This window comes from Lycium barbarum, chromosome 11 (genome assembly GCF_019175385.1).
Source record: "Lycium barbarum isolate Lr01 chromosome 11, ASM1917538v2, whole genome shotgun sequence".
NCBI classification, from domain to species: domain Eukaryota; kingdom Viridiplantae; phylum Streptophyta; class Magnoliopsida; order Solanales; family Solanaceae; genus Lycium; species Lycium barbarum.
In genome coordinates this window covers 68,125,096-68,269,274 of record NC_083347.1, presented here as the reverse complement: position 1 = coordinate 68,269,274, position 144,179 = coordinate 68,125,096, and the positions used below count along the sequence as shown (strand labels likewise).

Here is a 144,179-nt window from a genome sequence, read left to right as displayed (position 1 = left end):
AATATATATCCAAGAAGGATTTGTACCAAATTCTGGACTCCGGAACAATAGAGTTCTCCAAATAGCAGAGGGAAATCTTAAGCTGTCGGATCACCAAACCGAGTATCTGCCCCTGCGGGCATGAAACGCAGCCCCTCGAAGAAAGGGGGTCAGTACGGAATATGTACCGAGCATGTAAAGCATGAAACACAGTAAACGGGATCATAATTGAAATAAGAAGTACAGAAAATGAGTACAATAACCAGAATACCAAGTACTTGCTTTCGAAACATAAATCATGTATGTCAATATCATATATCATATCCGGCCCCATTATGGGACTCGGTGAACATGGTCGCCACCCCGTCTCTGGCGCCATAACACAGCATACTCCAGAATATAATATAACTCCGTAACACAGCATAACTCCGTAACACAGCATAACTCCATAACACAGCATAACTCCGTAACACAACATAACTTCATAACACAGCATAACACCATAACACAGCATAACTCCAGAATATATATATATATATATATATATATATATATATTGTACCCTGCCCTTTAATGAGGGACTCGGCGAACAATACAGTGGAAGTGTGCACGATAACATACCTGGGCCGGGACTCGGTGAAAGATATATTGAGATATGCACGAGCAGAGTAGTGAGAAACTATATGCAATTCAAAACATTTTTAAGGACTCAATAGAATAGTCAACACGAACCATCGTTCGCAATTTCAAATAATAGTCATATCATATACCTTTCGGATGTCCCTGTGGATTATATCAAAATGGAACTAGAATCATATGTACATATCAATATATATATATCAAAACATAAGTTATGGGAATCAAGATCAATAGCCATCCTAGTGGCTCTAGGAGTAGGAATTCCTTTGGAATCGTATATATATATATATATCGTATATTCATTTCACAACGATCATGCCAAAAAGAAAGAAGGGTTAGCTTCACATACCTTTAGCGTTTATTCGTCACACAATATGTATACGCTGCCCAATAGTACTTCAACCTATATTAAGATGCCAACAACTACGTTTAAGTTACGGGGAGATTCAATAACGATTCACATACGGCTACTACATTCTCAAGTTACTTCTAACAGTTCGTAGCCTTAACGTTTGCATGTAACAACTTATAACAGCCCATCCAACATACAATACAAAACATAATCTTAATTATCATTACTATTCCAAGTTCAATAACAACAATGTGTCAAAACAGTCCGCACCTTACAACGCTAGATAATAGTGTACATGCGATTATGACACATCCAATTTATTCTTGTTAATCTATAGTCATATTATTTCGTCGAAACGATTCTATAACAGCCCAACCACTATGACAACATGATGTATACTCTTAACTATAATTATGTTTTCCAACTTGATGAAAACAACAAGTCCAAAACAGTCCATTACCACAACATATCCAAAACAGTCCAACAACATGTCCAAAACAGTCCCTAAACAATGTTCGGAATTCTTGCAAACGTTTACGAACATACTAAGCAAACCACATATGATTATTACACATTATTTCATGTCTTCTTTTCATATAATTTCAGTAGGTTATGACCAGCTATCCACACGACAAGTACAACATCAATTCATACGCAACTAAGCTACATCGTCATTTCTACAATTCTTACAACAACTCACAAACGACTTTAGTTTCAACTCCAGCCATTAAACACCTTCATTCCATCATAAAATTCATGATAATAACAATCAAAATATCATGTAAAAACATTTCACTAACTTCCTCACAAAACAGTCCACAAACGGTTTCAACATGCTTCAACATCACTTCACATAAAATCATAGATTCAATCATTTTCATACTAACATAACTTCACCTTTAACCTTCCAATTCTTTTCATTTTTTTTTACCATGAGATATATGATAGTAACAACCATATTTATTAAATAAAATCGGCCAACTAACATTCCAACACCAACTTTCATGATTTTATGCATGCGATTCATGTTCATCAAGTTACAACCATACTTCAACTTCAACACATATAGCCCCATAACTACTATCATGTTACAACATCAACACATATCATTTCATGTATACAACTTATATTTACTCATCTACATCACCCTTAATACAAGCAAAAGAAAGTTAGATCTTACCTTGACAACTTGACTTCTCTACTTGGCTAAAGTTTGTGACTTGAGATGAAAATGGTTCTTGTTGCTCCAAAAACTATATTCACGTTCTAGGGACCTTATAAAGGGTTGAAACACCTTGGAAAATAATTTTTGGATCAAGACTCAAAGCGCTCAAAAATCATCCAAGGTGGCCGAATGCTTCTCTCTCTAGATTTAGGTTTTTCTTCCTTTGTGTTGTGTAGTTGAAATGAATGTATTTTCTGATTTCCTTAGTTATTATTTGGTTCACTATAATGCCTACAAGGTGGACAAAACACATGCTCCATCATGACCATGATTCACTCCATTAACTTTACACCAAAACTCAATATTTTTCTCAAAACTTTCGGCCATAGGCCTCTTGGCCGAACTCCTTTGTCTCTCCCTTCTTCTTTCTTTTCAATTTTTTACAAGACAATCTCATGTGTGTTGAATGATTCATACACCACCCTTTGTCTATTGTAATCATGCCAAGATGGATGAGCAATATTTAATGTGAAGTGATCCCTCCACCATGTTATGTCCTCCTAAAATAATGTATACTTTCATAAAGTAGTGGATGCCCAAATATTCAATTGTTGGCTTCAACTTTTTCCTCCTCAAATTTTTCAGCCCTTGGACGAATTTCACACTTGATTATAAGTGTATTTTGTTGTCCACAATATATTGAAAATGTAGTTGATGAATGAACATTTAATTGCACATTTGTATGTCTTCCATTTGCCTTATTTTAGATGACTTTGAGTCATCCTTTTTACCTTGGACGTTGTTGCTCTTGTTGGCTCCTTATTGTCACAAATTTGTAGTTAACACCACAATTAAGTAATTCCTAATCTCCAATAACATTTTTTATACTAAGTGAAATTTATAACCGATTAGTTCTAGTTTAGAAATTAAAAATCCGAGGTTTCTATCTCACATCGATTCCTTCGCGAATAACTCGACGTATAAAATACGGGGTCTAACATTCTCCCCCCCCCCCCCCTTTAGAACATTCGTCCTCGAATGTTGAATAGGTCCAGTAAGGTCCTATAGGAATTTTGGGGAAGTCTACCTTATCATCATAACATATAGTCTTATCGGACAATCAATATAATCAAGTGAGGAGTTTAAGTTACCTATAGGCGTAGAGAACAAGTAAGGATACTTTTCTTTCATCTCCTCTTCGGCTTCCCAAGTCATCTCTTCCTTGTTGTTGTTTCGCCATAATATTTTGACGGAAGCCACGTCCTTAGTCCGTAACCTCCTAACCTGCCGATCAAGTATGGCTATAGGCTGCTCCTCATAGGATAGTTCCTCTGTCACTTGGACATCATCTACAGAGAATACTCTGGAAGGATCGCCTATACATTTGCGAAGCATTGACACATGAAAGACTAGATGCACTGCTTCCAAATCAGCCGGTAGGTCTAACTCGTAGGCAACCTGGCCTACTCTACGGACAATCTGATAAGGTCCAATATATCTCGGGCTTAGCTTCCCTTTCCTGCCAAATCTCATAACACCTTTCATGGGTGACACTTTCAGGAATACCCAGTCACCAACCTGAAATTCTAAGTGTCGACGCCGATTATCTGCATATGATTTATGCCAACTCTAGGCTGCCAGTAATCTCTCCTGAATGAGCTTCACCTTATCAACAGCCTGCTGAATCATATCTGGGCCTATCAACTTGGTCTCACCAACATCAAACCAGCCAATAGGTGATCTACACTTCCTCCCATACAAGGCCTCATACGGTGCCATCTGGATACTCTAATGGTAGCTGTTATTATAGGCGAACTCAATAAGTGGCAAATGATCATCCCAACTACCCCGGAAATCCATAACACAGGCCCGTAACATGTCTTGTAGTGTCTGAATGGTACGCTCGGCCTGTCCGTCAGTCTGAGGGTGAAACGCCATGCTGAGACTCACTTGTGTCCCCAATCCCTCCTGGAAGGATCTCTAGAAGTTAGCTGTGAACTGGGCTCCTCTATCAGAAATAATAGCTGTGGGAACCCCGTGAAGTCTCACTATCTCCTTAAGGTACAACCTGGCATAATCCTCAGCTAAATATGTAGTCCTGACTGGAAGGAAATGGGCTGACATTGTCAACCTATCAACGATGACCCAAACAGAGTCATATTTTCACAGAGTGCGAGGTAAACCTGTGACGAAGTCCATATTAATCACCTCCCACTTCCAGGTCGGAATCTCCATCTCATGTAATAGTCCTCTAGGCTTCTGGTGTTCGACCTTAACCTACTGACAATTCGGACACTGAGCAACAAATTCTGCTATATCCCTCTTCATGCCATCCCACCAATACAAGCATCTGAGGTCATGATACATCTTCGTTGACCCTGGATGAATAGAATAACGGGCACAGTGTGCCTCTCCCATCACCTGTTGTCGTAACCCTGCAACCTCAGGTACACATAATCTATCTTTGTATCGTAGTACCCCGTCAGGTGCAACCTTAAATGGGGTCTCTTCCTTTTGAAGAGCTGCATCCCTATGATGTAAAAGGATAGGGTCCTCGTACTGGTGTCTCTTTATCTCTTCTATGATAGAAGACTCAGCAACTCCCCGAACAGAAATCCTGCCATTTTCAGAATGAGCCAAACGGACTCCCAAATTAGCTAACTGGTGAATTTCACGGACTATCTCCTTCCGCTCTAGTTGTACGTCTGCCAAACTGCCCATAGATCGACGGCTGAGTGTATCTGTGTCACGACCCGACTCGGGGCCGCGACGAGCACTCGGTGCTAACCCACCCGAGCACCCTCTTAGCTTACTCTTATGCTTACATCTAGGTGATCCACATAATTATACATGCATTTCCATTCATTCGTCAACTAGTCCCATATGGACAACCGCACATTTATATCATCATAGGAATTTATGCCACATCAATATACATGGGCCAACGTGGCCGACAAAATGATATACAAAACATAGGCCGACAAGGCCAAACACATCTACCCACACACACACATGTCTACGAGCCTCTAAGAGTATAACATATCTCATTAGCGGGACAGGACCCCGCTATACCCATAATTATATACACAAAAGAATGAGTACCCAAAAGATATGGCTCCGAAGGAAAAAAAGCTCTCTATGTAATCTCCGAATAGGCAGCTAAGGATCAAATCTGTCTCCCTGTGCACCTGCGGGCATGACGCAGCGCCCACAAACAAAAGGACGTCAGTACGAAGAATGTACTAAGTATGTAAGGCATGATCAACATCAATATAGAAGCATAATAGATATCATATGAAGACAGCATAGGAGGGGAGACAGTAATATCATCATCATCATGTCGCTTCCTTACATACATCGTCGTTCGTATCCCATAATAATACTCGTACCATACTTGTGCTCATATTCGTATACATGTCCTTATTCGTATTCTTATACATAGTCTTATCACATTCATATTCATATTATATACACAGCCATACACTTATATACATACATAGCGTACCCGACCATAAGGCTCGGTGTTTCGTACGTACCTGGCCAACCAAGGCTCAATGTTATTTCGACCTGGCCCTACCAAGGCTTCAGGGTTATCCGTACCATCTGCAGACGTGTGCGCGCGTTATGTAATCATATACTTACATACATACATATATACATCCATATACATATACTCTACCCGGCATTATAAGCTCGGGGTGACATTATAGCCCTTCATAGGCACATGTGAATATAATAGCCCGTAGGCACCTTTAGCATCATTATTATTATCATCGTCATCACTATCATCATCGTTTTCGCTACATCTCTATCTTATGCTTACTCGTCAATGGGGTGCGTAGTACATTCGTAGCACGTATCAAGGGTCGTGAGCTTATGAGCTCGGAATATCAATCATTTGGAGACAACATACTCATTTAGAGGAATTAGGAATATGGCCAAAGAATCATGCCTTATGAAAGAAGGGTTAGCCTCACATACCTTTCCGTCGAACTATTCTACACTTGCACGTTTCCTTCCAATGCTAGCGTTTATACCTTCATTAATATCATAACAATGGCCATTAGTCATTCACATTATCCACATTATCTAGAATTCCTCAACTTGCCTCTAATTCACCCACATTCATGATTATAACACCCATCTTCGTCCATTCGTCTAAAGTGTTTAGTTCATGATCTTAATACCATTTATAACACATTCATATCACAGCACAACAACATTCATAACTCAATTCAAACTATTTCTCAAAATGTCACTATTCATCATTCATGACCTAGTTGACCACATTTTCTACAATCCATGTATTTTAGTTCTCCAATACCTCAAACATCTTGTAAAAATCATGAATCTTACCTTAGAAGTTGTAGGAACAAGCTTTGGTTGATAATACTCTTCTTTGAGCAAAACCCTAGTTTTTCTCTATTTGGATTTCTTGACTTGGATGATTCTTGATGATTTCCTTATCCTTGATTTACTTGTCTTAATGTTATGGATGACTTATAATCCTTGAAAACTCATAAAATAAATGTAGAGAGAAGTTCTAGAGAGAAGTGGTGTAATGTTGTAATGAAATAAAATAAGTCTTGATCCTCATATTTAATGAATTGGAAAATTTGTGCTGGGTGAACAGTGGTCGTCCATGGAGGTTTACGGTCCGTATTCCACTTTACGGACCATCCCTCGTGGTCATCTTTAAGCTTAAGCAGGACCAGAGACTTTGGCCTGCATGCATGGTGATTTACGACCATGGTTTACGGGCCGTAAATCATTTTACGGTCCGTCCATCAGGTCGTATTATACCTTTTCCTTAGCTGGCAGAAAGTTGAAGTTTGGCATGCCAGTTTACGACCTGGCAGTTTACGGACCGTATACCAGTTTACGGTCCGTATTTGCACTTTACAACCACTGGCAGAAAGCTGAAGCTTTTGCATGGCAGTTTACGACTGCCAGTTTACGGACCGTATTGCACTTTACGGTCCGTATTTTGCAATACACGACCACTGGGCAGTTTTGCCAACTTTCAATTTTTCTCATTTCTCGACTTTTCATTCTAAACATCCACATCCCTTTTCATACATTTCCCATGAAACATTATACACTCGCACTCCTCGCACACATCATTAGTTCATTTACTTGCATACCAACGGAAAATTTTCCGAGGTGTAACATTCTACCCCCCTTAGGAACATTCGTCCTCGAATGTTAAAGGCTTGGGGAATTCTATAAAAATTTCGCCAGAGTTTCCTCTGTAATGTGGCACTACCACCCTGTCACAACAACCCACAATAACAATGCCTCACAGGGCAATAATACAACAACACTAGAAATTTGGCCACACACGACCTGAATGTATAAAAGGAAAACATGCATACCTTATGATTTTGACGTCTCATCTTGGACTTCTTCCAAGGGATGAAACAAATGTGGGTATTTGGATCGCATGTTCTCTTCTGCTTCCCATGTCATTTCCTCTCGATTGTTATTTCTCCACAGAACTTTAATTGAGGCCACTTCTTTATTTCTAAGCCTCCGTACTTGCCTATCTAATATGGCCATGGGTATTTCATCATAGGTTAACTTTTCTGTCACTTGAATATCATTCACTGGGACGATCCTCGTAGGATCTCCAACACACTTCCGAAGCATCGAGACATGAAATACTGGATGGACTGACTCCAAATCTGGAGGTAGATCTAGCTCATAGGCCACTTTGCCTATTTTGCGCACAATTTCGTATGGCCCAATATACCGGGGACTGAGCTTCCCCTTTGTGCCAAATCTCATCACGCCCTTCATCGGCGACACTTTCAAGAATACCCAATCTTTCACTTTGAACTCTAAGTCTCGTCGACGATTATCCGCATAGGACTTCTGACGACTTTGAGCCGCTAGCAACCGATCTTGTATGAGCTTAACTTTCTCTATTGCTTGCTGGACCAAGTCTGGCCCTATCAACTTAGCTTCTCCGGTTTCAAACCACCCAACTGGGGATCTACACTTTCGCCCATATAGAGCCTCATACGGTGACATTTGAATGCTAGAATGATAACTATTATTGTAAGAAAACTCAATGAGTGGCAAATGGTCATCCCAATTTCCTCCAAAATCTATCATACATTCCCGTAACATATCTTCAAGAGTCTGAATAGTACGTTCAGCTTGCCCATCGGTGTGTGGGTGAAACGTCGTGCTTAGGCACACTTGGGTCCCTAAACCTTCTTGGAAAGACCCCTAAAACTTGGCTGTAAACTGAGTTCCTCTATCGGAGATAATAGATACCGGAACGCCATGGAGTTTCACTATCTCTTTAAGATAAAGCTTGGCATAATCTTCTGCCATATAGGTCGTTCTGACCGGTAAGAAATGCGCTGACTTTGTGAGTCTATCCACGATCACCCATATAGAATCATATTTACGTCGAGAACGGGGTAACCCTGTAATGAAATCCATATTAATCACTTCCCACTTCCAAGTCGGGATTTCTATAGCTTGCAATAAGCCACCCGGCTTTTGGTGTTCTATCTTCACTTGTTGGCAATTAGGACACTGAACTACGAATTCCGCTACGTCTTTCTTCATCCCATTCCACCAATATATAGTCTTAAGATCATGATACATTTTCGTCGCTCCGGGGTGAACGGAGTAACGGGAACAATGAGCTTCTCTCAAAATCTGATGGCGTAGACCTGCCACATCGGGAACACATAACCTGCCTTGACATCGGAGGACTCCATCTTCCGAAATGTCAAATGATGACTCCTCCTTCTGAGGGAGTGTATCTCTGTACTGCATTAGGATGGGATCCTCATATTGTCGCTCTTTTACTTCCACTACTAACGATGAAACTGCTGAATTCTGAATAGTAGCTCCGCTGCTACCTGAGTCCACCACTCAGACTCCTAGGCTAGCTAGCTGCTGAAGATCACGGGCCATCTCTTTCTTTCCTGGTCGTACATCACTTAGACTTCCTATCGACCTACGGCTAAGAGCATCAGCCACAACATTTGCCTTTCCGGGGTGGTACAGGATTTCAACGTCATAGTGTTTTAGCAACTCTAGCCATCGTCGTTGCCGCAAATTCAACTCTTTCTGCTTGAAGATATAATGAAGTCTCTTATGATCTGTATAAACATCCACATGGACACCATATAAGTAATGTCTCCATATCTTTAAAGCATGGACCACCGTGGCCAATTCTAAGTCATGGGTAGGATAATTCTGCTCATGTTTCCGTAATTGTCTAGAAGCATACGCAATCACCTTACTGTTTTGCATCAATACACAGCCTAGCCCGACGCCTGATGCATCAAAATAAATAACATATCCCTCCAATCCCTCTGGAAGTGTCAAGACTGGGCTGAAGTCAGTCGGTCTTTCAGCTCTTGGAAACTACGCTCGCAAGCATCTGTCCATTGAAACTTATTTGACTTCTGAGTCAACTTGGTGAGCGGTGCAGAAATAGAAGAGAAACCCTCAACAAATCTTCTGTAATAACCGGCTAAGCCCAAAAAGCTACGAACCTCCGTAGGGGTCGTGGGCCTTGGCCAAATCTTCACTGCCTCAATCTTTTGGCTATCCACTCGAATACCGTCAGCTGCAACAATGTGGCCCAGAAATGCCACTGAGTTCAACCAAAACTCGCATTTGGAAAACTTCGCGAATAACTCTCGAGCTCGAAGAACTCCAAGGACAATTCGCAAATGATCCACATGCTCTGCCTTGGATCTAGAATACACCAGGATGTCATCGATGAATACAATCACGAATCGATCCAGAAAAGGCCTGAATACATTGTTCATTAAGTCCATAAACATTGCCGGTGCATTAGTTAGCCCAAACGACATTACTCGGAACTCGAAATGGCCATATCTTGTTCTGAAAGCTGTCTTAGGGATATCTTTCTCCCTAACTCTTACTTGGTGATACCCGGACCTCAAATCAATCTTTGAAAACCATTTGGCACCTTGCAATTGATCAAATAAATCATCAATCCTCGGGAGGGGATACTTGTTCTTAATTGTCACTTTATTCAATTGCCGATAATCAATGCACATTCTCAAGGAGCCATCCTTCTTTCGGACGAACAATACGGGTGCTCCCCACGGGGATGAACTAGGCCTAATGAAGCCTTTTTCAAGCAAGTCTTTTAATTGATCCTTCAACTCTTTCAACTCTGCGGGTGCCATCTTATAGGGAGGAATAGATATGGGATTAGTGTCTGGCAGCACATCAATTGCAAAATTGATCTCTCGCTCGGGAGGAAGGCCTGGAAGCTCTTCCGGGAACACATCCGGAAATTCGTTCACTACCGGAACTGACGGAAGAGTCGGCGACTCAGCTTCTACATCTTGAACTCGTACTAGGTGATAAATGCACCCTTTCGTGATCATTTTCCTTGCCTTTAGATAGGAAATAAACCTACTTTTTGGTGATGCCGCATTCCCTTTCCATTCTAAGACTTGTTCTCCCGGAAACTGGAAACGAACCATCTTCATTCGGCAATCAACATTGGCATAACAAGAAGCCAACCAATCCATGCCCATAATAACGTCAAAATCTACCATTTCTAGCTCATGCAAATCATCATGGTACGACGATCACAAATCACAATCACACAATTCCTATATACTCGGCTAGCTATTACCGAGTCACCCACGGGTGTAGACACATCAAAAGGTTTGATAGACTCTGGCTCAATTATAAATCGACCCGCAATATATGGAGTAACATATGATAATGTGGATCCCGGATCAATCAAAGCATATACATCATGAGAGAATACTGATAGTATACCTGTGACCACATCAGGAGAAGACTCAAGATCTTGGCGTCCAGCCAAAGCATAAATACGGTGCTGAGGACCGCTAGTACTGGGAGCTCTGCCTCTACCTCTACCATGGCCGACTGGCGCATGTGAACCTGGCCCCGTAGGGCGTACAGATACTGAAGATCCGGCTACCGACCCTGATGGATGGGTCCTACCTCTACCATGTACTGAGGGGCAATCATGCATAATATGGCCTGGCCGACCACATGAATAGCAAGCGTCTGAACCTGATCGGCACTGGCCCCAATGCAACTTTCCACACTGAGAACATCGTGGTACAGGTGGTCTTGACTGACCTAAATCACCTCTAAACTGAGACCCTGAATAACCCTGACTCGGCTCGGAATGAGTAGATCTGTCAAATCTCTGCCCCGTGAACTGTGGAGGTGTACTGGTCATAGAATAGCCTGAATGGCTGGGAAACTGCTGTCTGTGTCCGCCCCTGGACTCGCTCCACGAACCCGAAGGTCTGGCCCTCTTGTTATGACCCCTATCCTGCTCTCGTTCATTTCTCCGCTGCTGTAGGTGTTCCTCTAATTCCTAAGCATGTGCCTAAATGCGTACAATATCCATGCCATCCTGAAGGGACGCAGTCAAGCATTTATCCATCAAGTGGGGCCCTAGGCCTTTCACAAACCGGTGCACCCGATCGCCCATATCCGCTACCATGGCCGAAGCATACCTAGCCAAGAAATTGAAGCGGAGACTATACTCTGTAGCACTCATGCTACCTTGCCTCAAATTCAAGAATTTATCGGCCCTAGCTCGCCAAACTTCCGGAGGCATATAATGACGGAGAAAAGCATCAACAAACTCTTGCCATACCGGTGGAGGTGCATTGGCTCCCCGCGAAGCCATCCAAACCGTATACCATTGGATCAAGATATCTCTCAATCTATAGGACGCTAGCTCTACCGACTCAGTGTCTGAAGCATGTATCAATCGGAGCGTCCTTAGCGTACCATCAATAAAGTCCTGGGGATCCTCCTCTAGTTTCGACCCAAAGAATTCTGGGGGTTTCAAAGCAATGAAGTCACGGGCCCTTGCACTAACAGTCCTGTCACCTTGCCCTGTGCTTGGCCTCTGAGTCTGGGCCGCAACCAACTGAGTCAACAAATTAATGGCCTCTCTTACGTCTTGGCCCGAAGCGTTAGGTGGATGAGCTGGAGCTGGGGCTGAGGCTGCCACGTGCTCCTCGGTAATAGGCACTGTCTGAGAGGACTGAGATTGAGCCGCACTCTGGGACTCATCTTCCTCTACTACCGGTGGCGGTGCTCTTTCAGCCCGCTTTTCTGCCACCGTCTTGCCCTTTTGGGCTGCTGTAGCCTTTTTCTTTTTAGGCATCTCTGAAATACACAACACACAATTTAGGAACAAGAATTTCTTACATCATAGCTCTATCGCACGATTCTTATGAAGAAAGAAGGTCATATATTCCTAAAATGTCTGCAGCTTCTCATTTATAAGTGTGGCACGCAACACACCCATAACCAAGACTCTACTAGACACGGCTCGTAGACACATCCTAGGACTGAACTGCTCTGATACCACTTTTGTCACGACCCGACTCGGGGCTGCGACGAGCACCCAGTGCTAACCCACCCGAGCACCCTCTTAGCTTACTCTTATACTTACATCTAGGTGATCCACATAATTATACATGCATTTCCATTCATTTGTCAACTAGTCCCATATGGACAACCGCACATTTATATCATCATAGGCATTTATGCCACATCAATATACATGGGCCAACGTGGCCGACAAAATGATATACAAAACATAGGCCGACAAGGCCAAACACATCTACCCACACAGACACATGTCTACGAGCCTCTAAGAGTAAAACATATCACATTAGCGGGACAGGACCCCGCTATACCTATAATTATATACACAAAAGAATTGTACCCAAAAGATATGGCTCCGAAGGAAAAGGAGCTCTCTATGTAATCTCCGAATAGGCAGCTAAGGATCAAATCTATCTCCCTGTGCACCTGCGGGCATGACGCAGCGTCCACAAATAAAAGGACGTCAGTACGAAGAATGTACTGAGTATGTAAGGCATGATCAACATCAATATAGAAGCATAATAGATATCATATGAAGACAGCATAGGAGGGGAGACAGTAATATCATCATCATCATGTCGCTTCCTTGCATACATCGTCGTTCGTATCCCATAATAATACTTGTACCATACTTGTGCTCATATTCGTATACATGTCCTTATTCGTATTCTTATACATAGTCTTATCACATTCATATTCATATTATATATATATCCATACACTTATATACATACATAGCGTACCCGACCATAAGGCTCGGTGTTTCGTACGTACTTGGCCAACCAAGGCTCAATGTTATTTCTACCTGGCCCTACGAAGGCTTCAGGGTTATCTGTACCATCTGCAGACATGTGCGCGCGTTACGTAATCATATACTTACATACATACATATATACATCCATATACATATATTCTACCCGGCATTATAAGCTCGGGGTGACATTATAGCCCTTCATAGGCACATGTGAATATAATAGCCCGTAGGCACCTTTAGCATCATTATTATTATCATCGTCATCACTATCATCATCGTTTTCGCTACATCTCTATCTTATGCTTACTCGTCAATGGGGTGCGTAGTACATTCATAGCACGTATCAAGGGTCGTGAGCTTATGATCTCGGAATATCAATCATTTGGAGACAACATACTCATTTAGAGGAATTAGGAATATGGCCAAAGAATCATGCCTTATGAAAGAAGGGTTAGCCTCACATACCTTTCTGTCGAACTATTCTACACTTGCACGTTTCCTTCCAATGCTAGCGTTTATACCTTCATTAATATCATAACAATGGCCATTAGTCATTCACATTATCCACATTATCTAGAATTCCTCAATTTGCCTCTAATTCACCAACATTCATGATTATAACACCCATCTTCGTCCATTCATCTAAAGTGTTTAGTTCATTATCTTAATACCATTTATAACACATTCATATCACAGCACAACAACATTCATAACTCAATTCAAACTATTTCTCAAAATGTCACTATTTATCATTCATGACCTAGTTGACCACATTTTCTACAATCCATGTATTTTAGTTCTCCAATACCTCAAACATCTTGTAAAAATCATGAATCTTACCTTAGAAGTTGTAGGAACAAGCTTTGGTTGATAATACTCTTCTTTGAGCAAAACCCTAGTTTTTCTCCATTTGGATTTCTTGACTTGGATGATTCTTGATGATTTCCTTATCCTTGATTTACTTATCTTAATGTTATGGATGACTTATAATCCTTGAAAACTCATAAAATAAATGTAGAGAGAAGTTCTAGAGAGAAGTGGTGTAATGTTGTAATGAAATAAAATAAGTCTTGATCCTCATATTTAATGAATTGGAAAATCTGTGCTGGGTGAACAGTGGTCGTCCATGGAGGTTTACGGTCCGTATTCCACTTTACGGACCGTCCCTCGTGGTCGTCTTTAAGCTTAAGCAGGACTAGAGACTTTGGCCTGCATGCATGGTGATTTAAGACCATGGTTTACGGGCCGTAAATCACTTTACGGTCCGTCCACCAGGTCATATTATACCTTTTCCTTAGCTGGCAGAAAGTTGAAGTTTGGCATGCCAGTTTACGACCTGGCAGTTTACGGACCGTATAACAGTTTACGGTCCGTATTTGCACTTTACGACCACTGGCAGAATGTTGAAGCTTTTGTATGGCAGTTTACGACTTCCAGTTTACGGACCGTATTGCACTTTACGGTCCGTATTTTGCAATACACGACCACTGGGCAGTTTTGCCAACTTTCAATTTTTCTCATTTCTCGACTTTTCATTCTAATCATCCACATCCATTTTCATACATTTCCCATGAAACATTATACACTCGCACTCCTCGCACACATCATTAGTTCATTTACTTGCGTACCAACGGGAAATTTTCCGAGGTGTAACAATCTGCTACCACATTTGCTTTCCCTGGGTGCTATAAAATGTCAACATCATTGTCCTTCAGTAACTCTAGCCACCACCTCTGCCGCAGATTTATCTCCTTCTGCTTAAAGATGTACTGGAGACTCTTATGATCTGTATAAAGGTCAACATGCACACCATATAAATAATGTCTCCATATTTTTAGAGCATGAATCACCGCTGCTAACTCCAGATCATGGGTGGGATAATTTCTTTCGTGCTTTCTGAGCTGTCGGGAGGTATAGGCTATAACTTTGCCATGCTACATCAGCACACAACTTATTCCAACATCGGAAGCATCACAATAAATGACATAGCCATCCGGTCCCTCAGGAAGAGTTAGAACTGGGGCCGTAGTCAACTTATCTTTCAGCAACTGGAAACTCCGCTCACAAGCGTCGGTCAACTGGAACTTAGCTGCCTTCTGGGTTAGCCTCGTTAAAGGCATTGATATTGAGGCAAACTTCTCTATGAACCTTCTGTAATACCCTGCTAGCCCCAGAAAGCTGCGTACTTCAGTAGGTGTCGTAGGTATAGGCCAAGTCTTCACCGTCTCAATCTTCTGCGTATCTACCCGAACGCCGTCAGCTCCAATAATATGCCCCAAGAATGCTACTGAAGTCAACCAGAATTCACATTTAGAGAACTTAGCATACAATTTCTGGTGCTGAAGCACCCCAAGTACCGTTCTCAAATGATCTGCATGCTTCTCTTCTGATCGTGAATAGACCAGAATGTCATCAGTGAATACAATTACGAACAGGTCAAGAAATGGCTTGAACACTCTGTTCATCTGGTCCATAGATACCGCTGGAGCATTGGTCAATCCAAAGGACATCACTCTAAATTCGTAATGCCCGTATCGAGTCCTGAATGCAGTCTTTGGAATGTCTGCCTCCTTTACCCGCACCTGGTGATAACCTGACCGCAAGTCAATCTTTGAGAAACACTTAGCACCCTGCAACTGGTCGAATAAACCATCGATCCTGGGGAGGGGATACCTGTTCTTTATTGTTACTTTATTCAGCTGCCTATAATCAATACACATCCGCAGTGACCCATCCTTCTTCCTCACAAATAATACCGGTGCTCCCCAAGGTGATGTATTGGGCCTTATGAAGCCCTTTTCTAATAAATCTTTCAATTTCTCCTTTTATTCCTTATGCTCTTTTACCCTTGTTGCGTACCCAGCACTGACTTCTGACTTACTCAGAATCACACCAAGTTCGTCTTAATAATGGTTTATCTTATCACCTTGTCGTCGTACTACACCTTTAAGTTCGTATCTATATATTTCCCTTTTATTTTATGCTCGTACTCAATTAATTACGTCTATCTTGGGTGTTTCCTTTAGTATTCCCTTACCATTTCTCCAGTCCATGTCCATCTTTTATTCTGTGCGCGAGGAATCTCATGCTACCTCTGTATTCTCTACATACTCTCTTTCTCTTTTTCAAGACGTATTATGTTCATCCCTATGTGTTCTTATCATCCTAGTCATTTTTAGCACTCATTCTACCTCATTGCTCTCCTTTCTATAGTTTGGTCTTTCACATTTTCGTCACTTATATTACTCGTATTCTCGGCTACATATGTCATAACTTATTATTGCACTGTTATCTCGCTTTCTTCTGATTTCCTTCTTTTAATTAACTCCTTCTTTCCTTGTGCTCACTTTCACTTTCGTTATCACATAATCTCTACTCTGAACTTTCCCTATAAGACTTTATAAGTCTTTCTTATTCGTTTTATAGCTCGCCTTTATACTTTAGTCACATAGATCACGTCATATCTTTTAGTTACTTACTCGCTAGGCTTTACTCATTTTCATAACAATCTCGCATAATATCCTATTCGTAACCAATCCTATAGTGTAACACTTCTTAACCTTTTACCCTTTCTGGTCAACCTTACCCTTAATACCTCACAAGTTGTCTTATCAATACATTCGTATTCGTCACAATTCTTCCTCCTCCGTACTCTTATCTCAATCATACTATTACTCCTTTTAACTATAGACTCATCGTAATTTATCCCTACTGATCAATTCAGTTGATATCTCAACATAACACTCTATTAAGATTCTCCATCCTTTTCTAAATTATCTTAACATTTCCTTTTTACCATATTGATCTTGACCTCATAATTACTATTACCATCTATTCAACAATTAACTTATTTCTCGAGGTTAGCCGTACTCGCAGCTTAGTCAAATCCTGTCATTACTACTGACAGAACCTTTCAGGACGTATTACAAACCTACATCTCATTCTCTTTTTATTTCTAGGAAAATTTTGGCAGAGTTTCCTCTGTATTTCTTATTATCTCAAACCTGCACGCAGGAAATACCAACAATGCCTCACAGGGCCAACATATATCTATATATCATATCGTATCATAGCCACACAGGACTCCCAATATCAACAACAATATGAAAATGATGAACATACCTCGTATGCCCAACTCAAACTGCACCTGTTTACTTTCTCTTTAAATTTTCAATTTTACATTTCAATCGTACTTCCATACCTTACTCGACATATATCTTTCGTACCTTTGCTTACCTGTGTACTTTGTAACTTCTAATATCATCAGTCACTTTCTTCTGTCGATGCCGTTCATCAGCTGAAATCATGGGTTAGTATAAGGAATTTCATTTCCTATGGATTGGGCTCTATCACACGATCTAAGATATGAAAGAAAGGTAGCATCCTAATTGTCATGTAGCTTCCTGTTTATAGATGTGGTGCACAACACACCGATAAACAAGACTCTACTAGACACGGTCTGTAGACACTCCGAGGATAAACCGCTCTGATACCACTTTTGTCACGTCCCAACCCCGTAAGCCGTGACTGGTGCCCGACATGGACACCCGTATACATACTCTTTAGCTATATGTTCATTTCACATCAAACTAAATATGGATCTTATAACGACCAAACCATGGTCTCAGAACTGTCACATAAATATTCATATAAATGAAAGCCGACAAGGCTGCCATCATATAATAATATCATATGCAAGCCGACAAGGCCGCCATCATATACGAACATCATACCACAGCACATCGTATAGACACAGCTGAACAGAACCCATACACAACCCACGCATATGTCCACAGACCTCTAAGAGTATCGACAGTAACGTAACATATGACGGGACAGGGCCCCGTCGTACCCTTAGTCCACATAGGCATATAAATATATATCCGAGAAGGATTTGTACCAAATTCTGGACTCCGGAACAATGGAGTTCTCCAAATAGCAGAGGGGAAATTTTAAGCTGTCGGATCACCAAAGCGAGTATCTGCACCTGCGGGCATGAAACGCAGCCCCCGAAGAAAGGGGTCAGTACGGAATATGTACCGAGCATGTAAAGCATGAAACACAGTAAACGGGATCATAATTGAAATAAGAAGTACAGAAAATGAGTACAATAACCAGAATACCAAGTACTTGCTTTCGAAACATAAATCATGTATGCCAATATCATATATCATATCCGGCCCCATTATGGGACTCGGTGAACATGGTCGCCACCCCGTCTCTGGCGCCATAACACAGCATACTCCAGAATATAATATAGCTCCATAACACAGCATAACTCCGTAACACAGCATAACTCCATAACACAGCATAACTCCGTAACACAGCATAACTTCATAACACAGCATAACACCATAACACAGCATAACACCATAACACAGCATAACTCCAGAATATATATATATATATATATATATATATTGTACCCGGCCCTTTAATGAGGGACTCGGCGAACAATACAGTAGAAGTGTGCACGATAACATACCCGGGCCGGGACTCGGTGAAAGATATATTGAGATATGCACGAGCAGAGTAGTGAGAAACTATATGCAATTCAAAACATTTTTAAGGACTCAATAGAATAGTCAACACGAACCATCGTTCGCAATTTCAAAATAATAGTCATATCATATACCTTTCGGATGTCCCTGTGGATTATATCAAAATGGAAATAGAATCATATGTACATATCAATATATATATATCAAAACATAAGTTATGGGAATCAAGATCAATAGTCATCCTAGTGGCTCTAGGAGTAGGAATTCCTTTGGAATCGTATATATATATATATATATATATATATATATATATATATATATATATCGTATATTCATTTCACAACGATCATTCCAAAAAGAAAGAAGGGTTAGCTTCACATACCTTTAGCTTTTATTCGTCACACAATATGTATACGCTGCCCAATAATACTTCAACTTATATTAAGATGCCAACAACAACGTTTAAGTTACGGGGAGATTCAAAATGTATTCTAACGTTAGTAACTCCTTTCTAGATGTTTAGGCGACGTTTACTCTTGTATCCAAACCAAGTACATATAACCAGCCCAACATCAATAATTATATGTTCAATATCAATCCGGACAGCCCACACAATATTCCAAACAGCCCACATTCACAACATGCAATAACGATTCACATACGGGTACTACATTCTCAAGTTACTTCTAATAGTTCGTAGCCTTAACGTTTGCATGTAACAACTTATAACAGCCTATCCAACATACAATACAAAGCATAATCTTAATTATCATTAATCTTCCAAGTTCAATAACAACAATGTGTCAAAACAGCCCGCACCTTACAACGCTAGATAATAGTGTACATGCGATTATGACACATCCAATTTATTCTTGTTAATCTATAGTCATATTATTTCGTCGAAACGATTCTATAACAGCCCAACCACTATGACAACATGATGTATACTCTTAACTATAATTAGTTTTTCCAACTTGATGAAAACAACAAGTCCAAAACAGTCCATTACCACAACATATCCAAAACAGTCCAACAACATGTCCAAAACAGTCCCTAAACAATGTTCGGAATTCTTGCAAACGTTTACGAACATACTAAGCAAACCACATATGATTATTACACATTATTTCATGTCTTATTTTCATATAATTTCAGTAGGTTATGACCAGCTATCCACACGACAAGTACAACATCAATTCATACACAACTAAGCTACATCGTCATTTCTACAATTCTTACAACAACTCACAAACGACTTTAGTTTCAACTCCAGCCATTAAACACCTTCATTCCATCATAAAATTAATGATAATAACAATCAAAATATCATGTAAAAACAGTTCACTAACTTCCTCACAAAACAGTCCACAAACGGTTTCAACATGCTTCAACATCACTTCACATAAAATCATAGATTCAATCATTTTCATACTAACATAACTTCACCTTTAACCTTCCAATTCTTTTCATTTTTTTTTACCATGAGATCTATGATAGTAACAACCATATTTATTAAAGAAAAGCAGTCTATTAATTCCTCCAAAACAGTCCCTACGGCCAACTAACATTCCAACACCAACTTTCATGATTTTATGCATGCGATTCATGTTCATCAAGTTACAACCATGCTTCAACTTCAACGCATATAGCCCCATAACTACTATCATGTTACACCATCAACACACATCATTTCATGTATACAACTTATATTTACTCATCTACATCACCCTTAATACAAGCAAAAGAAAGTTAGATCTTACCTTGACAACTTGACTTCTCTACTTGGCTAAAGTTTGTGACTTGAGATGAAAATGGTTCTTGTTGCTCCAAAAACTATCTTCACGTTCTAGGGACCTTCTAAAGGGTTGAAACACCTTAGAAAATAATTTTTGGATCAAGACTCAAAGCGCTCAAAAATCAGCCAAGGTGGCCGAATGCTTCTCTCTCTAGATTTAGGTTTTTCTTCCTTTGTGTTGTGTAGTTGAAATGAATGTATTTTCTGATTTCCTTAGTTATTATTTGGTTCACTATAATGCCTACAAGTTGGACACAACACATGCTCCATCATGACCATGATTCACTCCATTAACTTTACACCAAAACTCAATAGTTTTCTCACAACTTTCGGCCATAGGCCTCTTGGCCGAACCCCTTTGTCTCTCCCTTCTTCTTTCTTTTAAATTTTTTTACAAGACAATCTCATGTGTGTTGAATGATTCATACACCACCCTTTGTCTATTGTAATCATGCCAAGATGGATGAGCAATATTTAATGTGAAGTGATCCCTCCACCATGTTATGTCCTCCTAAAATAATGTATACTTTCATAAAGTAGTGGATGCCCAAATATTCAATTGTAGGCTTCAACTTTTTCCTCAAATTTTTCAGCCCTTGGCCGAATTTCACACTTGATTATAAGTGTATTTTGTTGTCCACAATATATTGAAAATGCAGTGGATGAATCAACATTTAATTGCACATTTGTATGTCTTCCATTTGCCTTATTTTAGATGACTTTGAGTCATCCTTTTTACCTTGGACGTTGTTGCTCTTGTTGGCTCCTTATTGTCACAAATTTTTACTTAACACCACAATTAAGTAATTCTTAATCTCCAATAACATTTTTTATACTAAGTGAAATTTATAACCGATTAGTTCTAGTTTAGAAATTAAAAATCCGAGGTTTCTATGTCACATCGATTCCTTCGCGAATAACTCAACAAATAAAATACGGGGTCTAACAATCATAGGCAACCTTGGAAGCACATCAAACATAGCTTCGGAATCATGGTTACATATCAAAACCATATGAAGTAGCTTATTCATTTATTAATCATACAATAGACTCAGCCATACGGGACATGCTCATGACAAAAGAGAATAAGCATCATAACCAAGCTCGGAATCAAAGAGTAGAGTTACCCCAAGGTGTGTGCCATGTCATACCTTACTTAGCTCTAGGACATGCCAAAAGAAAGAAAGGGTAAGCTTTACATACCTGTGCCACGCCTTATTAGCTACGCTTATTTATCCAAGCTTGCTATTCTACATTCAAGAAGATTTTACATAATCATTAGATTCATTGTCATTCACTTGACTTAGCTCCTCAAACAAATTCACTTATAATCTGCCGAAATTTCGGCAGCATTTCCCCTGTAAACACATCATCCCCGAGAATTCAACTCGGCCAAAAATACAACAATAAACCCGAGAATTTAACTCGGCCAAAATATCAACAACTATACCAACAATCATATCTTCCAACTTTAACAATTATTTCAAAATACATTCTAACATTAACAATTCTTTCTACATAATCCGACGGCATTCCATTTATACTCAATTCAATCACATGAAATCAAGCCAACATCAATGCTTACACATTCAAATACTTACCCAAGACCTTACAACACAATCCAAGAATACTTCAAACAAGTCATGCAATATTCAAAACAATCTAGCCAATATGCCATTTCACCCGAAACCTTCCAAAAGCAACAAGAACCATAACAACACACTTCCTTCTTTCAAATTCAATTTCAACAACCCAACTTACAATCTTCCAAACACATGTCTCACTTTCAAATTCATGAATTATATTTAACAACCTACACATTAGCAATATCATTCGTAAAAATATAAGAAACCATACTAATGTCAAATTAACTTCTTCAATAATGCACAGACGATTTCAAATTCATTTCAAGCCACCAAACCTTCATTTTACATCATGGAATCCACAACACAACAATCAAACTACTAAATAAAATTATTTCATCTTTTCTACACAACACCACTATATTCGGCCACCCCTCACACATGCATATTTCATGAATTTCACCCATTTCCACATACTACAACACTCAACAACATGCATAGACCATCTATAACATATGAAAGAGAGTTAAACCTTACCTTTTCCTCTTAGCTCTTCAACTTGGCTAGAGTTGCTCCTTGTAAAAATGGATGGTTTCCTTGCTCCAACAACTATACCACGTTAAAGAGGACCCTTGAATTGGTAGGAATACTAGAAGAAATAATTTTTTGGATCATGATTTTTGGTCTTCAATTTCTCCCTCACGTGGCCGAATGGCCCTTGTTGTTGGTCTTCTCTTTTTCTCTCCAAGTTTCTTGATTATTCTAGTGTTGAAGATGACTTTGTCATATTTTGTAGCATATATTTAACTCCGACATGGGCCTTGGCCCATTAGCTTGGCCGGCCACCTTGGCCATTTTCTCAAGCCCAAATATGTTTTTTTGTTTAAGCCCATTTTGTTTCATAACCAATTTTTGTAATTCATGAAAACTATTTTCCTAATTTCCAAATTTGCCCTTAGCCTTCCTCAATATTTCCGCATCAATATTTTCATAGACATCTTGTGTGCTAAACTAGATCAAGAACATAGCCTTGCTCTTAACTTCCCGCAATTATCTTGAATTATCCGAATGTACAAAATGCGGGATTTAACACCAATGCACCTCCCCCGGTATGGCAAGAGTTTGTTGATGCTTTTCTCCGTCATTATATGCCTCCAGAAGTTCGGCGAGCTAGGGCCGATAAATTCTTAAATTTGAGGCAGGGTAGCATGAGTGCTCTAGAGTACAATCTCCGCTTCAATTCCTTGGCCAGGTATGCTTCGGCCATGGTAGCGGATATAGGTGACCGGGTACTGGATTCATACGTAAATAGTGGTTCTAAGCTCTTGGTTTTGAAATTCTCCTAAATCCATCACGGTAAAGTTTCAATTTTAATATGTTGGGTCTATATGATTGAATAATAAGAGTATTAGGATATATTAATACCTTCAAATTCATGGTATTTGAATTGTGGAAAGTTAGGTATTTGCCCGAAGTGAAGATTTTTGGAGTAATTAAAGGTTTCGAGTCATAGTCCTAAGAAGTGAGAATTAACGATTTGAAAGCCCATTTATGGATAGAATTGACTAATTTTATGAATATAGGACCCTTAGGTTATGGGCAAAATGATTTTTAAATAAAATTCCAATTTTGCCCTTCTGGACTCGAGGTCACTTTTCAGGGTGCTTTTTGGATTTCGAATATAAGTATAGTAATATGGGTGTCCATAGATTCGTATTCTAATGTAAAATGCGTATTTGATAGATTTCGATCACTCAGAGGCTCTACGCAAAGGAAAGACATTGGTTTGATCGTTTGTGGCACCCGCTCGGCATTGAGGTAGGTTACGGTCTACTTTAGTTAGACTCTGATTAGAGAATCGTATGTAGTTGTAGGAACTGATGGGGATAGCATGATAGGCCTTCGGGCATGAAGTGGAGGTGAATTCCAATTAGGTTGGTTTTGTCAGCTGTTATGTGGGCTTGTCGCCAAATGTGTTATTTCTGTGATTATCACTTGTTTGTATCTCCGTCACATACTAGTTCACTCATCACCTGAAAAGGAATGGTAATATTGATAATTAGACAGTGGACAATAATATGACTTGTACTTGTTGATTTATGTTGGTGATATTGTTAAGACTGATATCATGCATGGCATACTTTCCATATTATTGTTGCGATGATTGGTGAGGTGAGTGATTGAGAGACTCCGAGGTATTTTCCGGAGATGGAGAGTGACAGAGAGACTCCGAGGTCATTGCCGGAGATTGAGAGTGATTAATAGCCTCCGAGGTTTCTGCCGGAGAGCACGAGTGGTACATGGACTTCGCGGGTCCCCCATGGGTCATGGCTTTGAGGCACTGCCCTTAGCATGTGTGTACGAGAGTGGAGCGAGAGAGGTGACTATTGCATTGCATTGCATTCATCCACTCATATATTTGACTAATCATTGGAGAATTATATCTGTCTTGGTTGATTTCGTGATTCCTTTATAAATTTACTTAACTATGATACGTGACCATACCTGTTTGCTCTATGTGCTACTTGTTGTTTCAACTTCTTCATGCGTTATCTAATCATTGTCGGCCTATGATGCTTACCGGTACAAGTGTTGTACTGATACTACTCTTGCTACACTTTTGTTGAGTGCAGAGTACGATCCAGGTTCCAGTTCTACACCTCGTGGCTGATACGCGGGGGTGGCATCTTTCAGTCATTCAGGGTGAGCTACTTGGTCATCCGTGGCCCCTGAAGGACCTCCTCTATTTATTTCTGTTTTTGTATTCGACAGACAATATGTAGCCTTCGGGTATTTTCAGACTTATATTCCGTACTATGTTAGTGCTCTTGTACCCTTTGACCAGATTTTGGGGTTGTCGTGACATTTCTAGTTTTGATAAGTATTTAATACTTGATAACTTATTTTTATTTAATTTTCCGCTTATTTAACTTGTTATTAGTAATGTGGTTCGCATACTCGGAGGGATAGTGTAGGTGCCACCACGACTCGCTAATTGGGTCGTGACAGTGTCGAAAACTAGTAAATATATATCTACGTTTACGAAGCAATTTAATATAAATTGGTATAAGCACCGAATTTGTCTGATAGATTAGCCGCACGAGTTAGGAGGATCTTTCTGGATATCATTGAGGGTCTGCTTGGATTACATGGTTGACCAAATCGGTCACTACCACAAAAACCCTAGATCAGCTCCAAATGCACAAATATATGCACAAACATCCTAATAGCACAATGGAAGAAGGGAAGAAAATACTTTAACTAAGATTCCATTTTAAAAAGGGAGAAAATCTCACTAGAATGAGGTTCAGTTCAAATCGGCTGGAAGGGAGCGGTTTCGAAGTAGGGCTTCGACCCGTAGCTGGCCAACTCTGACTTGAAGAAAGAGCTATTTGTATCGATAGGAATGAAGCTTCTTAGGAAAGAGAAACTATGTATGTAATGTCCTAGCGGTCAGCAAGAGGTTGCTACCCATAAGAATGAAGGGGCTTTTCATGAATTGGTATACTACTTTAATGGAAACAACTCCTGTATATGTATGTCACTATAGGAAGAAAAAAGATTATAATTTTTAAAAGACATGACACAAACTTTAAGACATGATGAATTGACAAATGTAACAAATACTGTTTATATTAACATTAAATCTATGTGGTTTTGAAATATCAAAAACCAAGGAAAATATCAGTTTGAATATTTAATATATTAGAAACATGATTAGTCATTAGTTATATGTTTTAATGTAAATTAAAATACATTGAAAATTTATACAAATTGATATAGAAGGCACGTGTAATGTTCGTGTCGAAAACTAGTAAATATATATCTACATTTACGAAGAAATTTAATATAAATTGGTATAAGCACAAAATTTGTCTGATAGATTAGCTGCATGAATTAGGAGGATCTTTCTGGATATCATTGAGGGTCCGCTTGGATTCGATGGTTGACCAAATCCCTAACTACCACAAAAACCCTAGATCAGCTCCAAATGTACAAATATATTCACAAGCATCTTGATAGCACATTGAAAAAGGGAAGAAAATACTTTAATTTATTTTCCGTTGAAAAAAGGGAGAAAACTCACTAGAATGAGGTTGTAAAGTCCGTAACATTCTAGGCTTACAATCAACAATAACGGGGTTAATGACGTAAATCGAAGATTGAGGGATAAAGGACCATATATTTTTAATGAAGTGTTTGACCTTATAGTTATATGAACTGTGTATGTTTTTAAAGGGTGTTCTTGGTTTAATTTAGCAGATATTCTACCACTACAATTTATTAATGTATAAAATAAGATGATTAAGTGGGCTTTTGTTGAACTTGATGATGGACCAATTAAGTTAATGGGCCAAGCCCCTTTTCAGTGACCATACGGTCAAACAAAGATGGCCATTTTAATTAATGATTAATTGGGAAGTAGTCAAAACCTGTTGGGTCTAGTTACGGTCAAAAGCATTTTTTGGTTTAGTCAAGAGAATCATTAAATATTGGAAGTGGCAATTATGCTACGCAAATTGTTTGAAAGACAATTCTGTTGTTGAGGCATCTTACTCTAACAATGAACCACAACATTTATACTATAGAGTTATATGATATTTGTGCTTATAGCAATGAGAAATAGTTGTTGATAAGCATATCGGTGTAGCTTTGTGTTGTATACTGTTGGATTGAGTAGCTGGGGGTGGGAGATGTTTTTGTTGGTTGTTTGGACAGGTTCAAATTTTTGATAGCTCTAGTTATAGGGGAAACTCTGTCGATTTTTTTTTTAATTATGAGAGTTAGGCAGGTTTTGGTGTGTTTAAGAGAAGAGTGAATATGGAACAAGGCCTAAAATTCTGTTTTAGATTATGTATGACTTGGATGCGACATTCGAGGACGAATGCCCGTAAGGGGGGAAGAATGTAAAGCCCGTAACTTTCTAGGCTCACAATCGATAATAACGGGGTTAATGACGTAAATCGAAGATCGAGGGACAAAGGACCATATATTTTTAATGAAGTGTTTGACCTTAGAGTTATATGAACTGTAAGTGTTTTTAAAGGGTGTTCTTGGTTTAGTTTAGCAAATATTCTACCACTGCAATTTATTAAGGAATTTTTACTCGTTATAGCTACTTCTAATACATAATTAGTGGTAATAATTACCTTTTATTTTAATTACTAATAATAACTAAATACTTTTCTAATTTAACTATTATAGCTACACAGTAACATTCAATTACCATTTTACAAATACACCTAAAAATTAGCACCCCCAATCCCATATCCCCTTTTAATGGTAACAATATTAATCACTTAATAAACATTACCATTCTCTCTCCTTTTTCATAAATTCTTACCTTTTTAAAAAGGGAAGTGTCACACCCTAATCTTGCTAAGGTGTGATGGGCACCCGACCCCATATTCGGAGCCGAGCGAACCCGCTGACTCTTATTACACTCCTAATCTCTCAAATCACAAAATGAAATACATAGTAAAGGCTTTTAGAAACATTCTTTTCGTCGTTCTCAAGTCAAGAAAAATCTGTAATCATACGAAACTCATAACATGATGCATAATGACACATCGGCTGGTGGAGCCGCTTACAAGACTGACATCCTATACCCACGACTCTGTCTGCAAAGTCTCTAACATCAATCAGGAATCTTAACATATATACTCTGACTCGGCAATACTCCAGAAAAAGATGGAGCTCGCCAATCCCGCTGGAACATCTTCTAGCAATATCTTCTACCCATCTGTAAACACCTGCGTGGCATGAAACGCAACCCCGAAGAAAGGGGGTCAGTACGGAATACGTACTAGTATGTAAAGCATGAAACACAGCAAACAGAACCACAGACGGAATAAAAGTACAGAAGGTAAGTGCACTATTCAGAATACCAAAATGCTTACTTTTAAAACACAAATCATGCATATCAAAATCATATATCATATATGCATATAACAGATCCCGGCCCTCTAGTGAGGGACGCGGTGAACAGAATCATTATATGCCATCCTGGCCGCCACCCCCATATCATCATATCATCATATACATATATACATATAACAGATCCCGACCCTCTAGTGAGGGACGCGGTGAACAATGCAGTGGAAAGCGCACGATAACAGACCCTGGCCCGGGACTCAGTGAAAGATACATTGAGTCATGCACGAGCAGAGTAGTGAGAAACTGTATGCACATAAATCAATTTTTAAGACTCGATAGATAGGTATGCTAGCCGACACATGAAGGATCACAAACACGTTTCAAGTCAATCCGAGTTAGTAATGGACATTTTAGTACAGAAACCTCTACGAACGTTCCGAAGCAATCCGAGACCGTCTACGAAAGTTAGGGACACTAATACTTACAGAACTCTTTTAGGAACAAAAACGCTTTATGCTTATTCGTTAATTAATCATACGATAAACTCGACTATACTAAGCATGCTCATAACAAGAAGTGAATAAGAATCGTAAACAAGCTCAGAATCAAAGAATACAGTAACCCCAAGGTGCATATCATACCTTACTTGGCTCTAGGACATGCCAAAAGAACGAACGGGTAAGCCTTACATACCTGTTCCACCTCCTATTGGCTATGCTTATGTGTCCGAGCTCGTAAGTCTACATTTAAAATGATTCACACTAATGTTAGCCTTTTCATCGTACAATTGTACCATACTTCAAATTATACTATTTTATAATCTGCCGAAAATCGGGCAGCACCTCCCCTGTTTATGTGCCTAGCCCGAATTCTCAATTCAGCAACCAACAACAATACCAACATCAATCATAATGTTTCCAACTCCAAAATGTCTCATAAAACAGCCCACACACTGTTTTCCAACTTTCATAACTAATTAACTCAGTATACAATCATTTAATCACGCTTTCTTCGTAAATAATCCCATATTAAAAAAAGTAGAAAGAGATTCATACCTTTAACCCTTTGATATTGTTGTATCTTCACTTTATCACCTTAGTTTTATGCCACAACGCACCGCCATACGATTCTGCACCAATAACTATACGCTACTCGGACTGGAATTTGGGAATTATACCTGGTTTGGGCAAAATTTTGGTTTGGGGAGTTGGGGAGAACTCTCCATAATTTTGGAGAGTATTTAGGGGTGTTTGGTCCGAAAATAAGGGGTTAAGCCCCTTTATATAACGTTTTAGAAGCTGCCAGAACCGACTGAAAAATTGTTCAGCGCGTTCGCGCTGGCCTTTTTTTTTTCTGCCTGGACCTTCGTTCAGTAAAACGGTCATAGCTCTTGATCCCGATATCGTGTGAAAGACCACGAACTATGGTTGGAAATCCCTTTCAATTATCTACAACCTTTATTGCTGAGAGGTTTCCCAAATTCCAAACTTATAATGCCGTTTTTGCCCCTCGAAGTCAGATCATCCGAAAATGTTTCCTTAAATCGCCCTTTTGGAGGGCTTATGCCCATTTTTGGCTTAAGGGTCCTTCTTAGGACTTGCTCAACATTCCATACACTATTCATATATCTCATCATATGTCCTTTATGAAGCTCCGGTATGTGGGCCCCACTTAGCTTGCCGCAGCAAGGGCTTTTCGTCAAATAACATATGAACTAATTTACACCATATGGTCTCCAAATGTCATATATATGTTATTATTACCTTCTTATAACACAAACTTCATTCCAAACTTGATTTTCAATTTTTTATGCAGCGCGTTCGCGCCACGTGGGGGCACGTTCGCGCTGTATTGGCCCTTTGGCCTTCTGCGCGTTCCATATCTTCTTATCCCGATGTCCGATTGAGCAGCCGCTTGTCCCGTTGGAAATAAGACTTCCCGAACTTCACTTTAAGGTTTTGTTTTACTTCAAAACCCTCAATATACTAGAACATATCATTTCCTCCATTTAGACCAAAAGTTTCGTATCAGACCTTGCCTAACTTTCTTTCAAAGCCTCAGAAGCTTAACCTCCTTAATCCTGGCATAACTTTACTCTTCCTTTGGCCCATACTAAGCCGTTTACAGTTTTGGTAACGCGAAATTCTTTCGGGGTGTAACATCCTTCCCCCCTTAGGAACATTCGTCCTCGAATGTTCAAACTAGTCTTGTAGTCTATCCATAATCCTATTCTCGGGTACATCCCGTTATCGGATCATTCTTCCTTTAATGCGGTTATACCATAATAAGCATGTTTGTTACTTCAATATCTTGTTAACATTTGCCCCCCCCCCCTTCATTGGAATATCGCTCAATTCTTTTATTCCTCACAAATTATTTTTAGTCCGATCTTAAAAATACCCTTCAATCACTCTATCCCTTTGCTGACTAACCCCTGGATCTCATTGAACTCGTTTCTACAAAAATTCTCGCTTCGGACTATATCTATTTGTCATATCTGAGTGCGTTTAGAATCTTTGCGCTCTATTCACTTGTTTTCTCCTTATGAGTCTTACCTTACGGTGCCTTCAAGACAAATCCACACTTCAATCTTCAATCCTTACTTTCAATTTTAAGCTTAATACGTTCCTTTCATCGATTCCCTTAATGTCCATACTGAAATGCATAACGATAATGGCTGTATCATTTCCGTATAAATTTCACTTTTTTTAGGGCCTATACTTTATTTACCTTGCATTACAGTTCTTGCTACGTTCTCACCACATCCCACTCATAATCAATTCTATAAAGTACCACCTTTTTGCTCTCATTTGTAACAGTGCCTATAAGACAGAATAAACCTTATGGAGTAAGCATACTTAACCTGTAATTTTTTCTGACTGACCCTATTACACTTACCACATAAGTTGTCTTACCCAGTTATTCACATCCATCTCTACTTCTTTTTGATACCTTCCTGATATACCGATAGGTTTAGAACTCTGGCCCCTAGCTAATAAATTTCCCTTCTGGAGCTTGAGAGCATCATAATTCTTTTCAAGTCCAATACGTTGTTCCCCCCTTATTAAGGAGGTCCTAATACATCAATAGCCTCCAAACGTCCATCGTCTTCGGCAATTATCTACCGCCCTTCACTATTTTCTTAAGGCCGGGGTTTCGTCATCGTATGTTCTGCCTTATTTATCCTCTTGCTAGTTACAGTCTTGTATCCATTCAGAATACTTATAAGGGTTAGATCCAATTTCGATGCCTTCAATATACCACTACGCCGGTTGCTGGGGTACCCATACTCGTTGATACCATCACATATGGGATATCATACGCATTCATATATATATATATATATATATAATTACTACCATCTCGCCTACAAAATATTTCCCAAGTACTATTCAAACTCACCCTAATTCTAGAGCTATATGCATCTTCTTTTTCTTGACCGGTCTAGTATGCCTCGTCCTACACGACCTCTTCGGGTTTCCAACCACTCCGCATACTCTAACTTCCTTTAGGTTACTCTAGCTTCTCAATTGTCTCTTATGTCTGGATTTATAGAACTTTTTGTACACTTCCCAGGGGGTCACCCATCCTAATATTTCTCTCACCCTAGCACGCTTAACCTCGAAACTTTGATGAAATCTGGTGCGTTAATTCTAGTATAATCGTATCCACCTCACCGCATGGCCTTCATCACATAATCTAAGGCAAGTTGATATCTTAACGGTTTCCAAAACATTCTCGTAACGTGTCTCCCTCCGAATTAGAAAGGGTCTTTTAAATTAGAAAGGGGTCTTTTACTCTTCTGACCATGGAATTACTATTTTAGCCTTTTCAATCCTCAATATTCACCTTTCATCAGTATGTATGACTAGTTTCAGTCCTAGACTTCCAGATTCCCAATGGTAGCGAACACACCTTCCACGCCGTTACTTGTAAATACTCGGTTATCAGCCTCTTTGGATTTCCGCTCGCCACTCTTATATAATAATATACAGCAGAACTTGTTTGTCGACTTTCCCTGAATCCCCCAATAGACCTTGTGCCTACTAAGCCTCGAATGTAACCCATTTTAATCCTTCAGACCGCTAATCGTCTTTCTCACAATTATTCTTCATGCTATGCCAAATCCATAAATCCTCTAAAACAACGCATCCCACTTATTGTCTATTTACGACATTTTCTTTCCACGCTTCTTCCTGTTAGGTGTACCAAGCTAAATGACCTGATTTTGAAAGATTTCGGGCAGAGTCTCCTTTACAATTCTTACTGTTCAAAATCTGCACGCAGCAAATACCAACAATGCCTCACAGGGCATACAGTTGTCCGACACCTTCCAGCCACCAAGAGCTTCCAATTTCAGGTAAAAGAACAAAAATATCAAAACTTACCTCTGTGCCTTCCCATATCACTACTTACCTTCCCCCGTCGATACTGCGCTTCTGCTAAGATCAAAGGTTAGTGCCAGGAATCTCATTTCCTATGACTTGGCTCTATCGCACGATCTAAGACAGAAACAAGGTCAATGTTTCCTAGATGCCCTGCAGCCTCCTGTTTATAAATGTGGCCGGCTTCACACCCATAAACAGGACTCTACTGGACACGACTTTGCTGACAACCCCTAGGACGACCTGCTTTCATACCACTTTGTCACACCCTAATCTTGCTAGGGTGTGATGGGCACCCGACCCCATATTCGGAGCCGAGCGAACCCGCTGACTCTTATTACACTCCTAATCTCTCAAATCACAAAATGAAATACATAGTAAAGGCTTTTAGAAACATTCTTTTCATCGTTCTCAAGTCAAGAAAAATCTGTTATCATACGAAACTCATAACATGATGCATAATGACACATCGGCTGGTGGAGCCGCTTACAAGACTGACATCCTATACCTACGACTCTGTCTGCAAAGTCTCTAACATCAATCAGGAATCTTAACATATATACTCTGACTCGGCAATACTCCGGAAGAAGATGGAGCTCGCCAATCCCGCTGGAACATCTTCTAGCAATATCTTCTACTCATCTGTAAACACCTGCGTGGCATGAAACGCAGCCCCGAAGAAAGGGGGTCAGTACGGAATATGTACTAGTATGTAAAGCATGAAACACAGCAAACAGAACCACAGACGGAATAAAAGTACAGAAGGTAAGTGCACTGTTCAGAATACCAAAATGCTTACTTTTAAAACACAAATCATGCATATCAAAATCATATATCATATATGTATATAACAGATCCCGGCCCTCTAGTGAGGGACGCGGTGAACAGAATCATCATATGCCATCCTGGCCGCCACCCCCATATCATCATATCATCATATACATATATACATATAACAGATCCCGACCCTCTAGTGAGGGACGTGGTGAACAATGCAGTGGAAAGCGCACGATAACAGACCCTGGCCCGGGACTCAGTGAAAGATACATTGAGGCATGCACGAGCAGAGTAGTGAGAAACTGTATGCACATAAATCAATTTTTAAGACTCGATAGATAGGTACGCTAGCCGACACTTGAAGGATCATAAACACGTTTGAAGTCAATCCAAGTTGGTAGTGGACATTTTAGTACAGAAACCTCTACGAACGTTCCGAAGCAATCCGAGACCGTCTACGAAAGTTAGGGACACTAATACTTACAGAACTCTTTTAGGAACAGAAACTCTTTATGCGTATTCGTTAATTAATCATACGATAAACTCGACTATACTAAGCATGCTCATAACAAGAAGTGAATAAGAATCGTAAATAAGCTCGGAATCAAAGAATAGAGTAACCCCAAGGTGCATATCATACCTTACTTAGCTCTAGGACATGCCAAAAGAAAGAAAGGGTAAGTCTTACATACCCGTTCCACCTCCTATTGGCTATGCTTATGTGTCCGAGCTCGTAAGTCTACATTTAAAATGATTCACACTAATGTTAGCCTTTTCATCGTACATTTGTACCATACTTCAAATTATACTATTTTATATTCTGCCGAAAATCGGGCAGCACCTCCTCTGTTTATGTGCCTAGCTCGAATTCTCAATTCAGCAACCAACAACAACAACAACAATACCAACATCAATCATAATGTTTCCAACTCCAAAATGTCTCATAAAACAGCCCACACGCTATTTTCCAACTTTCATAACTAATTAACTCAGTATACAATCATTTAATCACGTTTTCTTCGTAAATAATCCCATATTAACACAAGTAGAAAGAGATTCATACCTTTCTCCCTTTGATATTGTTGTATCTTCACTTTTTCACCTTAGTTTTATGCCACAACGCACCGCCATACGATTCTGCACCAATAACTATACGCTACTCGGACTGGAATTTGGGAATTATACCTGGTTTGGGCAAAAATTTGGTTTGGGGAGTTGGGGAGAACTCTCCAGAATTTTGGAGAGTATTTAGGGGTGTTTGGTCCGAAAATAAGGGGTTAAGCCCCTTTATATAACGTTTTAGAAGCTGCCAGAACCGACTGTAAAATTGTTCAGCGCGTTCGCGCTGGGCTTTTTTTTTTTTTTCTGCCTGGACCTTCGTTCAGTAAAACGGTCATAACTCTTGATCCCGATATCGTGTGAAAGACCACGAACTATGGTTGGAAATCCCTTTCAATTATCTACAACCTTTATTTCTGGGAGGTTTCCCAAATTCCAAACTTATAATGCCGTTTTTGCCCCTCGAAGTCAGATCATCCGAAAATGTTTCCTTAAATCGCCCTTTTGGAGGGCTTATGCCCATTTTTGGCTTAAGGGTCCTTCTTAGGACTTGTTCAACTTTCCATAAACTATTCATATGTCTCATCATATGTCCTTTATGAAGCTCCGGTATGTGGGCCCCACTTAGCTTGCCGCAGCAAGGGCTTTTCGTCAAATAACATATGAACTAATTTACACCATATGGTCTCCAAATGTCATATATATGTTATTATTACCTTCTTATAACACAACCTTCATTCCGAACTTGATTTTCAATTTTTTATGCAGCGCGTTTGCGCCACGTGGGGGCGCGTTCGCGCTGTATTGGCCCTTTGGCCTTCTGCGGGTTCGTACCACTCACTGGCGCGTTCGCGCAGACCACTTTCCTGGCTTGCCCATCCAACTTGTAATGTCCATATCTCCTTATCCCGATGTCCGATTGAGCAGCCGTTTGTCCCGTTGGAAACTAGACTTCCCAAACTTCACTTTAAGGTTTTGTTTTACTTCAAAACCCTCAATATACTAGAACATATCATTTCCTCCATTTAGACCAAAACTTTCGTATCAGACCTTGCCTAACTTTCTTTCAAAGCCTCGGAAGCTTAACCTCCTTAATCCTGGAATAACTTTACTCTTCCTTTGGCCCATACTAAGCCGTGTACATTTTTGTTAACGCAATTTTTCCGGGGTGTAACAGGAAGAATCTGTGAATGCCCAGTGAAATAGTCGTCTTCTTCCTCTCTTCACCCTTCTGTAAAATTCGATTTTGCATTTTGGGATATTGCAATCTGAAACGGTATATTCAGTACGGTTATTTCGATTCAAGGCATATGTGATCAAAGTGGGCCTCTTTCACGTTCTATCTCATCTCCTCTGTTTCGTGAAATTTTTGCTTTTTAGGGTTTTTGAGAAGTTGAAAAATATATGTATTTGTGTATGTTCTATGATATGTATAACTACCAATTGTTGTGGTTAGTGGCGTATTTTTGTAAGTTTTTCTATATATTTGTGTATTTTGTTCAAATTAATTCCATCAGTTCATCTAGTTTCAAATACACGGCTGACGCAAATACATGGTAAGTTTTCTATATATATATGTATTTTGTTCAAATTAATCCCATCAAATACATGGGTGATGCAAATTGTTACTCACACAAATACATGAGATTTAATATAAAATACATGGGGTTTGATTGGAAACTTCAAATACATTAGTTATGCTATAAAATACATGGTAAATAAAAAATGAAATCAATATTGAAAACTTCAAATACATTACCACTAAATACATGGGTGATGCAAATTGTTACTCACATAAATACATGATATTTAATATAAAATACATGGAGTTTGATATGAAACTTCAAATACATTAGTTATGCTATAAATGGTAATATTTAAAAGGGTAGCTATAAATGATAGGAAACTACCATAAGGTAGTCATTTGGGTAATTTTACCATTTTTTAATGTATAAAATAAGATGATTAAGTGGACTTTTGTTGAACTTCATGATGGACCAATTAAATTAATGGGCCATGCCCCTTTTCAGTGACCATACGGTCAAACAAAGATGGCCATTTTAATTAATGCTTAATAGGGAAGTAGTCAAAACCTCCTTGGTCACTAACTGGAGCAAACATGTCACGACCCAACCCCGTAGGCCGCGACTAGTGCCCGATCTGGGCACTCAAACGCATTCCAGTATATAGCAGAAGCCGACAAGGCTTTATTTCAAATTTAGCTAATTTCCAGAAAAGTTTCGGCAGAGTCTCCTTTGTTTTACGGACTATCCCAAATACCCTGCACGCAGAAAATACCAACAAAGGCCAAACAGGGCCAACTGAGCAACATTTAAATATATGCGGACCGGCCGCCGCGGCGAATGGGATCGCCCAAACACAACATATACACACATCTGTACAGAAAGACCCCAACCCACAAACATGTCTACAGACCTCTAAACAGACAAACAGAATCATATGACGGGACAGGGCCCCGCCGTACCCATGAACGAGAATATACACATATAGAAATGACAGACTGTACCAAAAGATGGCTCTGAATAAAAGAGCGCTCCAAAATAGCAGAATAAGATCCTAAGCGGGCGGATCAGCAAACCTGTCGTCGGTACCTGCGCGGCATGAAAACGAAGCCCCCGAGGAAAGGGGGTCAGTACGAAATATGTACTGAATATGTAAAGCCTGAATTACGGAGACAAAATCATAACTGGTACAGAACATACAGAAAGTAAACGGAAAATCCAAAGTATCAGATACATATTTTCAAAACATGCAGAGTGTGTACAGAAACATATGTCATATCAAATTCGGCCCCTGCCAAGGGACTCGGCAGACAGAACGTGGTCACCCTCCCGACGCTGGTGCCACAACACAGAAGAATCAGAATAGGGGCATAACCCCGTACCATAATATGTCATATCAAATGGCCATAGCAAATCATATCAGAACAAGCGGACATGGCACATCATACTCCACAAACCCATGTACGCGTATACCTGCCCCCTCACATCGAGGCACGGCGAACAATGTAGAGGATCACGCTAGACAACATATCCTGGCCCCGGCTCAGTGTGGGAAACATTGGGGCATCCACGAGTGGAGTAGTGAGAGACTAATGCAATTTAAAATATCATAAATGTTTCCATAGACTCGATGAGGCATATCAAAGACAAACCAATCCAATGAAGTCGGAAGGGATCATAATAAATGAGTTTCGGACATCATAATGAATTACAGAGTATAACCTTTCCGAAGTCGTTTCGAGTGTCAAAACAATTTATCAGACTTAATGGAATATTTAAAACAATGTTTGTTAGGTAGTTAGAATGATAGTCAAAACATTTCTTTCAAAAACCGCTCGAAAGCAAGACTTGAGTACAATAAGGGCAAAACCGGGAATAGTGGGCCCACCTCGGGACAAACAAGGCGGTGGGTTCGAATTACGCATTTTCAAGCTTATGAGGTCATCTACGAAGGTTATACGGACATTCTATAACTTCTAAAGTAATTCGGGAAAAGTTTGCTAAATTTTCAAGAAAGCGTACAAAAGGGTTCAATCTTACTGAAAGAAAAAGTGATATTTTCACTTGCGGATTCCGAGGGGCAGAAAGTCCTGCGAGGCCCGAATCCGATTCTACTACACTTAGGCATGCCAAAAGAAGGATCGGGGTAGCTTTACATACCTTTTGAGCTTTTTAAGCCTATCCAAGCTCACTTCCCGTTTCGTCAAAAATCAGCAAAAGGTCACATTTACCAATTATGAGTTATGGATGCCATAAATTCAACTTAATGCATACTTGCCTACCGAAATTTCGGCAGAACTTCCCCTATACATATAGCACCCCCGAGAATTCAACTCGGCTCAAAACCATCAACAACAACCCAAACAACAACATCAACATCAACAACAACCATTAGAGACACAATATCCTTCAACTAGCCATCATTCTAACAAAGTGACATAACCTTCACTCCAACCCAAATCTTCAAACTAATATCAACGATTTCACATTCATTATCAATCAAGATCATCACAATATAGTTTTAGAAACATTTCATATCGTTTCCTCAAGTTATACACACGATATACATAATATACAACTTTCCGCCAAAGTCATAACTTATTCAAAACATCTAATCTTTGGCACACATATTCACAACATGTTTCCAACTTCCAAATTCATCAATGATCATCACAATTAACAACCAAATAACTTCATTTTCCTAATGTCGGAAAATCATACTAAAACGACATAAGTTTCTACATTCCATTTCAATACTAACTTATATCATTTTATCTTCATTTACATTGCAAACATCATAATAACACACTAACACACTAAACAACTTAATCCATTCCCACTCCAACTCCAACATAGTACACGGCCATATGCTCCTCTATCAACATCAACCAAATTCATTCAACTTCCAATTCCAATATGCATTTCACCACAACCACAACTAGAATATAACATGAATTCCACACATTATGTCTATACAATATACATATACACACGGCTACACATATATACCACACACCCACTTTGCAAACTTCCATTTCTCCATGCAATCAACATATTTCTACATACTACAACACAAACAAAACTTCATAACACAAGAATAAGGGATGGATTCTTACCTTTTTACTCACTCTTCTTCACTTGAATGTATGGTTACTTTGATGAATTTGATGCTTCTCTCTCCAAACCAACTATACCAAGTTGTAAAGGGACTTTGAATTAGTGAAAATCCAACAAGAGAATAATTTTTGGAGTAAGATTTTTGCTAGCCAATTTCCTAGGGCAAACCCGAAACTCCCTCTCTTCTTGCTCTTGTTCTTGATTTCTATCCTAAGTCTTCTAATGGATAGAGATCGCTATATATAATAATATCCCTTATGTTAATTTAACACATGGAAATTTAATAAAAATTGTGGGCTTGGGCCACACCATGGCCGGCCACATCATGCGTTGGGCCTAAAATTCCCTTCTATTATTTGTGGCCCAATGACTTATAGTCCATGTTTTGCAATTCCCGAAATTAATTTCCAAAATTCCAAATTTACCCTTAGCCTTGTTCCACACTTCCACGACCCCATTCTTTCATGCACAACTCCTATGTTAAATAAAAATCAAATTTGACCTTATTTCTCAAAAATCCAATATATTTCAATTTTTTTCAAACGTGTGAAAACACGGGATATAACATCCTCCCCCCCTTAAGAACATTCATCCTCGAATGTTAAATTAATCTTATAGGGTCTGAGAATACTTTGGGGGAGTTTATGTTTATAGACAGCACATATGACACACATTCATTATTGAAACAAAATTAAGTAAGGGTTCAGGATTACCTGTGGCCGTAGGGAACAAATGAGAATATTTCTTCTTCATCTCCTCTTCGGCCTCCCAGGTCATTTCTTCCCTATTGTTATTCCGCCACAGCACCTTAACAGAGGCTACATCTTTGTTCCGGAGCTTCCTTACCTGGCGGTCCAAGATGGCTACGGGCTGCTCCTCGTAAGATAACTGCTTCATCACCTGAATGTCATCCGCAGGAAATATTCTGGAGGGATCACCAATGCATTTGCGGAGCATAGACACATAGAATACCGGATGTATCGCTTCCAAATATGATGGCAGATCTAACTCATAGGCGACATTTCCAATTTTTCTAATAATCTGATAAGGCCCAATATAACGCGGACTGAGCTTACCCTTCCGGCCGAACCGCATCACGCCTTTCATAGACGATACCTTCAGGAATACCCAATCTCCTACCTGGAATTCCAATGGTCGACGTCGCTTATCTGCGTACGACTTCTGTCGACTCTGGGCTGCTAACAGTCGTTCCCGGATAAGTTTCACCTTATCAACGGCCTGCTGGATCATATCTGGGCCAATTAGCTCTGTCTCGCCAATATCAAACCAGCCGATAGGTGACCTGCATTTCCTGCCATACAGAGCCTCGTACGGAGCCATCTGGATGCTGGAATGGTAACTGTTATTATAAGAAAACTCAATCAATGGCAAGTGATCATCCCAGCTACCTCTGAAATCAATAACACAGGCCCGCAACATATCTTCAAGCGTCTGGATAGTGCGCTCGGCCTGTCCGTCACTCTGAGGATGGAAAGCTATGCTCAGGCTCAGCTGAGTCCCTAATCCTTCCTGAAAAGATCTCCAGAAGTTCGCTGTGAATTGGGCACCTCTGTCAGTGATAATAGACATAGGAACTCCGTGAAGCTTCACTATTTCTTTAATATACAGCCTGGCATAATCCTCGGCGGAATAGGTAGTTCTGACGGGGAGGAAATGGGTTGATTTCGTCAGCCTATCAACGATAACCCAGATGGAATCATACTTCCGTGGAGTGCGAGGCAAACCTATAATGAAGTCCATATTAATGATCTCCCACTTCCACGTCGGAATTTCCATTTCCTGCAACAGTCCACCCGGTTTCTGATGTTCGATTTTGACCTGCTGACAATTTGGGCACCGGGCGACGAACTCTGCGATATCCCGTTTCATACCATCCCACCAGTATAGGCATCTAAGATCATGGTACATCTTCGTAGAACCAGGATGAACAGAATAGCGAGCATAGTGTGCCTCGCCCATAACCTGCTGCCGTAGCACTGCAATATCAGGTACACATAACCTGCCTCTGTATAGTAAGGTTCCGTCTAGTGTAAACTTGATCGGAGTCTTCTCCTTCCCATGGGTTGTGTCTCTGTATCGAGCTAAAACAGGATCTTCGTATTGATGCCGCTTGATATCTTCCTTAATAGATGATTCAGAAACCCCTCGGACAGAAATCCGTGTACCTCCAGAATCGGCCAGACGAACCCCAAGGTTAGCCAACTGATGAATGTCACGTACTATCTCTCTCCTGTCTGGCTGTAAATCTGCCAAGCTGCCCATAGATTTCCGGCTGAGTGCATCTGCAACAACATTAGCCTTGCCCGGATGATACAAAATGTCCACATCATAGTCTTTCAGGAGCTCTAGCCACCTCCGCTGTCGCAAATTAAGCTCCTTCTGCTTAAAAATATACTGGAGACTCTTATGATCTGTATAGATATCAACATGAACGCCATATAAATAATGTCTCCATATCTTCAGAGCATGAATCACCGCTGCAAGCTCAAGATCGTAGGTAGGATAATTCTTTACATGCTTTTTGAGCTGTCGGGAAGCATAAGCTATAACTCTGCCGTGCTGCATCAATACACAGCCTAACCCCACACCAGAAGCATCACAATAAATAACATACCCGTCTGGTCCCTCGGGAAGAGTCAGAACTAGAGCTGTAGTCAGCTTCTCTTTCAGCAACAGGAAGCTTCGTTCACATGCATCGGTCTACTGGAACTTAGCTCCCTTCTGAGTTAGTCTTGTCAAAGGCGCTGAAATCGAAGCAAACTTTTCCATAAATCTTCTGTAATAGCCTGCTAACCCCAGGAAACTACGTACCTCTGTGGGCGTCGTGGGTCTGGGCCAATTCTTCACGGCCTCAATCTTCTGTGTATCCACCCGGACACCATCAGCTGCAATAATATGCCCCAGGAATGCCACTGAAGCCAGCCAGAATTCACATTTAGAAAATTTTGCATATAATTTCTGATGTCGAAGCACCCCGAGTACCGCTCTCAGATGATCTGCGTGCTCTGCCTCGGACCGAGAATAAACCAGAATATCATCGATAAATACAATTACGAACATATCCAGGAATGGCCTGAATACCCGGTTCATTAAATCCATAAATACCGCAGGAGCATTAGTCAGCCCAAAAGACATAGCTCTGAATTCATAATGCCCATATCTGGTCTGGAATGCTGTCTTAGGAATATCGGCCTCTCGTACTCGTACCTGGTGATAGCCTGACCGAAGGTCTATCTTCGAAAAATATTTGGCGCCCTGCAACTGATCAAACAAATCATCAATTCTGGGGAGGGGGTATTTATTCTTTATGGTTACCTTATTCAGCTGCCGATAATCAATACACATACGCAGCGACCCGTCTTTCTTACGCACAAATAATACCGGGGCTCCCCAAGGTGAAGTACTGGGTCTGATGAAGCCTTTTTCTAACAGATCCTTCAACTGCTCTTTCAGTTCTTTCAATTCTGCCAGTGCCATTCTGTACGGGGGAATAGATATCGGCTGAGTATCTGGAAGCAAATCAATAGCAAAATCTATCTCCCGCTCTAGAGGAAGGCCTGGAAGCTCATCTGGGAACACATCTGGAAATTCATTAACCACGGGAACTGACTGAAGAGTTGGCGTTTCTGCTGTCAAGTCTTGTACCCGAACCAGATAACAAATATAACCCTTTCTGATCATTTTCTTCGCCTTAAGGTATGAAATAAACTTACCTTTCGACGATGCTGTATTACCGGCCCACTCTATAACTGGCTCCCCAGGAAATTGGAAACGAACTACCTTATTTTGGCAGTCAACATTAGTATAACAGGAGGCTAGCCAGTCCATTCCCATAATAACATCAAATTCAATCATATCTAATTCCACCAGATCTGCCTTAGTGTCTCAGCCACATACAGTTATAGAACAGTCTTTATATACCTGTTTCGCTACAATGTCCCCAATCGGTGTGGCTACCTCAAATGGCTCTATAGGTTCAGACTTTATACCAATTTTACTAGCAACCAGAGGTGAAATATATGACAAAGTCGAACCTGGATCAATCAATGCATACACAGACCGAGAGAAAACCAATAATGTACTTGTAACGATATTAGGCGATGCCTCCTGGTCCTGGCGGCTGGCCAAAGCATAAATGCGGTTCAAAGGACCGCTAGTACCCGAAGCTCCACCACGCCCTCTGCCGCGACCCGCCGGTGCTGATGTACCCAGCCCAGTAGGGCGCATAGCCACTGATGAAGATGATGACCCGGTGGCTGATCCGGTAGGCTGCGCTGCACCGCCCGAACTACCCTTATACGGACAATCTCTCACAGAATGGCCCTGACGGCCACAAGAAAAACATGCACCGGTGGCTCTGTAGCACTCTCCCGGATGATATCTGCCACAATAAGAACACTGAGGCCTAGGTGGCCTCGTCTGACCAGAACCCCTATCTGTCCGCGAACCTGAAGCCCTGGAGCTCTGGCCTGCTCCTGAATAACCTGGGCCATCAAATCTGCGACCTGTAGGCTGTGGAGGTGCGCTCTGTGCCGGCTGGGATGGATATCTGCTAGGCTGCTGCGGCTGCTGAGGCTGTCTGCCCCGGAAATCTCCAGAATACCTGGATGATCTGGCCCTCTTGGGCTGTCTCCGATCCTGACTCCTATCGGGCTGATGACCCCTGTGCTGGTCCTCCATGCCCTGGGCGTGCGCCTGAATCCGGGAAATATCCATATCGGGCTGAGCGGCCAATGCCAAGCAACTGTCGACAAAATACCGGTCCAGCCCCATAATATACCTGTGCATCCTGTCAGCCATAGTAGATACCACAGCAGGAGCGTTTCGGGCCAATGAGTCGAACTCCATACTGTACTCTCGAACACTGAGGCCCCTCTGTCTCAGCAATAAGAATCTGTCAACCCTGGCCCGCCGTAACTCCGGAGGCAGAAAATGGCTAAGAAAAGCCTGAGAAAAATCATCCCAAACTGCTGGGGGAGCGCCGTCACCACTAGATAACTCCCATGACTCACACCAATTAGCCGCCACATCATACAACCGGTACGAGGCCAACGCAACTGACTCTGTCTCGGAAGCATTAATCAGCTGTAAAGTGCGCCGCATCTTCCTGATAAACTCCTCAGGATCCTCCTCGGGCTTAGTCCCGAAGAACTCTGGAGGACCACAAGTCAAGAACTCACGGGCTCTCGAACTATCACGCCTGTAATCCCGGTCACCTCCCGGTCCGTGCCCCTGAACCTGTCCTGCCACAAGCCTGGTCAATAGCTGGACCGCCTCCCTCATAGACTGATCCTCAGTGCCTGGCCGTGGAGCTGGGGGCTCAGGTACTAGAATCTCGGTAGCTGGCGGTGGAGCCGCCCCTCGACCTGCAGCTGCTGCTGCTCCAATCTCCTCTACGTGTGGCGGTGTGGAAGAGCCCTCTGCCGAGGGCAAAATATCAGGAGCAATATGTGCATGGGCCCTGGTAGTCCTCTGGGCCCGACTAGTCTCTCCCACAACTGCCGCCTTGGCCTTTTGGGCCGCTGACGCCTTTTTTGGAGGCATAACTGCAAATATAACAATTCGTTAGGGAGGAGTCATCCTGATAACACAGCTCTATCGCACGATCTAAGACAGAAAGAAGGGTAGTATCCTAAATGCCCTGTAGCCTCCTGTTTATAGGTGTGGTGCACAACACACCGATAAACAAGACTCTACTAGACACGGTCTGTAGACATTCCGAGGATGAACCGCTCTGAAACCACTTTTGTCACGACCAAACCCCGTAGGCCGTGACTAGTGCCCGATCTGGGCACTCAAACGCATTCCAGTATATAGCAGAAGCCGACAAGGCTTTATTTCAATTTAGCTAATTTCCAGAAAAATATCGGCAGAGTCTCCTTTGTTTTACGGACTATCCCAAATATCCTGCACGCAGAAAATACCAACAAAGGCCACACAGGGCCAACAGAGCATATACACACATCTGTACAGAAAGACCCCAACCCACAAACATGTCTACAGACCTCTAAGTAGACCGACAAAATCATATGACGGGACAGGGCCCCGCCGTACCCATGAATGAGAATATACACATACAGAAATGACAGACTGTACCAAAAGATGGATCTGAATAAAAGAGCGTTCCAAAATAGCAGAATAAGATCCTAAGCGGGCGGATCAGCAAACCTGTCGTCGGTACCTGCGCGGCATGAAAACGCAGCCCCCGAGGAAAGGGGGTCAGTATGAAATATGTACTGAATATGTAAAGCCTGAATTACGGAGACAAAATCATAACTGGTACAGAACATACAGAAGTAAACGGAAAATCCAAAGTATCAGATACATATTTTCAAAACATGCAGAGTGTGTACAGAAACATATGTCATATCAAATCCGGCCCCTGCCAAGGGACTCGGCAGACAGAACGTGGCCACCCTCCCGACGCTGGTGCCACAACACAGAAGAATCAGAATAGGGGCATAACCCCGTACCATAATATGTCATATCAAATGGCCATAGCAAATCATATCAGAACAAGCGGACATGACACATCATACTCCACAAACCCATGTACGTGTATACCTGCCCCCTCACATCGAGGCACGGCGAACAATGCAGAGGATCACGCTTGACAACATATCCTGGCCCGGGCTCAGTGTGGGAAACATTGGGGCATCCACGAGTGGAGTAGTGAGAGACTAATGCAATTTAAAATACCATAAATGTTTCCATAGACTCGATGAGGCATATCAAAGACAAACTAATCCAATGAAGTCGGAAGGGATCATAATAAATGAGTTTCGGACATCATAATGAATTACAGAGTATAACCTTTCCGAAGTCGTTTCGAGTGTCAAAACAATTTATCAGACTTAATGGAATATTTAAAACAATGTTTGTTAGGTAGTTAGAATGATAGTCAAAACATTTCTTTCAAAAACCGCTCGAAAGCAAGACTTGAGTACAATAAGGGCAAAACCGGGAATAGTGGGCCCACCTCGGGACAAACAAGGCGGTGGGCTCGAATTACGCATTTTCAAGCTTATGGGGTCATCTACGAAGGTTATACGGACATTCTATAACTTCCAAAGTAATTCGGGAAAAGTTTGCTAAATTTTCAAGAAAGCGTACAAAAGGGTTCAATCTTACTGAAAGAAAAAGTGATATTTTCACTTGCGGATTCCGAGGGGCAGAAAGTCCTGCGAGGCCCGAATCCGATTCTACTACACTTAGGCATGCCAAAAGAAGGATCGGGGTAGCTTTACATACCTTTTGAGCTTTTTAAGCCTATCCAAGCTCACTTCCCGTTTCGTCAAAAATCTGCAAATGGTCACATTTACCAATTATGAGTTATGGATGCCATAAATTCAACTTAATGCATACTTGCCTACCGAAATTTCGGCAGCACTTCCCCTATACATATAGCACCCCCGAGAATTCAACTCGGCTCAAAACCATCAACTACAACCCAAACAACAACATCAACATCAACAACAACCATTAGAGACACAATATCCTTCAACTAGCCATCATTCTAACAAAGTGACATAACCTTCACTCCAACCCAAATCTTCAAACTAATATCAATGATTTCACATTCATTATCAATCAAGATCATCACAATATAGTTTTAGAAACATTTCATATCGTTTCCTCAAGTTATACACACGATATACATAATATACAACTTTCCGCCAAAGTCATAACTTATTCAAAACATCTAATCTTTGGCACACATATTCACAACATGTTTCCAACTTCCAAATTCATCAATGATCATCACAATTAACAACCAAATAACTTCATTTTCCTAATGTCGGAAAATCATACTAAAACGACATAAGTTTCTACATTCCATTTCAATACTAACTTATATCATTTTATCTTCATTTACATTGCAAACATCACAATAACACACTAACACACTAAACAACTTAATACATTCCCACTCCAACTCCAACATAGTACACGGCCATATGCTCCTCTATCAACATCAACCAAATTCATTCAACTTCCAATTCCAATATGCATTTCACCACAACCACAACTAGAATATAACATGAATTCCACACATTATTGCTATACAATATACATATGCACACGGCTACACATATATACCACACACCCACTTTGCAAACTTCCATTTCTCCATGCAATCAACATATTTCTACATACTACAACACAAACAAAACTTCATAACACAAGAATAAGGGATGAATTTTTACCTTTTTACTCACTCTTCTTCACTTGAATGTATGGTTACTATGATGAATTTGATGCTTCTCTCTCCAAACCAACTATACCAAGTTGTAAAGGGACTTTGAATTAGTGAAAATCCAACAAGAGAATAATTTTTGGAGTAAGATTTTTGCTAGCCAATTTCCTAGGGCAAACCCGAAACTCCCTCTCTTCTTGCTCTTGTTCTTGATTTCTATCCTAAGTCTTCTAATGGATAGAGATGGCTATATATAATAATATCCCTTATGTTAATTTAACACATGGAAATTTAATAAAAATTGTGGGCTTGGGCCACATCATGCATTGGGCCTAAAATTCCCTTCTATTATTTGTGGCCCAATGACTTATAGTCCATGTTTTGCAATTCCCGAAATTATTTTCCAAAATTCCAAATTTACCCTTAGCCTTGTTCCACACTTCCACGACCCCATTCTTTCATGCACAACTCCTATGTTAAATAAAAATCAAATTTGACCTTATTTCTCAAAAATCCAATATATTTCAATTTTTTCAAACGTGTGAAAACACGGGATATAACAAAACATTAGAAGCAGAGGCAACAAAAAAACGAAGTCAAGAATTCCTCTGTTTGCTACACTGGTATGGCTTGCTATGTATGATTATTTCCTCCTCCTTCTAGCTTATTGTTCCTTCTTCTCACTTCAATTATCATATTGAAAGATTATCTTTTAGTTGCAAACAAGAGTTAGGGTTTGAGTTGTGAAGTGAGAAACTGATAATGGAGTTTTGAATTGGAGAAGAAGATGGAACCTTTAATTGGGTATTGAATTTTATGTATCAAAATATTATTAATCGTGATTCTAGCCCATTGAATTCTAAAGAATTAAGTGGGCAAGTTTTGCTCCTGTGTAATGGGGAACCCACAAATTAGAGGACTTGAACTAATGTTCTTAATTTAAGGTGAGTAAAGTTATATTCTTTAGGCTTGGGTTGATGTACATATTGCATACGAGTCAAACTAGATTGAGTGAATAAGAACTGTCCACAATGTAGCTACTTTAATTTTTATCGGTTCTCTTCTCGTGTACATTGGTTTATCACGTAAGAGTCCATTTACTGACGTGCCATACAATAACATACGAAGTAGAATATTTCTAGATTGGAATACCTAGTTTGAGATAATGAGCCATTATTTTCAGCAAATAAATTAGATGGTTAGCCTGTAACATTAATACAACGTAAAGATGTTGGACTTTCATATATTATAGAAATATCTGAGCTAACACTTTCATCCTGTCTTTAATTATTATCCAGAAGTAGGGAAATAGAAAGGTACCATGAGAATTAAAAATTGCACCTGTAATATAAAGAAATACTCAAGGTAGCTCTACTCTAATTGAATCCCGATATTCATGCAGATTGAGAAATTGTGATTGTCACGACCCAACCCCATAGGCCGTGACTAGTGCCCGATCTGGGCACCCAACCCCATCTATCAAACGTATTCAAATGTATAGCAGAAGCCGACAAAGCTATATTCCAAATACAGATAATTTCCAGAAAAATTTCGGCAGAGTTTCCTTTGTTTTTCGGACTAACCAAAATAACCCTGTACACAGCAAACACCAACAGAGGCCACACAGGGCTAATCAAAGCAATGCACAAACATATACGGACCAGCCCCCTCGGCGTATGGGATCGCCCAAAGAACATATACACATAAGCATACAGACTGACCATAACCCACAAACGTGTCCACAGACCTCTAAACTGACCGACAGAACCATATGACGGGACAGGGCCCCGCCGTAGCCAAATAGTCAGATATGCAGAAATATATATACATGGCAAAAGATATATATATACCAAAAGTGGACTCCGAATCAAGGGAGTACTCCGAAATAGCAGAAGTGGAGCCTACAGTGGTGGATCACCGGCGTCTGTACCTGCGGGCATGAAACGCAGCCCCCCGAAGAAAGGGGGTCAGTAAGAAAGATGTACTGAGTATGTAAAGCATGGAGTACAAAAATATAGGCCACAACTGAAAGCAAACAGAATACAAAAGAGAGAAATGCCGAACAGTATATCAAATGTTTATCAAAAACATATATACATAATGCAAACAAAATCATGCAAAGCTCAGGAACGTGGTCACCACTCCGACGCTGGTGCCACACACAGCATAACACCAGAAGGTTCAAATCTCCGTACATCCCCTAACACACACATATGAGCGTATCACATCACAGCCATATCACAACATAACTCCAAACGGAACCGTAACACAGCATACGGCCGAATCATCATAGAGCGCACGAGTCATAACCGGCCCGGGAATCGGTGAACGAAGTCATAATAAGGCACGAGCGGAGTCGTGAGCAAACAATGCACTTTGTATATTAAAATAGCCTTTCAAAACTTGATTACTTCATAAGTCAGTTCATTAACCAAAATAGTCAAATAATTAGTTAGTACGAAAGTTTATTTCACAAAATGTTTCCAAAGTGGTACGTATGGCTCAAAACATAGTTTGTTACATCATAGTGTTCTGAACATTATTTCATAGAGGACAATTTCAAAATCGAAGATGCTTGGTCGAAGCTTATCCAAAAAGGAGAGCCTAGTAGGACAAATAAGGCATCTCGGGGTTAGCGGGCCCACCCCGGGTCAAGTCGAGGTGGCGAACATAATTTATGAACATTTCGGGTCTATAAGATCATACATAAAGATTTCAAAGTAATCCGATTGAATTTGCATAAGTTTCGGACGTTTGATTGCTTTCTAGCCAAAATAGTAACATTAGGCTTCAATGGAATTGAATGAATAGTAGCCATTTTCTAGATCGGATTTCGAGGAGCAGAATTGCTCCCGGGGTCCCGATATCAACCTAACATACTAAGACATGCCAAAATAAGAATTGAGAAGCTTTACATACCTTATAGACGTCTTACGCTCACCCCAAAATCAAATCCCGTTTCGTCCGGAATCTGCAAATGGTCAAAGTTACCAATTAGAGATTCTTAAGCTTAAAAGTCCCATTAACTTCCTTTTTGTCTACCGAAATTTCGGCAGCACTTCCCCTATATATCTAACACCCCCGAGACTTAGCTCGGCTCAATAAACATCAACAACAACAACCCAAACGTCACAAACAACATAAACCACAACTAAATCATTCTAACTTCCATATTCTTCTTTACTATAAAAGTTGACAACTTTCATTCAAACATCACAATTCCAAACTTATGTCCACATTATTGTACTCATTCAATCATTCAAGATTATTCAATCACATCCCAATTATGTTCCAAACATTATTTCATAATTTCAAGACGTTCCTTACTTTCCGTATTTCATCCAAAACATCAACACTTACGACGAACGTACTAACTCGCATTGTTTCATTCCAAATTCATTAACAACAACCATAAGTCATATTTGAAGTTTTAATATCATAACTATACAATGATATACACAAATATACCAAAATTATATACTTTCCCATAATGATCCGCAACCATTTTCCAACGCCAATTCAATTCGTTAAACATTCATTTACGTTATAAAGGTCACAACGACGCAACAAACAACTAAACAAGATTAAATTCACGTGGCTTAGCACTTCCCATAGGTCACGGCTACAACACCAAACACACACACACGCACGGCTTTGCACACACATCAAAACTACGGGATTCTCGTCTATTCTCCATCCTTAACACATTCATTCCAATTCCATAACATTAGAATAGCAAAATTCATACCTTTACTTGAATTTCTGACTTGCCGCAAACGTGCACCTTGCGCCAAATAAATTGTATCACGTCGGAGAGCGTCTTGTGCTTGTTATAACTACCAAAGGGACACGATTTTATGATTAGAAACAAAGGCTTGGGAATTTTGTTTTTGGAAAGTGAGGTTCGGCCGAGAGAGGTTTAAGGCTCAAAATTGAGTTTGTGATTTTTTTCTAGATAATTCCAAGTGAGAACATTGATATATATCCACATAGAAGTCACATGCATAGCACATGACTTATAAAAATGGGCTTGGACCATGCTTATGGCCGGCCATCCCATATCTTTGGGCCTAAATTTTGTTGTTCAATTTTTTTTTGGCCCAATTCGTTAAAGTCTCGCTTTGTAATTCCCGAAACAAATTTCCAAAATTCCAAATTTACCCTCGGCCTTCCCCAATGACTTACACCAATAGTTTCATAACCAACATAGTCATATTATCTAGAATAAAAATATTTCCTTGTAACACACAAGTCTTAATTATTTCGCGATTTCCAATTATGCGAAAACACGGGACATAACAGTGATTTCAGAATTGCTTGGAGGATACATGAAATTAAAGTTAAAGCTTTGAGGTAAGTTAAGGCTTACTCTCCTAACAGGGGATTTCATTAGAACCTCGTGCTCCATGTATTCGATAAAATCCATATGTTATGTCTTCTTGTGTTCCAATATTTAGTTTACTCAATTTCTATTTAATATGAGTTCATATGAAAATGTGATGGTATTACGTGCTTATGTGTATCACCATTTATTATGTGCCTTGTTGTGATACTTACGTTTAGTTTCAGCAATTAGTTATGCATTAATGTGATCATATACAGATTGGAGAGCTAGCCGACCTCCTCCGACGTGAGTGCCGCGGAGGGAAGTGTTAGATACCCGCACGCTCGTAGTGGCTATTATTTGCTTGGGAGATAGGCAGACACTCCCCCGTGCGTGTTCCTGGACCAGACGTACGTAGGGCCACTATGTGTAACTCAGTTTCAAGTTTTTAGTTATCGGCTTACATGTTCCGCATACAATCTCTGTCTTTAGGCTATTATTAGTTTTCTGACCTTAAATTATTTATATCCTATCTATGGATGTACTTCCTTCTTGTTATTTCATCCCAGAAGGACTCGCTCCACCTTCTTAGGAGGCGGCTTATGAGACTTGTTGGGTATCCTATTGGTGGTACTTAGCCCGTGAGGTCCTGCTTCCATTTTTTTTTATGCAAATAATGTTGATTGCGTTCCAGGAACTACAGGACAGGATTAGCGTTCGGCTCAGCATTTTCCCACTTCTCTTCTAGGTGGGAATTCAGACACGTCTATTTTACATTGATTTAGTATTCAGGGTATGCCCCGAGGACATATGTTCTTGTTGGTATTCCTTTAGAGGCTCATGACTTAGCCTAGTAGGTTATGTTAGTTTCACATTTTAGTCTTTATGTTTTCACGGAATTTTCACGATTCGTATTTCAGTATCTAATGTAGATTTCAATACGCTCAGTTAGTGCTTTATTGGGCAATGGTTGCTAATTAATTCAGTAAATGTTATGACAGACAACTTAACTCAGGGTTCACTCGACAGGTAGCTTAGGTCGGGTGCCAATCATGTCCTACCCTAGTTTTGGGCCGTGACAAGTTGGTATCAGAGCCGCCAGGTTTAGGGGTCTTAGGGATTCATGAATTGTGTCTTGTAGAGTCCTACGTATAGGTGTATAGCGCGCCATATCTAATACGTGGGAGGCTATTGGACATGTTAGGAAAATTCTCTTCTTTGTTTCTTATATATCGCGCTTAGAGTTAATGTTTCAAGTCGCTAACTGTGGTTTATCTCATATTTCAGAAACAATGGTCATAACTAGATCAACTTCCTCCTCTGGTGCTAACAATGCTGGCATACCAGCGGCTAATCATCAAGTTGTGCCGCCAGCTGCACCTGCAACATCAGTTGTAGGTAGAGGAAGGGGCAGAGGCAGAGGTAGGGGTCGTGGACATAATGTTGGAGGAAGGGGCGCTAATGCAATAGGTAATCAAGGTCAAGGTAGGGCCGCATGGAGAGACCATACTCTAGCTCAGCCGGTGGTTGATGAGCAAGTAGGGGTTACTCCTCCTAATGCAGTTAGAGGAAATCATCCCCCACAACCTGATGCTCGAATTGATAGAATTCTTGAGTTCTTGGATTCACTAGTCCCTCCAACTGGTAACCAAGCGGCCGCTGCACATGAGCTAGCTCAAGATCAATATGGTTTGGATGAAGAAGCAGCAGAAAATGACCTTCAGGCTCCCTAAGCTTGTGTGGCACCACAGACGGTTGCTCTGCCACCTGCAACTAGGATCAAGCCACGAGACTTCACTGAGCTTCACCCTCTCACTTTCACAGACAGGGACCCAAAAGCGGAGTCGATACAATTTCTGGAAGAAATTGAAGAAATGTTTATTTCCCTGGGTTGTCTTGATACTCAGGCTACTGAGTTGATTGGGTATCAGTTGACTCAGGTAGTAGGTGTTTGGTTGAGGACTTACAAGAAAAGTAGAGGTCCAAATATGCCACCTATCTCTTGGCCACAGTTCAAATAGGTTTTCCTTGAAACATTCTTGCCCAGCAGCTGGCAGGAAGAACTCCGGCGAGAGTTTGACAATCTCAAACAGGGTACGATGACAATTATGGAGTATGAGATGGGGTTTAACAGGTTAGGAAATAACTAATATGTTCTTTTATACGTTCGGTATTATCTTGGTACTATTATTAACAAAACCCTTACCATTTAAAAAAAATAACAGGTTAGCAGAGTATGCCCCCATAGTGGTCCCTACAGAAAGGAAAAGGTCAGAAAGTTTGTGTACGACCTTAATCCATGCATAGCTAGGGATTTGGCTTCACACGTGGATGATAAGTCCTTTCTCAATATAGTGGACATGGCCAAGCGTAGAGAGAGTTTTGACAAAATTATCAGACAATCTCAGGAAGTTAACAAGAAACCAAAGACTACAGATGGTTATAGCGGGCATACAGGTGGAGCAAAGAATAGAAATCATGCAACTCAGAATCAGTCAGTGGTTAATTCTTCTTCTTATCCAGCCCCAGTCAGGCAACGCCAGTAGAGTATAGGTCAGGCCCACCAAGGGCAGAACTTAGTTAGCCAGGGTGACTCGATCTCCTTTTCGTATTTGTCATACGTGCAACAAGAGACATCTTGGTGAATGCCTTTTGGGTCAGAGAGGATGCTTTCACTGTCATGATCCAATCCACATTAAGAAATATTACCCATGGCTTTTTCAAGCTCTAGGGAAGGTTTCAGCCACTCAGAAAACATTTACTGGCACTACCATGGCTGCACCTCCTCTAGCCCGAACACCTAATACTCAGGTTCGGCGTGGTGCAGATAGAGGTAGAGCTCAGGGAGGAGGGGGACCAGCCAGACTTTATGCAGTTCTAGATAGGCAGAGTGCTGAGGTGGCTAACACAGTTATTACAGGTACTCTCTCAGTTTGTAGTCGTCCTGCTTATGTTTTGATTGATCCTGGTTCAACTTTATCCTGTGTGTCTCTTTATTTTTCTGTTGGATTTGAGAAAGCACCAAATTAGCTAGCATGTACATTTGAGGTCTCCACACCTATAGGCGTATCTGTAAAAGTTAATAGCATATTCAGAGCTTGTGTAATTACGATCCAAAGTTGGGATACATTAGCAGATTTGAGCTTGTTGGATATGGTTGACTTTGATGTTATAGCTGGCATGGACTGGTTATCTTCTTGTCACGCTATAGTTTATTGCTATGCAAAAACAATTAAGTTCTCCCTTATTGGGGAAGATCCAATAATATTCAGAGTTTAAGTAGGAACGCCTGTGGAGCTTCAGCTCCAGTTCCTCCACCGGCTACTTCGGGTCAATAAGTGACCGAGGCTATTCATCTATTGACGTAGTTAGTTGCCGCCCAGGCACAGTGGAAGAATGCGGGTCCAAGTGATAGGACAGCTAGTATCAGAGCCCGTGATTTCATTAGTTTGAATCCTCCGGAGTTTTTCGTGTTAAAGCCGAATGAAGACCGGCAAAGTTTTATTGATGAAATATTGAGGACGTTGAAGATTATTCATGCCTCCGAAAGGAATCTGTGGAGTTGGCCTCTTATAGACTCCGAGATTTGGCGGTATTATGGTACAATAATTGAATATTGTCAAGGAAAGAGGATGCGCCTCCTCCCGTTTGGCAAGAATTTGTAGATGCTTTCATCGGCCACTATTTGCCACCCGAGGTCCGCTGAGCTAGAGGGGATAGGTTTTTGAATCTAAAGCAAGGAAATATGAGTGTCCGGGAGTATAGACGCCAGTTTAATTCATTGGCTAGATATGCTCCGACTAAGGTGGCCGACATGGGAGATAGGGTGCACAGGTTTGTGAGTGGCTTAGGGCCACATTTATTCAAGGATTGTTTGACAGCTTCGTTGCAAGATGGGATGGATATTTCTCGTATTCAAGCCTATGCCCAGAATCTAAAAGGACAACAACATCCGCAAAGGGGTGATCGTGATACTGATAGAAGGCAAAGCAAGAGGGATAGATCTATGGGGGCAGGTAGTGATTAAAGAGGGGGACCGAGGCAGACATATTCTAGACATTCACGCCAGTCGGCGACTAGTGCGCCTCCACGATTTGTAGATAGGAGATTTGATCGCTCCTTTCCTTCAGGACAGGGTCAGAGTTCGAGATCTTCGGGTGCTTAGTTTGGGGGTGCTTATAGTCAGAGGAGACCACCAGTGCCGCGATGTAGTCAGTGCGGTAAATTACATTCAGGGCTATGTCGTCAGGGCACAGATGCTTGCTATGTTTGTGGACAGACAAGGCACTTGATGCGAGATTGTCCCTCGAGCTATGGGAGAGGCGGGGTTCAGCCCACAAGATCAGCAGCTGGTTCCTCTTCAGTGCACCCGGTAAGGCAAACTCCCCAGATTCCAACAGGTTGAGGTAGAGGAAGAGGGGGAGCATCTACTTCAAGTGCCACTCAGCCCCGTGTGTATGCTTTAGCCGGACGACAGGATCTTGAGTCCTCTCCGGATGTGGTTACAGGTACATTATCCATATTTTCCCATGATGTGTATGCATTGATAGATCCGGGTTCCACCCTTTCTTATATTACTCCGTATGTTGTTGGTCGTATTGCGGTGAAACTTGAGCAAATTAAACCTTTTGAGGTATCTAAGCCGGTTGGTGATCCCGTGATAGTTAGACAAGTGTATAAAAATTGCGTAAGTGTGATATACGATCACCAGATCAAAGCTGATTTAATTGAGCTGGAAATGTTAGATTTCGATGTGATTATGGGTATGGATTGGTTGGCCTCATGTTATGTTAATGTTGATTGCCGAATGAAGATAGTTCGATTTCAATTTCCGGAAGAGCCTGTGTTTGAATGGAAGGGTCATACAGCCTCTCCAAGAGGTAGGTTTATTTCCTACCTTAAGGAAAGAAAGATGATAGCTAAGGGCTATATTTATCACTTAGTCCGAGTTCAGGATACCGAAGCAGAGTCGCCAACTTTCCAGTCCGTTCCGGTAGTGAATGAATTCCCAGATGTATTTCCAAATGAGCTTCCAAGTCTTCCACCGGAAACAGATATTGATTTTTCTATTGATGTATTGCCGGACACCAAGCCTATTTCTATTCCTCTATACGGAATGGCTCCGGCAGAATTAAGAGAATTAAAGGCATAGTTGAAAGATCTGCTTGAGAAGAGATTTATTAGACCCAGTTCATCACCGTAGGGAGCACCAGTCTTGTTCGTGAGAAAGAAAGATGGTTCTTTACGGATGTGTATCGATTATAGGCAGCTGAACAAGGTGACGATAAAGAACAAATATCCTCTCCCAAGGATTGATGATTTATTTGATCAACTACAGGGTGCCAAGTGGTTCTCCAAAATAGACTTGCGGTCAGGTTATCACCAAGTGAGAGTTAAAGAAGAAGATATTCCCAAAACAGCTTTCAGAACGAGATATGGCCATTATGAATTCTGGGTGATGTCGTTTGGGTTAACTAATGCTCCGGCAGTGTTCATGAATTTGATGAATAATGTATTTAGGCCTCTCTTGGATTTATTCATAATAGCGTTCATTGACGATATTCTGGTATACTCTCGCACAGAATCAGAACATGCAGATCATTTACGTATTGTTCTTGGCATTCTTCGAACTCGAGAATTGTATCCAAAGTTCTCAAAGTGTGAATTTTGGTTGAATTCTGTGACATTTCTGGGTCATGTTATTTCAGATGATGGCATTCGAGTTGATACTCAGAAAATTAAAGCTGTGAAGACTTGGCCAAGGCCTACGACGCCTACAGAAATCCGTAGTTTTCTAGGATTGGCAGGGTACTATAGAAGGTTTGTAGAAGGATTTTCCTCTATTTCATCCTCATTGACCAAGCTAAAAGTCATCTAAGTTTCAGTGGAATGATGCTTATGAACGTAGCTTCCAAGAGTTGAAGGACAGATTAACTTCAGCTCCGGCCATAACACTCCCAGAAAGGCTAGATGGCTATGTTGTATATTGTGATGCTTCCAGCGTTGGGTTAGGATGTGTACTGATGCAGCATGGTAAAGTCATTGCTTATGCTTCGAGGCAGCTGCGGCAACACGAAAAGAACTACCCAACTCATGATCTCGAATTGGTCGCAGTTATTCATGCATTAAAAATGTGGAGACACTACTTGTATGGTGTGCATGCCGATATTTATACAGATCACAAGAGTCTTCAATACATTTTTAAACAGAAGGAGTTGAATCTGCGGCAGAGGCGGTGGTTAGAATTATTGAAAGATTATGATGTGAGCATTTTATACCACCCTGGAAAGGAAAATGTAGTAGCTGATGCGCTTAGCCGCCGATCAATGGGCAGCCTATGTGAAGTTCCTCCGGAAAAGAAAGAGATGATTCATCAGCTCCACCAGTTTCGTCCCTGAATATGGAAGTAAAAGAACGTCAATATGAAGATTCCCAATTAAGCCATTATAGAGATACATTTCATGGAAAAGTGAAGTCTCCATTTGAAACTTCTGTGGATGGAATTCTTAAATACCGAGGCAGGCTATGTGTTCCGAATGTTGCAGAATTGCGCCATCAAATTTTAGAAGAAGCTCATTATTCTCGGTATTCTATTCACCCAGGTGCAACGAAGATGTATCATGATCTCAAGTTGATATATTGGTGGGATGGCATGAAGAGAGACATAGCAGAATTTGTAGCTCAATGTCCAAATTGTCAGCAAGTGAAAATCGAACATCAAAAGCCGGTAGGATTATTGCAAGCAATGGAAATCCCTACTTGGAAATAGGAAGTGATTAATATGGACTTTATTGTGGGATTACCTCGTTCCCGAAGCAAGTATGATTCCATATGGGTGATCGTGGATAGATTGACGAAGGAAGCTCATTTTCTTCCAGTCAGAACCACATACTCCACACAAGATTATGCAAGGTTGTATCTCAAAGAAATTGTGCGACTCTATGCTATTCTGATATCCATTATCACGGATAGAGGAGCGCAATTTACAGCCAAGTTCTGGAAATCCTTCCAAGAAGGCCTAGGTACTCAAGTGAAGCTTAGCACGGCATTTCATCCGCAGACTGATGGGCAAGCCGAACGTACTATTCAGACCTTGGAAGATATGCTACGAGCATGTGTACTAGATTTCAGTGGTAGTTGGGATGACCACTTACCTCTAATCGAGTTTGCATACAACAATAGCTACCATTCCAATATTCAAATGGCTCCGTATGAAGCTTTATATGGGAGGAAGTGTAGATCCCCAATTGGATGGTTTGAAACAGGAGAGGTACAGCTAATAGGCCCTGAGCTAATTCAACAAGCAGTAGAAAAAGTCAAGGTGATCCGAGATAGATTACTGACAGCCCAAAGTCGCCAAAAATCTTATGCGGACAACTACCGGCGAGACTTAGAATTTCAAGTTGATGATTGGGTATTTTTGAAGGTGTCGCCAATGAAAGGGGTGATGAGATTTGGCAAGAAAGGGAAATTAAGTCCTCGTTACATTGGACCCTATAAGACTATCCACAAGATGGGTCAAGTAGCTTACGAATTGGACTTGCCTCCAGAACGTGATTCAGCCCATCCAGTATTCCATGTTTCCATGCTCTGCAAGTGTGTGGGTTCCAATAGATGATGTTCAAGTGACAGAAAAGCTAGTCTATGAAGAAGTGCCCATTGCCATATTGGACAGGCAAGTACGGAGACTCCGAAATAAGGAAGTAGCTTCAGTCAAAGTCTTGTGGCGAAATGACAACCGAGAAGAAATGATCTGGGAGGCAGAAGAGAAAATGAAATCCACATACCCGCACTTGTTTCAGCCCTCAGAAGAAATCCACGATGAAACATCAGAATTATGAGGTATGTATACTTTCTTTTTATGCATATGGGTCGTGTGTGGCCAACCTATATTACTATTGTATTGTGGCCCTGTGAGGCAATGTTATTGTAGGTTGTTGTGAATGGATGATAGTGCCATATTACAGGGGAAACTCTGGCGAAAGTTTCGTAGAATTCCCGAGTGTTTAACATTCGAGGACGAATGTTCCAAAAGGGGGGGAGAATGTTACACCTCGAAAAATTTCCCGTTAACGTACAGTGAATAGGCTAGCGATGGGCATGACGTATACGATGATTCGATAAGTAAAAAATAGAATTTGATGATCCTAATCGAGATTCAAAGACATTTGACGTAAGGGAAGGAAGTTGTTAATGAAAGCCCGAGATATGTCGTGTGTCGGGAAAGATTTATGAGTGTCAAGTTAATGATGGCTTAATAATGTTTTGGAGAAGAATGATAATGTCCCTTAGATTGGTATTGAGGTGTTAAACAAGTGTTAAGAAGGTTCCATAAGGATTGGAGATCAAACGAGTCGACGAGAACGAACTTCAGAAAGCTGGGCATTATACCGCCAAACATACTGGCCGTATAAAACATACGGACCGTATGTCCAACCGTATGTTTTGCCCAGAATGAGGGTCCCACTGGACCAGATCTTCCGCCAGACATACGGTCTGTATAATTTATACGGACCGTATGTTGGTCCGTAGAATCTGGTCGGGACAGATTTTAAAACGATATAAGGACTCTTTCTCTCATTAATTCATATCATTTTCTCCTCTCCACGCTTCAAAAATCCTCTAGAATCCTCTCCACTCTCCACCCAGAAGAACGCAAGAAAAATCTATGATCAACTACATCAAACTCACAAAATCAAGTGTATGAAACATACCAAAGTTCATCTAAGCCAAGAAATCCCAAGGGAAGTGAACTAGGGTTTTGGTGCAAAAAGAGAATCTCCACTCAAGGCTTGTTCTTCCATTATCTAAGGTAAGTTGTATGATCATTCTATGTTGTTCAAGGTGTTGAAAGTTAAAACACTTGGATTGTAGAGGGATATAAAAATTAGGTCATGAATGTGGGAATAGTATCATTATTGAGTAGTGGTTGGAGTGAATTATGAATATTGATATGTTGTCACTATAAGAATTCAATAAGTGACATTTAGAACACGGGATAAGTGTTATATGTTAGAAAACGCGATAGCGAATTATGACCACGATTATGGAGAAATCGAAGTTAAATTGTGAAATGTGGACGATGTGGATGAATGATGATTTTGTATAATATTGTGAATGTTGTGATGGATGTTTGGGAGTTGATATGTAAAATGAGGAAAAGTTGTATAAACAAAGGAAATGCTGCCCCATTTTCTTTAGCTTTAGTGGGCACGTTTATGTAAGCGATTAGCTAATTTTAATGCGAATTCTTTTGAAGGTAGAAACGTGGGCATTGAAGGAGAACAAGCAAGCGATAGATTAGTTAAACGAAAAAGGTACGTAAGGCTAGTCCTTTCTTTCTAAGGCATGAATCCTATGGCATGATTTTTTTTCCTTCTTCTCCATGAATCTCCTACAGTCCGAAAAAACTGAGAGTCTATGTTCATGAATAGCCAAATGAGATAATAGATACAATATGAGCACAATAATGATGATGATGAGCTTAAGTCTAACGATTCGAGAGTTCATGAGATGATGTCCCTACAAGCTAATGATTCTTATTATGGTCTATTGATGTTGTTCGTTGTATACACTCACCTTATATGTTAATTCCTTCAAGGTGAGGCAGAATGCTTATGAATACTCCATAATGGAATCGGGGCTTTACGACCTTACGTCACCCCGACAGATATATTGTTTGTCCTAAGTTCTATGTATGATATTAATGATAAATGTATGATGATGTCAAGTTATGATAAGTTATGATGATTATATGACGATACGATTCCACCGCGCCTAGTTGGCCGAGCATGTCACCGCGAAGGCAGGCTGCATACGATTCCACCGTGCCTAAATAGCCGGGCATGTCACCGCTAAGGCGAGCTGTTATGTTTACACTGATCCTAGAGGGCCGGGCATGATCACCACTAGTTGGCGGCATATGATGGTTACCCGGACGCGGGATAACGATGATGAGTTACATGATACTATGTATGCGCTATGATAACACGTGTGCTATGATTATATATATATGATATACTTATGAAATGTATGCACCTTCAAAGTCACGCAGGTTATGTTTTCATCTTATGACTTATGAGTTCTCCATTGTGTTCATTTCATTCATGTCTTACATACTCAGTACAATGTTCGTACTCACGTCCGTTTTCTTTGGACGCTGTGTTCATGCCCACAGGTAGGCAGGGAGATGATCCAGACCCATAGAGGTTATCAGCAGATTGACAGGAGCACTCCATTATTCCGGAGGTGCTATTTGGTCTATTCTTTTGTGTTTGTGTGTGTATATATATATATATATATATGAATGTATGTATGTATTTTGGGTACGACAGGGTCCTGTCCCGTCCGTATGTCTAGTACTCTAGTAGAGGCTCGTAGATACGCATGTGTGGGTAGTATGGTCTCACGATGCTACTATTGTGTATGCATTATTATTTTGATAGCCGAAGGGCTTACATATATAAAAGTAATTATGCTTCCAAACGAAAAATGATTTTTTTATGATTTGAGTATGAATTTGATAAAAGAACGCTTAATGAGTACGACGAGTAATAGAATGAGTGGTGCTCGATGGTTAGCCCCGGGTACCCGTCATGGCCCCTAGTCGGGTCGTGATAGATGCCCTGAACAGAAGATCGATGGGATGTTTGGCCAGCTTTTCTGTGGTCAAATGTCGAATAGTGAAGGAAGCGGGGCAAATAGCTAGCCAAGGGGTTCGTCTTGATGAAGGGAATGATCTGAAGCTGATTGCAACTATGTGTTCCAAGTCTAACTTGGTGGAACAAGTTAAGTCCAAACAGCTTGTTAATGAAAGCCTGCTTAAGCTAAAGGAAGGAACCTCGAGGGTAAGATCAAGAATTTCATAGTAGATGAAAATAGTGTGATAAGACTTGATAGTCGCTTATGTGTGCCCAACGTAGATGGCCTTCGGATGTCAATTGTGGAAGAGGCTCACAGATCCAGATATTCAGTACATCCGGGCTCTACTAAAATGTACCATGACTTAAAAGATACTTATTGGTGGAACAATATGAAACAGGACATTGCAGATTATGTGTCACGGTGTCTAAATTGTCAGCAAGGGAAAGCTGAACATCAGAGACCTGGCGGTTTAGCTCAAGTCATCGAAATACCAGAATGGAAGTTGGAGCAAATAAATATGGATTTCGTGGTGGGATTACCACTAAACTTTAAGAAACTTGACTCCATATTTGGGTCATAGTAGACCGACTCACTAAGTCAACTCACTTTTTGCCAGTAAAGACAACCTAAACCGCTCCCCAGTATGCTGCGCTATACATAAAGGAAATTGTTCGATTGCATGGTTCTCCCGTAGCCATTATTTCTAATAGAGGTGCACAGTTCACTGCCCAGTTCTGGAAGAGTTTTCAAGAAGGTCTCGATGCCAGGATTAATCTAAGCACGACCTTTCACCCCCAAACAGATGGGCAAGCCGAGCGGACGATTCAAACCTTGAAGGATATGTTGAGAGCATGTGTTATTGATTTTAGGGGAAATTGGGATGACCACTTGCCATTGATAGAATTTGCTTACAACAACAGTTATCAGGCAAGTATACAGATGGCTCTGTTTGAAGCCTTATATGGGAGACGATGTCGTTCGCCCATAGGATGGTTAGGTGGGTGAGACAAAGCATATCGGTCCGGCCATGGTACAAGATGCCTTGACTAAGGTGAAACTAATTTAGGAAAGGCTTAAAATAGCTCAAAGCTGTCAAAAGTCATGCACGAATATAAGACGGCGTGATCTCGAGTTCAAAGAATATGACTATGTATTCTCGAAGGTGTCGCCGATGAAAGGTATGATGAGGTTTGGTAGAAAAGGCAAGCTTAGCCCGAGGTATATATGGCCTTATCCAATTCCAAAGAGGATCAGACTTGTGGCGTACGGACTAGGTTTACCTCAAGAGTTATCGTCGGTACACCCAATCTGTAACAACTCGTACCTTTAACGTAAGCTTTGACCATGATCCTAGACTTAGAAAATCAGATAAAGAATGTGGGAATTGGAATTTCCCTATTCAGTTGTAAGATGGGGGTTTACGCCCATGAACAGTGACCGTATTTCAGTATACGGGCCGTAATTCAAGTTGTAAACTGGTACCAAGGATTTCTGAGCATTCTGGAATTTGGCATTTGGATGTCATATGGTTAAATACGGGACGTATTTCAAAATACGGCCCGTATTTCAAAACATTTTTGGAATTTGGCAAAACTTCCTTGATGAAAGTTGTAGAGCTTTGAAATACCTTTCCAACGGTATATTATGGGGGTCAAACGGATATCTGTGCAAAGAGTTATGGCCATTTCACTGAAGAGACGCAGTGCAGACCGTATTTCAAAATACGGCTCGTATTTAACTGGGCGGAAATTTTAATTTTACAAAACAGTATATATTCGTCCGTATCAGTTCACATCATTAGTTTTCATTCCTTCAAGCCCTAGAATGACCTCCTACCCTCTTCCATCATCAAGAGCACCAAGGTAAGCCTACTCTAATTATTCCAACTCAATTCTAACATATACTCTAATAATCTAAGCAAGAAATTATTGTTCCTAATCTAGGGTTTTCAAGAAAACCCATCTCAAGGTTCAAGAATCAAGATTTAGGAAATCTTCTTCAAAACTCAAGTCTTTAATTCAAGTTTTGGAGCAACTAAGGTATGTAGAACTTCCATCCACATGTGGGAATCTCTACGTTCTTCCCCATGCTCCGTTTCTTGATATCCATGAAGTTCAAATCCTAGGGCATTAAACCCAACATATTGGTAGCCCGTATTTATGTATTTATGTACATGAATTTTGTATCTATATTCGTTGTTGTATTCCTAATCTTCCATTACGGTTATTAGGAACCCTAGCTTAATCCATAAATCATGAATTCTTCCTCATGTTTTCTCATTATGTTTATATGAAACTTTATGATTCTATCTAGCAAGTTACAAGCATGTTTTCAAGTCAGTTATATATATATATATATATATAATTATGAACTATTGTAATTATTCATGAATCAAGAACATGTTTGCAAGATTATGACAAGTTATCTCATGAAACCATATTACAAGATATTTCATGAAACCATGTTACAAGTTATTTCGTGAAATCATGATTACAAGTTATTTACAAGTTATTTCACGAAAGTCATGGGCTTCTTAGCCAACTATATCATGTTCATGTTTTTGGGAATTGCTTAGTTAACCGAGAAAGCTCAGATAGCCTGAAACTACGTTGCCACCGTAGGATAAGGGTTGTCAGCAAGGAGGCAACACCTTCATTATGCAGTTTGGATCCTTACATGCTTATTATTACTTAAATCTCATATCCCTGGCAAGGTGTGAGTGTTCTGCTGGTAGGACGCAAGTACCAGATTATGTTGTCAGTTATACTATAGCGTTCCCCACATTACAAGCAGTTTTACATACATGTATTTCCATTGATTTACTGTTTTCAGACTTTACTCACGTTTCATGCTCATCTTCAAGTTACATTTAGTTTCAGTTCATGTCCTATACCTATGTTTTGCCATGTTCTTCATTTCAGCAGGATTTACATACTAGTACTATTCACCATGTACTAACGTCCCTTTTGCCCGGGGCCTGCACTTCACGGTGCAGATACCGGTTTTCAGGAGCATACATCTGCGCAGTAGGATCACATCAGTTATCAGCTTATTGGTGAGCCCCACCCTCTCGGGGTTCAACATGGAGTCTGTATTAGTATTCAGTTTATGGTAGTCCAGGGCCATGTCCTGGTAGTTAGTATTCAGACATGTTTTAGAGGTTTCATAGACAGATGTTAGTTCACAGAATCAGTTACGCTTTCATGTTTGCAGACTATTATGTTTTCATGGTATTTCATGCTATGAGATAATTTCAAGACTTTATTCCGCAAATTACATTTTCATGATTCATTTAAATTACATCATATAGATCATATTGTTTTGATGCCCATGTTGACAAGCAAACCATGAGGTTTGCTCGGACACATGCAAGCAAGGCCCGATTGCTGTGTTACGCCCAGGCCATGGTTCGGGGCGTGACAAAGCTTGGTATCAGAGCCTAGGTTCAAGTGTCTTTAGGGAGTCTATGAAACCGTGTCCAGTGGGGTCACTTTTATATGTGTGAGGACCCCATACATATAAACAGTTGACCACTAAGACATTCAGCATTGTATCACTTCTTTCATATTCTAGATCGTGCAGTTAGAGCAGTACTTTTAGGATGTTTTTCTAATTCGTGCGTGTACGTATTTTCAGAAAATGCCCGCGAAAAGGAAATACACCAGAAAGGCTACAGCCACCAGCCAAGGGGTTACTACAGAAACAACTCGCGAAGAGACTGTTCCTACTCAGACAACAGCCCCAACTGCTCCTACAGTAACACCTCCTATTGATTCGGATGGGAATGTTAGGAATGCTATCAATATGCTCACACAACTGGTAGCAGCTCAGGCCCAACGTCAGGAATCTGGGTCAAGTTCAAGAGGTAATGGAGAGTCTTCTAAGACTAAGGACTTTCCCAGGATGAATCCCCTAGTCTTTACGGGGACAAAGAAAGATGAGGACCCTCAGGACTACATCGATGCTCTTCAGAAAATTTTCAGGATTATGACAGTTACGGAGAAGTAGCTACTTTTGGAGCTAATCAGCTACAGAGCATTACTAACACCTGGTATGAATCTTGGGAATTATCCCGAGGTGAGGATGCACCTGATGCTACATGGGATGAATTCACAAGTGCATTCCTGGACCACTTCATGCCAATAGAAGTAAGAGAAGCTAAGGCTGAGCAATTCCTGAAGCTTAAACAGAATGGTAGGTCAGTTCAGGACTACTATTTAGAATTTGTCAGTCTGGTTATGCATGCTCCACATATGGTACCGGATATGAGGGCAAGAGTGAGGAGGTTTGTTGGAGGTCTTGATCCCTATTTGTACGATGGGGCCAATATTGCCGCACAGAATGGGGGGATGACTATCTCCAAGATGGTTGATTTCGTACAACGGAATGCGACAAGGCTGAAGAAGGAGGAAGCCTTGTAGAAAGAGAAAGACAAGGAGTTCAACAAGAGAGCCAAGTCTACCAGACAGTTCAGCGGTAACCAAAATAGAAAGTTCTTTAAGAACAGGTCAGCCGGACCTACTCCGTCCACGACAAGTGCTCTAGTTTCCAAGTTCAGGAAAGATAACCGTCAATAGAATTTTAGGTCGTCAGGCTCCCAGTTTCAGGCCAGTGTGACTCAGAGTAACTTCACCAATCCGATTTATGCTAAGTGTGGGAAGAGGCATCCCGGGGAGTTCCGCTCTGCATCGAATATTTGCTATGGGTGTGGCCAGTCGGGCCATATTCAGCGAAATTGCCCCTCAATCAGACAGGGCACAGGAGGTAATCGGACTCAGTCAATAAATTCGTCAGTTCCTCATAATAACCAGACTCAGGCAGGACGTGTACGAGCCAGTTCCGGCAAGACAAGCGGTGGCCCAAACCATTTGTATGCTTTGACCGGGCGCCAGGATATTGATGCCCGTACTGATGTTGTCACAGGTATACTCGCCGTTTTCAGTTTCGATGTTTATGCTCTCATGGACCTTGGATCCACCCTATCCTATGTCACCCCTTATGTTGCTAGAAAATTTGGTATTGAACCTGAAAAGCTAAAAGAACCTTTTGAAGTGTCAACTCCGGTTAGTGAGTCAGTCATGGCTCGACGTGTCTATAAGGGCTGTCCAGTCAGATTCTATTACCATGTTGTTCCAGCTGACCTATGTGAGTTAGAAATGGTAGATTTTGATGTAATAATGGGCATGGACTGGTTATATTCATGTTATGCATTGTAGAACCAAAACTATAAATTCCAAGTATTCTAATGAGCCAATCTTAGAGTGGAAGGGTGATTCAGTGAGCCCTAAGGGTAGGTTTATTTCTTACCTCAAGGCAAGAAAAATGGTGTCTAAGGGTTATATCTATCATCTCGTTCGGGTTAGGGATTCAGCTTCCTAGACCCCAACTCTTCAGTCAGTCTCTGTTGTTAATGAGGTTCCAGAAGTCTTTCTCGAGGATCTTCCCGGAATCCCTACTGATAGGAAAATTGATTTTGCAATTGACCTACTCCCAGGTACGAAACCTATATCTATTCCACCTTATAGAATGGATCTAGCTGAATTACGCGAGCTTAAGGCTCAACTCAAAGATCTTTTAGACAAGGGTTTTATCCGACCCAGTGTCTCTCCATGGGGTGCCCCAGTCCTTTTCGTTCGCAAGAAAGATGGTTCTTTTGCGTATGTGCATTGACAATCGTTAGCTCAATAAAGTCACGGTCAAGAACAAATACCCTCTTCCACGAATAGATGACTTATTTGATCAGCTTCAGGGTGCCCAATGTTACTCCAAGATAGATATCCGATCAGGTTACCATCAGCTTAAGGTTAGGGGACAAGATATTCCCATGACAGCCTTTAGAACCAGATATGGTCATTTCGAATTTTGTGTCATGTCTTTCGGTTTGACCAATGCCCCAGCAGCATTTATGGACCTCATGAACAGAGTCTTCAAGCCATACCTCGACCTCTATGTCATTGTTTTCATAGATATCCTCATTTACTCCCGTAGTGAGGCCGAGCACGCTGAACACCTTTGTATAGTTCTTCAGATTCTCAAGGACCGCAAGTTGTATGCAAAATTATCTAAGTGTGATTTTTGGCTCAAGTCAGTAGCCTTCTTAGGTCATGTGATTTCTGGTGAGGGTGTTCAGGCTGACTCTCAGAAGATTGAGGCCGTTAATAATTGGCCAAGACCCGCATCAGTTTCAAATATCCGCAGTTTCTTGGGTGTAGCAGGCTATTACCGTAGTTTCGTAGAGGGGTTTTCGTCTATTTCAGCACCATTGACCAAGCTGACGAAGAAGGAAGTTAAATTTCAGTGGTCAGATGCCTGTGAGCGCAGTTTCGAGGAATTAAAAACGAGACTGACTTCTGTGCCAGTTTTGACTTTACCAGAGGGAACCGAAGGGTTCGTGGTTTATTGTGATGCTTTGGGAGTTAGTCTCGGATGTGTCTTAATGCAACATGGTAAGGTTGTAGCTTATGCACAAGGTTCACGAAAAGAATTATCCGACTCATGACATAGAGTTGGCAGCTGTAGTTTTTGCACTTAAGATATGGTGTCATTATTTGTATGGAGTGCATGCTGATATTTTCACAGATCATAAAAGCCTGCAGTATATCTTCAAGCAAAGGGAGCTGAATCTTAGGCAAAGGAGATGCGTCGAATTGCTTAAGGATTACGATGTGGATATTTTTTATCATCCGGGGAAAGCGAATGTTGTAGTTGATGCTCTTAGTCGGTGTTCCATGGGAAGTTTAGCCCACGTGGACGTGGATAAGAGAGTTATGACAAAGGAAGTTCACCGTTTGTCCAATCTTGGAGTTCGACTTTTGGACTCCAAGGATAGTGGTGTGGTTGTTCAGAATAGGGCTCTTTCCTCTTTAGTCTTTGAAGTCAAGGAGAAATAGTTTAATGATCCCTACTATTTGCAATTGAAAGAGGGGATTCACAAGCATAAGACGACGGCTTTCAAACAAGGGGGAGATGATGGTACCTTGAGGTACTGAGGTAGATTGTGTGTTCCAGATGTAGAAGGGCTCAGAGAGCGAATCATGTCAGAAGCTCACAATTCCAGGTATTCCATTCACCCAGGTTCCACTAAGATGTATCATGATATTAAGGAGATTTACTGGTGTAACGATATGAAGAAGAATGCGGCAGATGTTTTAGCTAACTGTCTGAATTGTCAGCAAGTGAAAGCCGAACACCAGAGGCCTGGTGGCTTGGCTCAGAATATTGATATTCCTATCTGGAAATGGGAAATTATCAATATGGAGTTTGTATCAGGTCTACCTCGCCCAGCGAGGAGACGTGACTCTATTTGTCTTTAGGCTATTATTAGTTTTTTGACCTTAAATTATTTATATGCTATCTATGGATGTACTTTCTTCTTGTTACTTTATCCCAGAAGGACTCCCCCCGCCTTCTTATGAGGCCGCTTATGAGACTTGCTCGGTATCCTACTGGTGGTACTTAGCCCGTTTGGTCTTGCTTCCATTTTTTTATGCAGATACTGTTGATTACGTTCCAGGAACTACAGGATAGGATTAGCATTCAGCTCAGCATTTTCTTGCTTCTCTTCTAGGTGGGAATTCAGACACGTCTATTTTACATTGATTTAGTATTCCGGGGTATGCCCTGAGGACATATGTTCTTGTTGGTATTCCTTTAGAGGCTCATGACTTAGCCTAGTGGGTTATGTTTTTTTCACGTTTTAGTCTTTATGTTTTCACGGAGTTTTCACCATTCGTATTTCAGTAGTTAATGTAGATTTCGATAAGCTCAGTTAGTGCTTTATTAGGTAATTGTTGCTAATTAATTCAGTAAATGTTATGACAGACAACTTAACTCAAGGTTCGCTCGACAGGTAGCTTAGGTCGGGTGCTAATCACGTCCTACCCTAGTTTTTGGGCGTGACAGAGGTTCAGTTCAAATCGGCTGGAAGAGAGCGGTTTCGAAGTAGGCCTTCGACCTGTATCTGGCAAATTCCGACTAAAAGAAAGAGATATTTTTATTGATAGGAATTAAACTTCTTAGGAAAGAGAAACTATATATGTAATATCCTAGCGGTCAGCAAGGTGTTGCTACCCATAATAATGAAGGGGTTTTTCATGAATTGGTACACTACTTTAATGGAAACAACTCCTTTATGTATATGTCACTATAAAAAGAAAAAAGATTACAATTTCAAAAAGACATGACACAAACTTTAAGACATGATGAATTTACAAACGTAATAGATACTGTTTATATTAATATTAAATCTATGTGCTTTTGAAATATCAAAAAACAAGGAAAATTTCAATTTGAATATTTAATATATTAGAAACTCGATTACACATTAGTTGCATGTTTAATATAAATTTAACTACATCGAAAATTCATAAAAATTGATCTGGAAGGCACGTGCAATGTTCGTGTCGAAAAAGAGTAATATATATCTACATTTATGAAGAAATTTAATATAAATTTTTTTAAACATTGAATTTTTCTGATAGATTAGCCGCATAAGTTACGAGGATCTTTCTGGATATCCTTGAGAGTCCACTTGGATTCTATGGTTTACCAAATCCGCAACTACATAAAAAACCGTAGATCAGCTCAAAATGCACAAATATATGCCTATAAGGAAGATAATTGATATTTGGCACAAATATCATGTTTTGTGCCATGTTACATCCTACTCTTATGACTTTTATCACTTAATTCATGATGCAATCGTTGCATTTGAACTTATGTCGTTATATTTCATGTGTATAGGTGAGATGATGGCAAACGATGGGAAACTGTGCTTAAAGTGATTGAGTTTGAAGCATATGACGAGTAGATGAGGTGACGAGTCGAAGCCCACAAAGGACGAACCAAAAGGAAAATAATTCGACTGAAGGGTCCGCTTTTCTTCCGCATCGCGTGAAGAAAGCGGACAAGACCAGCCAGGAAATACCATCAGGTGATCCTTCCGCGATGCGGAAGGAAAGCAAGAAGCCCCAGTACTTTGCGCGATCCTTCCGCGATGCGGAAGGAAAGCGGGGTTCTGCGAAAGTTGTCCTGATTCGACTAGGATTTTGATTTCTTATTTTTTGTTTTTACCCTAGACTATATATAGACGTTTTTAATAGATGAGAACGGTGTACTGGGATTATTCAAAGACTTGTAAGCCACCATTCTATTTTTCTCTCTCTAGGTTATTTTATTTTTCATCTTTTTCAACCTTAGTTTATTCATGAATTCTTTTGTCTATGATCGAATCATGAGTAGCTAAACTTCTTAATTCTAGGGTTGTTGCGAAAAACTTGAAATTTGATTTGATGACAATTATTATCTATTGATTTTCCATATTTTGGGTTGCTTATTTATTCTTGATCTTAATTGTTTGATTATCTGGCCAATAGTTAGACACTCTCTGTGGTGCACGAATTGGACTTGAGAAAGGGAATTCACGTACGTAATAAAAATAAATAGAGTTTGTTCGATTTAATCGTTTCGCTACTGAGGATACAGATATAACCTTTAGCCCTACTTAGTTGAATACGGAGAAATAAATACATTCTTGTTACCTCTGACGACCACAGAGATATAGGCGTTATAGTAGCATCTACAGGCTTGTGAGTAGTTCGAGAGAATATTATAAAGTATAATTAACACGTCAACTAGTAACCTAGGAAATAAAATAGGTGGAATTGTCCGAATTTCAACTGGATTGTCGAAAGCCATGACCCTAGATCTTTCTCTTATCTGATAATTCTTACAATATTTGTCAAGATATTCCCAGTCATAAAAACATCCATCACAAATTGTTTACTTTTAAGTTTTAGTTTAGTACAATAAACATCTTGATTTTCACTTTCTTGAATAGTTTCATTCGAATTTGAATTAGCTTAACAGTAGAATCTAAGTCTCTATGGGATCGATATCTGGACTTAACAGTCTATATTACTTGTATGACCACGTATACTTGTGTGTGCGTTTGGGAGCAACAAGTTTTTGGCGCCGTTGTTGAGGACTTAGAAAAATTTACTATTTTTCTAATTTGAGTTTGTTTTTTTTCTATTCAAGTCTTTACTTTTTCGTTGTTCTACTTGTGTTACTTCAGGCTTCTCTGTTTTATGCCAAGCACTAGAAGTTCAGGACAACCGTTAGTTGATCTTGATCACGAAATCGAAAGAACTTTTCACCGACAGAGACAAATGGCTAACGAAGCAGCAAGAATTGCTCTTGAACAGGCAGAAAGGGATAGAGCCAGAAACGACGATGAACAGGGTGAAAGAGCAGCTGCGAGGGCACAAGAACAACAAATTCTTTTATTCAGTTATACTAGGCCTAGTCTGGCAACTATTGCTAAGGCTATTGTTAGGCCTGACAATACTGGAAATTTCGAGCTAAAAGAAGGAACAGTGCGGCTGGTGCAACATACGTGCCAGTATATGGGTAAGTCAAGTGAAGACCCGCATAAGCAGTTGATGCAGTTCGTGGAGTTGAGCGAGAATTTACAATATAGAGATGTTCCTGATAATTTTGTGAAGCTGTCCTTATTTTCGTTCTCACTTATTGGCGAAGCGAGGGAATGGTTGACGAATCTACCTGCAGGTTCTATCAATTCTTGGGAGATATTATCAAATAAGTTTATTGACAGGTTCTTCTCACTAAAGAAAACAAAGGCGCTACGAGGAAGAATTGCTAACTTCACTCAGAGAGATTCCGAATCTCTACCCCACGCTTGGGAAAGGTATAAGGGATATCTGAGAGATTGCCCCCATCACATGCAGCCAAAGGAGATCATTGGCAACTATTTCGTAGAACGTCTTAACCATGAATCAAGGGCCCTGTTGAATGCTTCAGCTCAAGGGCCGATCTTAAACAAAACATATGAAGAGATAAAAGATCTCCTTGAGATGATATCTGAGGGTCATCATGAGTATCGTGAGAATAGCCGGGGGTTACCACAAAAAGCTACTGGGGTTCTTAAAGTTGATGATGTTTTAGCTATTCGGGCTGATATTGGTACTCTCACTAACGTGATGTTGAAGGTGTTTCCTCAAGTTTAGCAGATTCAACCAGTTCAACATATTCAACAGGCATCATGTGTAAGTTGCGGTGAACCTCATGGTTATAACAATTGCCATTGAATCTAGAGTCCGTCTATTTTGTGGGACAGCAGAATCGCGGTATTGGAAATCGGGGAAACTATTATGGAAATAATTACAACACTTCATTTGGGAAGTAGGACTACCACAAGACGAACAATTATCAGCAACCTCAAGCTCAGCCAACTAGCAATTTAGAGGAGATGATGAAGCAACTCATAGCTCAAAATCAAGTGATGCAGTAGCAAAATCAGAAAATTCAGAGTGAGATACAGAAATCTATTTACGAGCTTCAGCGTCAGATGGGGAAGATGGCTCTTATGTAGAATGTCAGACCTCCAGGTGCTCTTCCGAGTGATACTAAAAAGAATCCAAAAGAATACAAGGCAGTCACCTTGAGGAATGGTATAGAGCTAGAAGAAGTGTCGCCGAAAAAGAAAAACATAGCAGAGGCAGAACGTATCCCTGCTAAGTTAGCTAAACCTAAGCAAACACTCGCAGAGCAACATGTAGAGGAAGTGGTGCGACCACCCCCTCCCTTTCCACAGCGACTTCAGAAACAGAAGGCAGATTCGGCTTGCAAGAAATTTCTTGAACACTTAAAACAGGTACACATCAACATACCTTTGGTGGAGCTTTTGCAAGAAGTCCCAAAATATGCTAAATATATTAAAGATGTGGTCGCAAACAAACGGCGTTGGATAGAATTTGAGACTGTTGCACTTACTGAGGAGTGCAGTTCTAGAGTGAGGAGTAAAATTCTCCCAAAGTTGAAAGATTCGGGCAATTTCACAATTTTGATTACGATTGGAAACATTGAAGTTGGGCTAGCATTGTGTGATTTGGGTGCTAGTATAAATCTAATGCCCACCTCTGTGTTCTGAACGTTGGGTTTGGGAGAGCCTAGGACAACCACCATTATGTTGCAGTTGGCTGATTGATCTCTTGCTTATCCTGATGGTATTATTGAGGATGTTCTTGTGAAGGTAGGCCCATTTATTCTGCCGGTTGATTTTGTGATACTTGACTATGAGGTAGATAAGGGTGTTCCTCTCATCATGGGGAGTGGATTCTTGGCCACTGTTGATGCTGTGATCCGAGTGAAATAAGGGAAGATGTCTATGACAGTCAATGGACAAGAGACGACTTTTGATGTGTTTAAAGCTACCAGGCTTCCAGCCCATTATGAGGAGTTGAAGATAATTTCTGTGTCGGAACCCGAGCTCACTAATGCCGAGTTAGATCACTTTCTAGCTTCGCGAGTTCTGTTGGAGACAGCTTTGGTGTATGGGGAAGATCTGACAACCGATGCAGAAGTGGAGGAGTGTCTTGGAATTCTTGACACTTCAATTGCTTATCTACGAGCAAGTACACCGGTAGAGGAGCTAGACAGAACAGAGTCACGGAAGAAGCAGAAACCATCTATTGAAAAGGCTCCCATTCTTGTGTTGAAACCATTAGCTCCTCACCTTCACTACGCTTTCTTGGGTAGTTGAGACACATTGCCCGTAATCCTCTCTGCTTATTTGATTGATGTGCAGGTTTAACGGGTGTTACGAGTGCTGAGAGATCGAGTCCGAGCCCTTGGGTGGTCGATAGCCGATATTCGAGGTATTAGTAGCTCGTTTTGCATGCAAAAAATATTATTGGAGGAAGACAACACACCCAGTATTGAGTGCCAGAGGCGACTGAACCCGATCATGAAGGAGGTGGTGAAGAAAGAGGTGATCAAGTGGCTTGATAGCTGCGTTATTTATCCCATGTCGGACAACAATTGGGTGAGTCCTGTACAATGTGTCCCGAAAAAAGGGGACATGACTGTGGTGGAAAACGAGAAGAAAGAATTGGTGCCTCAACGAACTGTTACGGGTTGGAGGATATGTATTGACTATCGCAAGTGGAATGATGACACCAGAAAGGATCACTTCCCTTTGCCCTTCATAGATCAGATGCTCGACAGATTGGTTGGGCACGATTATTGAACCTAGGCACTTTTGCAATTGGCTCTTTGATAAATTACTGCTCAAGTATGGGGTGAAACACAAGATAGCGACTGCTTATCACCCTCATACGAGTGGTCAAGTGGAGGTATCGAATAGAGAAATCAAGAGGATTTTGGAGAAGACTCTGAGCGTAAGTAGAAAAGATTGGTCATTGAAGCTTGATGATGCTCTGTGGTCATACAGAACAGCTTACAAAACTCCGATTGGCACATCTCCCTATAAGCTCGTTTTTGGTAAGGCATGTCATCTACCAGTTGGGCTTTGAGCATAGAGCATATTGGGCGATCAAGAAGCTGAATCTAGACATGGTTCAAGCTCAAGAAAAGAGACTGTTGCAGCTGTATGAGTTAGAGGAATTTCGCTATCACGCTTATGAAAACGCGAAAATGTACAAAGAGAAAACTAAGAGAATTCATGACAGGCGCATCCAATCTCGTGACATTGAGCCTAGGCAGTTAGTCTTGCTGTATAACTCTAAGCTGAATATTTTCGGTTGAAATTTGAAGAGTAAGTGGTCCGGACCATTCGAGGTAGTTCGTGTGACTGCACATGGAGCAGTTGAGCTAAAGAAACCCAACTCGGATGAGACATTCTTGGTGAACGGGCAAAGTGTGAAGCATTACTACAGGGAGGCCATTGACCGTGCGAGGTCCACCATCGATCTAGAAGAGGCTTGAGGAAGGCCTACGTCGTGCCGCGACATTAAATCAGGTGCTTCTCGGGAGGCAACCCGTGTTATAAAAAAAAGTGTCGTGCTACGACCTTAACTAAGGCGCTTGGTGGGAGGCAACCCAATTTTTGTTTTTGTATGATATAGGTCACATTTGTTCATGTTGCAGGAATTGGGCGGAAAGAAGAAAAATACAAAGTGCCCAGTGATTTACGCATCGGTTCCGCGATGCGGACCGATTGCGCATGAAAACTCAGAACCCTTTAGTGATTTGCGCATCGATCCTGCGATGTGGACTGATCGCGCAAAGTACTGAAGGCTCGCGCTTTCCTTCCGCGATGCGGATGGATCGCGCGGGTCGACCCGGTTTGTATTTTTTTTCTCTTAGTATGATATATCCGCGACCCTTCATACCCTTTCACACAAAACAGCCCCTTCTCTCCCAAATTCCCTTTCCCACGAAAAAAAATATTCCCATCCCTATTCTCTCTCTAACAAAAACAACTTCAAGTTGCTCCAATCCATCCCCCATTAATTTCACAAGGTAAGTGGGTTCGTCTTCCATTTTTTTTTTGTTTTCCCCCTTGGTATTGTTGTTTGTAGTTGTAAAGTAGGGATATGGGTATGAGCGAATCTTGGGCGGGGATTGGTATTGCTTGTGTGATATGAGTGATTATGGCTAGAATGTGACTCCCATTGCACAAGGGAGGGTTCTCCAACCCACCATTGTTGTCAAAAGTTAAGGGACGATTTTAAGCCCACAAGGTGTTCAATAAAAGTCCTAAACCAAGTTCTTGTGAAATTGTGAAGTGTTGAGTAGCAATGGAACATTAACCGAGCATAGGAACCCTTGTGCATCTCCTCTCACCATAAAATTTGAATTGTGAAGGAGAATTGGAGAATTGTGATTTTTCCATCCCAAGCCCTACAACATGAAATAGCTTACTTTGTTTTTGCTTTCTTTGTCATGTGGAAGTAGTTAACTTCTTTGATTTTGATTTTCGTACTATAGTTTGGAGTAAGTGTGGGGTTGTGCCACGACCCTCTTGGTTACTGACCTGTACTTCTCGTTTGGTGACGCGTTGTTTTGCAGGCAAGATGGTTCACGCCAAGTCCAAAGGAAAATCTGTCACCTCCTCCTCCCAAGGCACAAAAAGAGGGAGAGCACAAAACCCGTCCAAAGCGACAAAAGGGCAGACACCCGGAAAGGGTAAGCATCCCACGGTTGTCATTCCTCCGGCATCTAAAAGGACGCCCCACCGCCAACTCTCTGGGGACGGGGCAGAGTGGTATGTAGGGTTTGACACCTCGAAGGGATACAATCATGAGCGAGCGATCAGTCGAGTCCCTTTGAAGAAGAATTTTCGGGATATCTACAACCGTATAGTCTCTATGGGATGGACGACTATGTTCAAACAACTGGGGCCTATGAACATTGATTGGGTCATGGAACTTTACGCTAGCATGCCAATCCGTGGGAATCCAGATTCTGTATTCGTTCAGAAAAATTGGGTGCCATTGACGGCATTGACTTTGTGCGGGGCAATTGGAGTCCCGGATGTGACTGTTGAACCATTGCTACAATTCATCAAAAGGCCCGAAAATAAGGCTATCTGGGAAACTCTTTGTGGAGCCAACTCAAAAGCTCAATGGGCACGATACTCAGGGCCTCTTCGGCAGCATCGGAGCATGAGCATGAGTAATTTTTGTAGAGAGGCCCGAGTGTGGTTGCGCCTTCTAAATGCTAGAATCATGCCACTTGATCACTTCTCGGAGGTATAAAGGGAGAGACTGTGCATAGTGTACTTCCTGATGAAAGGGCAGCCGGTGAACATTGGGTATTGGATGATGCAAGAAATTCGAAGAGTGCGGGCTGGCAAATCCAAAAGGCTGAGTCATGGAAACACTCTCACTTCCTTCTTAATGAGGCTCGACGAGGAGTTGGCATACTGTACTGATAGAGAACTTGAGGCGCCCATTGACTCGCTCGATATCTCAAATGTCATGGCCCCAGCGAGTGTTTCCGGACATCATTTGACTACGGCAGGGGAGAGGTCCGCCCAGTCCACTGTACTAGCCCAGCTTTACTCGGGGATAATGGTTGCGAGTGAGCACTTTAACATTCATCTCTCAAGGGTCTTTATTCATAACCCCCACACTCCACATTCTCGGGCACTTGTGGGCGAGCTGTCTCAGTTACCTGCGGATGAGGACGAAAACTCGGTTGATCAAGTATTGGCTGCATTCGAAGAAGGGGAGGAGGTAAAGTCTCTTATGCAAGGCGATGAAAATGAAGAAGAAGAGGACGCCGGGGCAGATGATGGCGAGGCTGATGAGGAGGACTACATCGATGAGTACGACTAGGCCCTAGTGGGCCCCAGAGAGTATTTCGTACCTTGCTTGCGCTTTGTTTTCAAATATATATGCATTGAGGGCATTGCATAATTTAAGTGTGTGGTGGGAAAATACGTCCCTGGCTTGTAACAACATGTTTTGAGGTTGCGGATGATGATTAGTATGCCTTAGGATTGTTTTTAGTAGTTTTGCATCTTAGTGTCGAAAAAGGAAAATAGAAAAAGTTGAAAAAAAAAATTCAAAAAGATTTTATTTTCTTTATTTTTCTTTGATAACTTCTTAAGTCCCTCATTAGTAGGCATTCATCATCCACCCCCTTTGGTTTTCTTATGGCCTCGGTTCTTTCCCAAGGGGGGGGGCCTTTGAATCGGGCGTAGGTAGATTTTTCTTTCATAGTCATATAAAAGGTGTTTCCTGATGACGGGTGGATGACAACCTGCTTGAGCAAAAATTAGTCCTTAAGATAGGTGTATTCAAATGCTAGGTGCACGGGTTAGGTAAAGTATTGGCATATGAGTGATCTTGACATTTTTTGTGAAAACATGCCGTGAAATTGTATCACTTTTCTTGAAAGCACGTAAAAATGGTTTTTGTTTGACTCATATGACCCACTTGGCATTGTTTATTGTCATTATTGTTTGATTCGAGAGACAATCGGATCCCTCTTGCGTTGATTGTGTGCCATGTGTGAGTAAGGTTTCGTATTTGAATCCATGTTTGTTATTGTCGTCTAGAATTTGCCCAGTGTGTTGACAAAGCGAAATGATGTTCGGTTGAACCTAGAAATTGATAGAGGAGTTTCTTTGATTAGTCACTAAAAAGCCTAAAACGTTTCCTACCAACTTGCAAATAGCACCTAGTTAACCCTTTTGAGCCTTTAGCCTTTTCTTTGATAGCAGTTAATTAGCCTTTACCCCTTCGTTCTGTAAAACTTGATTTTTGATCCAAATACTCTATGAGCACTTTAATCATTTACATGTATAGTAAGAGTTGGGTTGTGAAATAAAGAGGGGAAATGGTTGTTAATTGTAATCTAGGAAGATAATGGGAGCACCGAATGAACAGAACTAATTCACTTGTTAGGTAGGAATTGAAAAGAAAAAAAAAGGAAATCTGAAAAAGACAAAAAAAAATGAAGCGAAAAGGCTTCCCGTCTAACTTGTGTGAATTTAAAAAAAACGAGAAAAATAAGTGGTGCTTGAACAAAGAAAATGGGTGAATTGGGAGAAATTTAAAGGTTGGTTGGTGTTGAATAAGGGCTAATAAACAAATTGTGCAAGAATGATAAAAGTAAATGTATTAAAGTGCTTAGGGAGGTTAGTCATTATTATCCAAATAATTCCTACCCGTCCCTTAGCCTACATGACAACCCTCGAAGTCCTACTTGATTCTAGGTTCGTCTTACTTGTATTAGTGGAGTGGTTACACTACGGGCAAGCCTATGGTATGTCGTATTTCACATGTGATATTCTTTGTGAGAGTGAGCGTACTTATTGATTTAAGGTCCATTGATTTAAACATATGTGATTCTTGAGAGATATGGACTACTTTATTTTTGTGAGGGCACATAATTAGCAATAGAGTGGTGAAGTGTTGATTTCTTGATCATAAGGTTGCTTATATGCATTAAAGTTGTGTCATTGAGTCAACTGGTTTTTAAATTTGAAGTGTTTTTTAGGAAGGAGGTCCTTGGTGCTGAAAATGAGGATTTTAAAATCTTTGGCATGGCTTTCGCAACTTGGGTCATTGTTTTGGTTTTGGAAGATAGCCATACTAGCCGAATCCTGTTGCATACCTGCTTGAATGAGTGGAACTAGAAGTATAGTCTGGTGTTGGTTTGTGTTTGCTCGAGGGCGAGAAAAGTCTAAGTGGGGGGGTGGTGATATTTGGCACAAATATCATGTTTTGTGTCATTTTACAGCCTACTCTTATGGCTTTTATCGCTTAATTCATGATGCAATCGTCGTATTTGAACTTATGTAGTTATATTTCATGTGTATAGGTGCGATGATGGCAAACGATGGGAAACTGTGCTTAAAGTAATTGAGTTTGAAGCATATGACGAGTAGACTAGGTGACGAGTCGAAGCCCACAAAGGACGAACCAAAAGGCAAATAATTCGACTGAAGGGTCCGCTTTTCTTCCGCATCGCGTGAAGAAAGCGGACAAGACCAGCCAAGCAATACCATCAGGTGATCCTTCCGCGATGCGGAAGGAAAGCAAGAAGCCCCAGTACTTTGCGCGATCCTTCCACGATGCGGAAGGAAAGTGGGGTTCTGCGAAAGTTGTCCCGATTCGACTAGGATTTGAATTTCTTATTTTTTGTTTTTACCCTAGACTATATATAGACGTTTTTAATAGCTGAGAACGGTGTGCTGGGATTATTCAAAGACTTGTAAGCCACCGTTCTATTTTTCTCTCTCTAGGTTATTTTATTTTTCATCTTTTTCAACCCTAGTTTATTCATGAATTCTTTTGTCTATGATCGAATCATGAGTAGCTAAACTTCTTAATTTTAGGGTTGTGGCGAAAGACTTGAAAGTTGATTTGATGACAATTATTATCTATTGATTTTCCATATTTTGGGTTGCTTATTTATTCTTGATCTTAATTGTTTGATTATCTGGCCAATAGTTGGACACTCTCTGTGGTGCGCGAATTGGACTTGAGAAAGGGAATTCACGTACGTAATAAGAATAAATAGAGTTTGCTCGATTTAATCGTTTCGCTACTCAGTATAGAGATACACCCTTTAGCCCTTCTTTGTTGAATACGGAGAAATAAATGCGTTCTTGTTACCTCTGATGACCATAGAGATATAGGCATTATAGTAACATCTACAGGCTTGTGAGTAGTTTGAGAGAATATCATAAAGTATAATTAACCCGTCAACTAGTAACCCACGAAATAAAATAGGTGGAATTGTCTGAAGATCAATTGGATTGTCGAAAGCCATGACCCTAGATCTTTCTCTCATATGATAATCTTACAATCTTTGTCAAGCTAGTCCCAGTCACAACAACACCCATCACAAATTGTTTACTTTTCAGTTTTAGTTTAGTACAATAAACATCTTGATTTTCACTTTCTTGAATAGTTTCATTCGAATTTGAATTAGCTTAACAGTAGAATCTAAGTCTCTGTGGGATCGATATGTTGACTTAACAGTCAATATTACTTGTACGACCACGTATACTTGCGTGTGCATTTGGGAGCAACAAGTTTTTGGCGCCGTTGCCAGGGACTTAGAAAAATTTACTGTTTTTCTAATTTGAGTTTGTTTTTTTCTTTCTATTCAAGTCTTTACTTTTTCGTTGTTCTACTTGTGTTACTTCTGGCTTCTCTGGTTTATGCCAAGCACTAGAAGTTCAAGACAACCGTTAGTTAATCTTGATCACGAAATCAAAACTTTTCACAGACAGAGACAAATGGCTAACGAAGCAGCAAGAATTTCTCTTGAACAGGCAGAAAGGGATAGAGCCAGAAACGACGATGAACAGGGTGAAAGAGCAGCTGCGAGGGCACAAGAACGATGGATTCTTTTATCCAGTTATGCTAGGCCTAGTCTGGCAACTATTGCTAAGGCTATTGTTAGGCCTGACATTACTGGAAATTTCGAGCTAAAAGAAAGAACAGTGTGGCTGGTGCAACATACGTGCCAGTATATAGGTAAGTCAAGTGAAGACCCGCATAAGAAGTTGATGCAGTTCGTGGAGTTGAGCGAGAATTTCCAATATAGAGATGTTCCCGATGATTATATGAAGTTGTTCTTATTTCCGTTCTCACTTATTCGCGAAGCGATGGAATGGTTGACGAATCTACCTGCAGGTTCTGTCACTTCTTGGGAGATATTATCAAATAAGTTTATTGACAGGTTCTTCTCACCCAAGAAAACAAAGGAGCGGCGAGGAAGAATTGCTAACTTCACTCAAAGAGATTCCGAGTCTCTACCACATGCTTGGGAAAGGTATAAGGGCTATCTGCGAGATTGCCCCCATCACATGCAGCCAAAGGAAATCATTGGCAACTATTTCGTAGAAGGTCTTAACCATGAATCAAGGGCCCTATTGAATGCTTCAGCTCAAGGTCAGATCTTAAATAAAACATATAAAGAGATGGAAGAGCTCATTGAGATGATGTCTGAGGGTCATCATGAGTATCATGAGAATAGCCGGGGATTACCACAAAAAGCTACTGGGGTTCTTAAAGTTGATGATGTTGCAGCCATTCGGGCTGATATTGGTACTCTCACTAACGTAATGTTGAGGGTGTTTCCTCAAGTTCAGCAGATTCAACCAGTTCAACATATTCAGCAGGCAGCAAGTGTAAGTTGCGGTGAACCTCATGATTACAACAATTGTCCATTGAATCCAGAGTCCGTCTATTTTGTGGGACAGTAGAATCGCGGTATTGGAAATTGGGGAAACTATTATGGAAATAATTACAACACTCCATTTGGGAAGCAGGATTACCACAAGGCGAACAATTATCAGCAACCTCAAGCTCAGCTAGCTAGCAATTTAGACGAGATGATGAAGCAGCTCATAGCTCAAAATCAAGTGATGCAGCAGCAAAATCAGAAAATTCAGAGTGAGATGTAGAAATCTATTCACGAGCTTGAGCGTCAGATGGGGCAGATGGCTCTTATGCAAAATGTCAGACCTCCAGGCGCTCTTTCGAGTGATACTGAAAAGAATCCAAAAGAATGCAAGGAACTCACCTTGAGGAATGGTAGAGAGATAGAAGAAGTGCTGCCGAAAAAGAAGAACATAGCAGAGGCATAACTTATCCCTGCTAAGTGAGCTGAACCAAAGCTAACACTCGCAGAGCAACATGTAGAGGAAGTGGTGCGACCACCCCCTCCCTTTCCACAGCGACTTCAGAAACAGAAAGCAGATTCGGCTTGCAAGAAATTTCTTGAACTCTTAAAACAGGTACACATCAACATACCTTTGGTGGAGCTTTGCAAGAAGTCCCAAAATATGCTAAATATATTAAAGATGTGGTCGCAAACAAACGGCGTTGGACAGAGTTTGAGACTGTTTCACTTACTGAGGAGTGCAGTTCTAGAGTGATGAGTAAAATTCCCCTAAAGTTGACAGATCCGGGCAGTTTCACAATTTTGATTACGATTAGCAACATTGAAGTTGGGCTAGCATTGTGTGATTTGGGTGCTAGTATAAATCTGATGCCCACTTCTGTGTTCCGAACGTTGGGCTTAGGTGAGCCTAGGCCAACCACCATTACGTTGCAGTTGGCTGATCGATCTCTTGCTTATCCTGATGGTATTATTGAGGATGTTCTTGTGAAGGTAGGCCCATTTATTCTGCCGGTTCATTTTGTGATACTTGACAATGAGGCAGATAAGAGTGTTCCTCTTATCATGGGGAGAGGATTCTTGGCCTCAGTCGATGCTGTGATCCGAGTGAAAGATAGGAAGATGTCCATGACAATTAATGGACAAGAGGATATTTTTGATGTATTCAAAGCCACCAGGCTTCTAGCTGTTACACCTCGGAAAATTTTCCGTTGGTACGCAAGTAAACGAACTAGTGAGGAATGGAATTTGATGACCCTAGTTGAGATTCTAAAGATGTTAGAGATGAGGGAAGAGGATTGCCAAGAGAAGGCAAACGTATTTGATAAGTATCGGAAAGGGATTACGAGCAATGAGTTAGCCAGGACTTAGTGATGTCTTGGAGAAGAGTTATAACGTCCCTTAGATTGGTATTGAAGTGTTGAACAAGTGTTAAGAAGGTTCCGCATGGATCGGAGATCAAACGAAGTGATGAGAATAAGTTCAGTGAACTGATGAGTTTTACGGCTCATTATACTGACGGTATAATGTTTTACGGACCGTATAATGGACTGTAAAACCATCACAGTGGAGGTTGGTTGCTGGTGGAATTTTACGGTCAGTTATACGGACCGTATAACGAACCGTCAAATGGTCACAGTGAAGGGGTGCAGGCAGACCCATTTCACGGTCTATTATACGGACCGTATAACCATTATACAGACCGTATAATGGACCGTATAATGGAACCCGACAGATCAGTGGAATGTTATTAAATAAAGGACCAAGTTCATGAAATCATTTCAACATTTCCTTCCTCTCTCTAAAACATCTCTCTACATTTATTATACAAGTTTTCAAGGATTATAAGCTATCAACAACATTAAATAAGTGAATCAAGAGTAAGAACTCATCAAGGATCATCTGAAGTCAAGAAATCCAAATGGAGAAAAGCTAGGGTTTTACTCAAAGTGGAATATTATCAACTAAGGCTCGTCCCTACAACATCTAAGGTAAGATTCATGCTATTTATATGTTGTTTAAGGTATTGGGGAGTTAAAATACACGGATTTTAGAAAATATGGTAAAAGGGGTCATGAATGATGAATAGTGACATTTTGAGGAATAATTTGAGTTGAATCATGAATGTTGTTGTGTCGTGATATGAATGTGTTATAAATGGTATTAAGATCATGAACTAGACACTTTAGGCGAATGGACGAAGTTGGGTGTTATGACCTTGAATATGGGTAAATTAGAAGCAAATTGAGAAACCTAGACAATGTGGATAATGTGGATGACTAATGGCCATTGTTATGATATTAATGAAGGTAGAAATGCTAACATTGGAAGGGAACGTGCAAGTGTAGAATATTCCGACGAGAAGGTATGTAAGGCTAACCCTTCTTTCATAAGGCATGATTCTTGGCCAAATTCCTAATTCCTCTATATGAGTACGTTGTTTTCAATTGGTTGATATTCCGAGCTCATAAGCTCACGACCCTTGATATGTACTAAGATTGTACCACGCACCTCATACGACGAGTAGGCCTATGATATAGAAGTAACGACAATGATGATGATAGTAATGATAATGAGGATAATAATGATGCTAAAGGTGCCTACGGGCTATTATACTTATATGTGTGCCTATGAAGGGCTATAATGAAACCCCGAGCTTATAACACCGGGTAGAATATATGTATATGATTATGTATAAAGTATGTATAGGATTATGAAACGCGCGCACACCTCTGCAGATGGTACGGATAACCCTGAAGCCTTGGTAGGGCCAGGTATGAGTAACCTTGAGCCTTGGCCAAGTATGTATGAAACACCGATCCTCTGAGGTCGGGTATGCTATGTAAATGTTATGTATATGAAATGACTAAGTATGTAATATGAATATGAATGTGATAAGACTATGTATACGAATATAGGCACAATTATGGTACGAGTACTATTATGGAATACAGATGATGATGTATGTATACGAGTACGTATGAGAAATGGAAACTCCCTATGAAAGGCAAGTAAGTGCTATGACGATGATATTATTGTCCCACCCCCCCCCCCCACCCCCTCCTATGCTATTTCATATGTTGTTCATGACGCTTATTTATGGATGTTGCTCATGCTTTACATACTCAGTACATTCTTCGTACTGACGTCCTTTTGTTTGTGGATGCTGCGTCATGCCCGCAGGTGCACAGGGAGACAGACTTGATCCATAGCTGTCTATTCAGAGATTACATAGAGAGCTCCATTTCCTTCGGAGCCATATCTTTTGGGTACTCCTTCTTTTGTGTATATAATTATGGGCATAGCGGGGTCCTGTCCCGCTAATGTGATATGTTATACTCTTAGAGGCTCGTAGTCACGTGTATGTGGTTAGTTATGTCTGGCCTTGTCGGCATATATTTTGTATATCATTTTGTTGGCCTCGTCGGCCCATGTACATTGTTGTGGCATAACTGCCTATGATGATTAAAGATGTTGTCGTTCAATAGGACTAGTGTGATTGATGCTTAGAGATGTATGATTAATGATGTGGCTCACCTAGATGCAAGCATAAGTATAAGTTAAAGGGTGCCCGGGTGGACTCGCACCGGGTGCTCGTCGCGGCCCCCTAGACGGGTCATGACACCAGCCCATTATGAGGAGTTGAAGATGATTTCTTTGGCGGAAACCGAGCTCACTAATGCCGAGTTAGATCACTTTCTAGCTTCGCGAGTTCCGTTGGAGACAGCTTTAGTGTATGGGGAAGATGTGACAACCGATGCAGAAGTGGAGGAGTGTCTTGGAATTCTTGACACTTCAATTGCTTATCTACGAGCAAGTACACCGGTAGAGGAGCTAGACAGACCAGAGTCATGGAAGAAACCGAAACCATCTATTGAAGAGGCTCCCGTTCTTGAGTTGAAAACATTACCTCCTCACCTTCACTACGCTTTCTTGGGTAGTGGAGACACATTGCCCGTAATCCTCTCTGCCTATTTGACTGATGTGCAGGTTGAACGGGTGTTACAAGTACTAAGAGATCGAGTCCATGCCCTTGGGTGGTCGATAGCTGATATTCGAGGTATTAGTAGCTCGTTTTGAATGCACAAAATATTATTGCAGGAAGACAGCAAACCCAGTATTGAGTGCTAGAGGCGATTGAACCCGATCATGAAGGAGGTAGCGAAGAAAGAGGTAATCAAGTGGCTTGACAGCTGCATTACTTATCCCATCTCGGACAGCAATTGGGTGAGTACTGTACAATGTGTCCCGAGAAAAGGGGGCATGACTGTGGTGGAAAACGAGAAGAATGAATTGGTGCCTCAACGAAATATTACGGGTTGGAGGATATGTATTGACTATCGCAAGTTGAACAATGCCACCAGAAAGGATCACTTCTCTTTGCCCTTCATGGATAAGATGCTCGCCAGATTGGCTGGCCACGATTATTATTGCTTTTTGGATGGTTATTCGGGTTACAACCAGATCATGATTGCGCCCGAGGATCAAGAAAAGACCACATTTACATGTCCATATGGCACTTTTGCATTTCGGAGGATGCCTTTCGGTTTGTGCAATGCTCCATGCACTTTCCAATGATGCATGATGGCTATTTTCACCGATATGGTGAAAAATGATGTGGAGGTATTTATGGACAACTTCTCTATTTTCGGAGATTCTTTTGATGACTGTTTAAATCATCTTGATGCCGTGTTAGCTCGTTGTGAAGAAACGAACTTGGTACTTAACTGGGAAAAATGCCATTTCATGGTTCGAGAGGGGATCGTTCTTGGGCACAAGATATCGAGCAAGGGAATAGAGGTTGACAAGGCGAAGATTGAAGCATGTGGTGGAAAACGAGAAGAATGAATTGGTGCCTCAACGAACTGTTACGGGTTGGAGGATATGTATTGACTATCGCAAGTTGAACATTGCCACCAGAAAGGATCACTTCCCTTTGCCCTTCATGGATCAGATGCTCAACAGATTGGTTGGGCACGATTATTATTGCTTTTTGGATGGTTATTCGGGTTACAACCAGATCATGATTGCGCCCGAGGATCAAGAAAAGACCACATGCATATATCCATATGGCACGTTTGCATTCCGGAGGATGCCTTTCGGTTTGTGCAATGCTCCAGGTACATTCCAGTGAGGCATGATGGCTACTTTCACCGATATGGTGGAAAATTATGTGGAGGTATTTATGGACGACTTCTCTATTTTCGGAGATTCTTTTGATGACTGTTTAAATCATCTTGATGCCGTGTTAGCTCGTTGTGAAGAAACAAACTTGGTACTTAACTGGGAAAAATGCCATTTCATGGTTCGAGAGGGGATCGTTCTTGGGCACAAGATAACAAGCAAGGGAATAAAGGTTGACAAGGCGAAGATTGAAGCATGTGGTGGAAAACGAGAAGAATGAATTGGTGCATCATAGAACTGTTACGGGTTGGAGGATATGTATTGACTATCGCAAGTTCAACAATGCCACCAGAAAGGATCACTTCCCTTTGCCCTTCATGGATCAGATACTCGACAGATTGGCTTGGTACGATTATTATTGCTTTTTGGATGGTTATTCGGGTTACAACCAGATCATGATTGCGCCCGGGGATCAAGAAAAGACCACATTCACATGTCCATATGGCACGTTTGCATTCTGGAGGATGCCTTTCGGTTTGTGCAATTCTCCAAGTACTTTCCAGCGATGCATGATGGCTATTTTCACCGATATGGTGGAAAATTATGTGGAGGTATTTATGGATGACTTCTCTATTTTCGGAGATTCTTTTGATGACTGTTTAAATCATCTTGATGCCGTGTTAGCTCATTGTGAAGAAACGAACTTGGTACTTAACTGGGAAAAATGCCATTTCATGGTTCAAGAGGGGATCGTTCTTGGGCACAAGTTATCGAGCAAGGGAATAGAAGTTGACAAGGCGAAGATTGAAGCAATTGAAAGATTGCCACCGCCCGTTTCAGTTCGGGGAGTGCGCAACTTTCTTGGGCATGCAGGATTCTATCGACAATTCATCAAAGACTTCTCTAAAGTTGCTAATCCAATGTGCCAGCTTTTAGAGAAAGATGTGAAGTTTGTGTTTTATGAAGGTTAGTGTCGGCTCCTATTATCATCGCACCCGATTGGTCTCTACCGTTCATTTTGATGTGTGATGCAAGTGATTTTGCTGTGGGAGCTGTTCTTGGTCAGAAAAGGGACAAGATTTTTCATCCTATTTACTATGCCAACAAAACACTTGATGCAGCCCAGATGAACTATACTGTCACAGAGAAGGATTTATTGGCGGTTGTCTACGCCCTCGACAAATTCCGATCATATCTTGTGGGCACGAAGGCGATTGTCTATACTGATCACACTGCAGTTCGTTATTTGTTTGCGAAGAAGAATGCAAAGTCGAGGCTTATTCGTTGGGTGTTGCTGCTGCAAGAGTTTGACATTGAGATTCTTTATCGAAAGGGCACAGAAAATCAGGTAGCAGATCACTTATCGAGATTTTAAGATCGCGAACATGTGGATGAAGCAGTGGCGATTAAGGAGACCTTTCCTGACGAACAACTCTTTGCTCTTCAATCAGCTGAGGTGCCATGGTATACAGACATGGTGAACTTTATAGTAAGTGAGATTTACCCCCTTGGTGCTAATCACGAGAAGAAGAAGCGGGTTTTGCATGACAGTCGTTTCTGTGTGTGGGATGAGCCCTATCTCTACCGGGTTGGCACAGATCAGCTGATCAGAAGGTGTGTTCCAGAGAAAGAGGTCTCAACGATTCTCGAGAAGTGTCACTCATCACCCTATGGGGGACATCATGCTCGTGACAGAACAGCTGCAAAGGTACTTCAGTCCGAGTTCTACTGGCCAACTTTGTTCAAAGATGCTCATGAATTTGTGCGAGCATGTGATAGCTGCCAGAGAACTTGAAATATCTCCAAGCGTCATGAAATTCCTTTGAAGGGCATCTTAGGAATCGAGCTGTTTGATGTGTGGGGTATTGACTTCATGGGTCCCTTCATACCGTCCAAGGGGAATAAGTACATATTGGTTGCTGTAGACTATGTCTCGAAGTGGGTGGAGGCCATTGCACTTCCCACCAATGATGCTAGTGTGGTGGCACCATTTCTGAAAAAGAACATTTTTACAAGGTTTGGGACCCCTCGGGCCATCATCAGTGATCAAGGTACGCACTTTTGCAATCGGCTCTTTGATAAATTGCTGCTCAAGTATGGGGTGAAACACAAGATAGCGACTGCTTATCACCCTCAGACGAGTGATAAAGTGGAAGTATCGAACAGAGAAATCAAAAGGATTTTGGAGAAGACTGTGAGCATAAGTAGAAAAGATTGGTCATTGAAGCTTCATGATGCTCTGTGGTCATACAAAACAGCTTACAAAAGTCCGATTGGCACATCTCCCTATAAGCTCGTCTTTGGTAAGGCATGTCATCTACCAGTTGAGCTTGAGCATAGAGCATATTTGGCGATCAAGAAGCTGAATCTAGACATGGTTCAATCTGGAGAAAAGAGACTGTTGCAGCTGCACGAGTAGGAGGAATTTCGCTATCAGGCTTATGAAAACGCGAAAATGTACAAGCAGCGAACTAAGAGAATTCATGACAGGCACATCCAATCTCGTGACTTTGAGCCTAGGCAGTTAGTCTTGCTGTATAACTCTAGGCTAAAGATTTTCGGTGGAAAGTTGAAGAGTAAGTGGTCCGGACCATTTGAGGTAGTTCGTGTGACTACACATGGAGCAGTTGAGCTAAAGAAACCCAACCCGGATGACACATTCTTGGTGAACGGGCAAAGAGTGAAACACTACTACGGGGAGGCCACTGACCACGCGAGGTCCACCATCGATCTAGAAGAGGCTTGAGAAAATCCTACGTCGTACCGCGACGTTAAATCAGGCGCTTCTCGGGAGGCAATCCGTGTTATAAAAAAAAAGTGTCGTGCCATGACCATAACTAAGGCACTTGTTGGGAGGCAATCCAATTTTTGTTTTTGTATGATATAGGTCACATTTGTTCATGTTGCAGGAATTGGGCGGAAAGAAGAAAAATACAACGTGCCCAGTGATTTGCGCATTGGTTCCGCGATGCGGACCGATCGCGCACGAAAACTCAAAACCCTTTAGTGATTTGCGCATCGGTCCCGCGATGCGGACGGATCGCGCGGGTCGACCCAGTTTGTATTCTTTTTCTCTTATGTATGATATATCCGCGACCCTTCATTCCCTTTCACACAAAAACAGTCCCCTTCTTTCCCACATTCCCTTTCCCATCCTTATTCCCTCTCTAACAAAAACAACTTCAAGTTGCTCCAATCCATCCCCGATTAACTTCACAGGGTAAGTGGGTTCGTCTTCCATTTGTTTTTTCTTTTCCCCCTTGGTATTGATATTTGTAGTTGTAAAGTAGGGATATGGGTATGGGTGAATCTTGGGCGGGGATTGGTATTGCTTGTGTGATATGAGTGATTATGGCTAGAATGTGACTCCCATTGCACAAGGGAGAGTTCTCCAACCCACCATTGTTGTTAAAAGTTAAGGGACGATTTTAAGCCCACAAGGTGTTCGATAAAAGTCCTAAACCAAGTTCTTGTGAAATTGTGAAGTTTTGAGTAGCAATGGAACATTAACCGAACATAGGAACCCTTGTGCATCTCTTCTCACCATAAAATTCGAATTGTGAAGGAGAATTGGAGAATTGTGATTTTTCCATCCCAAGCCCTACAACATGAAATAACTTACTTTGTTTTTTCTTTCTTTGTCATGTAGGAGTAGTTAACTTCTTTGATTTTGATTTTCGTACTATAGTTTGGAGTAAGTGTGGGGTTGTGCCACGACCCTCTTGGTTACTGACCTGTACTTCTCGTTTGGTGACGCGTTGTTTTGTAGGCAAGATGGTTCACGCCAAGTCCAAAGGCAAATCTGTCGCCTCCTCCTCCCAAGGCACAAAAAGAGGGAGATCACAAAACCCGTCCAAAGCGACAAAAGGGCAGACATCCGGAAAAGGCAAGCATCCCGCGGTTATCATTCCTCCGGCATCTAAAAGGACGCCCCACCCCCAACTCTCTGGGGACGGGGCAGAGTAGTATTTGGTGTTTGACACCTCGAAGGGATACAATCATGAGCGAGCGATCAGTCGAGTCCCTTTGAAGAAGAATTTTTGGGATATCTACAACCGTATAGTCGCCATGGGATGAACGTCTGTGTTCGATCAACCAGGGCCTGTGAACATTGATTGGGTCATGGAACTTTACGCTAGCATGTTAATCCGTGGGAATCCAGATTCTGTATTGGTTCGGAAAAATTAGGTGCCATTGACGGCATCGACTTTTTGTGGGGCAATTGGAGTCCCGGATGTGCCTGTTGAACCATTGCTAGAATTCATCAAAAGGCCCGATTATAGGGCTATCCGGGAAACTCTTTATGGAGCCAACTCAAAAGCTCAAGGGGCACGATACCCAGGGCCTCTTCGGAAGCATCGGAGCATGAGCATGAGTAATTTTTGTAGAGAGGCCCGAGTGTGGTTGCGCCTTCTAAATGCTAGAATCATGCCACTAGATCACTTCTCGGAGGTACAAAGGGAGAGAGTGTGCATAGTATACTTCCTGATGACAGGGCAGCCCGTGAACATTGGGTATTGGATGATGTAGGAAATTCGAAGAGTGCGGGCTGGCAAGTCCAAAAGCCTGAGTCATGAAAACACTCTCACTTCCTACTTAATGAGGCTCGACGAGGAGTTGGCATACTCTACTGATAGAGTACTTGAGGCGCCCATTGACTCGCTCGACATCTCAAATGTCATCACCCCAGCGAGTGTATCCGGACATCATTTGACTCCGGCAGAGGAGAGGTCCACCCAGTCCATTGTACTAGCCCAGCTTTAATCAAGGATGATGGTTGCGAGTGAGCACTTTAACATTGATCTCTCAAGGTTCTTTATTCAGAACCCCCACACTCTACATTCTTGGGCACTTGTGGGCGAGCTGTCTCAGTTACCTGCGCATGAGGATGAAAACTCGGTTGATCGAGTATTGGCTGCATTCGAAGAAGGGGAGGTGGTAGAGTCGCTTATGCAAGGCGACGACAATGAAGAAGAAGAGGACGCCGAGCTAGATGATGGCGAGGCTAATGAGGAGGAATACATCGATGAGGACGACTAGGCCCTAGTGGGCCCCAGGGAGTATTTCGTACCTTGCTTGCGCTTTGTTTTCAAATATACATGCATTGAGGGCATTGCATAATTTTAAGTGTGGGGTGGGAAAATACGTCCCTGGCTTGTAACAACATGTTTTGACGTTGCGGATGATGATTAGTATGCCTTAGGAATTGTTTTAGTAGTTTTGCATCTTAGTGTCGAAAAAAAAATAGAAAAAGTTGGAAAAAAAAAATCAAAAAGATTTTATTTTCTTTATTTTTCTTTGATAACTTCTTAAGTCCCTCATTAGTAGGCATTCATCATCCACCCCCTTTGGTTTTCTTATGGCCTCGGTTATTTCCCGAGAGGGGGCCTTTGAACCGGGCGTAGGTAGATTTTTCTTTTATAGTCATAGAAAGGGCGTTTCCTGATGACCGGTGGATGACAACCTGCTTGAGGGAAAATTAGTCCTTAGGATAGGTGTATTCAAATGCTAGGTGCACGGGTTAGGTGAAGTATTGGCATATGAGTGATCTTGACATTTTTTGTGAAAACATGCCGTGAAATTGTATCACTTTTCTTGAAAGCACGTAAAAATGGTTTTTGTTTGACTCATATGACCCACTTGGCATTGTTGATTGTCATTATTGTTTGATTCGAGGGACAACCGGATCCCTCTTGCGTTGATTGTGTGCCATGTGTGAGTAAGGTTTCGTATTTGAATCCATGTTTGGTATTGACGTCTAGAACTTGCCCACTGTGTTCACAAAGCGAAATGAAGTTCGGTTGAGCCTAGAAAGTGATAGAGGCGTTTCTTTGATTAGTCACTAAAAAGCCTAAAAAGTTATCCTACCAACTTGCAAATAGCACCCTAGTTAACCCTTTTGAGCCTTTACCCTTTTCTTTGATAGCAGTTAATTAGCCTTTACCCCTTCATTCTGTAAAACTTGATTTTTGATCCAAATACTCTATGAGCACTTTAATCATTTACATGTATAGTAAGAGTTGGGTTATGAAATAAAGAGGGGAAATGGTTGTTAATTATAATCTAGGAAGACAATGGGAGCACTGAATGAACAGAACCAATTCACTTGTTAGTTGGGAATTGAAAAGAAAAAAAAAAGAAATCTGAAAAAGACAAAAAAACAAATGTAGCGAAAAAGCTTCCCTTCTAACTTGTGTGACTTTAAAAAAAAAAAAAAAAAAAGTGGTGCTTGAACAAAGAAAATGGGTGAATTGGGAGAAATTTAAAGGTTGGTTGGTGTTGAATAAGGGCTAATGAAAAAATTGTGCAAGAATGATAAAAGTAAATGTATTAAAGTGCTTAGGGAGGTTAGTCACTATTATCCAAATAATTCCTACCCGACCCTTAGCCTACATTACAACCCTCGAAGTCCTACTTGATTCTAGGTTCGTCTTACTTGTATTAGTGGAGTGGTTACACTACAGGAAAGCCTATGGTATATCGTATTGCACATGTGATATTCTTTGTGAGAGTGGGCGTACTTATCCATTTATTTAAACATATGTGGTTCTTGAGAGATATGGACTACTTTATTTTGGTGAGGGCACATAATTAGCAATAGAGTGGTGAAGTGTTGATTTCTTGATCATAAGGTTGCTTATATGCGTTAAAGTGGTGTCGTTGAGTCAACTGGTTTTTTAATTTGAAGTGTTTTTTAGGAAGGAGGTCCTTGGTGCTGAAAATGAGGCTTTCAAAATCTTTATCATGGCTTTCGCAACTTGGGTCATTGTTTTGGTTTTGGAAGATAGCCATACTAGCCGAATCCCGTTGCAGACCTCTTTGAATGAGTGGAACTAGAAGTATAGTCTGGTGTTGGTTTGTGTTTGCTCGAGGGAGAGCAAAGTCTAAGTGGGGGGTGGTGATATTTGGCACAAATATCATGTTTTGTGCCATTTTACAGCCTACTCTTATGACTTTTATCGCTTAATTCATGATGCAATCGTCGTATTTGAACTTATGTCGTTATATTTCATGTGTATAGGTGCGATGATGGCAAACGATGGGAAACTGTGCTTAAAGTGATTGAGCTTGATGTATATGACGAGTAGACGAGGTGACGAGTCAAAGCCCACAAAGGATGAACCAAAACGAAAATAATTCGACTGAAGGGTCCGCTTTTCTTCCGTATTGCGTGAAGAAAGTGGACAAGACCAGCCAGGCAATACCATCAGGCGATCCTTCCGCGATGCGGAAGGAAAGCGGGGTTCTGCGAAAGTTGTCCCGATTCGACTAGGATTTGGATTTCTTATTTTTTGTTTTTACCCTAGACTATATATAGACGTTTTTAATAGCCGAGAACGGTGTGCTGGATTATTCAAAGACTTGTAAGCCACCGTTCTATTTTTCTCTCTCTAGGTTATTTTATTTTTCATCTTTTTTCAACCCTAGTTTATTCATGAATTCTTTTGTCTATGATCAAATCATGAGTAGCTAAACTTCTTAATTCTAGGGCTGTGGCGAAAGACTTGAAATTTGATTTGATGACAATTATTATCTACTGATTTTCCATATTTTGGGTTGCTTATTTATTCTTGATCTTAATTGTTTGATTATCTGGCCAATAGTTAGACACTATCTGTGGTGCGCGAATTGGACTTGAGAAAGGGAATTCACGTACGTAATAAGAATAAACAGAGTTTGTTCGATTTAATCGTTTCGCTACTGACGATAGAGATATACCCTTTAGCCCTACTTAGTTGAACACGGAGAAAAATGCGTTCTTGTTACCTCTGACGACCATAGAGATATAGGCGTTATAGTAGCATCTACAGGCTTGTGAGTAGTTCGAGAGAATATCATAAAGTATAATTAACCCGTCAACTAGTAACCCAGGAAATAAAATAGGTGGAATTGTCCGAAGATCAACTGGATTGTCGAAAGCCATGACTCTAGATCTTTCTCTCATATGATAATTCTTACAATCTTTGTCAAGATATTCCCAGTCACAAAAACACCCATCACAAATTGTTTACTTTTCTGTTTTAGTTTAGTACAATAAACATCTTGATTTTCACTTTCTTGAATAGTTTCATTCGAATTTGAATTAGCTTAACAGTAGAATCTAAGTCTCTGTGGGATCGATATCTGGACTTAACAGTCTATATTACTTGTACGACCACGTATACTTGCGTGTGCGTTTGACATGGGACAAACTTTAGGACATAATGACTATTAAAAGAAAAAATGTTACAATTTCTTAAAGACATGGGACAAACTTTAGGACATGATGAATTTAAAAACGTAACAGACACTGTTTATGTTAACATTAAATCTATGTGCTTTTGAAATATCAAAAAACAAGGAAAATGTCAATTTGAATATTTAATATATTAAAAACACGATTACTCATTAGTTACTTGTTTTAATATAAATTAAACTGCATCAAAAATTTGAACAAATCGACCTGGAAGGCACGTGCAACGTTCGTGTTGAAAACTAGTAAATATATATCTGCAATTACAAAGCCATTTAATATAAATTAGTATAAACACTGAATTTTTTTGATAGATTGGCCTCCAGAATTAGGAGGATCTTTCTTGATATCCTTGAAGGTCTGCTTGGATTCCATGGTTGACCAAATCCCTAACTACTACAAAAACCCTAGGTCAGCTCCAAATGCAGAAATATAAACATATAAGGAAGATAATTAAACAACTTAATAGCACAATTGAAGAAGGGAAGAAAAAAACTTTAACTGAGTTTCAGTTTTAAAAGGGGAGAAAATCCCACTAGAACGAGGCTCAGTTCAAATCGGCTGGAAGAGAGTGGTTTCGAAGAAGGGCTTCGACTCGTATCTTTCCAACTCCAACTAGAAGAAAGAGATATTTGTATTGATCAGAATGAAACTTCTTTGGAAAGAGCAACTATATATCTAATATCCTAACGGTCAACAAGGGGCAGCAACCCATAAGAATGAAGGGGCTTTTCACGAATTTATATGCCACCTTAATGGAAACAACTCCTCTATATATGTCACTATAAAAAGAAAAAAGGTTACTATCTCATAAAAACATGGCACAAACTTTAAGACATGATGAATTTAAGAACATAACAGACACTGTTTATATTAACATTAAATCTATGTGCTTTTGAAATATCAAAAAACAAGGAAAATATCAATTTGAATATTTAATATATTAGAAACATGATCACTCATTAGTTACTTGTTTTAATATAAATTAAAATACACTAAAAATTTATACAAATTGATCTGGAAGGCACGTGCAACGTTCGTGTTGAAAACTAGTAAATATATATCTACATTAACAAAGCAATTTAATATAAATTGGTATAAACACTGAATTTGTCTGATAGATTAGCCGCACGAGTTAGGAGGATATTTCTGGATATCATTGATAGTCTGCTTGGATTCCAACGTAGACCAAATCCCTAACTACCAAAAAAACCCTAGATCAGCTCCAAATGCACAAATCTATGCACAAACATCTTAATAGCACAATTGAAGTAGGGAAGAAAAAACTTTAATTGAGTTTCTATTTTAAAAGGGGAGAAAATCTCACTAGAATGAGGTTTAGTTCAAATCGGCTGGAAGAGAGTGGTTTCGAAGTTGGGCTTCGAATCTGGCCAACCCCGACTAGAAGAAATAGATATTTGTATTGATAGGAATTAAACTTATTAGGAAAGAGAAACTATATACTTCCTCCATTTCAATTTATATGAACCCATTTGACTGGGCACGACATTTAAGAAAGAGGGAAGACTTTTGAAACTTGTGGTTCAAAAGAAGCCTTGAAGATTTGTGTGGCAGTAAATCATTCTTAAAGTGAATTTGTTTCCAAATTAGGAAAAGGTCATTCATTTTGGCATGGACTAAAAAGGAAATAGGTTCAAACAAATTAAAACAGAGGGAGTATGTAATATCCTAGCGGTCAGCCAGGGGTTGTTACCCATAAGAATGACAGGCCTTTTCATGAATTGGTATACAAATTTAATGGAAACAACTCCTTTATATAAATGTTTATGTAAAAACGTAACAGACATTGTTTATACTAACAGTAAATCTATGTGCTTTTGAAATATCAAAAAACAAGGAATATGTCAATTTGAATATTTAATATATTAGAAACACGATAATTCATTTTAAACATGTTTTAATATAAATAAAACTACATTAAAAATTTATAAAAATTGATCTAGAAGGCACGTGCAACGTTCGTGTCGAAAACTAGTAGATATATATCTACATTTATGAAGCAATTTAATTTAAATGGGAATAAACACTCAATTTTTTTGATAGATTAGCCGCACAAGTTAGTAGGATCTTTATTGACATTATTGAGAGCCCGCTTGGATTGCATGGTTGACCAAATCCCTAACTACCGCAAAAACCCAAGGTCAGCTCCAAATGCACAAATATATGTACCAACATCCTAATTGCTCAGTGTAAGAACAGAAGAAAAAACTTTAGCTGAGTCTCAGTTTTAAAAAGGGAGAATATCCCACTAGAATGAGGTTCAGTTCAAATCGGCTAGAAGGGAGAGGTTTCGAAGTTGGGCTTCGACCCGTATCTGGCCAACTCTGACTAGAAGAAAGAGATATTTCTATTGATAGGAATGAAACTTCGTAGGAAAGAGAAACTATTTATGTAGTATCCTAGCGGCTAGCAAGGGTAAGAATGAAGAGGCTTTTCATGAATTGGTATACAACTTTAATGGAAACCACTCCTTTATATTTATGTCATTATGTAAACACCAACAATGGTGAATCTTAGAGAGAGATGTTAGAGAGAAGAATTGACCACCTTGCTTTCTGTACAGGATTACAATATATACAGACCATTGACTAGTCTATTCTAGCCTATGCTTAGTTGTACAATTAGTTTTAACTACCTCTAACTATCTCTAATATAATCTAACCAACTGCCACATCATCTAACTCCTTAACACTCCTCTTCAAGCTGTATGATGCAAACAGGTTTTGCACTCCCAGCTTGGACAATAGAAAATCATGTTGTGCCTTTCCTAAGCCTTTTGTAAGAATATCTGCTAACTGTATCTTGGTGCTCACATGTTCTTTTCGAATGAACCCTGCTTGTATTTTTTCCCGAATGAAGTGACAATCGATTTTGATGTGCTTGGTTCTCTCGTGATATATAGGATTAGATGCAATTTGGAGAGTAGCTTTACTGTCACAGTACAATGTTACTGGTAAGTCAAGTTCCACATTCAGCTCTTTGTATAATCCAACCAATCATACAACTTCTGCTATAGCATTTGCCATGCTTCTACACTTAGCTTCGGCTGAGCTTCTCGAGACTGTATTATGCTTCTTAGACTTCCAGGAAATCAATGTGTCACGACCCAACCCTGTGGGCCATGACTAGTGTCCTAACTGGACACTAATATACACACTCGCTTACCGGACCGACATACCCAAAACAATCATATTTTAGCGTAAGTTAGTTCATATAGATATAGAGGAAAACGCCGTCTTAAGCGGCCACGTATATCAGACATATCAAACACATCATGCCGAAACCCGTAGGCAGGCGGAATGTGCATCGCCTGAACGTACAAACATATGCAAACATATAGGCCACTTAGACCATTATAGTAACCGGGCCGCTTAAGGCACAAATTTCAGACCAAACCAAACAAACATGACCCATGACCCACAATATGTCTACAGGCCTTTAATGAACATAACAAAATCATATGACGGGACAGGGCCCCGCCGTACCCCTGAACGAATATACATATGCACAACGGTAGAATATGTACCCAAAATATGGCTCCTGAACAAAGGAGCACTTCAACTGCTGGAGAGATGTCCTACGCTGGCGGATCACCAACTCGATCGTCTGTACCTGCGGGCATGTAACGCAGCCCCCGAAGAACAGGGGGTCAGTACGGAATATGTACTGAGTATGTAAAGCATATAACAAAGTGAATAAAATCATAAACAGAAATGAAGTACAGAATACAGGTACAGAAAGTAAGCACGAAATACAAAGTAACCAAACAACTTACTGGAACCATAGACCATGCATGCCAAGGACGGTATCCGGTCCTTTGCAGGACCCGGGGGAAACGTGGCGCCGCCCTGCCCTCGGCGCCACACACATCTAACTCCAGAAGTATTGCTCCGAAATCTCCGACACACAAATCATAATATCATATCATAACAACAGATCATATGTGGTTCAGCGAACCAGAACACATCTAACTCCATAAGACATCTAACTTAGGAATTCATATACGGTGCCCGGCCCTCGAGCGAGGAACTCGGGAACCGCGCGGATGATATAAACCGGCCCGGGACTCGGCGAAGGAGATCATACCATATGCACGAGCAGAGTAGTGAGAAACTAATGCACATAAGTCAAGACTCAATGGATTGATCAAACGTATTATCAGAATATTCGTACTGGATTTCTTTCATAGCATACTTTTGTCAGAATACTTATATCGGAATACTTGTATCAGATACTCATGTCAGATTACTTATACCAAAATATCCATATCAGAATATTCATATCAAAATATTCATATCAGAATACTTATATCATATCCAAATGCTTATGTCGGAACGTTTACATCAAACTACTTATGTTAGAGTACTCGTAGTGGAATGCTTGTATTAGAGAGGCATGCGAATCAGAACATACTCGGAGTAGTTAAGATGGCTATTATTAGTTGTTAGAATGATAATCAAAAGTTTCCTTTACTTATCGAGTGGACTGAGTCAAACAGAGAAATAGAGAAGGAGTCGGGAGTAGTGGGCCCACCTCGGGTCAACAGAGGTGGCGTACACAAATCACGTACATTAAATTTTATAGAGTCACTTATGGTAGTTTTAGTGTAATTCGGTTCGACCTGGCAAGTCATAGATGTTTAGACACTTATTTCAACAAGTTATGACGCATTTAGTTTAATTCGATTGAATGAAAAAGGGGCAAGTCCAAACTTAGATTTCTAGGAATAGAATCACCCCCGAGGCTCATATTCACACATATTAGGTCTAAGACATGCCAAAAGAAGGAAGGGTAAGCTTTACATACCTTTCTTGCCTTTTACGCTCACCAAACTTCAAACCCCGTTTCGTCCAAAACCTACAAATGGTCACATTTACCAAATGTTACTATTAAGCTTTTGGCATCAAATCTTAAATTGGTACTTATCTACCGAAATTTCGGCAGCACCTCCCCTATAAATACAACATCCCCGAGGATTCAACTCGGCCAAATATATCAACAACAACAACCCAACAATCCAACAACACCAACAATTTCCACAAAACACACTATAATATAAACAATCCTCTTTTCTATATAGTTCATCAACTTCCATTCCAACTCCACACTATCAAACTAATATCAACATTTTCCGTAACCATTAACTAATTCAAGATTATTCAAACATATTTCAATAGCACTTCAATCAATATTCATGAATTCAAGTGTTTCCGCCAATTCCATATTCCATCCAAAACTCCTACGAATGCGACAAAACTACTAAATCTCATTGTTTTCTTCTCAAAACAACAACAATAGCACTAATTCACATTCTAGAATCTTACCTTCATAATTATATAAAATCTTCATTAAATTCACATAATTTCCCATAACAATCTACAACCATTTTCAATACAAATCTTGATTCCTTAGGCCCTTATTTACCTCACGAACACCACCACAACACAACTAACAAGATAATTAAAATATAATTCACCACTCCTCTTCACCATACCACACACGGCCATGCACACACATATCACAATTCCATGATTTCTATGCAATTCTAATCATTATAACATATATGCTTCTTCCATAACATAAAAGAATAAAATTCTTACCTTTTGCTTCAATTTTCCACTTTCCGCAAACGGAGCTTTCTTGCCAAACTAATTATACCACGTTGTAGAGAGCCTTAAACTTATCAAGAATTCAAGAAGGAAGGGATTTTTGGATTAAAGTCTAAAGACTTGGAATTTTTTTTTTTGAAGGGAAGGGGGGGGGGGGGGGGGGGGCGAAACCCCCTATACTCTTGTTCTTGCTCTCTTTTTTTTTTTTTTTGGTTCTTGAAGGTTCTTCAAAAATGAAGACTTTGGCCCCTTTTTTATTATTTATCTCATGGATTCATTACTCATGGGCTTGGGATAATTTTTGCAAGACCATGGCGGCCACCTATGTTCTTTGGGCCATTTTTTTCTATTTTGTTTTTAGCCCAAATTCCATTGGTTTATTTTTTGAAAATTCCCGAAACTAATTTCCAACGTTCCAATTTTGCCCTTGGCCTTTCTCCATATTTTCGCGTCAAACTTTTCAGAGGCAACATATACATAGTGGTTAGGGTCATAATATTGCCTTGTCTCCACAAGTCACCATTATTTCAAAATTTCCGAATATGCGAAAGTACGGGATATAACATCCCCCCCCCTTTAGAACATTCGTCCTCGAATGTTCGACTATCCTTATGGGGTTTCATCATATTTGGGGAGGTCTCCGTCTCTTCCCTCAGATTTTTTTTTTTTTTCTTTTTTTCTTTTTCTTTCAAACGTTACAATTTGCCATCTCCCTTTGTATACTCACTTACTTCTTCTGTCCACCGCATCATTGTACTAAAACTCTCCAGCTTTAGCTGGCGGTGGAACTAGTATCCGTCTACTTGTAACATTTATACCATACCTTCTACTTTGTCTTTTTGGTTTCATTCAGTCAATATTCTCCTTTCACCGCAATACTGACTGCTGGGCCTCACCTGCTAATCCATATAGTCATAACTCGGAAGTTATCCGTATACACACACACTTACTACCATTCCGCTTACAATATATCCTCAAACACCATTCAAACTCGTTCTGATTCCCAAACTATGTCACACTTTCTTCTTCTTCTTTTTGTTGGCTGAGTCTGCCTTAGGCTACCCGACCTATTTAAGGTCCTTAAGTATCTGGTACGTTCTATTTTCCTTTAGGTTACCCCAGAGTTCCCATCTGTCTGTTTATATCAACATTTATGAAAATTGGATTCACTTCCCAGGGGGTCACCCATCCCAAGATTGCTCTGGCCCTAGCACGCTTAACTTTGTAACTTTCACACATTTTGATGCATTAATGTAGATGTAATTGCGTCAACTGCCCCACACGACCTCTTCCACCTAATCTAGGGTAAGTCAGGGTCTTAACAATTTTCAGGAAGTTTTCGTAGCGGGGCCCACTTCGATCTAGAGAAGATCTTTTATTTTTCGAACTTACGTATTTACTGGGTTAGTTTTTTTTTTTTTTTTTTAATTTTTAACGTTAACCTTTTATTTGTATCCTCTAAGGATCCCATTATTTCGGGTTTTATCCAGATTCTATTAGCAACTAGGAGGGGAAAATATATCACGAGATAGCGCCTAGACTTATCAATGCATATATATATTTCGAGAAAGGGTCAATAATGTACCTGCGTCCGCGTCTGATGGTGCCGGCGTGCCTTGCCCCGCAGGGCGCATAACTGTAGGTGAGGATGAACCGGCAACCGACCCCGCGGGCTGGACTGCACCACTAAAACTACCCAGCAACAGGCAATCTCTCATGATATGGCCTTGACGGCCGCAAGAATAACATGCACCTGTAGCCCGATAACACTCCCCCGGGTGGGGTTTCCCACAGTAGGAACACGGAGGCACGGGTGGCCTCGACTGACCGGGACCTCTGCTCGCCTGTGAGCCTGAAACCCTGGAGCTCTGGCCCGGGAACTGTGGTGGTGTGCTCTGAACTGGCTGGGAAGAACGCCTGCTACCCTGCTGTAGAGATGACCCACCTCGAAACTCTCCAGAATATCCAGCCGATCTGGCTCTCTTAGGCTGGTTCCTGTCGGGACCCCTATCAAGCCGACGTTCCCTACGTCGGTCCTCCATGCCCTGGGCGTATGCCTGCACCCGGGCAATATGCATCCCTAGCTGGGAAGCCATCGCCAGGCAGCTGTCTATAAAATAAGGATCTAGCCCCATCACATACCGGTGCACCCTGTCGGCCATATCAGCTACTATAGTGGGTGCATACCTAGCCAGTGAGTCGAACTCTAGGCTATACTCTCGAACACTCCTACCGTTCTGTCTAAGGTGCAAGAATCGGTCAACCCTAGCTCTCCGCAGCTCTGGGGTAGAAAATGATCAGGGAAGGCCCTAGTAAACTCGGCCCACACTGCTGGGGGAGCGCCGTCACCCCTGGATAACTCCCAGGACTCATACCAGTTAGCAGCTACCTCATATAACCGGTACGAAGCCAACTCGACGGACTCAGTCGGCGAAGCCTTAATCAACCGCAACAAGCGCTCCATCTTTCTGATAACCTCCTGGGGATCCTCTTCGGGTTTTGTCCCGAAGAACTCCGGAGGACTACAAGTCAAGAACTCACGAGTCCTGGAGCTATCATGTCTGTCTGCACGGTCACCCCCAAATCCGTGCCTACGAACCTGCTCCGCCATCAGTCTGGTCAACAACTGGACCGCATCTCGCATAGCCCTATCCTCCGCCCCTGGCTGTGGAGCTGGAGGCTCAGGTACTAAAACCTCGGGAGCTAGCGGTGGAGCCACCCCCTGATCAGCAGCTGCTGCTGCTCCAATCTCCTCTGGTAAGGGCGGTGTAACAGAACCGGCTGACGGGGGTACATCCTCAAGTACAGGCTGGGTACGGGCCCTGGTGACTCTTTGGGCCCGGCTGGTCTCTCCTACCTCTACCATCGCTTTGCCCTTCTAGGCAGCTGTTGCTTTCCTCGGGGGCATCGCTGAAAACATAACAAATTGTTAGGAAGGAATCATCCTACTGATACAGTTCTATCGCACGATCTAAGATCCAAAGAAGGGTAACATCCTAGATGTCCTGTAGCCTCCTGTTTATAGATGTGGTGCAAAACACACCGATAAACAAGACTCTATTAGACACGGCCTGTAGACATTCCGAGGACAAACCGCTCTCATACCACTTCTGTCACGACCCAACCCCGTGGGCCATGACTAGTGTCCTAACTGGACACTAATATACACACTCGCTTACCGGACCGACATACCCAAAACAATCATATTTTAGCGTAAGTTAGTTCATATAGATACAGAGGAAAACGCCGCCTTAAGCGGTCACATATATCAGACATATCAAACACATCATGCCGAAACCCGTAGGCAGGCGGAATGTGCATCGCCTGAACGTACAACCATATGCAAACATATAGGCCACTTAGACCAGTATAGTAACCGGGCCGTTTAAGGCACAGATTTCAGACCAAACCAAACAAACTTGACCCATGACCCACAATATGTCTACAGGCCTCTAATGAACATAACAAAATCATATGACGGGACAGGGCCCCGCCGTACCCCTGAACGAATATATATATGCACAACGGTAGAATATGTACCCAAAATATGGCTCCTGAACAAAGGAGCACTTCAACTGCTGGAGAGATGTCCTACGCTGGCGGATCACCAACTCGATCGTCTGTACCTGCGGGCATGTAACGCAGCCCCCGAAGAACAGGGGGTCAGTACGGAATATGTACTGAGTATGTAAAGCATATAACAAAGTGAATAAAATCATAAACAGAAATAAAGTACAGAATACAGGTATAGAAAGTAAGCACGAAATACAAAGTAACCAAACAACTTACTGGAACCATAGACCATGTGTCACGAACCAACTAGGGGCCGTGACGAGTACCCGATACTTGTACCGAGCACCCCTTGTCTATCGTTTTACCTTTACCTCTTAGCAAGCCATATAAACAGAGCCATTTTGTTTTTTGAACGTTAACATTAGCGGCGTCATTCTGAACATAGACTAATAAACTTCGTTATCACTTATAAATCAACATTAGCATGCCAAAACACCATATATCTAACTGTACTTAACTGACTGTACATAACTGTCTACGAGCCTCTAGACGTAGTACACTTATACATAGAAAGGGTCGGGTGCTGCCGTGCCCGAGCACAAAATAGTACCGCAGAAGTGAGGCTCCGGAACAACTGGAGCGCTGTCAACACTGCTGGTAAGGCTCCAAAGGATCAAATCCGCCTATCTACTGACCTGCGCGGCATGAAACGCAGCGTCCACAAGAAGGTACGTCAGTACGAATAGTGTACCGAGTATGTAAGGCATGAAAGATAACACTAGCAGTAACATAATGTATAATTAATAATGTCATGGAGTCATAGAATATAGAAGATAGAACATATCTCATGTCATATATTATCATCTTGTATCATATCGTATTATATCTTATCTTGTCTTGTCGTAGTATATCACGTCATAGTATATCGTGTCATAGAGTGTCAGGCTATAGTATATCATAACATAGTACCTCATATCGTAGCATGGCATGTTATAGCATGTCGTGTCATAGCATAGCTTGTCATATCATGTCCTGTCGTAGCATATCATAGCATATCATGTCATAGTATAGCTTACCATAGCATATCTTATCATAGCATGTCTGGTCATGACATGGTAGGTCATATCATAGCGCCGAACAATGCCGGCTCACCCACATAGCGCCGATATACACCGGCTCACCCATATATCCCGCGTCCGGGCACCCCGCGTCCGGGATGATAAGCCAACTGATCAGGTAGCAATGAAACATGTTTCCCTTCCCATTCCCCCATGTATCCCTTCCCCCCAGCCCAGGTTCATATACATAGCTTGCATATATGTACTTTGTATGCATATACACATCTTATATACGTACACATATTTTTGTATTCATATACATAGCTTGTATACATATACATGTCTTATATACATTTACTTATCTTATATACATATACATATTTTATATACTTATATATATCTTATATACATATACATGTTTTATATATATATATACATATCTTATATAAATATACATGTTTTATATAAATATACATCATATAAGCACACAAGGGAGCCCAAGGGAAAATCATGTAGCAATCGGAGTGACGTAAGGTTTGTCACGACCCAACCCCGTGGGCCGCGACCAGTGCCCGAGCTGGGCACCTATACGTACCCGATACCCCAAATTAGCATATTAACAGAATAATAATATAATAATAATATTAGTGGTCGCTACAGAACTTAGCAGAAAAGCAGACTTGGCACACATAGGCCGATAAGGCCATCACAGAACAGAATATCCCAAACATATGTACAGAACCCACACAGATGTATCCACAGACCTCTACAGAACATATCATAATCATAAGACGGGACAGGGCCCCGTCATACCCTGAACAAAGTACATATCCAGATAGCAGTGACAGACTGTACCAAAAGATGGGATCTGTAGAAGAGAGCGCCCCAAATAGCAGAAATAGGATCCTAAACGTGTGGATCAGCGAACCTGTCGTCAGTACCTGCGCGGCATGAAAACGCAGCCCCCGAAGAAAGGGGGTCAGTACGAAATATGTACTGAATATGTAAAGCGGAATCACATAAGTCAAATCATATTGGTTACAGAAAATGAGTACAGAATCCAGAGTGTCAAATGCATATTTCCAAAACAGACAGAATGCGTACAAAAACATATGTCATATCATATCATATCCGGTCCCGGACACGGGACTCGGCAGACAGAATGTGGCCACCCTCCCGACGCTGGTGCCACTATACAGAGGAATCAGAAAAAGGGGCGTGGCCCCGTATCATATAATGTCATATCAAAATGGCCATACAGATCAGATCAGAATAGGCGGACATGGCACATCATACTCCACAGACCCATGTACGCGTATACCTGCCCCCTCACAACGGGACGCGGCGAACAATGCAGAGAATTACGCTTGACAACATATCCTGGCCCGGGCTCAGTGTGGGAAACATTGGGACATCCACGAATGGAGTAGTGAGAGACTAATGCAATTTAAAAATATCATAAGTATTTTCAAAGACTCGATGAGGCGTAGCGAAGACAAACAAATCAAATGGAGTCGGACGGAATCAGAATTAATACAATTCGGATATCATAATAATTTACAAAAATATAACTTTACTGAAGTCATTCCGAGTGTCAAAATAATTTATAAGATTTAATAGAATATTTAGAATAATATTCGTTAAGCGATTAGTAGGGTAATTAAAACATTTCTTTCAAAAATCGCTTAAAAAGGAATCTTTAGCATATTAGGGGCAAAACCGTAAATAGCGGGCCCGCCTCGGGACAAATAAGGCGGCGGGCTCAAATTGTGCCCTCTAAGCATATCGAGTCACCTAAAAAGGTTCTACAGACATTCTATGACTTTCTGAGTAATTTGGAGCAAAATCGCATAATTTCAGAAAAAGCGTATCAAAGTAGTTCAATTCTATTGAAGGAAAAACTGAAATTTTGTCTTGCGGATTCCGAGGGCCAAGAGGCCCTTCGAGGCCCGGATCCGACCCTAACATACTAGGGGCATGCCAAGGGAAGAATTGGGTTTGCTTTACATACCTTTCACGCTCCTTAAGCCTTTCCAATCTCACTTCCCGTTTCGTCGAAAAACTGCAATTGGTCAAGTTTACCAATTGTAAGCTAATAATACCAAAGTTCCAATTTGATGCATAATTGGCTACCGAAATTTCGGCAGCACCTCTCCTATACATATAGCACCCCGAGAATTCAACTCGGCTATAATTCATCAACAACAACCCAAACAACAACATTAACATCAACAAAAAGCATTAACAACACAATTATCCTTCAACTAGTCATTGTTTCCACAACTTGCCATAACTTCCCTTCTAATCCAAACTTTCAAACTAACATCATTACTTTCACATCCATAATTACTCAAGATCATCACAACATAGATTTAGAGGCATTTCATATCATTTTCCTTAAGATATACACTTGATATACATAATATACAATTTTCCGCCAAAGTCTTAATTTATGCAAAACATCAAATCTTTGGCATATAACTTCATAACAAGTTTCCAACTTCAAAATTCATCAATGATCATCACTATTAGCAATCAAACAACTTCATTTCCTTAATGTCGGAAAATTATACTAAAACGACATAAGTTTCTATATTCCAATTCAATACAAACTTATATCATTCTAACTTCATTCACATATCAAGCATTACAATAACACTCCAATACACTAAACAAACTTAATCCATTTTATTCTCAAGCCAAATACACCACACGGCCAAGTGCTATTTTAGCAATTCAATCAAATTTATTCCACTTTCATTCTCAACATGAATTCCATCACATTCACAACTAGAATACAACATAGTTTCAACACATTTTTGGCTATACAACATATATATACACACGGCTACACCTCCAATTCCAAACCCACATTGCAAACTTCCATTTTTCCATCCAATCAACACATTTCTACATACTACAACACAAACAAAACTCAACAACACAATAAAAAGGTAGAAATTCTTACCTTTTCCTCAAGTCTCCTTCACTTGAATATATGATCACCTTGGAGATTCTAGTGCTCCCCACTCCAATCCAACTATACCAAGATGCAAAGGAACCTTGAATTAGTAGGAATTTAACAAGAAATGAATTTTTGAAGCAAGATTTTGGAGGGTCAATTTTGCCCCTCAAACCCGAAACCCTCTCCCTTTTCTTTCTTATTTTTGCTTTGTTTGGTCTTGCCTTCTAATGTCTTGAATCTTCTTATACATATAATATCAAGACTTGGTCACATGACCAAGCACATGACCAAGTAAAAATGGGCTTGGATCAAGGCCATTATGTTAATTAATCTTATGGAAATTAAATACAAATTTTGGGCTTGGGCCAAGGCCATCATGGCCGGCCACCCCCTAATATTTTGGGCCTCAATTGTTTCTTATTTTACAAGCCCAACAACTTGTGAATCGTATTTTGTAATTCCCGAAACAAATTTCCAAAATTCCAAAATTACCCTTAGCCTTGTCCCACACTTTCATGACTCTATTCTTTCATGCATAACTCCTATGTTCAACAAGATATAAAATTAATCTTATATCTCAAGAATCCCATATAATTCAAGTTTCTCCAAACGTGTGAAAACACGGGATATAACAAGGTCGGTGACCTCCGAGTACATTATGGAATACTCATGATCGCTCTTGTCTCACCTCGAAGGGACGAATATTTTAAGGTGAGATGGTCAACGGAGAATAGTATTAAAGTAAACGTAGAATGAAATCGTGGGCGTCATAGATGACAGTTCATAGGCTTGGAAGTCTATAGAAAGTGAAGTCATAGCTAGGGAATATAAATAGGATTCGAAAATTAGTTTATCATTTTCATGTTTACATAAGATACTTAGCTTAGTCATCTTAGTCATAGAGTCGTTCTGGTAGTACGTATCGTAGGCATATCCTCTTATCTAACATCATTGCTATCATTATCGTCATGGAATTATCCTCGTTAGAGGAGTCATAGTACTTATCATTTGGTAACGAAATCGGGATTAAAGTTTCCCTTTAGATTCACTTCAAGTAAGTCAAGCAAGACTATAAGGAAAATCCGAGAGTAACGGGCCCACCTCGGGCCGGATGAGGTAGCGTATACGATTTACATAGTACCTCATATCGTAGCATGGCATGTTATAGCATGTCGTGTCATAGCATAGCGTGTCATAGCATATCTTACCATAGCATAGCATATCATAGCGTCTCATAGCATAGCATAGCTTGTCATATCATGTCCTGTCGTAGCAGATTATAGCATATCATGTCATAGTATATCTTACCATAGCATATCTTATCATAGCATGTCTGGTCATGACATGGTAGGTCATATCATAGCGCCGAACAATGCCGGCTCACCCACATAGCGCCGATATACACCGGCTCACCCATATATCCCGCATCCGGGCACCCCGCGTCCGGGATGATAAGCCAGCTGATCAGGTAGCAATGAAACATGTTTCCCTTCCCATTCCCCCATGTATCCCTTCCCCCCAGCCCAGGTTCATAGACATAGCGTGCATATATGTACTTTGTATGCATATACACATCTTATATACGTACACATATTTTTGTATTCATATACATAGCTTGTATACATATACATGTCTTATATACATTTACTGATCTTATATACATATACATATTTTATATACTTATATATATCTTATATACATATACATGTTTTATATATATATATACATATCTTATATAAATATACATGTTTTATATAAATATACATCATATAAGCACACAAGGGAGCCCAAGGGAAAATCATGTAGCCATCGGAGTGACGTAAGGTCGGTGACCTCCGAGTACATTATGGAATACTCATGATCGCTCTTGTCTCACCTCGAAGGGACGAATATTTTAAGGTGAGATGGTCAACGGAGAATAGTATTAAAGTAAACGTAGAATGAAATCGTGGGCGTCATAGATGACAGTTCATAGGCTTGGAAGTCTTTAGAAAGTGAAGTCATAGCTAGGGAATATAAATAGGATTCGAAAATTAGTTTATCATTTTCATGTTTACATAAGATACTTAGCTTAGTCATCTTAGTCATAGAGTCGTTCTGGTAGTACGTATCGTAGGCATATCCTCTTATCTAACATCATTGCTATCATTATCGTCATGGAAGTATCCTCGTTAGAGGAGTCATAGTACTTATCATTTGGTAACGAAATCGGGATTAAAGTTTCCCTTTAGATTCACTTCAAGTAAGTCAAGCAAGACTATAAGGAAAATCCGAGAGTAACGGGCCCACCTCGGGCCGGATGAGGTAGCGTATACGATTTACATATATTACGTGTCATAGCGTTACTTGTGAGGATCTTAGGGTAATCGGGTCCCATTTATACAAGTGCTAAGGGTTTAGGAGGTTTTTCCCACAATTGGAACACTTTCTAATTCAATTCTATTGAACAAAAAGGAGAAAACTTTAGGTGCGGATTCCGGGGAACAGAGTTGTCCCCGAGGCTCGTACCCGACTTATTACACCTAAGACATGCCATAGAAAGAAGGGTGAAGCCTTACATACCTCTTTCCGCTCCTTTTGCTATTCCAAATTCACGTCACAATTTCGTCAAAATCTGCAAATTGGTCGTTTTTACCAAAACTCTCATTAGTATACTTAGAGTTGAAATCTTAATGAAACACTTGGCTACCGAAATTTCGGCAGCATTTCCTCTGTAAATATACCATCCTCAACATTCAACATAGCCAAATTCTCAACCAACACAATCCGGGAATTCAAACCCGGCCAAACTATTAACATAATCAACAATCGCACTAGCAATTCACATATTTCATCCAAGATGCATGATTTCAATTTATTACCTTCTTCAAAACCTTCCGACTCCAATGAACACGATAACAACCTTATAGTATATATTCCAACGACATCATACCAATATCATTACATACTATCCATGCAAGAACATTATTCTTCAATATACATAATCTTCCAATTACCAATACTTTACCACACTTATCAAGTCTTTACTTGCTATATGCAATCTACAACACAACAACTAAAACACTAAATATAACTTGCTCATTATTCTTCAACAATTCAACACATATACACGACTACATATGCCATAAAACAACCCACACACTATTTTCCAAATTTCTCAACCAACCCACTTGTGATACAACTATTTAATAATGTTTACTTTCGTAAGGAAGTTGAAATTAATGCCAACACATCAATAACAACATCTTCAACATTCTACAAGATGATTATATACATATTTTATCCAAAATTTTCTTCAAACCTCAATCCATAATTCAACAACATGAATACAACAAACTATCACCTTATTCTTGCAATTATTTCTTAATCCATGTTGATAAAGAAAGAAATTTAACGATTCATACCTTGTATTTACCAAAGTAACAAAATCTTCAATTTTTCACTTGCTCCCAAGCTCCTCCAACTCCAAAATGAAATTATATTTGTGACTATGCGTTGCCCGGACTTCGATTAGTACTTGTAGCTTCAAATTTCACTCAAAATCCTCACTTTTATGTGGGATTTAAGGGCCCTTTTTCTTGCTGATTTTTCTGGAATGTTTTGGAACATTGGAGCATATTTGTGATGAAGAAAAATGGATTTTTGCCCCTTTTATATTAAATTGGGTCGGCGTACTGTAGCTACAGTACTGCTGCAGTACTCTAGCGGTACTGTAGCAGTGCTGTAGCAGTGCTGTTTCTGCGCGACAGTTCAGTTTGTAACGTCTATAATTCTCTCCTCCGAGGTCCTATCAACGAGCGGTTTGTTACATTATAAACTAGACTCGACGAACTGCATTTTAGGCTTTTGAAACGCCTTAAAACTCCAACTATACATGGAGATATACCCCTCCAAAGTTGACTAAAAATCCTTCCAGCATTTCTCAAATTTTCATCGAACTTATTTTCTTCAATTTGCTCGATCTCGAAATATTCCGAAACTCTCCATACATGATATTTATCACTTATTATACTAATAATGATCATGATCTCGTGTTTCAAAATACTCTTTCCCGATTACGACTTACGAGATCGTAATTCACCCTCTTTCTTCGTTGTTACGTACTTTCCATGGCTTGTGCTTTTCAAAACATTATGGGACGTCTCCGACACTCCCTTACTACGGTGAGGTAAATGTCATACTCCTGATCTGAAAACGCGGGGTGTAACACCATGCATGCCAAGGACGGTATCCGGTCCTTTGCAGGACCCGGGGGAAACGTGGCGCCGCCCTGCCCTCGGCGCCACACACATCTAACTCCAGAAGTATTGCTCCGAAATCTCCGACACACAAATCATAATATCATATCATAATAACAGATCATATGTGGTTCAGCGAACCAGAACACATCTAACTCCATAACACATCTAACTTCGGAATTCATATACGGTGCCCGGCCCTCGAGCGAGGAACTCGGGAACCGCGCGCACGATATAAACCGGTCCGGGAATCGGCGAAGGAGATCATAGCATATGCACGAGCAGAGTAGTGAGAAACTAATGCACATAAGTCAAGACTCAATGGATTGATCAAACGTATTATCAGAATATTCGTACTGGATTTCTTTCATAGCATACTTTTGTCAGAATACTTATATCGGAATACTTGTATCAGATACTCATGTCAGATTACTTATACCAAAATATCCATATCAGAATATTCATATCAAAATATTCATATCAGAATACTTATATCACATCCAAATGCTTATGTCCGAACGTTTACATCAAACTACTTATGTCAGAGTACTCGTAGCGGAATGCTTGTATTAGAGAGGCATGCGAATCAGAACATACTCGGAGTAGTTAAGATGGCTATTATTAGTTGTTAGAATGATAATCAAAAGTTGCCTTTACTTATCGAGTGGAATGAGTCAAACAGAGCAATAGAGAAGGAGTCGGGAGTAGTGGGCCCACCTCGGGTCAACAGAGGTGGCGTACACAAATCACGTACATTAAATTTTATAGAGTCACTTATGGTAGTTTTAGTGTAATTCGGTTCCACCTAGCAAGTCATAGATGTTTAGACACTTATTTCAACAAGTTATGACGCATTTAGTTCAATTTGATTGAATGAAAAAGGGGCAAGTCCAAACTTAGATTTCTAGGAATATAATCACCCCCGAGGCTCATATTCACACCTATTAGGTCTAAGACATGCCAAAAGAAGGAAGGGTAAGCTTTACATACCTTTCATGCCTTTTACGCTCACCAAACTTCAAACCCCGTTTCGTCCAAAACCTACAAATGGTCACATTTACCAAATGTTACTATTAAGCTTTTGGCATCAAATCTTAAATTGGTACTTATCTACCGAAATTTCGGCAGCACCTCCCCTATAAATACAACATCCCCGAGGATTCAACTCGGCCAAATATATCAACAACAACAACCCAACAATCCAACAACACCAACAATTTCCACAAAACACACTATAACATAAACAATCCTCTTTTCTATATAGTTCATCAACTTCCATTCCAACTCCACACTATCAAACTAATATCAACATTTTCCGTAACCATTAACTAATTCAAGACTATTCAAACATATTTCAATAGCACTTCAATCAATATTCATGAATTCAAGTGTTTCCGCCAATTCCATATTCCATCCAAAACTCCTACGAATGCGACAAAACTACTAAATCTCATTGTTTTCTTCTCAAAACAACAACAATAGCACTAATTCACATTCTAGAATCTTACCTTCATAATTATATAAAATCTTCATTAAATTCACATAATTTCCCATAACAATCTACAACCATTTTCAATACAAATCTTGATTCCTTAGGCCCTTATTTACCTCACGAACACCTCCACAACACAACTAACAAGATAATTAAAATATAATTCACCACTCTTCTTCACCATACCACACACGACCATGAACACACATATCACAATTCCATGATTTCTATGCAATTCTAATCATTATAACATATATGCTTCTTCCATAACATAAAAGAATAAAATTCTTACCTTTTGCTTCAATTTTCCACTTTCCGCAAACGGAGCTTTCTTGCCAAACTAATTATACCACGTTGTAGAGAGCCTTAAAATTATCAAGAATTCAAGAAGGAAGGGATTTTTGTATTAAAGTCTAAAGACTTGGAAAATTTTTTTTTGAAGGGAAGGGGGGGGGGGGGGGGGCAAAACCCCCTATACTCTTGTTCTTGCTCTCTCTTTTTTTTTTGGTTCTTGAAGGTTCTTGAAAAATGAAGACTTTGGCCCCCTTTTTGTTATTTATCTCATGGATTCATTACTCATGGGCTTGGGCTAATTTTTGCATGACCATGGCCGGCCACTTATGTTCTTTGGGCCATTGTTTTCTATTTTCTTTTTAGCCCAAATTCCTTTGGTTTATTTTTTGAAAATTCCCGAAACTAATTTCCAACGTTCCAATTTTGCCCTTGGCCTTTCTCCATATTTTCGCGTCAAAATTTTCAGAGGCAACATATACATAGTGGTTAGGGTCATAATATTGCCTTGTCTCCACAAGTCACCATTATTTCAAAATTTCCGAATATGCGAAAGTACGGGATATAACACAATGAATCACCAATCTTGACCATAAAATCACTGACTGATTTTATGGTCATTGGACAAGTAAGCCCAGTCTGCATCGCAGTTCACTGTAAGCTGTTTAGACATCTTGGATGATAGCATTATTCCCAACCCTGGTGTATTCTTCAAATACCTTACCACTCTTAAAGCCCCTTCCATATGTGTCTTCTTTGGCTTATGCATGAATTTGCTCAGGTTTTGAACTGCATAACTGATATCTGGCCTTGTCATGGTCAGATATAGCAGTTTGCCTACCAGTTGTTGATAGCAAGTGGGATCACTCAACAGCTCATCTGGTTGCACATTCTCAGGTGCACATCCCTGATCAAAATCTGCACTGGTGAACCTCTGATTGACCTCCAAAGGAGTTCCTATAGGTTTGGACCCGGCCAGCCCAAGGTCAGCAATGTGGTCAAGTGCAAATTTTCTCTGACAAACCATGATACCTTGTTGACTCCTGGCTATTTCAAGACCAAGGAAATACCTCATCTCCCCTAAGTATTTGATCTTGAAATGGGACTTGAGCATGTCCTTAGCATGTTGGACTAGAACAACATTGGACCCAGTAATAAGGAGGGCATCAACATAAACTATGATGAGAACAACATCAGAACCTGACCGTTTACTGAACAAGGAGTAGTCATGATGACTCTGAGTATAGCCATCACCCATCAAAGCTTCACATAATTTCAGATTCCATTGTCTGGATGCTTGTTTCAGGCCATACAAGGATTTCTGAAGTTTACAAACTTTCCCAGATAGCTCCCCCTTCCTAAGAAGACCAAGAGGGGGAAGCATATAAACATCTTCAACTAAGTTTCCTTGTAGGAATGCATTGAAAATATCCATTTGGTGTAGCTTCCAGCCATGCATAGCAGCCAAGGAAAGAACTGCTCTAACAGTGACCATCATAACTACAGGAGAAAAGGTCTCTTGGTAGTCAAGACCCTCCTGCTGAGTATAGCCCTTGGCAAACAAACGAGCCTTATACCTCTCCACCTTCCCCTGTGCATTGTATTTTACTTTGAACACCCATTTATACCCTATGGCCCTCTTGTCTGAAGGGAGATCAACCAAACACCAAGTATGGTTGTCACTTAAAGCCTGAAATTCTTGATCGATGGCCAGGACCCATTGAGGATCCTGTAGAGCTTCCTCATAAGAACTTGGCTCTTTAATAGCTAAAAAATTGCAAAGGGAGTGAAAGTAGGGTGCTGATATATTGGCATAAGACATATAGGCTGACAGAGGATAGATGGTAGAAAAGGAAGCTGACTGAGTTACAATGGAAGAATCAGAGGAGGGGATATTGTGAATCTAGTCATTCAACCACCCTGGTTGTTTAAAGGTTCTACTAGATTTCCGTGCTTGTCAGTAGGAACAGGAGGGCAAGGAATAACCTGGGTTGGAGATTGAGGTTGGGTGAGTGTGGATGGAAGACCAGCACTAGGTGGAGTAGGGTCAAGTGCAATATGGTCGCCAGGTAGTGTAGTGGTCATATCCTCATCAAGAAGAAACATGTCTGGTGATTGATTCCCAGTGCTAGGAGTAGTAGTATCAAACACGTCAGCTACCTTAAAGGGAAATTCATCCTCTCTAAAAAAGACATCTCTACTGGTGAAGAAGGTCTTGGTCTCAAGGTTGTACAGCCTGTACCCCTTCTGAGTAGAGGAGTACCCTATGAAAACAAACTGCACAACCCTTGTCCCAAATTTATCACATGTATTGCTGACATTTGTAGCATAACACAAGCAGCCTACAAATCTTAGGTGACTCAAGTTAGGTGCTCTATCAAAGAAAACAACAAAAGTAGATTGCCCCTTTAGGGAAATGGAGGGCGATCTATTGATCAAAGAAACAACATTTTGGACACAAAGCCCCCAAAACCTGATAGGTAATCCTGCTTGAAATCTAATGGCCCTAGATACTTCAAGAATTTGCCTGTGCTTTCTCTCAACAACCCCATTTTGTTGGGGTGTGTAAGCACAAGAGCTTTGATGAATGATGACAGCAGTTCGGAATAAGTCTACACAAGGTGAGTTAAAAAACTCTGTACCATTATCACTTCTAAAAATAACTTTTACATTAAATTGTCTGTGTACAAGAGTCATAGAGTCTTTCAAAATAATGCATACATCACTTTTTAATTTAAGAAGGAAAATCCAAACCATTCTACTACAATCATCTACCATTGTAATGAAGTATCTATTGCCATCATATGTGGGGAACCTATATGGTCCCCATACATCTCCATGTATCAAATCAAACACCTTATTGGCTCTACTGGTGCTTTGTGGGAAAGGCAACCTAGTCTGTTTGGCTAAAAGACAAATAGAGCATGAATGAGTGTGACTATCATGTTTCACTATATGCATTTGCTGCAGAATTCTATATTGTATGTGTCCCAACCTTTTGTGCCATAAGTCTGTCTCATCTACCATGCTTAAGGCAACTGAATGTGTTGAGATGTGGTTTACTTTGAGAGGCCAGTAGTACTGACCATCCACCAAGCTACCAATCCCCCTCACCTTCCCAGTGTGAAGGTCTTGCAGGAGGCAAAAATCAGGATAGAAGAGCATACAACATCTCAACTCTTTTGTCAATTTGGAGACTAATAAAAGATTATATTTGAAGTCTGGAATGTATAAGACATCTGATATCTTTGATCCAAGTTAGCCTTTCCAATTAGAGCTATTGGGATTTGTTGTCCATTAGGTAGGTAGACTCTCTTTGATTCATTACTAGGTAACTTATGTGGTTCAGACAACATTTTAGATTGAGACACCATGTGGTTAGTTTCACTAGTGTCAACTATCCACTAAGGATTATCTTCATTATTGTCCATAATGCAACTAGCAATACCTGCTGAGTGAGCTGCAATTTCAGGTGGTTTGTTGTTGTAATGAAGATGTTGCATAATCTTGTCATACTATCCCTCACTAATATCCATGTTAACACCTCCAAAGCCTTGATATCCTGCAGCATATCCATCATGTCCTGCACCATATCCATGTGCTGCAACATTTCCATTACCATTTCCTGCACCATATCCATGTGCTGCAGCATGTCCATTACCATGTCCTGCATTATATGATGGGTTCCCTGTATTGTATCCGGCACTGCCATTATATGAATTTCCTACATTAGTATTATATGTGTGACTTGCATGAGCATTGCATGCTTGTCATGCATTCCTTGTATTTCCACCTCCCATACAATAGCCTGCATTATGAGGTGAAGTCATGGTGTATCCATTGTATCCATGGTTACTCCTTGGAATCATTTGTTGACCCTGAGTATGTTCAGCTGATATTCCATACTGTGTATTGCAAGCCACTGTTTTCTTCTTCCCTTTGTACCATGGTGGATATCCTATTAGCTGGTAGCAGTCATCCATAGTATGTCCCTTCTACAGTGGTCACATTGAGCATTTGGCTTTTTGTACTTAGCCTTTTGAGAGTGTTGCTGCTGCTGTACTTGCTGCGAATGAGAATGTTGTCTTGCAGTCCCAAGAGCAGTAATGTCATTCCCTTCTACAAGTGATTTTGCACCCATGGAACTCAACTCTGAGTTATTCCTTTGGCTCTTATCCTCCACTATCATTGCATAAGCTTTGTTTAAGCTTGGTTCTTGCTGGTGCATAGGTCTCATTCAACCCTCCTAGGAACTGGAGAAGCCTCTGCTGGTGCAAATGGTCCATATAGTCCTTTGCTTTTGGACAATCACACCTTGGAGATATGACCATAGCATCATATTCCTCCCAGAACTCTTTCAACTTAGTAAAATACACTGAGACTGACTCAGTTCCTTGCGATATAGTTGCAATTTCTCTATGTAAATGATAGATTCTCGTACGATTCACTTTGTCAAAATGTTCCTTTAAATCTTCCCACGCCAGATATGTATCTGATGCATACACTATTCCAGTTAACAAACTAAGAGCTACTGTATTCATAATCCAAGATAAAACTATCGCATTACAAGTATCCCAATGTTCATGATACTCTTCTCCATAATTTTCCTTCTTACATAACCCTGTTACAAAACCTGATTTCCTTTTTTCTTGCAATGCAATTCGCATCGTTCTTCGCCACAATCCATAGTTCTCAGATCGTTTCAACTGAACAGGAATTAGAATCGAACCTGGAGTATCCGATGGATTCACATAGAGAGGATGCGTGTGTGTAATCGTAGGCTCTGTTGAAGAGTTTGTGTGCGCAACTGCAGATTCTATTGTTGCCGCCATAAATGTTTCTTCGAGCTATCACACGAAGAGAAAACAACCAAACTGCTGTATAGAAATATCTCTATATCCAATACGCTATACTAACTCAACAAATTTCACAAATCGAAGGAACAATCTCTCATAATTGCATCTATTTCCAGAGCTCTGATACCATGTAAACACCAACAATGGTGAATCTGAGAGAGAGATGTTAGAGAGAAGAATTGGGAAAATATTTTCTATATTGACCACCTTGCTTTCTATGCAGGATTACAATATATACAGACCATTGACCAGTCTACTCTAGCCTATGCTTAGCTGTACAATTAGTTATAACTACCTCTAACTATCTCTAATATACTCTAACCAACTGCCACATCATCTAACTCCTTAACATATTATAAAAAGAAAAAAAAATACAATTTCTAAAAGACATGGCACAAACTTTAAGACATGATGAATTTACAAACTTAACAGATAGTGTTTATATTAATATTAAATCTATGTGCTTTTGAAATATCAAAAAACAAGGAAAATTTCAATTTGAATATTTAATATATTAGAAACACGATTATTCATTAGTTACATGTTTTAATATAAATTAAACTACATTAAAAATTTATAAAAGTTGATCTGGAAGGCACGTGCAACGTTCGTGGCGAAAACTAGTAAATATATATCTCCATTTACAAAGCAATTTAATATAAATTTGTACAAACACTGATTTTTATGATAGATTAGCCGTACAAGTTACGAGGATCTTTCTGGATATCCTTGAGAGTCCGCTTGGATTCTATGGTTGACCAATTCCGTAACTACATAAAAAATCGTAGATCAACTCCAAATGCTCAAATATATGCATATAAGGAAGATAATTAAACATCGTAACAGCAAAATTTAAGAAGGGAAGAAAAAAACTTTAATAAAATTTTAGTTTTGAAAACGGATAAAATCTCACTAGAACGAGGCTCAGGTCAAATCGGCATGAGGAGAGGCTTTCCGAAGCGGGGCTTCGACTCCTATTTTGCCAACTCCGACTAGAAGAAAGAGATATTTCTATTGATTGGAATGAAACTTCTTAGGAAAGGGAAACTATATTTTTAACATCCTAGCCGTCAACAAGGGGTAATGACTCATAAGAATGAAGGGGATTTTCATGAACTGATATGCCAATTTAATAGAAACTACTCCGTTATATATATGTCACTATAAAAAGAAAAAAGGTTACAATTTCTTAAATACATGGGACAAATTTTAGGACATGATGAATTTAAAAATGTAACAGACATTGTTTATATTAACATTAAATCTATGTGCTTTTGAAATGTCAAAAAAAACAAGGAAAATGTCAATTTGAATATTTAATATATTAAAAACACGATTACTCATTAGTAACTTGTTTTAATATAAATTAAACTACATTGAAAATTTGAACAAATTGATCTGTAAGCCATGTGCAACGTTCGTGTTGAAAACTAGTAAATATATATCTTCATTTTCGAATCTGTTTAATATAAATTGGTATAAACACTGAATTTTTTTGATAGATTAGCTGCACGAATTAGGAGGATCTTTCTTGATAGCCTTGAAGGTCTTGGATTCCATTGTTGACCAAATCCCGAACGGCCACAAAACCCTAGATCATCTCCAAATGCACAAATATAAACTTATAAAGAAGATACTTAAACATCGTAATAGCACTATTGAAGAAGGGAAGAAAAAAACTTTAACTGACTTTAACTTTTAATAAAGCCGAAAATCCCACTAGAATGAGGTTCAGTTAAAATCAGCTAGAAGAGAGTGGTTTCGAAGCAGGGCTTCAACTCGTATTGTAATGACCCGTTTGGTCGTTATAGTGTCTTTGGTATTTTCACCCGTTCCCAAGAATTGATTAACTCACTTTTGACCTGGGGGTACTATTGACACGCTTCTCGAGGTGTCTAGATCGGATTTGAGCAACTTTGGGGAAAATATAGTGTCACACCCTAATCTTGATAGGGCATGATGGGCACCCGACCCCATACTCAGAGCCGAGAGAACCCCTATAACTCTCGTTATATTCATAACCTCACTGGACCCTTACGTTACGAAATGAAATGCATGATAAAAACTTGCCAAAACTATTCTTTCCGTCATTCTCAAATCAAGTAAAATCTGTAATCATATGGAATTTGTAACATAATGCATAGTGGTACATCGGCTGGTGGAGCCGCTTACAGGACTGACATTCTATATACGTGATCTGTCTGCAAAGTCTCTAACATTAATCAAGATACCATAACATGAATACTCTGACTCGGCAACACTCCAGAAGGAAATGGAGCTCGTCAATCCAGCTGGTACATCTCCTAGCAATGTCCTCTGCTCATCGGTGTGCACCCGCGTGGCATGAAACACAACCCCCGAAGAAAAGGGGGTCAGTACGGAATATGTACTGAGTATGTAAGGCATGAAATACAGTAAAGAGGATCATAACTAAAACGAAGGTCTTACCAGAAACAAGTATGACTGTAAAAAAAACATCAATACACTTGTCTTTTGAAATGAAAATCATGCATGTCATCATCATGTATCATATATGCATGTAACGTGCCCCGGCCCTCTAGTGAGGGACGCGGTGAATAGAGTCATCATATGCCATCCTGGCCGCCACCCCGATATCATCATATCATCATATACATATATATAACGTGCCCCGGCCCTCTAGTGAGGGACACGGTGAACAATACAGTGGAGTACGCACGAGAACGTGCCCTGGCCCGGGACGCAGTGAAGGATATATTGAGGCATGCACGAGCAGAGTAGTGAGAAACTATATAAACATAAATAAATTTGTAAGACTCGATAGATAAGTACACTAATCGACACTTGAAAGATCATAAGCACTTTTCGGGTCAATCCGAGTTTGCATAAGAAAATTATGGACATTATTTACTACAGAACCCTCTACGAACGTTTTAAAGCAATCCGAGACCGTCTACGAAAGTTAGGGACATTAGTACTTATAGAACTCTTTTAGGAACACGAACTCTTTATGCTTGCTCGTTATTCAATCATACAACAAGCTCGACTATACTAACTATGCTCATGTCAAGAAGTGAATAAGAATCGTAAACAAGCTCGGAATTAAGGAATAGAGTTACCCCAAGATACGTGTCATACCTTACTTAGCTCTAGGACATGCCAAAAGAAAGAAAGGGTAAGCCTTACATACATGGAAGATGATTCTCGACTTTCAACTTACTTCTCATCTTGAAACTCGATTAAGAATTATTCGTAGCCTTGTACTCTACATATGGAATCATTCATAATATCATTAGGATCATCGTCGTACATTCATCTCAAAACTTTAATTAAAACCCTTTTAAATTCTACCAAAATTCGGGCAACATTTTCCCTGTTTATATGCCTAGCCCGAGATTTCAATTCAACAACCAACAACATCAACAACAATACCAATAGTATTAACATCATTTCCAATACCGACGTATGCCATAAAACAGCCCGCGCACTGTTTTCCAAATTTCTCAACCAACCAAATTTGCGATATAACTATTTAATAATTTTATTTCCATAAAGAAGCTGAAATTAACACTAACAACATCAATAACCACATCCTCCACATTTTACAAGTTAAATACATTTATTTTCATCCAAAGTTTTCTTCAAATCTCATTCCATAATTCACAGCACCGACAAACGAATTTATCAGGCTATTCCCTCCGCTCTAATCCGTTAAAACTCTAAATAAACTCGTTAACAATGAAAAGGAACCTTATTGATACCTTAAGCATGCAGCAACCACGTTATCACTCTTCTCCTTGGTTAATGTTTAGCTCAAATTGAAGACAACGCAGCGTACAACACTTTTCTCTTCATGGGCTTCGGGATTCGGGGTTCAGATTTCGGTCAAAATTGGTTTTTCTTCTCTCCAAGGCTCTTCTCTCTCTCTTTCCAGAATTTTCTGGTGTTCTTTGTCTGAAAAATGAGGAGAAAGGGCTGAAATTTCACTTAAATAGGCATGGGTCATGGGCGTAACCCGGTTGGGCCCGGATTGGGCCTAGCCCACTGACCTTTCTTCCTTAAAACGTCTGTATCTCTTTATCCCGACGTTAGATATGGACCTACGACCTATGGTTGGAAAGCTAATTCAATTATATACAACTTTCATTCTGGGAGTTTTCCCAAATTCCCAAATACCGATGGGGTTATGGCCTCCTGAAGTCAGATCACCCAAAAACGTAACTTAAAATTATTTGTTTGGAGTGCTTCCACTTTGATTTTGCTCAAGGGTCCTTCTTGAGTTGGGTTTAACTTCACATATGTGATTCATATAACTTGTCGCATGTCCCAAAAAAATCTCGACGTGTGGACCCCACCTCGGCTTACGAATAATCTGACGTACAAAAATACGGGATATAATACTAGAGACGTGAGTTTAAATTATGTAGCAACAACATGATTGTCAATTTTTTGTGGAAGCACGTGTCACACTCATGCTCTGAAAACGCGGGGTATAACATATAGTCTTAAAGTGGAAAATAGTTGGCTCAAGTTGACTTTTGGGAAAACGGACCTTTTTCAAAATTCCGTCAATTTCGAGAGGTCCGTATGGTCGTTTAGAACTTGTATGTGCATTTGGTTCGATTCCCAATGCATTCAGATGCATTTCGAGACTTGGGATGGGAAATTGGAATTATAAGTCATCGGGGGTTGACCCGGTCAACGAGGCCTCCATTGAAAATTTTGAGACCACGAGCGCGTTTGCAGCGTAATTTTTATGGGTCTATGTGTTTGGTTTGTGAGAAGATGGCCTCGGGAATAACCTGGGATTTCGATTGAAGACTTAGACAAATTGAGGATTCTGGTGTTTGGTGCCCGCAATGGCGGCACCGCTGCTGCGTTGAGTTGGCCGCTGGGGCGGCCATTTATATTTTTGGCCATACCGCTGTGGCGGTCTCCCAACCGTCGTAGCGGCATCACTGTAGCGGCATCTCTACCGTCGTGGCGGTGACGGGCAGTTATTTTTCATTAAATGTGTCTTAAATAAGTCTCAGACCCTCATTATTTCCCATCTCGATATTTGAACTTGAGAAAACCGTTCTTGGATTTAATTTGGAGAAATTCTTTTAGGTAAAACTTTTCTAATCCTTTACTCTTTCTTAATCGCAATCATCTTAGATTTCTCCCTTCCCTTAAACAATCCCTTAGAGGTGGAATTTGAAGGAGGGTTTTAATGAACTTTCCCTTAGGATCATGTATGATAAATTGATGATGGTTATGCTAAAATTTGATGAATCTAAGCTTATTAATCATGTATCTTCCACTTTAAGCATTGAATTTCGGAATCAAAGACTTAGGGTTTATACCCAATTTGGGGGTTTTGCTTGAAATCAGAATTTAGGCTAATCCTTGGGCTAAATCAATAATTAATGGTTGGGTTAGGATCACCTAGTACTTAATTTGGTAATTTGCCTTCGAATTTCCCGTTTTTCTTTATGGGTCCGTTTCCTCATTTTCTAGGGTGAGAATTTACCTAATTGAAATCATAGCAACATTAGTATCATTCTTCATGATTTCTAATATTGAATTTGATTATGCTTAGACTACTTTGGCTCTGAGCTTCAGCGGAAAGGCAAGGCAAAGGTGTGAGTTATTGGTGTTGCAGTTTGGTTGTCCAGGTAGGTTATGGTTTACCTTTGGTGAGACTTCGTATAGCAAAGCACATATTTAGATTATGATGTCGGAGAGAGCATGTGAACCTTCGAGTATGAAGTCGGGTTAGATATTGCCTTAGGTTGAGCCTTGTTGTGTGTTGGGACTAGCCACCCCGTTATGTGTGTTTTATTGTTCTATTGTGATGGTTTGATACCATGAGTAGTTGGTAGATATCGAAATCTGTGTTATTGTCTTGACTGAGATAGGATTGATATATCGTTGTTGGTATTTTAACTATGCTGCATTGTTGGCTTACCCGTTGTTGGTACTTGCGCTATTGATATATTGTTGGCGTACACCTTTATTGGTACTTGTGATATTAATATACTGTTGTCATACCACTATTGGCATTGTGATACGATACATTATTTGCGTACACCTTTATTAGTACTTGTGATATTGAACTTGGCTGTGGATAATTGATATACGCATTGCACGCATTCTCACATATTCATGATGCATGGCAGATACCTGGTGATGATCCGGTACCGTTGATTGAGCAAACTGATATTTCGATAAACTTTTTACTTGAGTGATTGTGAAAAGGCCGATGTCCGAAGATCAATTCCGGAATCGTTGATTGTATAAAAGTGATATTTGATAAACTCTTTTACTTGAGTGATTGTGAGAAGGCCGATGTCTGAGGTTAAATTCCGGAATCGTTGATTGTGTGAGATTGATATTTGACAGACCCTTTCTCTTGAGTGATTGTGAGATGGCCGATGTTCGATGATCTATTCCGGTATTGTTGTTGCATGGCTGATTCCGATGATATCCCAGAATCGTTGTTAATGCATAGACTCCGCGGGTCCCCCAGGGTGGTGCCGGTGAGACTCCCTCGGTGAGCAATTAGCCAGGGTCCCGTCTATCTGTTGGGAAAAGATCCGGGACTGGTGGCACTTAGACTTTGCGAGTCACGCTGGGTTGTGCTACTGAGACGTCAATATTTCCATCCGGAGTACATGTGTACACCTCATCTGAATGGCATTACATTGCATTCATTCAATCATTGCACTGCATTGCATTATCACTTGATTGAGATTCTTAGTGATTGGATTGTGATGGTTGGATTGGATCAGATATATTCGGACTTGATGTATTTGGGTTTAGATGCTTTACATTGGCGATGACGGATACTTGGTTGTGATCATATTGTCTTATACCTGTTAAATTCCTTGCTTATCTGCTTTATTTTCTGAATTGTGTTAACTATGCTTAGTCGGCCGATGATGCCTACCAGTGCTGTTATTTGTACTGACCTACACTTGCTGTATTCTTTTATGAATGTAGAGTACCAAGTCGGATCTACTTATTTGACCCTTGACTGATCGACTCTTCAGTTTCCTCTCGAGTTTCAAAGGTGAGCATGGCGCCCGCTGACCTTGAAGACTTTCCTATCATATGTCTTACTTTTATTTCAGAGACATAGACATTTATGTATTAGTATTCCAGACAGTACAATTCTCCTTAGATGATCTTGTATTATTCAGACTAGACCCTGGGGGCGTTTATTATCTTCCGCACTTTCTACTACTTATATATAGATATATCGTGAGACTTATGTAGTTGTTCTATTTCGCTGTTTTAAATTGATTCTTCGTGTATTTGTTCATCGTTGGGTTGAAGGTTCGTTTATCGCTATATGAAGGTAAGTCCCGCCCGGCCTATGGAAAATGGGTCGTAACAAGTTGATATCAGAGCCCTAGGTTACCCGGTTTTTAATACAAGAACGTGTCTAGTAGAGTTTCACTGATCGGTATGATGAGCTCCATCTTATCTGCGGGAGGCTATAGGACATTTAGGACATCTCAATTCCTTGCATTCCGTCGTGATACTTTATTCAAATTGGTATCTGGAAAGATGAAATTGGTATTTGCCTCTTATCTCTTCTCTCACATATGGTGAGGACTCAAACTACTATGGCCCGAGGTCAGGTGCCAGAGCCTGCAGCTACGGCTGTCACCCGAGGGCGAGCGACAGCCAGAGGGCGCGGTAGAGCGAGAGGCCGAGGGGTTGCCCCAGCCAGGAGTAGAGCTCCGATGGTAGGACAGCGCCGAAGAAGATCTCCGTCCCTCGAGCCTGAGGATGTGGCTCCAGCTCAGACACAGTCTGAGATTACTTCTGATCAGGCCATGCACGATACTATAGCCAGAGTTTTTCTTCATATTGATGCCCAGCAGGCGGCCGATGGTGTTACTACACCCTGCGGGGGTTCACAGACTAGGGTTGGGGCGCAGACCCCTGAGAGGGACCTATACAGGCAGTACATCCCGCTGCAGCTATGGCTCGTCACATGGATTCGCTACCCGCTCCTGTGATGAGATTAGGCCCGTGGAAGGGGCTTTTATGACTGCTTCTGATCAGGAGCTGGTTGGGAGATTCAGGAAGTTTGAGCCACCGACGTTTGCTGGTACCTCGTCTTAGGATGCCTATGAGTTTATTCTTAGTATGCATGAGTTGCTGCACCGTATAGGGATAGTGGAGACCCACGGCGTTGATTATGTGTCCTACCAGTTTCGCGGCGATGCAAGGACGTGCTTGAGGTATTTCGTGGCTTGCAGACCTGAGGGTTCTCCTCGTTTGACTTGGACTTAGTTCTACCGGGCTTTCCTTGAGAAGTATGTGCCCCGGTCTTTGAGAGAGGCGCGTAGGGAGCAGTTTTTACACCTTGGGCAGAGAGGCATGTCCTTGGAGTCCTATGTAACCAGTTTCCTCTATTTAGCCCGTTACTCTACTCCGTTGATCTCTACTGAGGACGATAGGACCAGGCGCTTTGTTGGAGGGCTAGTAGGCTCTCTACAGATTGCTTATCTTCAGATGGAGTCTATGGAGGCTTTCTTCCAGTCCATTATTGAACATGCTTCTATAGTTGAGGGCGCTAAGGCCCGTGCTTTCAGTGGTGGTGATAAGAGGCCACGTCAGACTGGCAGTTTTGAAGGTTCTAGTACGAGGGCTGCGGGTCAATTTTTGAGGCCACCTCCACCCTATTCCGGTCGTCCCGTGCATTAAGCATTACCGACTTTCTCTAGTGAGCCACCTAGGTAGAGAGCTCCTGAGAGTTCTTTCTCCAGACCTGTGGATAGGGTTGCTTCATCCGGGTCTTCAGCTTTCATGTTTCAGCACTCGACTTCTCTTACCTGTTACTCTTGTGGAGAGGTTGGGCATGTTGCCAGGAGATGTCCCCGACCTAGGATGGATTATTAGCCGCCGAGGACTCCTGTATCATCCGGTAGAGGAGGTGGGACTTCTCAGAGAGGCGGTGCTCAGTCAGGCCGCGGTACTTCCCCTGGTTCTAGGGGTGGGTCCCAACTAGCTAGAGGTGGTACTTAGAGTGTGAGAGGGGGATCTCTGACTTGGCATGGTGGAACCTATTGTTACTCATTTCCTAGTAGGCCCGAGGCAGAGACCTCAGATTCTGTGATCTCAGGTACCATTTCTGTACGTCATAAAGCAGCATTTGTGTTATTTGATCCTCGATCCACTTATTCGTATGTATCTGCATTTCATGCCGTTGGTTGGGATTTGCCTTGTGATAGCATAGATACACCTGTTCATGTGTCTACTCCGGTCAAAGATTCTGTGGTTGTTGATCCAGTCTACCGGTCTTTTTTTGTTACTTTTATGGGGTATGACACTTTGGTAGATTTGATGATTCTTGATATGGTGGACTTTGATATTATATTGGGCATGTCCTGTCTTTCTCCTTATCATGCGATCTTTGATTGTCAGGCCAAGACAATCACCTTAGCCATGCCGAGTATTCCTAGGCTTAAGTGGAGAGGCACTCCTAGTCCCTCTCCGAAGAAGATCATTTCCTTTCTTCGGGTGAAGAAGTTAGTAAGTAAGGGGTGTTTAGCGTATTTGGCACATGTTCGTGATACGATTGTTGCATCTCCACCCCTTGAGTCTATCCCTATTGTGAGCGAGTTCGCAGAGGTATTCCCATCAGACTTGCCGGGTATGCCACCTGATCGCGATATTGATGTTACACCTCGAAAAATTTCATGTCGTTGTGCGGTAAATAGACTAACGCAGGGTAAGATATATATGATGTGCCTACAAGTAAGAAGGGATACTTAAAGATTCTAATTAAGATTCCAAAGATGTTCGAGGCAGGGGAAGAAAGTTCATTGAGGAAAGCGAAGCCTAAGTCACATTTTGGAAAGGTTTTGCAAAATACTGAGCTAATGCTAATTTAGTAATGTCTCGAGGAGAAACTATGAGGATCCTTAGATGGTTAGTGAAGTATTAAACAAGTGTTAAGAAGGCACCATAAGGATTGCAAGTTAAACGAAACAACGAGAGCAATTTTGGAATTTGTGAGTTATACGACCACTTATATGGACCGTATAACTTATACGGTCTGTATAATGGACTGTATAACCTGACCAGAGAGGGGTTGTTCACAGGAGGTATTATATGGTCACTTATACGGACCATATAAGTTATACGGACCATATAAGGGTCTGTATAATCCTCGTCCAGCAGCTTTTAATTTTTTTAAAAAGAGACCCCAAGTCCTCATTTTACATTTCATTCATTCTTCACACCTCTCAAGAGCTCTAGAACACTCCATAAACCCTACCAACATAAATTCAAGGTGAATCAAAGATCAAACACCAATAATCAAGGAAATCAAGTGTTTGGATGTTCCTTAGGGTTGCTAGGAGCCAAGCATCTCTTTTGGAATTGAAGTTGGGTTTCTCTCCAAGTAAAGTATTGCTATCTAAAGCTCATTCCCACACCATTAAAGGTGATTTTTATATTCATTTCATGTTAGTAAGAGTATTCAATGGTTGAATAACTTGGATTGAGGAAGAAAGTAGAAGATGGAGTTCAAAAATGGAAATAGTGGTATTCTTGAATAGTGACTTGACTTGAATGATAGTTCTTGACATGTTATGGGTAAAATCTTGTTATGAATGATATTAAGGATGTTGAAGAAGAATTATATGTGAATGAGTACGACGTTGGGTGATAACTATGGTTATGGATGATTTTGATAGGGAATGTTGAGGATTGAATAATGTCTAGCTTGATGAAATTATTGATTATGATATTGTGAATGTTATTAGTGACGTTTGGGAGTTGTTATATTATATGGGGAAAGTGGTAGAAACAGAGGAAGTGCGTCCCAATTTTCGTTAGCCCTTAGTCTCCTTAGCTTAGCTCCAAGTATGTTTTCGGTTATCTAACCTTAGTACGAATTCTTTTGGATGTAGAATCGTGAACTTGGAAGGAAGCGTTTAGTCAAAAAATTTAGGGAGACGTAAAGGTATGTAAGTTTAGTCCCTTTCCTTCAAAGGCTTGATTCTTAATATGTGACTCTATTCTTATGTGTCCATGTTCTTCTTACATCCTAAAAGATGAGAGTTAGAGATTCTCAAGAGCTTCTTATGAACTAGAGATGAGATATGTCCTATGATAAGGATGATGATAATGACGCTATGATAAGCTTGATATTCTTATTCTTATGATTCCATTGATGTCATTTCTTGTTGATACCTCACCTCGTGATATTAGTTCTTTCAAGGTGAGACATAGCGATGAGAGTCATTCCATAATGTAGTGGAAGGCTCCCGACCTTATGTCACTCCGATAATGTTAAAACTTTTACTTGAGCTCTCATTCATTCTTTAGATTATGTATATGTAAGACTACACCATTCCTAGTTGGCCGGGCAGACACCACTACGATAGGCGTAGTGGGCAGCTATGACGATGATTACACTGTGCCTATATTGCCGGGCAGACACCACTTGTGGGCGGCATGAGATGTTTACCCCGGACACAGTCTAATGATGATCACACCGTACCTATATTGTTGGGCAGTTATATATGCTTGTATGATATGATGTAATTTGTTATATAAGTTAGCATGTTGCCTCCGCCTTAAGAGTCAATCAGTTACAGGTTATCCATTTATTTTATATTTTTGCATCTCTTTATCTTGTTATTGTGTATGCCTTACATACTCAGTACATTGTTCGTACTAATGTCCTTTCTTTTTATAGACGCTGTGTTCATGCCCATAGGTAGACAGAGAGGCGGTACAGATTCATAGGAGTCTATCAGCAGCTACACAGGAGCACTCCACTACTCCGGAGGTGCCAGTTATTGATGCATTCTTTTGTGTAAATATTTAGGTATGACGGGGTCCTGTCTCGTTCTCATGTCTTAGTCTCCAGTAGAGGCTCGTAGATACATATGTGTGGGTAGTAGATGTCATGAATACACCAGCGTATGCTTTGTATATCATTTTGGTAGCTTCGTGGGCTGATGTATAAATATGTTTTGTAAATGTTGTCTTGAGAATGATATATGTCCAGGTTGGGTATGATAGATAGCATTGTGTTCAGGCCCACGCCCAGAATTTAGAAGAGCAGCAATAACCGTATAAGGGTGAGCGCGATGTTGATAGAGGGCAGAGCAAGAGGGCCAGGTCTGCCGGTGCTAGTAGTGAGTATAGAGGGGGCCAGCGACAACAGTATTCCAAATATTCGGGCCAGTCCGCGACTAGTGTACCTTCTTGATTTGCGGGCAGGAGATTTGACCGCCTCATTTATTCGGATCCGGGTCAGAGTTCGAGGGTCTAGGGTCCTCAGTTTTGAGGTGATTCTGGTCAGAGAAGATCACCGATACCGCGATGTAGCCAGTGCGGTAGATTACATTCGGGTCAGTATCACCGTGGCTCAGATGCTGGCTATGCCTGTGGTCAGATTGGGCATATGATGCGTGATTGTACCGCGATGGGTGGCAGAGTTGGGGTCCATCCTATAGGATCAGCAGCCAGCTCTTCTTCATCCGTATGCCCCGTAGGGCAGACTCCCTAGGCTTCAGCAGGCCGTGGTAGGGGCAGAGGGGTATCATCCAGTTCAGGTGGCACCCAACCCCGTATTTATGCTTTAGCCAGACGTCAGGATCTTGAGTCCTCCCCAGATGTGGTTTCAGGTACATTATCCATATTCTCCCATGATGTTTATGCATTGATTGATCCGGGTTCTACCATGTCATATATCACTCCTTATGTTGCTGGTCGTAGTGGGGTGAAACCCGAACCGATCAAACCTTTCGAAGTATCTACTCCTATTGGCGATCCAATAATAGCTAGTCAAGTGTATAAAAATTGTGAGATTGTGGTGTGTGGTTGGCATACTGTTGCTAATTTAATTGAGCTGGAAATGCTTGATTTTGATGTTATTATGGTCATGGATTGGTTGGACTCTTGTTATGCTAATGTTGATTGCAGAACGAAAATAGTTCGATTTCAATTCCCGGGAGAACTTGTTCTTGAATGGAAAGGTAATACAGCATCTCCAAGAGGTAGGTTTATTTCCTATCTCAAGGTGAGGAAGATGATCTCTAAAGACTATATTTATCATTTAGTCCGAGTTCATGACACCGAAGCAAAGCCGCCGACCTTTCAATCCGTCTCGGTAGTAAATGAATTTTCGGATGTATTTCCAGACGAACTTCCAAGCCTTCCACCGGAGCGGGAGATTGATTTTGCTATTGATGTGTTGCCGGATACTAAACCTATATCTATTCCTCCTTACAGTATGGCTCTTGCAGAATTGAAAGAGTTAAAGGCACAACTGGAGGATTTGCTTGAGAAGGGATTCATTAGACCCAGTTCATCGCCATAGGGAGCACCTGTCTTGTTCGTAAGAAAGAAAGATGGATCCTTGCGAATATGCATCGGCTATAGGCAGTTGAACAGGGTGACGATAAATAATAAACATCCTCTTCCGAGAATCGATGATTTGTTTGACCAATTACAGGGTGCCAAGTGGTTTTTCAAAATTGACCTGAGATCGGGGTATCATCAGGTGAGAGTTAGAGAAGAAGATATTCCCAAAACGGCTTTCAGAACAAGATAAGGCCATTATGAATTTCAGGTGATGTCATTTGGGTTGACCAACGCTCCGGCGGTGTTTATGAATTTTATGAATAATGTATTCAGGACTTTCTTAGATCTGTTTGTGATCGTGTTCATCGATGATATTCTAGTATACTCTCGGAGAGAAGCGGAGCATGCAGACCATTTGCGTATCATCCTTGGGATTCTTCGGTCTCGTGAGTTATATGCTAAAATTTTGAAATGTGAGTTCTGGTTGAATTCTGTAACTTTTCTGGGTCATATTATTTCAGTTGACGGCATTCGAGTAGATATTCATAAAATTGAGGTTGTGAAGACTTGGTCGAGGCCTACAACACCTACAGAGGTCCGTAGCTTTTTAGGATTAGCAAGCTATTATAGGATATTTGTGGAAGGGTTTCCTTCCATTTCAGCACCATTAATGAAGTTAACTCAAAAATCAGCAAAATTTCAGTGGGTCGATGCTTGTGAACGCTGTTTCTAGGAATTGAAGGTCAAATTAACTTCAGCCCTAGTCTTGACATTTCCAGAAGGACCAGATGGTTATGTTGTTTATTGTGATTCCTCCGGTGTCAGATTAGGTTGTGTGTTGATGCAGCGTGGTAAAGTCATTGCCTATGCTTCCCGACAGTTGCGAAAATATGAAAAGAACTATCCTACCCATGATCTTTAATTAGCTGCGGTTATTCATGCCCTAAAAATGCAGAGACATTACTTGTACGGCGTACATGTTGATATTTATACAGATCGTAAAAGACTCTAATATATTTTCAAGCAGAAGGAGTTGAATCTATGACAGAGGCGTTGGTTAGAACTATTGAAAGATTATGATGTGAGTATTTTATATCATCCTGGAAAAGAAAATGTGGTGGCTGATGCTCTTAGCCGCAAATTTATAGGCAGCTTATGTGATGTTCAACAAGAGAAAAAGGAATTAATTCGTGAGCTTCACCAGCTAGCTAGCCTAGGAGTTCGTTTAATTGATCCAGGTAATGCAGGAGTTGGTATTCACAACCCAGTTGTTTCATCCTTAGATTTGGAGGTGCGAGAGTGCAAATATGAAGATCCCCAGTTGAGTCACTATAGTGATATATTTTCGGAGAAAGAGAAGTCACCATTTGATACTTCTGTAGATGGAGTTCTCCGGTATCGAGGCAGGCTGTGTGTGCCAGATGTGGCAGGACAACGTCATCAAATCTTGGAAGAAGCTCATCACTCCCGTTATTCTATTTGTCCAGGAGCAACCAAAATGTACCATGATCTCAAGTTAATGTACTGGTGGGATGGAATGAAGAAAGATATAGCAAAATTTGTAGCTCAGTGCCCCAATTGTCAGCAAGTGAAAATTGACCACCAAAAACCGGGCGGATTGTTGCAAACTATGGAAATTTCAACTTGAAAATAGGTGTTAATCAACATGGATTTTCTTCTAGGCTTACCTCTTTCCCGACGCAAATATGATTCCATATGGGTAGTTGTTGATAGACTTACAAAGTCAGCTCACTTTCTACCAGTTAGGACCACATACTCCGCAGAAGATTATGCAAGGTTATATCTTAAGGAGATAGTGCAACTTCATGGTGTCCCGATATCTATAATCATAGATAGAGGAGCACAATTTATAGCTAAATTCTTGAAGTCTTTTTAAGAAGGTTTGGGAACTCATGTGAGACTCAACACAACACTTCATCCACAAACTGATGGGCAAGTCAAACACACTATTCAGACCTTAGAAGACATGTTATGAGCATGTATATTATATTTCGGAGGAAATTGGGATGAACATTTGCCACTTATCGAATTAGCCTATAATTATAGTTATCACTCTAGTACCCAGATGGCTCCATATGAAGCTCTGTATGGCAGGAGATGCAGATCGCTAATTGGATGGTTTGAGGTCGGGGAGACACAACCCATAGATCCATAATTGATTCAGCAAGAGGTGGAAAAGGGACCGTATCACCTGACCAGAGAATGGTTCTGCACTGGAGGTATTATACGGTCACTTATACGGTCCGTATAATCCTCGTCGGGCAGCTTTTAATTTTTACAAAAAGAGACCCCCAAGTCCTCATTTTTCATTTCATTCATTCTCCGCACCTCTCAAGAGCTCTAGAACATTCCATACACCCTACCAACATAAATTCAAGGTGAATCAAAGATCAAACACCAATAATCAAGGAAATCAAGTGTTTGGATGTTCCTTAGGGTTGCTAGGAGCCAAGCATCTCTTTGGAATTGAAGTTGGGTTTCTCTCCAAGTAAAGTATTGCTACCTAAGCTCATTCCCACACCATTAAAGGTGAGTTTTATATTCATTTCATGCTATTAAGACTATTTAATGGTTGAATAACTTAGATTGAGGAAGAAAGTAGAATATGGAGTTCAAATATAGAAATAGTTGTATTCTTGAATAGTGACTTGATTTGAATGACAGTTCTTGACATGTTATGGGTATAATCTTGTTATGAATGATATTAAGGATGTTGAAGAAGCATTATATGTGAATGAGTACGACGTTGGGTGATAACTATGGTTATGGATGATTTTGATAGAGAATGTTGAGGATTGAATAATGTCTAGCTTGATGAAATCATAGATTATGATATTGTGAATGTTATTATTGACGTTTGGGAGTTGTTATATTATATGGGGAAAGTGGTAGAAATAGAGAAAGTGCGTCCCAATTTTCGTTAGCCCTTAGTCACCTTTGCTTAGCTCCAAGTATGTTTCCGGTTATCTAACCTTAGTATGAATTCTTTAGGATGTAGAATTGTGAACTTGGAAGGAAGCGTTTAGTCGGAAAATTTAAGGAGACGTAAAGGTACGTAAAGCTAGTCCTTTTCCTTCAAAGGCATGGATCTTATTATGTGACTCCTTTCTTATCTGTCCATGTTCTTCTTACATCCTCAAAGATGAGAGTTAGAGATTCTCAAGATCTTCTTATGAACTAGAGATGAGATATGTATTATGATAAGGATGATGATAATGACGCTATGATGAGCTTGATATTCTTATTCTTATGTTTCTATTGATGTCATTTCTTGTTGATAGCTCACCTCGTGATATTAGTTCCTTCAAGGTGAGACATAGCGATGAGAGTCATTCCATAATGTAGTGGGAGGCTCCCGACCTTATGTCACTCCGATAATGTTAAAATTTTTACTTGAGCTCTCATGCAATGCTTTAGATTATGTATATGTAAGACTACACCGTGCCTAGTTGGCCAGGCAGACACCACTACGATAGGCATAGTGGGCAGCTATGATGATGATTACACCATGCCTGTATGGCTGGGCAGACACCACTAGTGGGCGGCATGAAATGTTTACCCCGGACGCGGGCTAATGATGATCACACCGTACCTATAGGGTCGTGCAATTATATATGCTTATATGATATGATATAATTTGTTATATAAGTTATCATGCATGCATCCGCCTTAAGAGGCAATCAGTTATAGGTTATCCTTTTATCTTACATTCTTGCATCTCTTTATCATGTTATTGTGTATGCCTTACATACTCAATACATTGTTCGTACTGACGTCCTTTCTTTTTATGGACGCTGTGTTCATGCTCACATGTTGACAGGGAGGTAACACAGATTCATAGGAGTCTATCAGCAACTACATAGGAGCACTCCACTACTCCAGAGGTGCCAGTTATTGATGCATTCTTTTGTGTACATATTTGGGTATGACGGGGTCATGTCCCGTCCTTATGTCTCAGTACTCCAGTAGAGGCTCGTAGATAGGTATTCGTGGGTAGTAGATGTCTCATGAATACACCAGCATATGCTTTGTATATCATTTTGGTAGCTTTGTGGGTTGATGTATATATATGTTTTGTAAATGTTAATGACCATCTTAGAGTTTTATCTTGAGAATGATATATGTCCAGGGTTTGTATGATAGATAGTATTGTGAGTGGTAATCGGTAGCCATCTCCGGATACCCGTCATGGCCTACTAGTTGGGTCATGACAATTGATTTCTGTATCGACGTGGACCCGAGAACTTGTCCCATTTCCAATCCACCATATCGGAAGGCACCTGCCGAGTTGAGGGAAGTTAAGGAACAATTGCAAGATTTATTGAGCAAGGGGTTCATTAGACCTAGCGTCTCCCCTTGGGGTGCTCCTGTGTTATTTGTGAAGAAGAAAGATGGGACCATGAGGATGTGTATTGATTATCGCCAGTTTAACAAGGTCGCTATTCGGATCAATTTCCCTATGCGTCGTATTGATGATCTGTTTGACCAGCTTCAGGGTGCTTCGTTGTTGTCGAAGATTGATATGCATTTCGGCTATCACCTGTTGAAGATTGGGGCGGAGGATATTCCGAAGACAGCATTCCGGACGAGATATGGCCACATTGAGTTTTTAGTGATATCTTTTGGGCTTACCAATGCCCCGGTTACATTCATGACTTTGATGAATGGCATTTTTAGGCAGCTTCTTTATTCCTTTGTGATTGTGTTTATTGATGTCATCTTGGTGTATTCCAATAGTAGAGTGGAGCATGAGAGCTATCTCCGTACGGTTCTTGGGTTGTTGAAGAAACATATCCTGTTCGCTAAATTTTCTAAGTGTGAGTTCTGGTTAGCGTCTGTAGCATTCTTGGGCCAATGGTGTCTAAGGAAAGAATTATGGTTGATCCACAAAAGATTGAGGCTGTAAGAGGTTGGGCAAGGTCCACTACCGTTGCTGAGATTCATACCTTTGTGGGTTTGGCCAGTTATTACCGTCACTTTGTGAAGGGTTTTGCTGCCATTTCTTTATCCTTCACTAGATTGACTCAAAAGGATGTTCCCTTCCACTGGACGGATGATTGTGAGGAGAGCTTTCAGAAGCTCAAGCTTCTTTTGACTACAATCCCGATCCTAGCCTTACCTATGGAAGGTAAGATTTTTCCTGTCTATTGTGATGCTTCCCATATGGGTTTGGGTACGGTGTTGATGCAGGAGGGCAGAGTGATATCTTATGCTTCCCGTCAGTTAAAAGTTCATGAGAAGAATTACCCTACCCATGATTCGGAGTTGTTTGCCGTTGTCTTCGCCCTGAAACTTTGGAGGCAATACCTTTACGGTGTCCATTGTGAGGTTTTTACAGATCACCATAGCCTTTAACATGTGTTCACCCAGAGAGATCTCAATTCCAGGCAGCGTCGATGGATGGAGTTCATGAAGGATTATGGCATATCTATTCTATATCATCCCGAGAAGGCCAATATGGTAGCTGATGCCTTGAGTCGCAAGGCAGTGAGTATGGGGAGTTTAGCTCGATAGATCGTTTTCGAGCGTTCACTGGCCATGGAGGTTCAGACTCTAGCCAACAGTTTCGTCAGTTTTGATATTTCAGCCCTGAGCAGGATTTGGCCTATGTAGAGGTGAGGTCATCTTTATCGGATCAGATCAGGGCTCACCAGTTTGAGGATGCTTAGTTGAGCAAGATTCGAGATAGGGTTTCGAAAGCCAAGGAAGTCGTGATTGATTCTGAGGGCATTCTGTGGATTACAGGGCGTGTGTGCGTTCCTCGTATTGGTGATTTGATTCAGTTGGTGTTATATGAGGCTCATAGATCTCACTATTTCACTCATCCGGGGGCGACTAAGATGTACCGTGACTTGAGACAGCACAATTGGTAGCGTCGTATGAAGAGAGATATCGTTGATTTTATGGCTAAGTGTAGAAATTGTCAGCAGGTAATGTGTCACGACCCAACCCCGTGGGCCGTGACTAGTGCCCGAGCTGGACACCCATACACACTCGCTTACCAAATCGTCATATCAATGACTTATCCACATCAAACATATATTAATTTATACAGATACTGAGAACGGATGTCGTCTTAAGCAGGCACATGTAACATACATATCATATAGAGCCACCAAGGCTGTCGTAGAACATATCGTCCAAAACATATATATATATATGTGTATACCTATATATACGAGCCAATAAGGCCGTCATAGCAAATGGAACCGCTTAGGACGCATATCACAGAGACATAACCGAACAATAACGACCCATGACCCAAATATATGTCTACAGACCACTAACAAAGACAACAAAATCATATGACAGGACAGGGCCCCGCCGTACCCCTGAATATATACATACATATATACAACGGAAGAGTCTGTACCAAAATGTAGGCTCCAGTACAAGGGAGCACTCCAAAACGGCAGAACGGATATCCTAGGCTGTCGGGTCACTCACGTGAACGTCCGTACCTGCGGGCATGAAACGCAGCCCCCGAAGAAAGGTGGTTAGTACGGAATAGGTACTGAGTATGTAAGGCATGTAACATAGAAAACAGAAACATAACCGGAACAACGGTACAAAAGTAAGTACGTTAGTCAGAATACCAAGGTGCTTATTTTTCACAATGCAAATCGTGTATACCGATATCATATGTCAGAAAAAGTACAGAAAATGAGTAAATTATCCAGAGTACCAAAATACTTACTTTCCAAACACAGATCATGTGTGCCGACATCATATGTCATTATATACATGTACACGTAACTGATCCATATGTGATATGGTAGTGCCGAGGAACGTACGGCCCGATCCATAAATATATTGCTGCGGAACGTGTATCCCGATTCATACATATATATTATATTCCTGCGGAACGTGCAGCCCGATCCATACATATATATTTGTTATGTCCCGTGTTTTCGTATAATTGAAAATCGAGAAATAACTAAGATTTGTGTGTTATAAGGAGATATTTTGATTTTAGTGAATATGACCATGTTGGTTATGGAATCATTAATGTCAAGACCTCGGGGAAGGCCGAGGGTAAATTTGGAATTTCGGAAATTAGTTTCGGGAATTACAAAACGGGACTTTTTAAGAGTTGGGCCAAGGAAATTATGACACAAATGAAGCCCAACAATTTGAAGGGGGGGCCGGCCATAGCAATTGGCCCAAGCCCACTTTTAAAGGGTCATGTGCTATGCACATGACCCCCAAATGGATATATATGTGATTCACACTTAGGATTTATTAAGAGCAAAAACAAAATTCAAGAACACAAAAAAAAAGGGGTTCGGCCGTAGAGAAAAGGAGAAATAAAGAAAATTCCCAAGTTCTATTGTTGATCCAAAAATCTTAAGTTCTACATAGTTGTGAAGTGCTCAAGACCCTCTTCAACGGGGTATAATTGGTTTGGCACAAGAACTACGTTTGCGACAAGTCGGGGTTTCAAGAAAACGTGAGAATTCCTACCCTTTTATGTTATAGAATTGATATGAATATGCTAAGGATTGGAAATAGACGAGAATCCCTCGAATGCCAATAGACGAGAATCCCTCGAATGCCAATTCGGAAACATATCAAATAGATCTTCGGACATCATAAATACGCATCAAGACCATATGGAACAGCTAATGGGAATCAAGAACGTTAGCCATCCTAGTGGCTCTAAGAATGGAAGTTCCTTTGGAATCATACATATACATCATCTACTTGTTTTATAGAGATCATGCCAAAAGAAAGAGAGGGTAAGCCTTACATACCTTGTGGAAGGTACCTAACATTAAGTCTTTGGCTTTGGCTACGCTAATCCGAACTTAAGTCTTTGGCTTTGCAAGATCTACAACAATATTAGCATATACCAAACATTAGCCATAAACACTTAAAAGTCTAATTCTAAGTCGACACTTTATTTACAGAAATTTCGACAGCATTTCCCCTGTAAATACAACAACCCCGAGAATTCAACTCGGCCAAATCATGCACAACAAATCCGAGAATTCAACTCGGCCAAATTTAACAACAATACCACAGTCAATTCAAAACGCATTCCAACATTAGCAACATTCTTTCTACAAACTTTAACGACTTTCCATTTACGTTCAATTCATAATTGCTTACATATTCAATTACTAATCCGCAACCATTCAAACAATATTCAAGAATACTTCAAACAATCCGTACAATATTCACAATAATCCAACCCATATGCCATTTCACCCGAAACCTTCCAAATGGAACAAGAACAATAACAACACATTTTCTTTCTTCAATTTCATGAACTTCACCAAAAATTCACACACTAACAACATTATTTTCCATAAATACAAAAAGGCTATATTCAAATCACCTTAACTTGTAAAACAACTCTCCAACCATCACAACTTCACTAGAATCATCAAACTTTCATTATCAACATAGCATCCACAACAACAACAACCAAAACACTAGATAAAATAATTGAGTCATTATTCCTACACACAAACACGTACAGGGCCACACACACTACATATATACAGCCACCACACAACTTCCATATTTTCATGAATTTCATTCCTTTCTACATACTACAACATACACAACCATCCATAACATATAAAAGAAGATTGAATCTTACCTTTTTCCTTAATTTCCCACTTGACTAGAATTTTGGACTTGCAACAAAGAGAAATTTTCTTGCTCCGACAATTATACCACGTTAAAGAGGACCTTCAAATTATTGGGAATACTAGGAGAAAATATTTTTTTGGATCAAAATTGGAGGCTTCAAATTTTGCTTGAGGTGGCCGAATAGCCCCTTATGTTTTGCTTCTCTCAAGTTTTCTTGAATGTTCTTGAATTGAAGATGACAAAAATGATCCAATACTACTTATTTTAAGCCTCCATATGGGTCTTGGCCCATACCTTGGCCGGCCACCTTGGCCTTTTTTTTTTTACTTAGGCCCAATTTGTTTTTGTCTTGTAATTCATGAAAATTTATTTTCCAAATTCCAAATTTTCCCTTAGCCTTCCTCCATATTTCCATGAGTCATCTTGAGAATTTCCCTTTTTACCCCTAGCCTCTCTTAATATCTCCACTTCAAAAAATTTCATAACAACTTGTGTGCTAAACAAGATTAAAACATAGCCTTGCCCTTAACTTCCCGCAATTATCTTGAATTATCCGAATGTACAAAATGCGGGATATAACATCCTCCCCCCCTTTTGAACATTCGCCCTCGAATGTTGAACTGGCCTCATAGGGTCTTAGAAATACTTCGGGGGAATTTTCTTTTCTATCACATACCGTTCCCGTATGGGTCTCACTTTATCGATTGACTGTTAAATCATATCTAAGTCGATTAACTTAATTCTGTCAATATCGAACCAACTGATCACTGACTTGCACTTCCTGCCACACAGAGCCTCATATGGTGCCGTTTCGGGCTGTCCTTTTTATATTTGTTGACCTCTCAAGGCGTCTTCCATATTTTCTCCCTAACTTCCTCATGGTACACTTATGGTCATTTCATTTCTACGTCCTTTCATAACCTTCACAATATGCCAACACGTCCCGAACTCTGGCCCCGAGCTAATAAATCTTCTTTTAAGTCTAGTTTGTTCTCCCCCCCCCCCTTTATTACGAGGGTCTACATACGCCTTACGCGATCTTCTTACAATTGAAGTTCCTTCATCACGGTGTCTGTCATGTCTATCTCCTTGCTAACTACGTTCTCGTATTTAATCGGAATACTTATAAGAGAATCCATTTCCAACACTTACTCTTTCCATTTTGACATACCTCTGCCCTTTATGTCTAACGGTGTCATTAACCTTTCGATGCGTATCCGTTTCCAGTTACCTTCTTCCTAACCAATCTCTTTTCCTTCTATCAGGCCATTAGCATCCTTAATCCCTCTTAGGGAGTAGTTTTCCCCTTTTGTCATTTATAGCATCGGCTCTGAAGTTCGCAAAGTATTCTTTCACTGTATTCTCTTGATAATCGAATTCCTCAGTCTTCACACGAATCCTCCTGCCATGTCACAGGTTTTCTTATCAATTGCACCAACTCACTATCCTTGTCCTTCCCTTGGCAAGTAATCGGTTTACTATCGCCAATTTATTAAAGTATCCTTCGTACTCCCCTTTTTGTCCCTTACTATCACACTCTAATTCTTTTACAGACCTGTTCTTCAAATTTCTACTCATATAGTTTCATGCTTCGCCTATCGTTTTCTTTAGAGGTTTTACTCACTCATATTCCTTTCCTTTGACATTACCGACACTTCAGATCTCTTTACCTTCTACGTAATCATTTTCTTTCTTTTCCAAATATTGTTGTATTTGAATTCTCCAATCTTACCTGTAGTGAAATCAGTATCAGTCTATTTCATAACCTCTGTACCATACCCTTCGCTTTGTCTTTTGAATTCCGTTCAGGTAATGTCTTCCATACATTACAACACTGGTTGCTAGGGTCCACCTATCGATCGATATAGTCATAAATGGAATGTCATCTGCATACATATACATTTATTACCATTTCGCTTACAAAACATTTCCAAACGCTATCCAAACTTACTCTGAGTCCAGAGCTGCGTTGCACTTCCTTCTCCTTCACCGGCCTAGTCTGCCTTAGCCTACCCGACCTCTTTAAGGTTTCTAATCACTCTGCATACTCTAATTTCCCATTTGTCTCTTATATCTACATTTGTGAAATTTTCAGTGCACTTCCCAGGGGGTCACCCATCCAAACATTGCTCTGGCCCTAGCACGCTTAACCTCGAAACTTTAATGTATTTCGATGCGTTAATGCTGGTATAATTGCATCCACATCCCAGCACAACCTTTATCACGTAATCTGGGGCAAGCCGGGGTCTTAACAACTTCCGAAAGGTTATCGTAACGTGTCTCACTCCGTTCTAGAGAGGATCTTTTACTCTTATGACTATACAGTTATCGAGTTAGCCTTTTAAATCCT

The 144,179-nt window shown here is 40.6% G+C and overlaps 1 protein-coding gene across 1 annotated transcript; it reads right to left on the bottom strand.

Annotated features, from left to right (window-relative positions):
• Positions 1–118,564: 118,564 nt before the first annotated feature.
• On the bottom strand, positions 118,565–119,032 carry LOC132619881 (abscisic acid and environmental stress-inducible protein-like). The gene is made up of 2 exons (XM_060334646.1): positions 118,843–119,032; positions 118,565–118,773 (listed from the first exon to the last, which is right to left on the bottom strand). The coding sequence occupies exons 1-2, from the start codon at positions 119,030–119,032 to the stop codon at positions 118,565–118,567; spliced, it is 399 nt and encodes a 132-aa protein (XP_060190629.1).
• Positions 119,033–144,179: the final 25,147 nt, after the last annotated feature.

Excerpts from the sequence above, each read along its gene's own strand:
- LOC132619881 (XM_060334646.1), bottom strand. The coding sequence starts at position 119,032 with ATGGATGACTGCTACCAGCTAATAGGATATCCACCATGGTACAAAGGG. Across the intron at positions 118,774-118,842 it reads TGCAGGCTATTGTATGGGAG|GAAATTCATATAATGGCAGT; the intron begins GTGGAAATACAA and ends ATACTAATGTAG.